Below are 144179 nucleotides of genomic sequence, written 5' to 3'. Positions count from 1 at the left end.
CAGACTTCTTCCCTTCCCCTCCTCACAACAGACATTTTGTGAGGTAGGTGGGGCTGACAGAGTCCTGAGAGAACTATGATTAGCTCAAGGTCACTCAGCAGACTTCATGTATAGAAGTGGGGAACCAAACATGGTTCACCAGATTAATCTGTCACTCATTTGGAGGAGGTGGAAATCGAACCCAGTTCTCCAGAAGTGAGCACACTGCTCTTAACCACTACACCACACTGGCTCTCTTCCCAGCAACAAGAAGAGATCATCAGAGCTTCCAGGTTCTCTTCGCAGGAAGAAGAATTCTTCCTATCTGTAGTAAATAAACACAGCCTAGCAGTTCTTGTGTAAGAGTATTTTCCATCAATTGGGCACCATGTTTAAGATGCCATAGAACAATCCCCAGTTGCTGTGGAAATCTCAGGAAAGGCCTGAAGAATATCTGTCTTCTTTCACAGTAGTTTAAGGTATCATTCCATGTTATTTTAAATATTTAAATTGAGACCTGATGATAAATAGTAGAGAAGGACAGCACTGGAAGACACAGGAAGGTCATTTCCCAATCTGTCCAATCTGCAGGCAAAGTTGCCAACCTCTGGTATGGGGAGACACAGAGTTCTCCAGGAAGTACTGATGCTCTCCAGATTATGGACACCAGGTTACCAAGCTGCAAGACTGATCATTTCTCTCCAAGGCGTCATGAAAATGCTTACAGTTGAGCCTACTCTTTCTGTCGAGATATATCAAGTACAAGACTACTATCCAATCATGATGCCCTTCTATGTTTTCTATGCTTTCAGCGATTCCACAGAAACCAGCCAAGATTATTCCTGGCCTTCTGTACTGGCCTTGAGTCTGGAACCCATGAAAGCTGGCGGTCCAACCCGAGCGTGGCTCCCATGCCCTCTCTTCAATACCAAACAATTTGCATTCTCAATAAGACTGGCATGTCTCTTGCCTATGTCATTTGCTCCTGTTGAGCCTGAATCACTGCAGAATTATGATCAGACTTGTTGCCATATGAAACCTTGAATGCTAAAGGCACAAAGGAGGCCAGCTGGCATTTCCTCTTGGACTAGCATCTGCCTTGAAGGAGACTGAACCTGTAAAAGATTTTACTTATTTTGCCTTTAAACTCTTTTTTGTTGCAGACATCACAAGACCAAAATGTAAATATTCTCTTTTAAAAGTAGATTTTGAAGCTGCAATATAAGCCAAGCTACCAGTTACTCCAGCAACAGGTGGTCTTTAGAAACCACTTCCTAGAACTAACAAAATGCAAAATTTTCTCTACATGAGGCATTCCAGTAAGAGGAATTGAACCCTCACACATAACATGTTTAAAAATTGACCTTTGCCCGCAGGCAATGCTTCTTTCTCTTGAGTCAAGGGTACCACATGCTTGCATGGATGATTCATTCATAGTTTTATCAAGTGCATCTGAGAGGTCAGTTCCAGTGGTGGAACTTCAACCACCAGCTGAAGAGAGCAGAGAAGAGGAGCTCAGCGACTTCCCTCTGCACAGGCACCTAGCTGGCCCAGGAGAGGACGGGGAGCCGCGCCACTCGGCCTCCATGGAACATCCTGGTGCAGAGAGTCCCTCAGGTGGCAGCACCAGCAGTAGCCTGGAAGGCGACAAGCCTGAATTGCCCAGCGGGCCTGCGCCCAACGAAGGAGATGAGGAGGAGGAGGTGACGGCGGAGGCCGGAGCACCAGTTTTCACGATGAGGGAAGCGTTGTCGTAATTGTGCAACCGCGAATGGTGGTTGACCTTTCTCACCTCCCTTCTCCGAGCTTGCCTGGCCTGCAGCACAGCCTTCGAGGGAGGACTCCAGCAGGCCACTGGCCACCCCGGCAGGCCATGCCTCCAGTCCTGGGGTGGTGATGGGATTCCAGCCAGTTAGCTACCAGTTCTTCTGAACCGGTGCAAACCAGCAGAATCCCACCTCTGGTCAGTTCTGAATTTTATTGCAATGTTCTGAATACTCAAAGTACCTCACTACGGTCCTGTGACTGTCCCACATTCCACTGATCCTATTCTATTATTCTAGCAGAGGGAAAGGGAGGGGAGGGATTGGTGGCATGCAAGGGAAGGGAGGGGAGGGAGGGAGTAAGTGGCATGCAAGGGAGGGAGAGGGGGCCCGGCATCTGGACATGGCCCACCCGCCCTAGTGAAGGGGGGGTGGAATGCAAGGGAAGGGGAGGGAGGGGAGGGAGTGAGGGGTGGCATGCAAGGGAGGGGAGGGAGGGGAAGGGGGTCCAGCATCTGGACATCGCCCACCCACCTAGTGAAGGGAGGGGGAAAGGGAGGGGTGGTATACAAGGGGGAGGGGAGGGGTGGCATGCAAGGGAGGAGAGGGAAGGGGAGGGGAGTGAGGGGTGGCATGCAAGGGAGGGGAAGGGGTGAGGGGTGGCATGCAAGGCAGGGCATGCCTAACTCGCCAACAACTCACCAACAAATATGTATATAAACTTCTAGAAGAGGGGCTTTCAGTCAAGGGATTTCGTGGCTTGTCTTTCAATTCCAGGTTTCTCATTTTGCCTGCCTGGTTCCCAAGGGAAAATGGATTCACCAAGTGTTTGAAAATAGATTGCAAATACTTTTTAGGTTCCCACACTGTCACCTGGGAACTGTGTGTACACATCCCATGGGCTAAGTCTTTCTGTTCCAGGAAGGGGCCTATTTGGCAAGTCAACCAAAGCTGATAATGTTTTCTTAGCCAATGCTGGATTCCGCATAGGCCCAATAAAACGGGTGTGGGACATTATATAAACTGGTGGTGGTTGGGGGGTGGGGGGGGGTGGGGACAGACTATGCACAGGTCCCATTCCCAAAATGAGTTGGGCCTGTTTTATTCCCCTCAACCTGGGATTTTTGAACGCCGGCAATCCTTTTGCACAATCCTGGGTTGGAGGAACTCCTGCATGAACTCAAGGGGCAAGAGACGCTATATTTCCCTCCCTTCCATTGGTTCACTTTAAGTTATGCGCAGTCCACTGTCAGGGAGAATCTGCCCACCCATCATTCTGTGCAAGTCACCCAGCATCTTGTGGGCAGATTCTCTGGGTGCCTGACAGTGTACTAAGTCCCCCAAACATGTTTTCTCCCCCATGGCAGAGAGTATGACTGATCTACAGCAACACGTTTACTATTGCCCAGCCACTGCAGGGAGGTCCCTTTTTCTTTTCATTTTTTCTTGCGCATGCTGCACATGCGCAACTATGCAGGTGCAGCCGATTGGATTGTGGGACGATTGGCATGGCAACAATCGGCATGGCTGCAGGGCGGGTCCTCTCTGTATGCCTGCACAGCTATGAATGTGTTGCAGGAAATAAAAAGAGAGAGAAGCATCTCCATACAAAGGTGCGAAAGCAACCCAAACTGTTTCAGCGGACTCCAGTCACTTCCTGATGTAAGGAATTCCATAGAAGCAGAAATAAAAGGCTTTTTGGGTGTAAAAGACCGTTTATTCAGACATCCTAGAAAGCTCACGTACACGCAGTGGCAGGAATAAGATCTCCCGCCAGAAGCACAGGTTATAACTCTGTCCATCCCATCCCCCCTCCCGGATTCCCATGGGAACGGAGGTCTCATCTCCCTCGCAGAGATAAGGTCTCCGCCGGAGAAGCTGGCCCATCGCCCGGGCTGTGGAATGTACTCAAGGCCGGGCGGCTGACCCGCTCATCAACACCATTGAATCCTTTACACTCTGCCTCCCTTAAAAAAGACCTCTCCCCCCCAGGTTTGTGCGGAAAGGCGCGGTGGAAAGCAGAAATGAGGGCGGGGGCGTCAATATTTTCGGAATAAACCCATTGATTATACCCAGAGGAATACCCCACCCAAGAGACTAAATATTGTAAGCGTTTGCGATTAAAGCGAGAGTCCAGGATGGCGTCAATTTTGTAATGCTTGTGGCCATCAATAATAGTCGGTGGGGGTCTCTCCGGCGGGTCGTGCCAGGCATCGGAAACGGGAGCCTCCTTGAGTAAACTGGAATGGAAGACAGGATGGATATTACTAAGAGAGTTAGGCAAATCCAATCGGGCAGTGACATCATTAATCACTTTAGTAATCTGAAAAGGTCCCACGAATCTTTTGCCTAGTTTTGAAAATTTATGCACGTCTCTGAGATTTTTGGTAGACAAATACACCCAGGCGCCCACACGCAGAGGGAAATCCGAGCGGTGCTTATCCGCTTGCAGCTTTTGGGAGTCTTTAGCCTGTTGTAAGGCAGTCTGGACCATTTTCCACCCCTCGGCCAGAGATGAAATCCACTGCTGAAACTCCGGAGGATCCAATGCTTCCGCAGGTAGTTGCGGCAATGGCGGGAAGGAGCGACCGGACACAATTTCGAAGGGGGTCTTTTTTGTACTGCTATGAACCGCATTATTATAGGCGTATTCTGCAAACGGAATTAGCTCGCACCAATTGTCTTGGTGGTAGTTGGTGTAACAACGTAAATACTGCTCTAGGGTTCTGTTCGTTCTCTCTGACTCACCGTCACTTTGAACGTGGTAGGGGGCGGCAACTGCCGGGGCGGCCCCTAACAACCCTAGAAAAGCTTTCCAGAACTTAGAAATGAATTGGGGGCCGCGGTCGGAGACCACCTTAATGGGGGCGGAGTGTAGACGGTAAACATGCTGAATGAACAGACGCGACTAACTTAGGAGCGGAGGGGATGGAAGCACATGGGATGAAATGGGCTTGTTTAGAAAATAAGTCCACCACCACCCACAAGACCGTGTTGCCATGACTTTCTGGCAAATCTGTAATAAAATCCATGGAGATGACTTCCCAGGGGCGGGAGGCCACCAGGGGCGGGAGGCCACAATGTAAGGAATTCCATAGAAGCAGAAATAAAAGGCTTTTTGGGTGTAAAAGACCGTTTATTCAGACATCCTAGAAAGCTCACGTACACGCAGTGGCAGGAATAAGATCTCCCGCCAGAAGCACAGGTTATAACTCTGTCCATCCCATCCCCCCTCCCGGATTCCCATGGGAACGGAGGTCTCATCTCCCTCGCAGAGATAAGGTCTCCGCCGGAGAAGCTGGCCCATCGCCCGGGCTGTGGAATGTAGTCAAGGCCGGGCGGCTGACCCGCTCATCAACACCATTGAATCCTTTACACTGATCTGGTGAAGGGCGCACATGCAAATGGGAAAAAGCAAAGCAGGTTCCTTTATAATGATTGTAACCCGTTTTACATATGCTGTGTGGAATCCACCAATGTTCCTGCTTGGCCTTCTAGAAAAAGTTTTAAGTCAGGCTGACCAGACGTCCGCTTTTGGCGGGACAGTCCCACCTTCAAACAATTCGTCCCGCATCCTGCGGGTTATTTAAATTGTCCCGATTTTTGGGAGGCTGCCGCACTGCCTTCTGGGGCGCAAGGCAGTGCGGCAGCCTCCCGCGTGTGCGACCGCAGGAGCACGGCCTTCTGGGACTTGCCGTTTCCCTCCCTGTGACAGGGCAGGAAACGGCAAGCCCCAGAAGGCAGTGCACTCCTGCGGCTGCGCACGCAGGGCCACCTACCCTGCACCCGGTTCACAAAGGTGACCATCTGGTCACCTTATTTTAAGTTCAAGAACCCAAGAACTTCCTAGTCTATTTACATACAAATTGGGGGGTGGGGGAGAGAGTTCATGATGCCTGAATACAGAAATTCTGGTAAGTAGAGGGGTACGTGTCAAATTGAATGGAGTCAATGTATGTCGAAGGCTTTCATGGCTGGATTCAACTGGTTCTGGTGGGTTTTCCAGGCTGTGTGGCCATGGTCTGGTGGATCTTGTTCCTAACATTTCACCTGCATCTGTGGCTGGCATCTTCAGAGGTGTATCACAGAGGAAAGTCTGTTACACACTGTGTCCGATGCCTGCCACAGATGCAGGTGAAACGTTAGGAACAAGACCACAGCCACACAGCCCGGAAAACCCACCAGAACCAGTTGAATGGAGTCAAATCATGATTCAAATCTTAATGTAGGCATTTCTGAGGTGCTGTATTGTGAAATATTCACTTCTGACAAGGGAAAGAGTGTTCACAAACAGTATGGCTTCCCTTGGGGAAGTGAAACCAGGACATGTGGGCTATAGATAAAGGGGTACTGTGCCGGATTTTGGATTTAGGGCTGTGAGGATATTGGAATAAAGGTCTTTGAAGTCTCTCTGTTCTGTGTGAGGCTGGGGTTTTGAAGTCGGGGACACTGAGGATCGAACTAGCAAAGACAGAGATCCCCAATCATCTTCTAATGCAAAATTTCAGTGGTGGGAGTGTCTGATTCAGATCAAGGCCACCTTGAAGGGGGAAGGGGTTTCAACCTTCTACTCCAATGTGGTTTCACTTATCCATAGGGGCTCCTGGTGCAGTACTAAGCAGAGTTACACTCTTCTAAAGTGAAGTGACGAATGTAACTTTTCTTAGGCTTGAATAGCAAATGAGTTGAGTTTTGAGCCAGGAGCTCTCCAATCTGAATATTTTTGTAATAAGATAGCTACTCTTCCTTTATTGTCCTTTCAGACCCCTCCGAACTGTGGAGGGGAATCTGTTAGTGGTTCCGGGTCCCAAGGATGTCCAGCTGGCATCGACATGGGCCAGGGCTTTTACGGCCTGAGCCCTGACCTGGTGGAATACACTCCCCAATGACATGATCTGGGCACTGCAGAATCTGTCTCAATTACCCAGGGCCTGCTAAACGGAGTTGTTCCGCCGGGCCTTCTCTGTTGGGCCAGCTGGGCACCCCTTTTAATATCTTTCCTTGACCTCCACCTGGGATATGACATGCACACCTGCTCCCTTATATTATCAGGTAGTTTTTATGGCAACTTGATATTAACGGGTTTTAACTGGTCTTAATGTTTATATTTTTGTATTGTTTTTTATATTATCGTGTTTTATTATGTATCGATATGTAAAGCCACCTCAGATCCCTTGGGAGATTGGCAGGGCACAAAATGTGCTAGAACTTAAAGGAAATGAAATTGAAATGAATGAATTGAAATTAGAAACTGAACACTAATTTGAATGGAAATGAAATGAATGAATGAATGAATGAATGAACAATGAATGAAAGGAGGAGTGAGCGGAGGAGTGAGCATGAGTGCGGAGTAAGCAGTAAATAAATAAATAAATAAATCTCTCAATCTCAAACCCCTCCCCGCACACTTCCCTAACACAGCAATAATAATACTTACCTGGCTCTCTTTGGAAGGATTACTGACAGAGTATATATATAATACCTCGAATCCTCTAAAGCACTTAGTAACTGCTAAGTCCCACAATTATTTATTTTCTTACATTTATAATCCCGTTTCTCAGACAACTGTCTCCCAAAGTGACTCATGTCAGCAGATTACGTTTTAATAAGGCAGTGTTGTATTTCACACTTTACCCCCTTATATTTGCAATGCTGCCATCTTCAGATCTTGCCCTGTCCCTGAAAATTACTGTATTAGGGCTCATATAAGTATACCCCTCTCTTTTACTCAAAAAACCGAAGAGCAGATAAATACTTATAAACCCACTCCTCTTCCATATCTTGCTCTGCCCTAAAAATCTTGTCTTGGAATGTGGCTGGATGGACGAAAAAGAAACATATATCTGACTTTTGTACTTATCTGGCCTTGTATGATATAGCACTGTTACAGGAAACATGGTCCCTCTTTCCCATTGCTCTACCTGGGTTCAATGCTTATTCTCTACCAGCTTTTAAAACCCACGTAAAAGGAAGACCCAGGGCAGGTTTAGCCCTCCTAGTGGCAATGAACCTTAGAGTCTCTGTTAAACAACTACATCCCTGTGGTCAGATTGCCCAAGCACTCCTTTTAAAATGGGACTTATGTAATGTGCTGCTAGTTAATGTCTACTTTCCACCCAATTTCTCTCTTGCTCGAAATAGCGAGATTGTTCAATTGTTCCACAGTTATCTAGCTAAGCTCCTTCAATCTTACCATCCTGACAAATGGATTGTTGCTGGAGACTTCAATGCCAGAATTGGCAAAGATGAATCCAGCTACCAATCACTAACTAATCTGGATTCCGACCTGTTACCCGATCATTTTTTTCTTCCAAGATGCTCAAGGGACCACCACACTAATGTGGCTGGGAAAAATCTCTCGGAGACGTGTCTGCAATTCAATCTAGTTCCCTTTAAATGGCTCTAAACCTAGTGGATCCCAAAGGGATTACACTTTGTTTCAATTCCATGGGTAATAGTGTTATCGACATAGTATTCTAAATGCTCAGTACTCTGAACTTATAGGAGATGTAAAATTCTTCTCGCAGATTTTCAACCATGGAGCTTATCATCATATGCCCCTAGCATTGTGTCTTTAGAATTGGGATTTCAAACTCCCGAGGGGATTGCCACCTCCTCGGTTTCTAATTCCAAAAATTGTGTGTGAAAAAATCCTCAGTCCCTTTAAAGACTTCTTGCTGCTTAGCAGCCAGTTCCAAAGATTTTTAGATCGAATTTTTTAAATACACCACCTACTGAGAATCTTATTGTACTATTTGAAGTATTAACACAGAACATTGTCGATGCTCTGTCAAGGCAAACCCGTATTGTTGTTGAATATTGGAAGCCCAAAACTTTTGATAGTTATAGATTGCGAGAATTTAGTGCTCTAAAGCGGCAACTTAGACAACTGTTTAGTAGATTTAAGAGAGGAGAAATTGATTCCCTCCCCAATATGTATTTTGCCCTTAGAACAAACCTTACCCAGCTTGTGCAAGAAAAACGGGAAGCTTCTGCAAAAGCTAACTGGGACAAACTTTTTCACTCCATCAAAATGAGGGATAACAAAGGATTTTGGGCCATAGTTGCTAGCCATTCACGCGCAACTACTCCTGTGGTAACGATAGATCCTCAATCCTGGTATTTCCAAGATCTGTATTCTGCAAACAAGGATCCTGTAGACATAGTTAGACCTGAACCTCCTGTAATTTCATCTTGTTGGGACCCTGTCTCTGCAAATGAGATCACAACCTTAATTGAACAGCTTAAATTGAGGAAGGCCCCTGGCCCGGATGCTCTCCCACTGGAGATATACAAATGCTTCAGTGAATGGTGGGCGCCCCTGCTAGCTTCGCTTTTTACTACGGTGAATGAGGTATGTAGAATTCCTAATGCTTGGACCAATGCCATTCTCGTCCCTATTTACAAAAAAGGCGACCCCACTATTCCTTCTAACTATAGGCCCATTAGTCTATTATCCATTGCAGGAAAACTATATGCTAAATATCTCTCAAACAAACTAACCCTATGGGCTAATGGAAATAAGATTATTGGCCCGGAACAAATTCAAGTTTTACTAAAGGGAACGCTACATTGTGACCATGCCACTTTTCTCTTAAATATGATGATATCTAAGTATGTCCTCAAGGGGCAAATCCAACTTTGTATGTTGCCTTTTTTAGACCTAAAAGGGGCATTTGACTCGGTGAGCAGAGAACTTCTATGGGAAAAACTTACAAAAATGGGAATAGATGGCAGGCTGCTTGCCCTTTGTTAAAGCCTTGTATACTAACACTACCTTTCCAAGTGAGATGTGATCCATCAGGAAAATTAACACCAAAAAATTCAATCTTCCAAAGTTGCCAAACAAGGCTGGCGTGGTTGGCCCCTCTTCATTTTAATTTGTTTATTAATGATTTGTCCCTCGATTCCTGAGATCGGGTCAACGCATCTTTGCCCCAGCTTTGGGTAATCGACTCTACCATTGCTCTTATTTGCAGACGATGCACTATTACTCTCGAGAACAAAGTCGGGCCTAAATAGACTGCTGTCTAAATGCAACAACTATTGTACACGGAATTCATTACTTATTAACCCTGCCAAATCTAAAGTGATTGTGTTTGCTAACATCTGTAAACCTAGCAGATGGATAATACTGATGGTGCATCTGTCGAACAAGCAAGTTCTTGTAAATACTTGGGAGTTGTTTTTCACCACAAAGCTCCATTGGTCCAAAACATAGAGACTCCTAGCTATGAAAGTTTGTAGAGCTACTGTATGGAGTTTATGAATTTCTTCTTTACAAAAGGTAACAGGTTTATTCCTCACAAGAGTGAAAGTTTTCTAATATGAAAGTTATTCCTCAATATTGTATGGGATCCTTTGTAGATCAATGCTTGGAATCATAACGCTGGAGAGGATTCTGGTCAGCTTTTCTATATAAAATATATGGGGTGCCACATTGTATTCCATATACCGCACTCTGTCTGGAAGCCGTGGACAACATCTCCTGGCTACAAAAGCCTGGCTGGTTACCTTGAAGTTTTGGGTCCGGCTTCTGGTGCTTTAACTCAGATACTGACAGTCTTATATATCTTATCCTCCCTCAGCTTCATGAATCTAAGTGGTGTATGGCAGTGGAAACTAAAAATACTTTCCCTGGGATTTTCCTGGGAAGCCTTTGCGTCGCTGCCTGCTCCTGGAAATCTTCTCTCAATTAAAAGTACGACTACTGTGATCAAGAGTTCTCTTGTTCTGCAGGACAAGGCGAGAAGCAATTCGTTTCCCCTCTTTTAACGCTAACGTCAAATTTAAAATCAATCATATGGCAGATTATTTGAGTTTACTTCAGGAGCCCAAGCATAGATGGATAATCACTAGGGCTCGATGTAACTCCTTCCCTTGCTCTATGCTACAAGGAAGGTTCTGAAAAATCGACCTGCAAGAGCAGAAATGTCCCCATTGTACCACGGCAATTCAAACCATGGAACATATATTGCTCGACTGCCCCAAATACGAGGGATCTAGGACCAGACTTTTTGCTCTTTGTCCTGTCATCTTTAATGAATACTCTACTGTGGGGAAGATTACGTTCCTATTAAACAATTCTGCCTCCGAGATTTTAACTTCTGTAGCTAGGTTCCTTATGGAAACTTTGAAATGATTACCTGCGATGGTCCTCATGTATGGGATACTTGTTTGGACAATGTTGGCTGTTATATGGATTCTATGCCTAATAAAGGTTTATATATATATATTCTACTTATAAACCCTTAAACTTATTATGCCTAAGGAAATCAAATAGGTGGCCAAAAGTTGGTCTTTTCAAAAACTGTTTATTTCTCCAAGGTTTTTCTTTCCCTTGGCTTAAGGGGCCAAGTGCATTTGCTTTCCGGAGTACATAGGCTCTTGGCAAAGTTGTGCTCTCTATGCTTTGCTGAACTCCTGAACACAGATGTCCCATTTGTGATTCATTAGTACATCAGCCTCTCGGAGGCTTCCGACCTCTGCACCAGGCGATAATTACCTGGCTCAGGCCCATACCCTCACCAGCTGGCCTGGGAGCTGCTCTGCTCAGACCAGGGCTGTCTCTGCTGTCAGCCCTTTCCAGTCAACTGGACAGCTCAATCAGCAGAAAATATCAAATATGGCTATTTCCCCACACTCCAAAGCTCAACAAACATTGTTGCTGCTTGATCTGGCTACTCAAGGAAGGAAGGAAGGAAGGAAGGAAGGAAGGAAGGAAGGAAGGAAGGAAGGAAGGAAGGAAGGAAGGAAGGAAGGAAGGAAGGAAGGAAGGAAGGAAGGAAGGAAGGAAGGAAGGAAGGAAGGAAGGAAGGAAGGAAGGAAGGAAGGAAGGAAGGAAGGAAGGAAGGAAGGCCTTATGTTTCTGAAAAAAACAAGCATCAAGAGTTTAAGATATGGAAACTTGGATGAGTCTGGTACATCTCACGTAGGAAAAGGTGCTTGAGCGATGTTAAGTGTGATAGCAGCCTACAGGCAGGACCTGGAATTACAGTTCATGTTCCGACTTCAGAGATGTTTTGGAGGGTGGACTCCCATTGGAAACAATGGGGGATGGGGGCACCCCCTTTAGGAGTCCATAACTTTGGGCCCCCTGAACCAAACCTCACCAAACTTGGGTGGTATCATCAGGAGAGTCTCCCAAAAACTCCTTGAAATGTTGGTGCTGCTAGCCTAGAAACTGTGCCCCCTGCAAGCCAAAAACCTAAAAACACTAAAAAATAAAAAACACAAGCGGGGGGCAGAGCTTCGGACAAGTAATGGGGGGGGGTTAAACCCGAGAACCCCCCCTTACCTACATGCTTATGTACAACAGTATTTACTCCAGAGCAAAACTAGTTTTTTCTCCAAGTATGTCACAAAAAGGGGGTCATTTTACATGTGCATTTAAGTTACAGTTCTGACCAATTTGTGTGTGCGTGTGTGCGTGTGTGCGCGCGCGCGCGTGTGTGTATGTGTATGTGTAAAACATTATAAGGGGGTCATCTTACATTTGGAGTCATCTTCCTTTCAACTAAATACAATGTATCTTAAAATATGTCTACTTGGAAGTAAGTCATATTTAGCAAAGGTCCTGCTTCTCCTTGCAGTTTTCCTATTGATTAGTTCTTTTCAGGTGAATTAAATACTTTCTGGTTTCTTGGGGACTGAGAATTCTCTCCTGGAATGCATGAATTATGAGCTTGATGATCAGCTTTTGTGAGAAAAGGTCAGTGACTTGGCAAACAGTAAAGTTTAAAAAAATGAATCACAAGATTCTGGTTGATCAAAAGCAGAACAAAAGGATGATGCAGCTGCGAAAAAGGCTAATACAATTTTGGGCTATAAAGCCTTCAATCCTACAATGAAGTTCTGTGCTTGCTGGATCGTCTGTGCTGTGGAATGCATTTCCTCTCCTGTTAACACTTCTATTTGTACAAGATCAATAGTTTCCAGTGGGCTCTTGAGCAAGCTGGTCTGAGTCACAAGAAGCTGTCTTGGGCTGGTTCTCAGGAAAAGCAGTGTAAACTTTTTCTAAATAAATTTCATTCTTCTCTGCACTTCTCAGACCATTGTGTTTAGTTCTAAATGCCATACTTTTAGAAAGATGTAAACAAACCATGATCACTGCTAACGTGGGTGAGTCTGTTACCCAAGCCATGAAGAAACATGGAACTGATTTCTCCTTTCAAGAAGAATGCCCACTGGAAGAACTGGACAATATGCTTCTGAATTGGTGGTGCAAAGTGACAGAACACCCTTCTTGCAGAGGCCTCCTTGCAGGGCATTTTTTCATTCTGCACAGGACACAATCAGCTCAGAAACACAGAGCAGGATACCACTCAGCAGGTGCCCCAAATATGACCAAAAAAGGAGATAATTCTGGCCTCTGGGGCATCCTATGGCTTTGGGCAGGATGCCTGTCATCAGAAATAGAATCTTGTTTGCTGCTTGCAAGCCTTTTCATCAAGCAGATACTCACCTCCCAGACATAGCAGACACTCCATGTGAACAGACAGAGATTTGGGTATCACCTCTCCAGGCTATCTGCATCTGACAACGAGAGCTTTGAAGAAGAATAGAGTTTGGATTGATACCCCACTTTTCTTAACTTTATGAAGTCTCAAAGCTGCTTATAACCTCCTTCCCTTCCCCTCCCCACAACAAAGATCGTGTGAGAGAGGTGGAGTTGATTGAGTACTGAGAGAAATGTGACTAGCCCTAGATCACCCAGCCGGCTGTATGTGTAGGAGCAGGGAAACAAACCTGATTCAGCAGATTAGAATCTGACAGTCATGTGGAGGAGTGGGGAATCAAACCCAGTTCTCCAGATCAGTGTCAACCACTCTTAACCACTCTTGAAAGTTTATACCCTGGAAATATTGTTGGTCTTTAAGGGGTTACTGGGCTCCAATCTTCCTGTCTAGCCTAGGAAGAATAAGAAGGTTGAAAAATAACAAGGTGATTCTTTGACTAACAGTAGTGTAAATAATAGTATGAATATTACTTTCCCTGTACAGTTAAAAATGAACAAGAGTAGCGATAGTAACCTGAGCAACAGTTGGAGACCCTACTTCTATAAATAAGAACTAAGAACCTGTTTTGTACCAAAATTAAACCATTGTTGGAAAAGGGTAGAAAGTCCCCTCTAGAAACATTACCCTTTTCCCTCACACTTTCCTTTTAACCACCATCTCTCTGCCTCAAAAGCAGCCTGTTCCTATAAATGTTTTTTTCCCTCCTGAGCATAATTTAGAGTTCATTTGGCAAGAGAAAAATAATATATAAAGCTATTTTAACTAAAACGTGTGTGTTCTCTTTTCAGTACGAAGTCTAGCAAACAAGGGAGGGGGAGAACCACGCCGGCAACTATTAAGAGCCTACCGAGCAAAGAATTGGCTCTATTTTTCCACAGCGTAAAATGGAAAGGACTGCACACACCTGAAACAATGACAGGAGTGAGCCAGGCGGATCTCTTCAGACGCGGTTTCAAAGCTTGTGAGGCACTCGGGGCCAACCGTTTCCCGCATTTCAGTTCAGGCACATTGAACTCTGAGTCTGCAGGCGCTCCGTCTATTTCCAGCCAATGAAAGACTGCCACAATAGATTTTTTAAAAGCACACAGCTTAATCTGTATGACCCTACAGGTTCCTGTGGGCTACCAAACACCTGCATTCGTTGGATTTTTTTTTTTCAGTGGGAAGGGGGGAAATTAAAAAACTAACAAGGATTTCAATTAGTGTTGTAAATTCACAGGGAAAATATGATGCCAACGCTGGTGTGGTGCCAAGGGAGGTCTGTCATCCCAGCCAACACACATTCTAACTGTGAGCCACATGTGCTGTCTCCGGAAGCTACAATTTCTAGCATACTTTGAGCTCGCACATCAAGAGAGTGCAGAGCTTGGAATTATGGGAATTTAGGGGCTACCGCGCCGTAAAATAAAACTTCAGAGCAAGTGACAGAAGGCAAGCTGCTTCTGACTCCAAAAAAGCCTTTTTCACAAGTGACGCTAACCTGGTTTTGTACTTCTCATATTTAAAGTAAAACGCTTCATCAACAGCACTCGCCAGTGACAGATTCTTGGTTATCACATGACCACAAAACCGTTCCAAAACACAGCATGGATATTTAGTAGTTTCTTGGGGGCTCTGGGCTGTTTTGGTTGTTTTCCTTTTCTCTGATCTGGTCTCCTCCAATAATCCGACCTCTCCTTGATCATGACCCACCCACCCATCCCTCCATTCTTGTCTACCTAGGCTCAACTGATTGGTATGCCGTGAAGAGACAACAGACAGTAACAGTAGTGAAACTGAGCTTTGTTTGCCTAGATAATAAGGCACACCCTCCCCCCCCCCACCCAGAAGCTTTCCTTTTCAAATACTCCGTCACTGAATTTTCTTCACAAACAATTCCCTGTATTCATCCTACTAGGTTTTAGCATTTTTAACACAAGACTCTACCTAAACCCTAACCCTAACCCTAAACTAACCCTAAACTGGGGACTCTTGTCAGTTTTGCTTGTTACCTAATCTAACAGAACCAACAATGTAAGCTATGGGATATAGCACACCTGGGAGACGGTGTCTAAATCCTGCCTGTGATTTCTGCAAGCTGGGGTTCTCAAGCAAAGGTGCAGTATTTTTGCCAGATACCTTCTGCAAAAGACCTACAATTCCTCTTAACTATCCCTTGCAGGAGAGTCCCTCATTGCCCAGGAGCAGAATTTGGAGGCATGTTTTGGGCTGTGTGTGAAGGAGGAATCAACAAAAATAACCCCTGCTTGTGCCATGAATGTCAAGATGGGAGCCAAAGTTCACATCCCCTTAATTTGTTCTAGATCAGTGATCCACATCCTGGTACAGATTTCCTGCTATCCATTTGTTTCTTTTACCAAGTAACACTTCCACAAACCAAAGAGCCAGTCCTAGCTTTCCTCCATCTCACTGGGACATTGGGACAGGAGTTACTTCAGCAAATAGGAGGTCCTACCTACGTAGCACTGATGTCAAAAAACCTCCCTCCATTGTAGGAGGAGAATTACCTTGTAACTGCCCAGCATTTTGTGGCTACTTCACTTGGCAGCCATTTTGCGGTGGTGTCCACTCCCTGTCCTCAAAATCTCATTCCAACAGGAGTTATTTCAGTAAAGAGGAAGTGCCACCTATGTATTTTCAACAGCCATAGATTAACCATTAAGAATAACAAAAATGTGCTAAAAGCACCAAGGGGAAAGGGGGTACCCTTTCGATTTATGGCTACCAATCTTGATCCTCTTTGATCTGAGATTGCAAATGCCTTAACAGACCAGGTGATCGGGAGCAACAGCCGCAGAAGGCCATTGCTTTCACATCCTGCATGTGAGTTCCCAAAGGCACCTGGTGGGCCACTGCAAGTAGCAGAGAGCTGGACTAGATGGACTCTGGTCTGATCCAGCTGGCTTGTTCTTATGTTCTTATGTTCTTACCACAGAAAGTAAAAAAAGGGCATAATCACCACAATTTTTTTTACTATGTTTAGTAGAGGGAGTGTGAAAAAAGGGGCACCACCACCACAAAAAAATAGTTCAACTAAAAGTGAACTACAGTCCCACAATATAGGCCTCTGTCCAGGGGCGGAGCAATGGGGAACTGCACCCAGGGCACATGTGCACCCTGCGTCCTTGCTACGCCCCCGCCCAATCCGGAACTCCCCCAGAACACCCCCGCACAGACGCATGCCCAGGGTGTTGCGCCCCCCCCATCCCATTGGTGCTACACCACTGCCTCTGTCACATATGTGTACAACTTACAGATAGAAACGCACCCTTAACTAAAATGCACAAAGATTGACATGTCTCTATCCCATCTTAGTGTTCATGTAACCCCCATGCTCAGAATGGGTTGACCCAGAAAGGGGTGGAGACCCAAAGCAGGAGAAGGCTGCAGAGCTAGTTTGGAGGAGACAAGGCTACCAGACTCGGACCTTGGTTGTATAAGCCCTTAACACCTTGTTAAGGTAAACTGCAATATTGTTGGGAACTACTGGGACGGTAGTTGTTTATTTTTGCTATGTTGTAAATGTTGGAGTTTATTGTTTCAGGGTTTCTTTTTGTGTTTGTAATGGGTGAGAGTTCTCCTGGAAACCTTCATCATGTTGAAGCCTGTTCATCAAGCCCTTGGAGTCTTCAGGAGCCAACCCACTTGCAAAGAAGAATTGGACTTGGCAGTTATCAGTAAATATAAGGACTTGAAAATGCAACCTGAACAGGACCTTGAAATGAGATGTTAAACACTGATGTTATATGTTAAGAAAGTAAACCATTTTGTTTTTAAAATTTGTTGTTGCAAACTCATTCCAAGTTTCCCCCACAGAACCCACAGATAGAGGTTACATTCACACCTAGGGAATACGATTTCTGCCAGCTAAAGTTACTGACCATAAGTATACGTACTGATATTGTAGCAATCAACGAGAGAGCCATTTACCTGCATATACATATTATCACAGTATCAGTACAGGTATATAAGTAAGCACGCATCTATCGCAGCTAGATCTAGATGACTATCAGTAGACTGTAGGCCTACACACACAGTAAAAATGTACATGTGTATGGATTATATATAATTATGGATCTTGCAAATGGACCAAGGTTCGGCTGTGCTTACGGCATCAGTCAGATATAATCAGACCCTGATCTTCAAGGAGCATTGATGTAAAAAAAAGCCCTCCCTACATTGTAGGAGGAGGATTAGCTTGTGACTGCCCACTTTTTGTGACAGCGTCATTTGGCAGCCATTTTGTGGTGGTGTCCACTCCCTGTCCTCAAAATGCCAAAAGCGCCCATAAGTTCAACAAGAGTGGGGAATTCTGTTCTAGGACAAAGCTTAGAGGCTCATGTACAAGGTGTTTTAGTTGTTATTCGCACTAAAGTTCTTAAAGGCATTCCTCATTGCGGGCTCCTTTACACATTACAAAGTCACTGTGTGAAGAGGCCCTGAATGAGGAATGCCTGAAATGAGGAATGCCTTTACATGTCACAAAGTCACTGTGGTTGCTGAGTGATGACTCAAGGACTTTCAGGCAGTTGTTCCAAAGAAATTTTGTGTCACCCGGACTCACATGTACCTTTTCTCCTCATGGTGAGGCTGTGCAGCCTTCTCCTCCATGCTGTTTCCTGCTCCTTAAACCACCCCAGGGAGAGACATGGGGACAGACCATGTGGAGGTCATGCGTCCACATGTCTTCCCGCTGCTGCCACCATACAGATGTGTTTTTATGCCTCTGTGTGGAAGAAGCCTAAGGCTACAGTGCTGTGCTCATTTATCTGACAGAAAGACCCAGTTCACATATGCTGGCAAAGGAGGTGACGAATGTATTGTACCGCTTCAGACTACAGGTCATGTAGGAATACCATTTGGAATTCTTTTCTGCTTTCAAAACTCCTTGCAAAAGGGGAAAAAACAGCATAGTAGAAACATGTAGAGTCTTCCTCCCTGTTGTAAAGCTATGTCATGGCTTAGCTGGGAAGGTGTTTTTTTTTTAAAGCCCTTTAAAATAGTTGAAGTCCACCATTTTGAAGTCAGAACTTAGTTTTGTTCTTTTTCCATACTGGTTGCAGGCAGAGTATTCACACAGTGGCATCACACATCTCCCCGTTCATCCCACATCAAAGCTGGGTATAATTGATCCTGTTTAAATGGGGAAGCCCCATACGTTGAGTTCAAAATGAGTATGATAGTGAAGTGATATTCCCTTCATATGCAGAAGCGCACTACTCTCCACTCAGGGAAGAAAACATGTAGAAGAAGAAGAAGAGTTTGGATTTATATCCCCCCTTTCTCTCCTGCAGGAGACTCAAAGGGGCTGACAATCTCCTTGCCCTTCCCCCCTCACAACATACACCCTGTGAGGTAGGTGGGGCTGAGAGAGCTCAGAGGAGCTGTGACTAGCCCAAGGTCACCCAGCTGGCGTGTGTGGGAGTGTACAGGCTAATCTGAATCCCCCAGATAAGCCTCCACAACTCAGGCGGCAGAGCTGGGAATCAAACCCGGTTCCTCCAGATTAGATACATGAGCTCTTAACCTTGTACGCACCAAGTAGCATTAGCAGGGCTGAAGCAAGGGAGAACTGCACTTGGGGCACGCATGCGCCCTACTCCCCCGCCATGCCCCCCCCACCTACGGAACACCAAGCCCCCACCACACCCCCGCACCAGCGCACGCCCGGTGCATCGCGCACCCCCCATCCCCTCGACACTACACCACTGAGCATTAGTGTGCCGAACTGATCAAAAGTACAGGTGCAGCTGCTGAATAATTGCATGTGTTCGTACAGGATAGGATGAAACAGCCCAAACGGTGCATGTGTTGCCAAGGCACTTCTATGTTTTCCAAAGTGTTGCCATGCTCTGCCTATTCATGTTGAAAAATCTTTGCAGCCATCACTGCACTTTAAAATTATAGTAATGACAGCTGAGATCCAGGCTATGCAGAACTCCTTGCAAGTTTCAGGCACATAATTACAGAAGAAAGAGAAAGACAGTTGTGGCTGTGTGCGTGTATGAATGCTGGAAGGTTGTGGCCCAGGGGTCAAAGAAGTGCAAGGGCTTCCCAAATACAGACCCGCAAGAGGTAGGGAGTGTCCATTAATCCAGATCTGCATTCAGGAAACATGCCAATATGAAATGGACAGGGGAAAGAATGAATCGCTTATTCCTTTCTTCCAAATGCATTGAGAAACCTTACGAACGTTGATCTGAATAATCTCGTACAAGAAGGGGGGGGGGAATAAAGAATTGGCACTATCAAGCATAAGCTTTTGTGCGATTCAATAGTGCAGAAAGAGAAGGGCGAGGGGTGAAGTTCAAGGCAAGCAGAGTAGTGTAATTTCTCGTTGCACAGTCACAAATAAAAATGAGTCTCAACTCGGCAGGATTAAATAAAAGATGGATCTTGTACTTGATGATAGTTTGATAGAACTGGGGTGTGTAGTGCTTGTATCAGGAACACAAGTGGATCTCTAGTGACTAGCTAATATTTCCTTTATACTTGAGCGTTTCCTATGGCACACAAATGTTAACTGGTTTCTATCACATGCTCATTATCATATTTCCCTCTGTTACTTTTAAATGCTATTCAGGTAAGGCTTCCTCTAAGTGGGCGATTTGAGCATCCGCTAGCGACTGGCTCTGCTTTAAAAGGGACGGCTGTTCATAAAAGCTGCTGTTCAACTTTCAATTCTCGCTCCTCAGAAAGACAGGATCAGATATTTTTAAAGGGGTGGGGGTTTTTTTAAGAAAAGGAAGGAAGCGAATCATGAAGTGTTTGCTTTTTGGCATCAGTTCAACAAATGGGAAGGTAATCCCATCCACGCATGCAAATTCAGCCCGAAAATTCAGACGTGCTGATACATGCCATAGGTCAAAGAAGATAGTATTTTTTAAAAAACCAAAAAACAACAATGGAATCATTATTAATTTAGTGTTGATGACACAACAGTCTTTGATCTAAACACAAGGGAACAACAAACTTTCGGCAGCTTTATTTGAAGCAAAGATTTTCTGAATATGAATACTGTTCCTTAGAACATCCCTGAGATACTGTAAATTCAGAAACAACTCTCTGTTAACCATTTGAGCCCCCTTTAGTTCCTTTCTTCTTCTTATTTGCAGTAATTTCAGAAGAAAATTAAATTTTGTTTTTGTACTGTTTGTGTCAGTCTGAGAATGAGACAGACTCTTTCAAGACCACATAGTTCAATAAGTCACAGTAAGGGATTTCAGCGTTTGGGAGGTTAATTTTCTTATCAAAAGTGTACCAATTTTTTTTCCTAATCTTGCAGAGTAGTAATTTGGGGGAAAAAATCAGCAATAGGGGGAAAGAAATGTTGGTTATGCTGCACTAGACATTCAGCACTCAGGGGATCAATTATAAAAACACTCGTTCAGCTATTTCTATTCAAATGAACACCTGAAGAGAAGGTCTCAATGGCTTTAAAAGTGTGTGGATATTACTGGATAAATGTTAGCCCAATAAAAGAGATCATCATCTGCTATTTGTGTGCATTTAAGTTGACACTAAAAAGATCTTTGTGGAGGATTGCCGCTTCCCTCTCTCTCTCTCTCTCTCTCTCTCTCTCTCTCTCTCTCTCTCTCTCTCTCTCTCTTTGTGCCTGCATCTTTTATCTCCTATTCCCTTAACAATTTGGGAATTGAAGAAAATGTACCAGATGAGCCGTTCTTTAAGATTAAAGGGGCAGCGTTTAGCCGAACGCACCTGAACGAGGAAGGAGTCTATTTCCTTCGACACTTATAAATATGGAATGACGCACTCGGAGGAAAAGTCACGAACCCCCTAATAAGAATTCACGAGTCTGTGTTTGAAAACAGAGATTTGCATTTACCCTACAGTCACAGTATATGGGCCATTTTTATTCAAAAATTTATTGGCCTGCTTTTCCATTCTCCCTTGGCCCCATCCACCCCTCAAAATATAGTCTCATTTTTGTACAATTAAAAAGAAGAAGAAATTGGAGGGCAGGGGGAGAAGAGAAGGAAAACTGCCCTCTGATACCTTCAGTATTCAATTAGGGGGCACAGGACAATTATTCACAGAGTAGATCTATTGCAATGTGCCAACAGAATGTATATCCCATTGTTCGCTTGAAATAAAAGGAGTGTTCTTGTTCCTCATGAATATACCACTCAGAGCAATGACTTTCTAAAAAAGATGCAAGAAACATGTATATGTAAATAGACTACTTAAAAAAAAAACACCTTGGAACCGCAGAAGAAATAATAGAAATTAGTTGAGACCCAAGATGCAGTTTATTTAAATCCCATAAGTATACTAGGAGTAGCGCCATCAACAGGGAAAAAATCCACTACAATTCACAGATGTTAGTACTGTCACATACCACACCAGTAATTCTATGACATTGTATTTGTGTGTGTGTTTCTGTATGTGTGTGGTGGGGGAGGCACTGACAGTGATTCTTAATGAGAATATTGACTTTATTTGGTTAGTTGCGTTTCTTTTAACTATCCCTCACATTTGAAAAAAGAGCTTCAGTGTGTCTTTCGGAAACACAACTAGTAAGATTATTATTATTATTATTATTATTATTATTGTAGATTTCATAACTGCCAGATCTTTAGCTGGTTGTTGGCCTTTATTACAATTCGAGCCTCACCCAGAAGCCTAGGAAGTTGTAATTTATTATTATTATTATTATTATTATTATTATTATTATTATTGCTTCCTACACTTTGCATGTCTTTTTTTCCAGATTATCTAATTCTTCGCTTAAGTTTCAGATCCATAACACAAGCTGTTTTGTTTTACCAGTCTGAGACTTTAAGCAAAGAATTAGGCGATTCATTTGGCCTTTGTAGTTTTAAGAGAAATATTTACTTATTTAGATGGCCACCCAGTTCCTTTCTCAAAGCTTTGGACAGGTAACAGGACACTAAATTGGAATTTAATGCACACTGTTTTGAATTTTGGCCCCACTGGGATCTTAAACTAAACTTAGCTTTGCAGAGGATTGACATCAAATAAATAAAGTCAGTCCAAGTTGGGCAATCCCACAGTGTTTTAATTCCCTACCTGCCCCCTTTAAAACACAAACACCCGTACGTCAGTTTGGTGCTTGCTGAAATATGAGATTTCCGAAAGAGAAAAGGATTTATACAGGATTCAGTAATAAGTGTCACAATTCTCAGAAGCAGCAAATTCCACTTGTGACCCAGTACCACATCTACATTTTGGAATTTCCTCGTCCTTAATTCTTCCTCTGCTCTCTTCCTAAACTATCAGGGTGGCTTAGGTACCAAGTACCCAGTGAGCATTTTGAAAGACTTTCAGTCTGAAAGTAGCATCGAGTTACCCACACCCTCCCCACCTCTGACTCAGAAATGTTGAGTTGAAAAGCACCAAAGGAGCCGCTGAGGCTTTCATGTATATATATCATGCCTGCACACACCTATACATGGAGAGGGTTAATTGTATTTCTTTGCCTCTTCTTTCATACCTCCCCCCTTTTTCCATTGCTTTCAAATTGTGAGGAAGGGAGGGAAAACATTCTATACGATAGCAGCAGGCACAGAAAAGCTCCTATTCCAGATCTAACAGTGACACCTGCAGTTAAGTCCAACACACTGACACACAAAGCCGTCCGAAAATAATCTGATGGAGGATGTTGCATTCGTGAGGATACAATAAGTGGCAGCTCCCGGTAAGTTACACAAAAGCTCCTAGAACTCTGTTGGTCAGTTGGGCAAGGCAACTCTGGCTTCTGCGAAATTAATTAAAGGTCTTTTCATCTCCCCATATCCAGCATACAACTTGAGAACACTACTACTGTTGCCTTAATGTCAATCATTGGTTTTCAAAGCTTTCCTCAGTCTGGTTCACAAGAGGAAAGCTGTCCAGAGATAAATATGTGTGAGTCTCTTGGAATTTCCTGGAAGCAGGAAGCCACTGTCTTGATTTCCTCATCCTTGGGGAAAGCAATGGCCTCTGAGAGAACTGTGAATCCCCCCCCCCCCCCCGCCTCCAAGGTCACCCAGCGGGTTTCATGTGGAGACGTGGGGAATCGAACCCATATCTCCCCCACTCTTCACCACTACTTCACAATGGCTCTTGAAATGAAAACACAATGAAAAAAGCAGCAACCTGAATCCAGCCAGATAATTTTCCCTCTCACAGCCTATCAGAATTCAGTGTTGAGAGAAGACGCCTCAACTGCATCCCCTTTGCCTTCTAAGCAATTATTTGTTCTATGATTTTACAGGGTCCCCATTTTGGCATTTAGGGGCTGAGAGGAGGTTGTCTAGGGGGCTGGGGGGGGGGCTGAGGCATAGGTCACACATGCAAGGACATAAGAAGGCAATGAGACTAAAAGTGGTAAAATGCTGCACAACAGCAGATTAAATGTGGAGAAACACAGAAGATCACATTTTGGAATTGCTCCTCTTTTTTAACAACAAAAAATCCATGCAGAATAGATCCTTTCTTCCTACTGTGATATGTTCCATTGGTGTGGAGAGTTATTTTTGTCATTGTTTAAACACAAAGGACACATGAAACTGAAATACATTCCCTTAAGTCTCACATGATGTTGTCTCTACTATGCCATGAAGTGAGGCATTAGCCTTGAAAAGTAGATTTTGGGTGGTGGCAGAGACTCATGGAATTATTTTTTTTTGCCGCTAAGTCACAGCTGACTTATGGCAACAGTGTAGGGTTTTCAAGATATTCAGAGGTGGTTTGTCATTGCCATTGCCTCCATATCATGCTCCTGGTATCCCTTGGAAGTCTTCCATCCAAGCATTTCCCAGGGTCAAGGCTTTGAGTGTGACTGGCCCAAGGTCACCCAGCAAGTTTCAATAGCAGAACAGGGATTTGAACCTAGATTTCCCATATCATAATCCAACATCTTAACCACTCTATCAGGAGTGTCAAAGATGTGGCTTGGGGTCTCGCAAGATCAAATTGAGAACTGGAAAGCAGGTTGTCTCATCTGGCTCGCAAGCCATCCACCACACCCTGTTGCAGGCTCGCCAGTCCAGCCCCCCCCCCCCCCGTGCTGTTCTGAAGTCAGACAAGAAAGCCTCCACCCCCGCCAGGTCCTGGCCTGATCAAGTCACATTTATGTCCCACGGGGACAGGTGGGGACAAATGACCACAGGCGCAATGGTGGGGGGGCAAAATCACTCCCAGCCCCCTCCTCCCCCACGCCAACACGGCTTGGAAGATCTGGGTCGCTGTGGTAATCATTTGAGTCACCCCATCCTGAGCCCTGCCCCTGAGCACAGGGGGAGGGTTGGGAGGCTCCCGTAGCACCTCTGCATTTATGTAATATCCAGCCATTGTAACAAATTATTTCAACACGCTCTCCAAATTAAGCAGACTTGAGGGTCAACGAAATCTGAGTTTATTGACAGAGATATTGTGATGCATCTCACAACTGGCAATTGCCAGAGCTGATATTCAATATACATAACAGTGAATATAAAAATCACAATGTCATCAATGTAAGCCACTGCAAACTGTGACATGCCACTCAACAGGGTTTTTTGCCAGTCTTGACTGGCACAGATGACACAGATGCGTTTCTAAGTCCAAAAGGGAGCACCATGATCTCGTACAATCCATCCGGGTCCAAAGATAACTAAGATCAAGATCTGCCAGCCATTGAGAGAAAAGAGACTAAAATATTGCATACCAGGAGGGAGGAGACCAAGTGGATCATCCAGATCCCCTAGACAGAAGATTTCAGGGTCCTGGTGGTGTCAATGAAAATTTTCTCTCCTGTACTCCCGCCCACCATGCCTCTGACCATGCGGCCAGGGGACATGACGAAGGAAGCAATAATAATGCAGTTATTCCCATTTTCACACAAGAAAGTGCTGCAGAAAATGGCCATACGGAGTTTATAGTCCAGCATGCATTCAGAACGTGAGAATATCTCAGGTCAAACCGCTCCAGAGTTCCAGCTCTCAGGGCAACTTTTCAGAGGCCATTTTGTTTCAGTGATGTAAAGCACAAGTCCCAAATCTATGGAAGAAGGATCCTTGCTAGAACTTTAGATGTTAACCCAATGAGATCCACTTGCAGAGCAGACCTTGCAGAGACAATCTTTCTCATCTTGCCTGAATGCCATTGAGTCTCCTACAGGGTTGTCAACTCCAGAATGGGAAATTCCTGCAATTTTAGGGATTTAGCCTGCGAACAGCAGAATTTGGTGAAGAAAGGGACCTCAAAAGGATATAAAGTCATAAAGTCCACCCTCCAAGGCAGCCATATTCTCCAAGGGAACTTAATTTTGCTAGGCTGGAGATCAGTTGTAATTCCAGGAGATCTCCAGTGCCCATTTGGAAGCTGGCAATGCTACATCTCCACCCCGGAAATTTTGTTCCTAAAGTTGATTGGCTTTCAGGGACACCATAAGAAGTGGAATTGGTGCAAATCACCATCCCATTCTTCTGAAGATCAAGGTTTGTATACAAGCCACATATTGTAGCCAGTGAATTCGCTTTTGTTTATTATTACTGAAGTGGAATCAAATTGAATAAGTTCATTTGTGATAAGTAATAAGCGTTTTAAATGAGTGGGCATGTTAAGAGCACACTTGTTTATTTTTGAAGCTTCCGATTTAACCATTGAACATCAAATAAAATCACAAGGGGAATTAGGCATTCAGTGTCCTTGCCTTCTATTAAGGAATGTTTTTGATTATTAAATTGTTAATTATTGTACACTTCCTTTTGGTAACTTTTCTTTTTAAAAATGATGTGAATATTGAGGTTTGAGCAATACATCCTTCTTTAATCAACTGAGAAAGTGAGTTGGCAAATGATTGACCGCAGAGGCGTATCTGCCCTATGACATGGGGTACCCAAAGTCCCTGAACGCATGCCATCTGGTCACATGGGGGTGCAAAACTGGCCCCCACATGACCAATGAGTCATGGAGGCTCAGTGCGCTCACGTGACCAGCACCTCCAGAAATGCCCGTGTGCATGAGAAAGTGAGGCCCCCACTCGTTTGCTTGCCCGCCGGCCTCTTTTTAAAGCAAATTTAGGGGGCAGGGCTCTGTGAGCCATGGGGTGGGGCTCCACAACCCACGGGGGTGCGCTCTGAGGAGGTTTTGTTCCTGGGCGCCATTTCCCCCCATATGGCTCTGATTGACCATTCTTGTATACACATAGAAACAAGTTGCAAATGTCCCTTTCAAAATGAACATACCAAGGAGCAACTACAAATCAGTCCATGCGAAAAAGTTGAAAAGGCTGCAGCGTATGTATCTCTTCAAATAATTAAGGGATGGAGGGCCACTACTCCTCCACATAAATCCTGTTGGATGAACATGAACCAGCCACAGTTCTCTCAGAACTCTCTGAGCCCGTACGGAGGCAAGCAATGGCAAACCACTTCTGGACATCTCTTGCCTTGAAAAACCGATGGGGTTGCCATAAGTCCGCTGTGAATTGATGGCACATGTACACACAGAGGGATGCCAACTATGGGATTGGAAATTCCTTGAGACGTGGAGGTGGAGCTTGTAGAGGACAGGGTTTAGTGAGGGGAGGGGGCCTTTGTAGGTATTCTGCCAAAGAGCCTCTCCTCCAAAGCAACCATTTTCTCCAGGGGAACTAATCTCTGTCATCTGGAAATCCCACAAACGAACCTGCAGTTTTTGCGCCCCCCACAAGGCGGCGCCCTAGGCAACTGCCCACTTTGCCCAATGGGAGGAACGCCTCTGCCCTAATATATGGCTGTTCATAGTTTCTTGGTCAGCTGATATTAGCTAGCAATAATGCTGCCAAAAACTTCCCTTTGCAGTAAAGTGTGTTGTGAAACTGCTGCGCTCTAAAAGGAAGAGAACCCAGTCAGGCCGATTTTTCCTCACCAGGCGACAACCTCTGTTCTATGGTATGCATGGATTTTGTACTCAGGTAATGGAACTCCAGACCACAAAATGTCTCCTAAGAGGTGGCCCTTGGGAGCCCAGGACCAAAAGAATCCACCGCAGCTCTTCCTCTTTTGCATGACTATAAAGACCATTGCTGGGGGGCCCTTCTCATCATCTGAATACGAACTAACCGGGGAAGGGTGGGGAGGAACCCTTGATCTATTATTTGTTTTCCCCTTCCACTATTATTATTCTGCTTCATCACACAGCCTGCAAAACAGAATAAGCAGCCTGTCACGGCATCACAAAGGAAACCCTCGACTTTTCTGCGGAATATGCATCGAGTCGCGGTTGCTATTATCCATCTCGCTGACCCACTTTTCCAAAACAGAAAGAGATCCTTGCAAAAGTTCAAATATCATTTCATTCCTTTCTCCTCCCTACCCTCACCCGCTCCCCTCCCTGCCCACCCGCCTCTTCCTTCTGAAAACTTTATGAATTTGGTGGGTCTCCTTGTGGATTTGAGCTGGAAATCTCTGATCTGATTCTTCCTGTATGCAAATGCGCTCGCAGCGAGTGCGCGTGCCGGAATGTACAAAAAGATTTCTTTATAACTTTTCTCAATATTCCACTGATTGCCAGCTCAGTAGCAGATGTGCTATGCTTAATGGTGCATATACAAGAAGCATTCCCTAATCCCTAAATGAACTTCTTATCTCTAAATATATACAGGATAAGCTATATAAACTCCATTTAGCTACTATGCTATTAAATCTACCAGAACTGAAAATGGAATGAATATTGTTAAACCAAGCACCTGTTAGGGGGGGGGGGGTGTATTTAAAAAAATACAAATCCCCAAATGCAAAACAACAATGCCAACAAATCAAAATTATTAAATATAGATAGGATTGTTTATGCTCAGTGCATTGGCGCCCTCCGACTCATGCAGAGAACAAAGGGTTCTAAAAGCAGGATCAAGACTCAACAGCCCACTGTGAGATCTACTGCAGCTCTGCAGATTTGCAACCCACGATGATGCATTCTAGGCCAAGAAATGTATTCAGAACAACAGCAATAGCTCATTTGGTGGTGCCTCTTTATATCTATTTAGAATCATCCCCCCTAAACAGGGGGGGAAAAGAGGGGGGAAAGGGAGGGGAGAAAATAAGAACATTCAAGGAGACATGTTGATGTTGTTATAAAAACCACACAGTAGCATGCTATCTTTTGTAGGAACAACTCAAGACTTGCAACATAGGTTAACTTTGGATCCAACCAGCAGGGGTGGATTGGCCATTAAGACCACTGAGAAGTGTCCTGGTGAGCCTATGTCTCGGCAGACTACCCCCCATCTCAGCTCGAGGAGCACCCCCACCCAGGAGCATAACCAGGGAAAACTGCACCCGGGGCAAGAACTAAAATTGCACCCCAAGTTGGGGCTGTCTCCATTAACAGTCCCCTGCCCCACTGCTGCCAATCGTGTGGTACCCTTAAAACTGAACTTACGTTCATTTTAGACGTCCTAGTGGTAGTGGGGCCGGTGAGACGCTGGGGGTGGAGACAAGGCCATGGAGAATGGATTTCTCCCCTGGTTTTGCCTCCAACTCCAGTGTCTTGCTGGCCTCGGCACTGCTTGGATGGCTAGAAGAAAATTAAGCTGGATTTTAAAGTAACTGTTTGCTTATTTTCCTTCTAGCCATCCGAGCTCTGCAGTCCCAAGGACGACAAGGCACTGGGGCAGAGGCAAGACTAGGGAAGGAAGGTGCCTTCTCTGGCCTTGTCTTCGCCCCCAGTGGCCTTGGTGCTGCAGCATGAGGTGGTGGGTGGCAGAACCCAATGCAACTCCTTCCTCCAAGGAGAGAGGGGGCAGCCGAGTGCACTGCCCCCATGTGACACATTCAAATGGCACCTGGGGCATCATCCCCCTCTGTCTCCCCTTAGGTATGCTACTGCCCCCAGCCAAGGCTACCCCAGCCCAAAAAGAGGGACAGAAAGGAGAGCTTGCCGCAGTACAGAACGGCCCCACTGCACCCTATTTGGCCACCCAGTTTGGCTGGGCTCCTTTTGTTCATAGCTGGCCAAGCAGCCTGTCCCTCCTTCCTTTGGAGGTCAGGGCTAGAAGGAGGGCCTCTTTCCAGAGCTGCACCCCCACCCCCGCAAATTGGCAGAGGAGCAATGTCACCTATTCCACTCCTTCCTTCACCCAACCATCCCACACCAATCTTTGTTCACAAGGGTCCCCAATCCCTGGGATGGATCAAAAGGGGCTGCTGGAAGTAGGGGAAGGATCCAGTTCCATAGGAGGAAGTTGGTAGTAGCCAAGTAAGCAAGCTTGCAAGTTTCCTTCTTCAGAATGGATGTCATGGGGAGAGTCCCAAAAGAGCAGGGGAGAGAAAACACTGTAGGGCAGGATGAAAACCCCATAGCTGCAGTTTGTCTTAAAATGGGACTGAAGAGGAATTATGCAGACTTTGCATTCAGGCAAACCACTCTTGATGCTGGGAATCAGAGTTCAGAGCTCCAGGGGTGTAACTGAGCTGCAAAAGTTAGCAGCAGGAAGCCAAGTATGGATGGAGACGCAAAGGGATGGGGGTAATGCTTTCCTCCTGTGCCGTATTTCTGATTGGAAATCTTCTCCCTCAGATAGCTGCTTTAATCCCTACTAGGGTAAGAAGGCAAGCATGGGGACATCTGTTTTCTCTACTGGCATTTAAAACAGCCAGTTCATTCCTGATCATGGAGACAGTGCAAGAGGGAGGAGTTAAATCCTTCCATCCCCAGCTCCAAATGCCTAATCTAGTTCTCCCTTCACTGCAAAGGTGCTTTTTGCAGCTGATCTGGGGAAAGACTTGCCAGTTTCCCTCTTAGGGCAGAGAGGATTTTCCACCTCTGCAGGGTAATGTAAAAACATCTCTGTCCAGCAATGGTGTGATTTCACTTCTGGGGAAAACATGGAGGTGGTGTTCCGTCTACTCTAGGAATTGCTGGAAACTCTATGATTTCTAGAAAAGCATGACATCGCGATGTCATGTCATGGCCTGACAGTGCCCCTGTCCCTGCCCCCTCAGACACTCTCAGTGGCCGGCCACTGGCAAGTTTCCCTATCTGGAGATCCAAACATGGGTTCCCTGCATCAAGTGTTGCCATGAATGACATTAACTACACCTAGTGCCCAAAAGATTTCAAGTAAGCAATGAATTGAGTGCAGTTGCCAAGAGGCCTGGAGGAAAAATTCCCCTTCCCTTGCAAAAGTCTTAACATGTGGTAATGGACAGCTGAAACTTTCATGGCCTGGACATAAACAGCAGCATCATACAGGTATCGCCTGGTAAATGACATCCTGTTAAGCCTCCGTTAAAGAGACAGGAGTTTTTTTTCCCCTCCAGGCAGTTGGCAACCCTAGCAGAAAGGCATATTGAAGTGAAGGAACAACACAAACCCTGCAGGCAGCAACATTTTACTGTGCTCTTGATCTCCAGCTTTTCAGAGCTGTCTTAAACTCTTAACAGAATTACCTGCTTTTCCACACACACACACACACACACACACACACACACACACCATTTCTCTCTCTTCACACACACACACACACACACACACACGCAAACACACCATTTCTCTCTCTTAGGCCCTTCCGCACTTGCAGAACAATGCACTTTCAATCCACTTTCACAATTGTTTGCAAGTGGATTTTGCTATTCCGCACAATAAAATCCAGCTGCAAAGTGCATTGAAAGTGGATTGAAAGTGCATCATTCTCCATGTGCGGAAGGGGCCCTAGTCACTTCTGGCAGCATAACCAGACCTTTTAACCCTTCCTGTTCCAGACAGGACACCTTTACTTCAACCTATCATGAAATTGGCAGTGGGTCCTGCATGCACTTCCCTGCATTCTTACTCTAATCAAATTAAGGTGCTTCTCCCCAAATCAATAGCCATATAACTTACCTCTTCCTGGCAGGTGGGCAAACGGCCATATTTATCCTGCCGATTTGTCTCCATAAACTCATCTCCTCTCAGCCTGCAGTCTGAAAGGTTTATGATTTCTCTCTCAGGGAAAAAATGTTCTGTCCGAGATCAAGACCTCCTTCAGGGTTAATCAAGATATCCTGCATTTCACCATCATAACATTCTACATGCATTGTGTGTTGTCTTTAAAAAATCTAGTGTGCCTGCAAGCCTCAAAATCTGAAAGTGGCCTAAAACAGTCTGTAGTTGTTTCTTAATTACAGATGTGAAAAGCCCAGTATTAGTGAGACAGTCCCAGATCCTTCTTTTCTAACCTGCTGCCTAAGAAAGGGAAACCTTCAGGTGCATGGCTGTGGAGTTATACCTTAGAAATATTTACTGCTGACAGTCAGCGTGGTGTAGTGGTTAAGAGCAGGTGGGTTCTAATCTGGAGAACTGGGTTTGATTCCCGTCTACCTGAGTGGCAAAGGCTTATCTGGTGAACCAGATGTGTTTCCACACTCCTAAATTCCTACTGGGTGACCATGGGCTAGTCACAGTACTTCGGAACTCTCTCAGCCCCACCTACCTCACAAGGTGTCTACTGTGTGGAGAGGAAGAGAAAGGAGCTTGTAGGCCACCTTGAGTCTCCTTACAGGGGAGAAAGGTGGGGTAGCTGGGGTATATATCCAAACTACTACTACTACTACTACTACTACTACTACTACTACTACTACTACTACTACTACTACTACTTTGCTTTCTCAAGGACCCTGGGAGTTAAACCATGGCCAGCCAGCATTCCTCGGTGCTACAGATCCACCCATAACAGTAGCGGCTACAAGGCCAGCCCTGCTATGGATATACCATTAAACCCTTCCTGGTAGACAAGAATTGCTAGAACTACATTTCCACATCTGCTGTTCCAGCATCCCCAGTTAATCAAATGAACTGAATCCTAAAATTAGTTCCATTCCACTCAAGAGAAGTGACTGGGAGAGGATAGGGGAACTGGGGTGGTGCTTCCTGTAGGTTTGCACAGAGAAATGGATTTCAGTATTTAATACAGAAACCTGCGCACCACCTGCCGGCATTATGCTCAGTTTGTGTGTGGGCTATTGTATTGTCACCTTGGATAAACATTACAAATTTGCCATGTTTATGCGGGGGAGGGGGGAAAAACCCCTCAAAACAAAGAAAAGCCAACATTTAAAAAAAGAAATGGCGTATCCATATGCAAATGTTTTGCGATTACTCCATAGAAAAGCTGTGTCCTAGTTTTTGAAATATATATTTCACTTTATGTCGCACACAGCTGGGTTTATATTGGCACTCGCACTAATATGCAAAATACAAGTCTCTTGCATTCAGAAATGACTCGCTTTATAAAATGCCAGGAGGGCACCTGCTTTCTTTTGAAGCTTCAATAGTGCCAAACGTGGAGCAACCGTTCCTGGCTTCCTTCCATCTCTGACCATAGTTTTAGAGGGCTCCACGCCAACTCGAGACCAAAGAGTGTTTACTTCAAATGCGGTGGCCCGGTCAAAAAGTTTCGCGCATTCTGTGGGAAGGCCTAGCTAATTAGATGCAGCATATTGAAAAGAGAAGTATGTCAAAGTTGATTGTGCGCCGCGTAATTACAGAGAAGCATATATGCGCTCGCACCCATATTCCCTCACAGTGTCTGGATCAGCTGTATGAACAGGAGCCTCATCTACATGATACAAATATTCTCCTCATACAGAATATCACCCAGTCTTCACAAAACATGCTTTTTCATTCATTCACGTGATTGCCAGGCAAAGAAGAACAAAAAATTAGCATTCTTTTCTTTTTTTAGCTGAAGGAAACTGTCCTCATCTGGCCCTTTTAGTAGGTCCTACAGTAGACTTCTACTGCTGAGGTCAAATGCCCAGGAGGGAGCAGTTTTCCCTCATTCCGGGGAATAGAGTGTTTACCGGGAATAAGATCTGCCACTGGAATATTTTCTTTCATATATGAAGTTCCTGAAAGAGCTACCTATAATGCTAGTGTAACCTCAGCTTGTGGGTTCTGTGGGGCAGAACCTGGAATGAGTTTGCAACAGCAATTTTTTAAAACAAAATGGTTTACTTTCTTAACACATAACATATAACAGTGATGGCGAACCTATGGCATGGGTGCCAGAGGTGGCACTCAGAGCCCTCTCTGTGGGCACGCACAAACAGAGTTCATGTGGGGGGGGGAAATAGCACCCCCCCACACACACACACACATCTAGGCTGGCCTGGGCCGCTGGGCTCGATTATTAGCATTAAACCTAAGACCTAGTTTTGGGGAAGCAGTGTAGGTAACCCTGTTAAGTGCTGTTAAACCCCACTGATTTTCATGCAAAGAACTAAAGCATGATCCTTTACCTGGGAGTAAGCTTGGTTGCTGGCAATGGGGCTTGCTTCTGAGTAAACCCTCCCAGGGTCGTGATTCACCCATTGGAAGAGTTGCACAGTTGCTTCAAAGCAAAGCCACCGACTACCACCAAACTCACTCCCAAGTAACGCATGCCTCGGAGCCAACCGCTTTTTCTAAACTAAAACCTCAGCATTCAGGTTAAATTGCCGTGTTGGCACTTTGCAATAAATAAGTGGGTTTTGGGTTGCAATTTGGGCACTCGGTCTCGAAAAGGTTCGCCATCACTGACATACAACATCAACATTTAACATCACATTTCAAGGTCCTGTTCATGTTGCAATTTCAAGTCCTTATATTTACAGTCTACTGATACTGCCAAGTCCAATTCTTCTTGCAAGTGGGTTGGCTCCTGAAGACTCCAAGGGCTCGGTGAACAGGATTCAACATGATGAAGGTTTCCAGGAGAACTCTCACCCATTACAGCCACAAAAGAAACCCTTAACGAGGTGTTAAGGGCTTATACAACCAAGGTCCGAGTCTGGTAGCCTTGTCTCCTCCAACTACATGAGGTCTGCTGCAGCCTCTTGCTGCTTTGAGTCTCCACCCCTTACTGGGTCAACCCATTCTGAGCATGGGGGTTACACTAGCACTTTGGATGTGAGAGCTGGTTCACATATGCCTCTACAGCCCCCTACTTTCTGGTTTCTGTACCTGATAAATGATTAACCCGTCTTTTTTGCCTGTTGGGGATATCCTCTTAAAACTTACTAGGGTATTTTGCAACCCTTGTCATTCTTCAGACTTCCCTGCTTTCCCCACGATTGTCTCCTGAAGTTTAATCTTTGAATGGGTGGTGTGGGGTGGAGTCAGAGGCATATCTAGGGAAAATATAGCCCAGTGTAAAATCTGAGTTGTCTCCCCCCATCCGCCCCTCGTGTGGGCGGCTGTCCTCCCCCACCACAACCAAACAACATTTTTTTGCACCAGGTCTTGATGTCAGTGTATGGAAGATGGAAGATTTAGCTCTCTTAACATCACTACATGGCCAGATTGTCCTATAAATTAGCTGCCCACCTGGGTGTCAGTGCTCTGGTCTACTTACTCTTGTGTAAAGTGTATTCTGAACTGCCATGCCAGCTGACTTCACCCTGTCTTTGGAGCTCAGAGTAGACACTGAACTCAGCTTTTCTCTGAACCCCTTTTTCAGGATCAGGTAATTATCTCCTTATTCCCCCAGCCCTCCAATCTATTCCAGATCTTTCCCCTCAATGCTTTCCAAATCCTAGGACTGTGTGAACTCCTTATGTGTTTGTTATCATTTGTATGTGTAAGTTTATTATTTTATTCTTTCAATTAAACTTGTTAAATTTTATTCCTGACTCCTGTGGATTTCTAAGAGGAAAAAGCCCCTAATGTATACACAGGTGGAAAATATTTTATATTAGTTACCCCTTCCCTTTAAGGAAGGCCTAAATGGGGAAACCCTTAGCATTTTGGGTAACAGTACCTGAAGGTTGGCAATCTAGTCACTAGTACACAACCTGGTAAGTGCATGAGCATGAACATTAAGCACAGTGCAATACTCAGCACATGACTTCACACATTGCAGCTGCTGAATTTTATTTTCAACTGTGAATAATATATTATTGGACATAGACCTTATTTCCCTAATATGTTTCATCCCAAGAACAAAACCTTCTTGGAAGTTCTCATTGGATGGCACAGGTTCTCGCAGAATATACCAGCACGGAAAACATGAACCAACTGTAAACTGTTTACGTGATAGTCCTTGACAGCATTGGAAGACTGAGGTTCCTATGCCTGTTTTCTCAAGTCCTCTTCTTGGAGGCCTCCTCTCTTTCTCTTGCCAATTTTTAGCAATCCAAAAACTCTTAACCTACAAAATGAACTGCTGTACTCAAATGAGGAATTTAGGGTGTATCTTTCCCAAGATGTATTCTAGAAGAAAAAAAGGAACTTTGGTTCTCTTTTGAAAGATGTGTGCATGTGCTCAGCGTTTGCCAAGTCCAATTCTTCCTGCAAGTGGGTTGGCTCCTGAAGACTCCAAGGGCTTGGTGAACAGGATTCAACATGATGAAGGTTTCCAAGAGAACTCTCACCCATTACAAACACAAAAAAACCCTGAAACAATAAACTCCAACATTTACAACATAGCAAAAATAAACATCTACCTTCCCACTAGTTCCCAACAACATTGCAGTTACCTTAACAAGGTGTTAAGGGCTTATACAAATCAAGGTCCGAGTCTGGTAGCCTTGTCTCCTCCAAACTACATGAACTCTGCAGCCTCCTGCTGCTTTGAGTCTCCACCCCTTTCTGGGTCAACCCATTCTGAGCATGGGAGTTACATGTGCTTGTGGGTCAGCGGCCATCTCCCGGTCACTATTCCGCACGACAAGCCCCTCATTAAATTGAAGGGAACTTCAAAAGCAGTTGGTGTGATGTCACAGGGATCTAGGACTCAAAGACTGGTGTGATGTCACAGGGATCTAGGACTCAAAACAACAATCAAAAAAGATCAAAATTCCCACTGTACTTCATTATTCTGGTAGTAACTTCATCCAGGTTCATATTATTGTGATATCTGGTTAATATAACAAAGATTGCCAAGTCATAGAAACATGATACTAAGTGCAGTTAATAAATCTTCCAATAAGTATGTTGTAAAAAAAATAAAAACTTTCATTTATTCAAGCAGATTCTATCCACATTCAGGTTGCAGTTGAAAGGAAAAGAGGGAAATCCAATCTAAAGAGTACTTTCCTTATCATAAGTGGCCAGCTGATCTGGCACCACATATTTGGGGTTATGAGGCACTGTTTCAGCAAGAAAGACCTGACTCCATGAAAAGTCATGTGGAGAACAGGAAGAACAATCAATCAATCAATCTTTATTATGGTTATAATCCTTCATAAGGTAAATAAAATAAAACTAAGAGGAAAACACATATTAAAACAGAAATATATATATTTAAAAAGAAAAGGAAAAACAAGACCAACTGGTAAAAGTAAATTGGGAAGACAAAACGGTATGGGAGCATAAAGGAAATAGGATAAAAGCATAAATACTAAGAGAGTAAAAGTTAAAAACCTATGAAAAGAACTATAACCAGTGGTAGGATCCAAAAATTTTAGTAACAGGTTCCCATGGTGGTGGGATTCAAACTGGCGTAGTACCAATAGGGCTGGACGGGGCACGACGGGGGCGTGGCCAGGCATTCCCTGGGGCGGGCATTCCTGGGCAGAGCTGTGGCAAGGACGCAGCCGCTGTGCCGGTCCTTAGGCAGGAAATGAATGCACGCAGGCGCAGGCTGCCACGCACGCCGGTGCACCTCCTGCTAGACTGCTTCAAGTTCTGCGTGCTACTGCTGAGAGGAGGGGCGTAACTAAGGCAAAAATCACGTGGCAAAATCACCAATTAGTAACCCCCTCTTGGTACACACAAATAATTAGTAACCTACTCTCGGGAACCTGTGAGAACCTGCTGGATCTGGCAGACACACAGGGAGAAGAGGAGTTAAGAGGGCAGCTCCCAGATTAAGATGAAGAGAGGGACTACTCATTCAAGGAGATAATACTTATATACACAAGCAGAAGCAGAAGCAGAAGCAGAAGCAGAAGCAGAAGCAGAAGAAGAAGAAGAAGAAGAAGAAGAAGAAGAAGAAGAAGAAGAAGAAGAAGAAGAAGAAGAAGAAGAAGAAGAAGAAGAAGAAGAATTATATCCCCCTTTCTCTCTCGTAAGGAGACTCAAAGGGGCTGACAAACTCCTTTCCCTTCCCCACCCCCACAACTTCCCCACCTTCCCCACTTCCCTACCCCTGTGAGGTAGGTGGGGTTGAGAGAGCTCAGAAGAACTGTGATTAGCCCAATGTCACCCAGCTTATCCTTTCCCCAGATTAGCCTCCAAAGCTCAGGCGGCTGAGTGGGGAATCAAACCCGGTTTCTCCAGATTAGAGTGCACCTGCTCTTAACCACTACGCCACTGCTACTCCATTGCTTGCAAGCCCCTACCACCCTCATCCCTCGTGTCCAGGCATGCTGAGTTGCTCACTCCAACATATATACAAACATTATAGTTTCTCTAATGCCTGAAGGAAATGTAGTCAAAACAACACTGTAACACCCCGCTCAGTTTCCTATGAAGTGATTATTTCTGTTCCTTTTTCTCCTAATTTGTCAATATGATTTCACAGGGAAGCAAAATCTTTTCAGATGCGTTGAGATTTTAGATGACAAAATACCTGTCAAACATCACTGCTGATTCTGATAACAAATGGCTTGGCTTACAAAAAGCTCTTTCACTGCTGTCTGATCATATCAGCTTTACTCCAGATCTCTTTTTTCACCCTCTGACCTTAAAAAGCATATTACATTTTTTTTTGTATCAAATCTTTTCTGAATTTTAGTTAGCAGGGTAATTAAAGGAAGCAGGAAAGCAGTGCCTTCGAAGAGCAGATTCCATCAAGTGTTTGTTATTCCATTTGGGATTGAGATAGAGCCAGGGGTGGCCAAACTTGCTAAACGTAAGAGCCACATAGAATAAACTTCAAATGTTTGAGAACCGCATGAACAAAGATTACACACGTTTTTTATTGTTATATGCACATTTTGTTACAAATCCTCCTCACTCCCCTTCTCCTCCCTCTGCTAGGGTGGGTGGGCCATGTCACCCCTCTCCTCCCTCCACTGGGGTGGGTGGGCCATGTCCAGATGCTGGGCCCTCTCCCCTTCCCTTGCATGCCACCCCTTACCCCCTCCCCTCCCTCCCTCCCTTCCCTCTGTTAGGGTGGGTGGGCCATGTCCAGATGCTGGGCCCCCTCCCCTTCCCTTGCATGCCACCCCTTACTTCCTCCCCTCCCTCCCTCCCTTCCCTTGCATGCCACCCCTCTCCTCTCTCTGTTAGGGTGGGTAGGCCATGTCCAGATGCTGGGCCCCTTCCCTTGCATGCCACCCCTTACTCCCTCCCTTCCCTTGCATGCCACCCCTCCCCTCCCCTCCCTCTGTTTAGATGGGTGGGTCATGTCCAGATGCCGAGCCCCCTCCCCCTTCCTTGCATGCCACCCCTTACTCCCTCCCCTCCCTCCCTCCCCTCCCACTGGAGGTAGACCACAAGGAAGGTGGGGTGTGGGGAGGGACCTCAGTAAGGTATAATGTTTAATAATATAAGGTTTAATAACATTAAGAGGGAGAATCATGCTAGAAGGGAAGCTACGGTTGGTCTCCTACAACCAAAATAAACAGGATTCTTGCTTCTATCGTTGGAAGAAGTGGACTCTAATCCACGAAAATCCACCCTTGATTCTTTAAATGTAAGACCAGCCATCTCACTCTGACTGTGGCCTTTGCAACACAAAGCGATCCCAGGATACAAACTCAACGGCCCATCTCCTGGCTCAGATTACTGCTTGTGGGGAAATACTTTGGGGGAGAGGGGGAAATTAAACAAAAACAAGGCTACCTCTGCCCACTTAAATTCAGAACAGTTGTCATGGACGTGCCAGATTTCCACTCAGAAAAGTGAATTAGGGTACTGTTCAACACAAAATTGCCCGTTCCCCCGCCCCATGTAAATTGTGGATTTCATCCTCCACATAATCCACCCGCCCCCCCAATAACAAGAGATGTGTTATTAACAGCCCAATCTCAAGGGGAAAATGCGCCGGAGGTTGGGGGGGGGGTGATTTACCTAGAAGCCGGTGTTCAAGCCTAGGCCCACTGGTGCAAACACTGTGACAGGAGTGTTCCAGGGACAGACCTTCCACTGCACTGCCAGAGCCGGCCTCGAAGATATACCACATTTTTCATGGTGCATTTCTATTATCCCCTATGGGGGATTCTTGCCAGTAGTTTTTGGTTTGGGGGGGGGGGGCAGGCTTTCTGTGCCACAGGAAAGCCCTTTGGAGAGGGTGGGTGCCACCGAAGCAGCAGCATCCCCACCCGCCTGCCGAATCTGGATTGGACTATAAGTGATCTAACGGAAGTGTTAAGCCATTTTAACACCTATGGGAGATGAATGGCAAAATATGATTTCCAAACAAAAATGCTCCTCCACCCAAACAGCTTAAATATACTTCGGAAGGGATAGAATATTGGCAGCAGCTATATATCAGTCAAAAGAAAGGGCTAGGACAGTGACGGCGAACCTTTTCGAGACGGAGTGCCCAAATTGCAACCCCAAACCTGCTTATTTATCACAAAGTGCCAACACGGCAATTTAACCTGAATACTGAGGTTTTAGTTTAGAAAAAACGGTTGGCTCCAAGGCATGCGTTACTCAGGAGTAAGCTTGGTGGTAGTCAGTGGCTTTGCTTTGAAGCAACCGTTCAACTCTTCCAATGGGTGAATCACGACCCTAGGAGGGTTTACTCGGAAGCAAGCCCCATTGCCAGCAACAGAGCTTACTCCCAGGTAAAGGATCGTGCTTCAGTTCTTCGCATGAAAATCAGTGGGGTTTAACAGCGCTTAACAGGATTACCTACACTGTTTCCCCAAAACTAGGTCTTAGGTTTAATGTTAATAATCGAGCCCAGTGGCCCAGGCCAGCCTAGATATGTGTGGGGGGGGGGGACACTCTGTTTGCATGTGCCCACAGAGAGGGCTCTGAGTGCCACCTCTGGCACCCGTGCCATAGGTTCACCACCACTGGGCTGGGAGAATGAGGTTAAATTACCTGTTTAAGTCCCTAACAACACATAACCTTGGAATGGGTGTTGGGGGGGGGGGAAGGGGTTAAATTATTGGGTTTGTATCTGCCGTGAACTGAGATGGACTGTGATGTTAAATTGCTATGAGCAGGCTGAGCCGCAGCCACTGTGCTGTGGGTGAATCTACAGCTGGCAGAACTGAGTTTTGAAGAGGGGGAAACACATGCACAACTGAGAATCTGACCCAAAGGTAATGTATGCTTGATCCAGAGAGACTCAATGTGTGCAGAAGGCCATAGTTTGGAAACTAAGTAGGGTCAGTACTTGGATAGGAGACAATCAAAAAACTGTAGAGGATGGCAATAGCAACCCAGCTTGGCATGTTTCTTGCCTGGAACACCTCATCAAGTGGGACACCATAAGTCTGCTGTGACTTTCTAATGTATTTCTAAAGAAAAAACTGTTGGCTCCAAGGCATGCGTTACTCAGGAATAAGCTTGGTGGTAGTCAGTGGCTTTCCTTTGAAGCAACCGTGCAACTCTTCCAACAGGTGAATCTCGACCCTAGGAGGGTTTACTCAGAAGCAAGCCCCATTGCCAGCAACAGAGCTTTAGAAATACATCTTTAGAAATACATTAAAAACCCTAATTAGGGCTTTAATGTATGTTTCTGAGTGCAGACAAATATAATCATGAGAATAAACTCATTGGACATTTTCCTACTTGGGAATACATCTCTTGAGCTTGAGGTTCTTCTTGGTATAGGATTTACTGCAGTCCTAACGATGAGTGTTAACAAGCATTAATTTACATGTCACCTGACCTCCTTTGCAGAAGGCAGGCTTATGGCAAATCTCCTAGCCACAGTGGTTGAATATCTAGAGAGACTTGCTTAAGTCTCAGATTGTACAGAGAATTTTCATGGCATTGCAAAACGTTCTGGGCTTTTGTTGCTCGAGCGGAAACCCTCCATGTGATTTTGAGGATTCACACAGAGTGAGCCACACAAAACTGTCTTCTGTGAGAACACTGGAGAAAGGGAAATCATAGAATCATAGAGTTGGAAGGGGCCATACAGGTCATCTGGTCCAAACCCCTGCTCAGTGCAGGATCAGCCTAGAGCATGACTGACCAGTGTTTGTCCAGCCATTGGCTGAAGATTCCCAGTGAGGGGGAGCTCACCACCTCCCAAGGCAGCCAATTCCACTGTTGAACTACTCTAACTGCAAACATTTTTTCCTGATATCCTTTCTGCCTACAATTTAAAGCCAATATTGCAAGTCTTGTCCTCTTGCTGCCAACAGGAATGGCTACCTGCCCTCCTCTAAGTGATAGCCTTTCAAATACTTAAAGAGAGCAACCATGTCATCCAATCAACCTCCTCTTTTCCTGACTGAACATTCCCAAGACTCTCAGACTTTTCTCAAAGGACTTTGGTCTAGAGCAATGGTTCTCAACCTGGGGGTTGTGACCCCTTTGGGGGTCGAAAGATGCTTTCACGGGGCCTTTTAATATTTTATATATACCATTTTTATGGTTGGGGGTCACCACAATGTGAGGAACTATATTAAAGGGTCGTGGCATCAGGAAGGTTGAGAACCGCTGGTCTAGAGGTCCTCTAGAGGTTGCTGGTCTGGGGTGGGGGAGGGTATATGGTGGGTAATATTTTGAAAGTTTGTTTTATGGTGTTTTTATTATTGTTTTATACAATGTTTTTATTGTTGTTTTTAATTTTGTAAGCCACCCTGAGACCTCCATATACAGTGGGGTACAAGTTCTGGACATTGATTGAAATAAGTTCCAGCAATAAAAGAAGATGTAATGCCATAGAGCCCATTCTCCAAAGCAGCCATTTTCTCCCAGGGAGCTGGTCTTGGTCATCAGGTAATCAGTTGAAATAGCGAGAGATTACCAGGTGCTACCTAGAGATTGGCCGACCCATGGCCTAGTCACCAATCAGCCTCACCTCCCACTGCCTCCCTCAGTCCAACTCCCACTGCCTCTCTCAGTTCCTTTGTAAGAAGATGTTACGTCAACTGGGCTGGATGTCTACAGACCAGTTCCAGAAGAAGGCCTAACTGTACCATACATGCAAGAGCAAGAAGTGTAATCTCAGTGTGGTGGAGTGGCTAGAGTATTGAACTAGAATCGGGGAGACCCTGATTCAAATACTGACAGACTTTGACATGGAAGCTGGCTTGGTGGCATTGGCTCAGTCACACTCTCTTGGCATCAGTTACCTCACAGGGTTGTCGTAAAGATTAAATGGAAGTGCAAGCCACTTTGAGTCCCTCATAAAGTGGGGGGGGGGGTGTAACTCTTTCCTTGTGCCCCCTGACACGTATTAAACGTATCTTGCCTCATTAAAACCCAAATAAAAATAAAAAATCAGACACCCCCCCACCCAAAAAAGAATGGTTGGATTCTGTATCCTGCAGAAATGGCTCAAATGTATGCAACTCTTTTCTTTTGCATTCTTCTCCCCGTTTTGCTTTATTCTGTTTCTCTGCTTCACAAGTTTGATAATTTATTCTGCTTTGGCTGGTTGTGAGGACGAAACAAAGAGCTACAGACGGCACTGAATCTCTCAACCTCTGGAAATCTAACCACTCTGACTTCACCTTGAGCTGGCATTGCCCAGTTAGAAGCCTGCCTTCAAAAAATTCTCAAAAAGTTGAATGTGGTGTGCCCTGTACTACCCTCTGTTTCCCTCTTCTCCTTGGCAGAGATGCATCCTGCAAACAGTAATGGCTCATTCCTATGCACAAAGAGATCAACGAGTAACATACCAAAATCCAAGGAAGGAAAGAGAATTAGGGATTCTAGCTTCATCCCTGTGCACTCTGCAGTCCTCTTGCTGACTCCCTAGGTGACCTTGGTCAAATTGCAACCTCTCTATCTTCCATCACCCATCTAATATGCATCTAACTTCTATGGTCCAATATTTGTTTAGCTCCGAGGGCTGTTGTGAAACTTAATTAATGTTTGCCAAAAGCTTTGAGATCAGAAGATGGAAGGTGCTTATATAAAGTTCAAAATATGACGAGACGACGAGTGGCGTTGGTGGCGGAGAGGGGGAAATGGCCAAGTGCCAAAACGTTCGCTCGCTGGGACAAAACGGCGTCTCCTATCAGGACTGCCCATATTTCAGTTTCTAGTTTATCAGTAAAAAATATATACAAAGTTGTTTAAATAAGGAACTCATACATATTCAGCTGTGTACTGAACCAGCCACCGGCATTTCTTGATTTGAAAACAGAAGGCTGCTAGAAGGACCGTGAACAAGGCAGATACTGGACCTTGAAGCTCCGCCATAAATAAAATCTACCTTCTGTAGTGTTTGTACACACCGAGAACAAATGTACAGGGGCAAACGCCAAGTGAACACAAATGACTTTTCAGTAAAACTTCCCAAGAGTTGATTTCAAAGCAGTCTGCCGTGCCTTGCTTCTCTGTGCAAAAAAATTGGGTATTGTGTAGAAGTCGGTTTGGAGTTCCTTGGAAACAACAGTATTGATCTGAGACTGAATCTGGGAAACATGGGTTGGGTGAACCCATTCTGTCTAGTGGTTAGAGTGTCAGGCTAGGGCACCAGTTCAAACTCCCACTCTGCCATGGAAACTCGAGCCTAATGTGTCTCGCAGGGTTGTTGTGAGGAGAAAATAGAGGATGATGTAAGCCATGCTGAATTCCCCTGGGGAGAAAGATGGGGATAAATATAGTAAATAGATTTGGGTGCTGTGTGGTTTCCGGGCTGTATGGCCGTGTTCTAGCAGCATTCTCTCCTGACATTTCGCCTGCATCTGTGGCTGGCATCTTCAGAGGATCTGATGCCAGCCACAGATGCAGGCGAAACGTCAGGAGAGAATGCTGCTAGAACACGGCCATACAGCCCAGAAACCACACAGCACCCAAGTGATTCCAGCCGTGAAAGCCTTCGACAATACATAGTAAATAGAAGTTTTTAGAATCATGGAAGGGGCCATACAGGCCTTTTAGTCCAAACCCCTGCTCAATGCAGGATCAGTCTAGAGCAGTGGTTCTCAACCTGGGGAATGTGTACCCCGAGGGGTTCACACCAGAACATTTGGGGGTAAGCAAAGAAAATCACATAGTGGGGTTGCTAATATCGGGGTACAATTTTAGGGAAATGAGTTGCTAGGGGGTATGCAAGTGAAAAGAGATTGGGGACCACTGATCTAGAGAATCCCAGACACAAGTGTTTGTCCAGCTGCTACTTAAAGACTGGCAGAGAGGGGAAGCTCAACCCCGCCCCCCTAGACAGCTGATTCCACTGTTACACAACTCTTACTGTAAATTTTTTTCTTAATATCCTTCCTCCCTGTAATTTATGCCCATTATTGAAAGTCCTTTCCTCTTCTGCCAACAAGAACAGTCCCCTGCCCTCCTCTGAGTGACACCCTTCAAATACTTCAGTCTCCTCTTCTCCAGACTAAACATTCCCAAGTCCCTCAATCTTTCCTCATAGGGTTTGGTCTCTAGAACTTTAAAAATCCTCTACTTTGGCATTATCCCTTTGAGCATCCTTTCCAGCTTAGTCTGGCCTTACCACGGGTGGGAGGCTCATTCATTCATTCATTCATTCATTCATTCATTCATTCATTCATTCATTCATTCGGCTTCTATACCGCCCCATCCCCGAAGGGCTCTGGGCGGTGTACAGCATATAAAATGACAATATAAAAACAGTTAAACATTTAAAAGCAGCGATAAAACTAGAAATTTAGTTTACACAATCTCAATAATATGTGGTTGGCGCCCAATATTCCAGATTTAAAATTCCCTCTCCCCTGGGAAGGGAGGCATGGCGAGTCTCGTTAGATGGTATGTGGCCTAGATGTCAGGGCCACAGAAAGGAGGGGGGGGCACCATTAGCGGCTGGTTTCTCCAAAGGCCCGGTGGAACAGCTCCGTCTTACAGGCCCTGCGGAACTCCCCAAGGTCCCGCAGGGCCCAGACAGCTGGAAGAAGAGTGTTCCACCAGGCCGGGGCCAGGGCTGTAAAGGCCCTGGCCCGTGTGGAGGCCAGCCGCACCGCTGAAGGGCCAGGGACCACCAGTAAATTGGCCTCCCCCGACCTGAGAGGCTGTTCAGGGACATATGGGGTGATCCGGTCTAGAAGATACGATGGTCCCAGGCCGCGCAAGGCCTTAAAGGTCAATACCAACACCTTGAAGGTGATCCGGAACTCCACTGGAAGCCAGTGCAGCTGACACAATACAGGTTGGATATGTTCCCAGGTGGCGCTGCCTGTTAACAAGTGCGCCGCCGCATGCTGGATCAATTTTAATCTCCGGATCAGACACAAGGGAAGGCCCGCATAGAGCAAGTTACAATAGTCTAGCCTGGAGATGACCGTTGCATGGATCACAGTGGCTAGGTCCGTTCGGGAGAGGAAGGGAGCCAGCCGCCGGGCCTGGCGGAGATGGAAAAAGGCAGCCCGGGTTCTATGGGCCACTTGGGTCTCCATTGACAGAGACAAATCCAGGTGGACCCCCAGGCTGCGGACGGAAGGGGTCGGTGCCAATGTGACCCCCCTCCCACACCGGCAGCTGGAAAATCCCACCCCCCCTCGCGGCCAAGCCAAAGGATCTTCGTCTTCGATGGATTCAGTTTAAGCCTGCTCTGTCACAACCAACCAGCGACTGCCTCCAAACAGTGCTGTAGAGCTGCAGGGGCGGCGGTTGCTCCCCCCTCCATCAACAGAATGAGCTGTGTGTCATCAGCGTACTGATGACAGGCCAGCCCAAAACTCTGTACCAGCTGAGCAAGGGGTCACATGTAGATGTTAAATAACAGCGGGGATAATAGCTACCTCTGGGGTACACCGCATTGACAGCGCTGGCACTTCTGGGAGGCCTGGATCCCTCGCGACTACTCACTTGTTGATTCTGGCCTCCGGAGAAACGGTGACTATCCATTGAAGGACAATGCCCCCCGCGACTGGAGGCGGCCAGGCTGGGTGGGTCAAAAGGTCATGGTCGCACCACGTGAAACGCCATGTGAGATCTAACAACACCAGCAGCGCCGATCGAACTACGGGTCGAAGCTGAATACGGAGTGTATCTGTGGACGGGCGAATTTGCAGAACAGTCTCCGTCATTCCATGCCCAGCACGGAAGCCGGACTGGAAGGAGTCAAAGCCAATGCGCCATCCAGAAAGCCTTGGAAGCTGCCCAACACCACTCTCTCAATTACCTTCCCAGAAACGAAAGATTCGAGACGGGCGGTAATTGGCCAGGATCCCCTCAGATCTGCTAATGATGGTCTTTAAGAGTGGGCAGACCACTGCCTCCCTTCCAGCCCATCTGGGAAGACACTCCTTGCTCAAGGGAGCCATTGGATTATACTCAACAGATGGGGTCAGGAAGCTCTGCCTGGCAGGTTTTCACAAGCCAGGACTGGCACGGATCCAGAGGACAGGTAGTAGGTCTTAACAGCAGCTAAGGTCTCTGTCCAACAGCTGCTTCAGAGACAGGGAAAACTGGGGCCAGACAAGGGCCTGAAGATGGGCAAGGGAGTCTCCAGTTCACTAATTGTAGCCAACGCCGATGGAAGGTCATGCATGAGCTTATCACGATCTTATCCGCTTAAAAGCTCATAAAAGCCTCACAGCTGATGCTCAATTGGGGATTTGAAGATCTCTCCGATAAGGAGGTCAAAGTGACCCAATTCATACTTAAATCAATTGTGCTGGGCGAGAGCTAGTGGATGCGTGAGAGGAGGAGAAAAAGACCCTTCTTTCACCTTCCCCTTTGTCGCCATATCTCATAGGCTTCTCATAAGCTGCCCTATAAGATGTTCGCCAAGAGCTTCGCTCACACGCATGATTTCCCTCCATACCGCTTCTAGATGTCTGCTAAGCCTCCGCTTCACACGACGCAGTTCCTCGGTATACCAAGGCAATGGCCGGGAACGGGGGCGTAGGAGGGATGCCGGGGAGCAACAACTTTGATGGCATCGGAGAGACAGGAGTTCCAATCCTCCACCTGCTCATCGAAAGGTGTGCCGGCAGGTTCAGGGTCCCGAAGAGCTATATCTAGGAAAACCAAGGGATCCATGAGTCTCCGCGGGCTGGCGTAGCGAAATAGTCCGGGTCAGCCTAGGACGGGTGGTGTGGCAAGTCCACCCGGGACCTTCAGGGCATAGTGGTCGGACCATGGCACTCTATCCGTAGAGGATACGACCAGGTGTATCCCCGACCCGAAGACCAAATCCAGCATGTGCCCGGCCTCATGAGTGGGTCCAGAGTTTATTAAGGAGAGGCCTAGCGTCACCATGGATGACATCTCAGGTCCAAGCGGCCGCCATGCATGAGGTGACGTCGGCATGGACGTTGAAGTCACCCAAGACAATAAGTCTGGGGAACCGCAACGCCCAGTCCGACACCACCTCCAGCAGCCGCGGCAGGCTGCCTCCCGGTGCGCTGCCATAGGGCGCACCGGGTACACCAGGAGGACAGCCAACCTCTCCAGGGCTAACCACTCTAGGCCAACACATTCTATGCCGGTGACCTCCGGGACGGGGACAGCCCTAAAGGGAATAGAATCACGGATGAACAATGCCACCCCACCACCCCCGGCCCTGTGTTCGTGATCGGTGAAGACACGCGAAACCCGGGGGCGCAACTTCGCGCACCCAGGTTTCGGTGATGCATGCCAGGTCCACCTGCTGGGCTGCAAGGAAATCTCGGAGCACCATGGTCTTATTATTGATGGACCTGGCATTAAATAACACCAAAGACGAAGCAGAGTTTTCCTGATCCCAGCCACTGTCGTTCCTCGGAATAGGTCGGAGGTCAGAAGGCAAACGAGCATGATTGTATCTCATGTGTCTTCTATCATAGGGCCGCTGCCTACCGCAGTATCTACCCCATCCCATCAACACAGGGATCCCCAGCTCTCACCACCCGAGCCGGCCGCACAAAAATAGGACCACAGAGCCCTATGGGGTGGGGATCTGGAGTTGTAGTCCAGATGGCAACCGAGGAGCCTCTGCCACTGGCCGCCCCAGTTGACCCTGAGATAACAGGTTCTAGTTGTAAAAATGTTCTCCCAGGGTATGGCCCGCCTAGCTCTCTCACCGCTGGCTTGAGCGTCCCTGGGAAAATAATGATGTCATCATATGTCCGTATCTCAGCAGCTCCCCACCATGTAGTCGTCTGTCCAATTAGATTCCACCATCTGCTCCACTGAGGACACCTAGCTTCCTTTCGTTGGTATGCACAAGACGGCAGGCACACCGTAGGAAGAGCCCCCACTATAGCAGAATAAAAATTCGTGGCTATATCTGCGGGATAGGAGATCGCATCAGAGGTACCGCACCAGCAATAGCCAAGATTGGCCGCAGAGCCGAGCGCTCTGCTGCCACCTCTGGCAGAAGGCAGTACTGCCCCTCTAAGCCCCTTGTTGTTCTCCCGGGGTCCCTGCGGAGGGTCTTGGTTGGCGACGTCCACGTTGGACAACGAAGGGGGGGGAGTCTGCCACTGACCCCCCCCCCCAGCGTCGCAACCGTCAGGGCGCCTCGGCTCTGGCCACTGCTTCATACAACACACAGAGAGAGATTCTCTGGGCTGGCTTGTTTTCCATGTGCAGGAAATTTTGTTGCACGGAATCACATTGGCCCCATTTGTACTCTGGAGTGGTATAGTCCAGACACGCTTTTTCTTGTAGGCAAACTCTGAAAGCAAACTGCCCCTCCCCGCGTAATGAAGCTATAACAAGGGCTCTTTATTTGCCACAAGACCAACCCAATTCGGATCAGTGCTCCCTTAAAGGTGGGGCCATCACCATTGAGACCACCACACCGCCAAGGCGCAGCCAAAGCCAATTCAGGGGTCTTAGCTCAGCTATTAGACCAAGCTGTGCTCTCAGCTTCAAACCGGAGGGGGTGTGAAGAACGCAGGGCTCCCTATTCCTACCAACCACCAGCCAACACTATGTCTCAATTAGTAACAAAACCCAGCTGACAGTGCAGCAATCCTGCCCGTCTCCATTGGTACTTGCCCTGCTCTTAAACCACACACCCAGACAACATTGGCAAAGGGAAAAGAAGTGAAGCTTGTTGTTCACAGAACCAGCAGAGTTGAAGAGCAAGAGTTTGTCAACAGGCAATGATGGTGCTGGGCACTCCAGATTTCTTGAATCCAGCGTGAGCATTCTTGGGAGCTCAGCAACACTTCAAGGATATGTTGCACAAGGCTGGTGATTCTCCCCATCGAGCAGCCGACTTAAAAAATTTGTAACTAAAGCATGTGTAGTGAAACCTAGAGCCTGACACAGTTCCACAGGGCCTGTAAGTTGCTCCACTAGACACATAATTGAGGCATCTATAGGTGTCTTCCATCTTGGTCTCTTCCCTCTTCCATCCTTTCCCACTGTCATGCCCTGTGTGACTATAGTCTCAATGGAAGAACTCAAGAAGATTAGCATATGATATTCTTTATTGAAGCACTAGAGCAGGATATTGGCAAGTAGGAATCCATAGACAGATCCAATCCTCCCAGCAGGAGCAATAGAAAGCAGCAATATGGCAGGACCATCATGGATACGAAGAAGAAGAGTGGATTTATATCCCCCCTTTCTCTCCTGTAGGAGACTCAAAGGGGCTTACAATCTCCTTGCTCTTCCCCCCTCACAACAAACACCCTGTGAGGTGGGTGGGGCTGAGAGAGCTCCGAAAAGCAGTGACTAGCCCAAGGTCAACCAGCTGGCATGTGTGGGAGTGCACAGGCTAATCTGAATTCCCCAGATAAGCCTCCACATCTCAAGCGGCAGAGCTGGGAATCAAACCTGATTTTTCCAGATCAGAATGCACCTGCTCTTAGCCACTGCTCTTAGCCACTATGCCACTGCTGCTCCTATGACACCCACCCTCTTTCCTTCGGTGGTTTTAGTTGTGTATTTTAATGAACTGCCACCATTGATTCATTGAGTCGTTTTAAATGGGGCTGATATAGTTGTTTTAAATGTTGTTCTACATTGATTTTATTATTTTACATACAATGTTGGAAGCCATCCTGAGCCTGTGAGGGGAAGGATGGCATGTAAAAACAAACAAATAAATATCTGGTTCCTCCCACTTAGGATCCCGCTGCAGCCAGACGTTCTGCAGGAGAGGAAAGAACAGGGCTCCTTCTATCCGTTCCTCTGGCTCTCCCCCTTTGGATTACACTTACAGCCAGATACTGGATGGGGGGAAAGAGAGGCAGGGCTCTTTGGACTGGTTTACTTCCACCAGTTTGTTACTTGCATTAGCCCCTTTGATTTCAAATGGAAAGATTTGGCTTAGTGGTTAACATTTTCTGCATAGCAAGGGGGCAGCAATGCTCCGGAAAAGCTGTGTGTACGCTACCACATCAATGACATGTTTGAATGTGATCATTGAGTAGATATAGTGAACACTTTGTTATTTGGCACTTGCAGAGAATCGAATGTGCCAGATATTGTTTATTGCCTTCCCCTCCCACACCTGCAGTGATGAAACCCCACCCTCCACAGGTAATGCAATTGATAACAGCCCACGCTCCTGGCAAAAAATAATAATAATAAAGTATTTCACATCAGTGGACTAAATGCTGCATTCTTTGGCTATTTATTCTTTTGAAAAATCAATTTAAAATATTCCAGTGTACCTTTCCTCGTAATCCTACGCAAAGCTCATTCCCACCAAACTTCCTCAGGTTAGAGAATGAATTCTTTCCATGAAGAGAATCAAAGGGGGGGGGGGGGGGAATGTTCAGATGATACATTAAACAAAAACAGGTCAAAAGCCACCAAAGAGATATGATTCCCCAAATAAGCTTCTCATATTTAGAACTGAAATTGCCATTCACAGGGTAAAGGAGATAATCAAAACCTGACAGAGAGTGGTCCTGAAGTCAAAGGAGTCAGGAAAAAAAGCAGGATTATTAATACCATGACAGGACGAAAGGCTTCTGAGGCCCTATGAGCCCTGGAACACCAAAACTGGGCCAGAGCTCTGTCAAGGGCAGTGTGTTGGCTGTGAAGGGGAATATGCCCTGTCACTCATGGGGAGCAGCCCTGTCCAGCTGTCCCTTTCCAGCATTAGCCTCCTCAATCTCTTCCTCAGCGACTTCACCACAGATTGAAAACGGAAAGCAATCACTGCTCTTGCCAAACTTTCTGGGAAGTGTATTGTATCAGGCGCTCGTGGAGTGGAGGTGGCGAGAACATGGTGGTTGCATGAAGGCTTTGGTGCAATGGGATGGTCAAATCCCACAATGAAAAAACTAGAATCCGCTATCTATGATTAGCGCACAAGCAGAGAAAGTGGGTCTCCATGACACCTTCCCCCACAAGGGATACAATGTGCCTTACAAAGTACTGAGAGCAAAGCCAAGAAAGCACAATAATACTCTTGCCCCAGTGCAGTTTACAGAATTTTAGAGGAAAGTGGTTATTAATTTAGATGTCCTCGGGGCAAGCCACAGAAAATGCATCTGCCCCAATTGGGTGTATTAAATTACCATTGAGCTTCCTTGGTATGCCCTCAGATTTTTTGGTCTCAGCTCAGGTACTCTGACACCCAGGGCCAAACTCTGTGTGACAATGTCCTCAAATCTGCCGCTGCTGCCTAAAATGGGTGGTTTAAAAATGCCCAGAGGATGCCACATAACAGTGCCATTTTGGCAGGCCTTTGCTCAGTAGCAGTTTTAGCACTTGAAAGTGGGGGCGTGGGGACAAGAGCACTGTGTTGTGGGCATGTTAGGGTGCATGGCATTTTCAAACCCTACATTTCAGACTTTAAAACTGTGGCAGTTTTCCCAGGGTGGATACAAGGACACCATCGTGTCTAGTTGGGCCTCTAGAGACAACAAAGCATTTCTTAGGAGGTGTCCCACCCAGAACACTTCGAGGGTTCCTCAGGAAAAACAGAAGAATGGCTAGGAAGGCATATCTACACATGGTCAGCATGAAAAGTTAAAAGAGGATGGAAATGTTGTACGTTAAAGTGGACCGCCATGTTCAAAAAGGTTGAGAACATGCACTCTAAAGGCCGCTGCATCAGAACACTGGTCAACTTGGGTCTAAGGTCAAGCAACATCAGAGCTGGGCACGCATTTGTCTTCTTCAGTCCTCTCCCTCGTTCCTACAACATCTGTTAACGTGAGAGCCAGCATGTTGTAGTAGTTAAGCATGGGGGACAACCTGGATAACCAGGTTTGATTCCCTACTGTTCCACATGGGGCCTGCTAGGTGACCTTGGGCAAGTCAGTTAGCTCAGAACTCTCTCAGCCCACTCAGAGGCAGGCAATGGTTAACCATCCCTGAATGTCTCTTGCCTCCAAAATCCTACAGGGTTGCAATAAGTCAATCGTGGCTTGACAGTGTGCATGCACGCACACACACACAAACCTGTTAATATAGATTGCCAGGCTTCTTCATTTCAATGCTTCCAGGATAAGAGCCCTAACATTATTTCTGTACCTGAAGTATGTGGTTATAACAAATGCTGGAATAAATTAGGACACATTCCCATGATTACCAATAAGCAAGAAACGATTCCTAATAAATGGTCTGCTCAGACACACTGGCCATTTTGACCTGTTTCACCTCCCATTTTACGGCTGCAGTCAATAACATTTTAATTAAAACAGGCATGAAACACTGCTGGGGTCTCCCACGCACCTGGCTCTGCCCCCCCTGCACACGGGCAGTAAAATACCACCCATTCCATTCTATCTTGAGTTGCTGCGTTTTGTGATTGTCCCCACTAACCAGAATTTGAAACCAGATTTAATCCATGTTAAGAATCCAGAGTATGGGGCAGGGGATCACCTCAGTTTAACCTGTAAACCTTCATTGGCGTGTCATGGGTAATCAGAAATGCACTGCAGGAGAGATTTGTACACATTTTAATGGTGGTTAAGTTTGCCACCCAAATTCAGTCTTATCTTCTTACACAAGCATCCTTTTGAAAATCTCAGCATCTTCTAATTTTCCCCTTTCCTAATTACAGTTTAAAAACTCTTCTCTGGGTACAAATTCTTACTTTAAAAAGCAGTAATTTAATAGATGCTATGTCTCTGCAGACTAATTAATGCACAGCTTTGCATCCGTCGTGAAACAATTTCATTTGAATTCTGCTTCTTTAAAGTTCATTTGGTTATATATTTTTGAAACACGCAGGGAATTCTTACTGTATTTAAATTTAAAACATTTCCTGTACTGCCGCATGCGTGGATGGAGTAACGTGGATAGAACGACTAATGTAGACAGCTAAGCCTCAACCAAACCCTGATTTTTAGTGCAAGGACCAAATATTGCAGAATTCAGAACTGTTTGACATGCCTAAACAGTATTTTAAAGCCATTAGGAGCTTAAATATCAACCAAAACAGATGGGACATCCAGCCGCGGTTCACTGTGTTATCTCTTTATAACAAGGCACAGACTCTGAAGTTTGATATCAAAGTTAGCACTATTCTTTTGGTGATGATAGTGGCAGATGTTTGATGCCTATAGATTTCAAAAACTAGTTTGAACCTTGCAGACTTCTCAAATTGCATCTGCTTCCATCAAACTTGTGATGCACGGTTTCTGCTGAATATCGAACTAATGCTTTAAAGATGATTAAAGCAAACTAAAATAATTAATACTGTTGTATGGTATAGCACTGAGGGGAAAACACACGCATCTGAGCAAATGTACTTTGGAAAACAAGGCAGGATGAATACACTTTGGTTTAGTATTCTGAAAGTGCATTTCTGTATTACAAAATGCATTTATAGGGATGTATGTTCTGCACCAACTGTGAAACATTAATGTGCGTAATAGTCTAAGGGATGCAACCAAGAGGCATTCATTGGAGTTGATGGGCTATTTCAATGGCTAATTGAATTTGAAACATTTAAGAGGGAGGTGGAAAGCAGTAGACATCAGATTCTCCCAAGCTGCAAGGTTTTTCTGCACCTCTTCACGGTTTTCTATGATTCCCACACAAACTTCTGAAGAGGCAATTCTGCTCTGGTTTCTGATGCAGCAAGGAGCTTTGCACCTGGAAAAATCCATTGAATGCTGCAATACACCTGCAAAATTCTTCACTTGTAGGCTACTTTTTAATTGTAGATTACAAATGACTGACTTGGGAACCATTTTTAATAAACTGATCATACAAATAGCAGCTTTGGCTTGAGCTGAAACGGAACTCTGAAGATGATGTATCGGCATATTGATTTCAACACTCAGTGCTAAAGTGAAATGATGAAGGTCAAAACCAAAATGACTTCACAATGTGGAAGAGTTGCTGTTTTATTGTGAACTGCACGCCAATGGCTAGATAGTAAGTAATATGGATTCTGACGGTTCTTTGTTACCGTTTTTTGCAAGGGTTGTAACAGTCACAAAGAAAGAAATAGTGCCATCTGCTGGTAAGAAAGTTAATGCCGTACTTTTCACAAGCCACAGTACAGGTAAACTAGGGGTCTTCAACCTGCGGCTCTCCAGATGTTCATGGACTACAATTCCCATCAGCCCTGCCACTTGACCATGCTGGCAGGGGCTGGTGGGAATTGTAGTCCAGGAACATCTGGAGAACCGGAGGTTGAAGACCCCTGAGGTAGACTGAAGCTTAAAAGCAAAAGGTACATTCAGGCTTTCCCTCCACTATACACGGAAACCAAATTTGTGTTTATTTTCCCTTAGGGGCCGTGTGGTTTCCAGGCTGTATGGCAGTGTTCTAGCAGCATTCTCTCTTAGGAGAGAATTAGGAGAGAATGCTGCTAGAACACGGCCATACAGCCCGGAAACCACACAGCACCCCAGTGATTCCGGCTGTGAAAGCCTTCAACAGTATTTTCTCTTACTTCCTATTATGGAATGGGCACATCATCGGCAGTTGGGTTCCTCTTTGCTGCATTATATCCCACTTTGCTTCGACCATTAAACATACGACAGCATCAATAGGACATCATCCGCCCTTCTAGGCGCTGATCATACTCCGACTGATGCTGTGAGCAAGCAACTGAACAAAGTAGATAAGAAAATAGCAGTCCACCTTTTCTCTTTTACAACGCGTAGTCAACTGATACTTTTTAAAAACCAGCAACACATCAAATAATACTTATCACTAAATGTCGTTTTCTGAACTAAGGACAAACAAAATTAATTTTGACAATTTTGAGGCACTGCTGTTTTAAACCTTTAAAAGAAGCCAGTCAACTTTGGGATTGTGCTGTTTTTTTATTGTTTTCCATGGAGAAATACATCATCTGTTTACAAAATAGCTCTTGAAAAATACAAGGAGTACAGATACTATAAAACAAAGCAACTCCAGTCATGAGACACCTACGTACATCATGCGAAAGCAACAGTCTGATCTCCAGGTTATGAAAACTAGAATTAAAAAGTCACTATACAGAAAAGATTCCAAGTTTCCAGCTTGGCAAAACTTGGTTTGCAGATACATGAAACGTTTAATAAAATGGGGGGTGGGGTGGGGGGAGAGAGGATTTCCTGATGTGTAAACAAAACGAGACTAAATTTGTGCCTGGCAGGTTCGATCTAAAGTCCATAGCTACACAAAATACACAGACAGCTTGTACACTTCAATTGTTAGTTAAACCTTTTGGACTGGGTGGTGGGTGAGAGGAGGGAGTTGCGGGGCCACGTTCGGTGGGGCGGGAGGTGTGACCACAGGAGGCTTTCGAGGGTTAGGGCAAGAATTTTGTATACTAGACATTGTCAACGAGAGGGCAGAAAATAAAGTCTTGGTTACTGCACAGCCGGGAGGCAGGGAATAAGCTACAATCTCTGACTCTGGAAAAATTAACTTAGAGGGAATAGGAGAAAGACCCAAGTAATTTTACTTTTAACATGGAAATGCACATGTAGGAGGACTGAGCACAATGCAGGGAAGGAAGTTATTAAACATGCTGATCAGAAAATATGGGAAGGGCAATTTACCCGTCCCACTTAACTTTGACTGAATCTAAGTTAACATGTAGTTTGTTGTCTGCAACTGATATCACTGGCATTCTTCATGTTGTAGTGCCGAGTCACGAACAGATTTCAATTCCTTTTAACACAAAGTTGCTGCTAATCGTTTTGACAGCTCTACAGAACAAAATGAAGACTCCAGGAGGTAAGGAGACCTTATCAGATCTTTTAAGCGCCTGCTAGAATGTGATTTCTTTTTTTAAAAAAATTAAACGCTCAAAGAGTGTAAACCTACTTTCAGATGAGCTATCTAAAAACTAAAAAACGATTAAAATCCTAGGGTAGAGAGATCTGCCTTCATATTTAAAATCTGAGATGTTCATTCATGTAGACAGGACTTTTATGGAGTGTACAAAACTCTTAATATTTAGTGACGAAAAGGCCATCAAGACAGGCGTTCTGCTTCTTCACAGGCACACTTTATTCACTCAAGTTTTCAGTTATGAGGACGAAGTGGCATTTATCACGGTGGCCACAAAGTTACAAGGCTTGCGTAACCCATCGTGACCAATTAAAAGAAAAAAAACCCACCAGCGTTCAACTGACATTAGTCTAATTTTGTGCATACAAACTGAAAAAAAAATCAAGTTAAATGCAAACTTTTCTTCCCCTCTAAGAAACACTGTGACAGAAACAGGAAGGGACCGAAGAGGAGTTTCTGATTCGCTTGAAGGAAAAAAAAATTTGCTTTTTGCTAGCTGATTTGTATACACCATAAAATAATCCGATAAATAAAAATAGACCACTTCTTAATCATGCCCTATCCGATACCCAATACATGTACTCTCAAAACTTACAACCTCGAGGTCTGACATTTTCTTTGAAAGGTTTACGGCTGCTTAATGGCAACTGAGCAAGATACCGTGCACACTTTTTTTTTTAACCTTCGGTACACAATATATCAGGCTGTTCTCTAATTTGAAGGTCACCAATATTGAAGAATCTCTTCAATAAAAATAAAATCTATCAAGCTGAAGCGCTAAAATTAGTCATATTCCAATAAAAAAGTACATAAAAGTGCATTTAAAGGGACTCTTTTGCCAGTTTTTTTTAATCTTCGTTTTGTTTTTCCTTTCCAAATGATGCATCAACATAAACCCAATCAGTTAAGTCAAATATGGCTAAGAAATAGTATTCCCGTTCCTTTTTTTAAAGGCAGTAATCCTTGGAAGTATTTAATGCAACTGTTGCTAACACATTAACAGTACTCCTGGCTTCACATATTAACCTGGATGTCCAGGTCAAGTGATTATAGCCCAGCAAGGGAAGTGCACAAAATATACCTAAATCCATCCGTGTTCACATTCTTGTCTTGCACCCTCTGTTCTCCATTTCAGCGTTAGAAGACAACGGGTTGAATTGGCAGATACTGTTTATGGACCCCTGAGGTTGGTTTTACCGATTCAATCTTAGTTTTATTGAATTTTTGATAACTGGAATAGGATTTGCAGGTAGAGCAGGGATATCGGAAAGGTCTGTACTGGGTATTTTCTGCGGGAGAAGGGAAAGAAGTGTTAGACTCACTAAAAAAATATCAACTAGGAATATGCGAGGCAAAACAAAAGAAGTCTACGACATTTCTTATTCAATAGTTCCCCCACTATCGGTATTGGTTCAGTCACAGAAGAAGCCAGTGGTTCTCAAGCTGGGGGTCGGGACCCCTTTGGGGGTCAAACGACCCTTTCACAGGGGTCGCCTAAGACTCTCTGCATCAATGTTCTCCATCTGTAAAATGGATAAATGCTAGGGTTGGGGGTCACCACAACATGAGGACCTGTATTAAAGGGTCGCAGCATTAGGAAGGTTGAGAACCAGTGGAATAAGCCATGCTTCTGGATTGGGGCGGGGGAGGAAGCTCTTGTAACAAGGATTAGATAATGCTTATGAAAACTACCAGGACTCCTATGTCAATGGGAATTAATATACTATAAAGCACTACGTTGAAAGACACATCTTGGCGCCCAGTGGTGTTTTATTTGGACGTGGCTGACTATAAGGGAAAGTGTGCCATCGAGTCACAACTTCGAGTTGTGCCTTATGAGGTTTCCAAGGCAAGAGATGTGTAGAGGTGGATTGTCGTTGCCTTTGTCTATCCTGTGAGCATTGTGACAACAACAACAAAATTGCCACGTTAAATCCTCCCTCCTGTGAACAGCCCTACTGAGATATTTAGGACACTCAGCGGGACGTGCAGTATTAACTGCACAAAATAGCAAACAGTCGTGTGCATGCTGCTCTGTCGGTACAAGCATCCAACTCCAGAGCCAGAAGAACAGTTGACTGTGAGGAAAGAATTAGCAGATCAGGACTGCATGTGGCAGGCTCGAGGCCTATTCCTGGATTACATTTGTGACCCTGAGGCAAGGTGAAATGTAGCTCCATGGCCTCAACAATCCCTGCATGGAGACTTTACACAGCTGGCAGTTCAGGTGAATGTATGGATTAATCAAGTGATTCCCTTCACTTCTTCTGCCAATTGCTGTCCAGCTGTGTAAGAAACCTTCGTGGGAAGCCACTATCAGAAGTGCGCTCACCGCACTGTGGTGTGCGGAGACCCATTCAGGCTGGAGAAGCCAGTTTACACATTGGGGCGTACACACAGATGCTTGTAACTACACAACAGTAGTAGCGCAACTGCGCAAATCAGACACAGGTTTTCACAGCACCACAGTAGTGCCTCATGAGCTCTATTCCTTGCAGTTACTTTACTTTACAGGTCTTACTATGCCATTAACTACAACATCCCCAAAGGACTATCTTGTACCTGAGGAGCTTGCAGAGATACTGTTTGAAGAGGTTCGGTTTGAGAGGCAGTATCCAATTCTGTATCAAGTAGTTCCTGAAAGACGGAAACAAAAAGTTAGCAGCTTGTCAACGGCTCTGTCAGCACTTTCCAAGCAGAACCCCACAATCTCCACAAGGAGGTCCTGGCTGCTTAGCATTGCATGATCAATCGTCTTTGCACAGGTGCAAGCAGATCTCGGCAGGTATTCTGCTGTAGTAGTTTCCACACACAACCAGAATAGGACCCAGCATTTTGCGGGTTCCATTTTGTAAGAAGTCTCTGCACATACTCTGCACTTACAAACCAAAACGCCAGAACTGTTTCCACTAAATTTCAAACCGTTTCTTTCCCTTCCTTTTTAGTAAGGTACTTCACCTCTTGACTGTCATGTTGCCTTTTCAGTATATGTGTGGGGTTAAGGGGGGACATGATCACTATGTTTAAATATTTGAAAGGATGCCATGTCGAAGAGGAAGCAAGCTTGTTTTCTGCTGCCTCAGAGACTAGGACATGGAGTAATGGATTCAAGACTGGATGAACATATATTGGGAGCAGTGGAGGGATTCAGCAGGTTAGCACCACTTTGGCAGAACCGGTTGTTGAAATGGTGCTTGTAAACCACCAGTTGTTAAATTATTTGAATCCCACCACTGGTTGGGAGTGCTTTGATTGTGTGTTCCTATATGGCAGGGGGTTGGACTTGATGGCCCTTTTGGTCTCTTCCAACTCTGTGATTCTATGACACAGCTACTTCAACTGTAAATCTAACAGTAAATACCAGTATAAACATACCCCCCAGCTGCTTTTTTTGTCCACCCATGAATTTTTAAAATATGCAGGTTTTACAAATTCAGATTTATACCAGAATTCTGCCTCAAAGCAATAGGCACATATCTCAGGGATGCGTCATGCATTACTTAGGGATTCATACTGGAAAGATATGGCTAAATCACTGTGAACATAACCACGGACACCACACAAAGCTGGCAAATTGTTAATGTCTACAAATCACAAACCATTTGTTAGTTTACGCCCCAAGAAAAGACAAGCAGCATGAAAATATAGATGTTCTGCCTTAGAATGATCCAATATAGATGTTCTGCCTTAGAATGATCCAATAATTGTTATGGTCTTATGACGGATACTGACCACACATAACCCATCAATGTGCTATGGGCATCCCTGAAAATATAAAGGCTTTAAGTTCTCTCCTGAATTTGCAGAACTGTGTGTAGGCACTAGAGCAGCAAGAGATGTACTCTGCACAATTATTGTTTTCAGGCAGATGTGTCTATGCAGCTTTAGGCTTCTTGTTTGCACTACTAAAGAAAGTGACATTCTAGCTATACTCTAGCTATTCTAGCTTTATTCTTTGTAGACACTGGCAAAAAAGCAGGAAAGTACTAGGGCAGGGGTAGGGAACCTGCGGCTCTCCAGATGTTCAAGAACTACAATTCCCATCAGCCTCTGTCAGCATGGCCAATTGGCCATACTGGTAGGGGCTGATGGGAATTGTAGTTCCTGAACATCTGGAGAGCCGCAGGTTCCCTACCCCTGTACTAGGGACACCTAAAAGTTTACCTTGGCTTCACTTTTTTCATGATCACTCATATCAACACAACTGGTATCGTCATTCGCTTCATCCTGTGACAAAACAAATACATGAAACCTGAATCAAGATAGAATCATAGATTCCATGAGAGTCATCATTAGGATACAACAATAGTTCTGCCAGCTACCTTCATCAAAATACATAAATCAAGCAACTCTGTGGAATGAAGAACTGCAGTGTCTTCAGGAAAAAAATACATGCAACTTTGTTAAAATCATTGATAGCTGGATATTCCTGAGAAGACTTTTTCATAAGACTGAAAAAAATGATTGTGGTTCATAGGAATAGAAGAACAAGAAAATACATAGAGAAAAGTGTGAACCTTATTCATAAGAATAAGAAAGACCTGATTTTCTAATCATAACTAGAGAGCATATAGTAAAAATTTTAAGTGTGTTTGAATTTGGTGAAGACATAATCGGGAATCTTCTCTTTCCCTTTGTAATGCGATTTTATAAACTCTTGTTCGAGTTTTTCATTAAATATGCCTTCAAAATCTTAATCAAAAACTTATTCCAGAATATTCTTTTGCAACAAGTAGAATGTCAGACTGTAGACAAAATTTTACCTGTTCAGTTTTTAATTTTTTGGGAGACTCTTCTTTATGAGGAGACGACGTCCTCTTCAGGCTATTTGTTGAAGTATTTCCCGAAGATCTTCGTGCCTGGTTTGCAAGACGAGTTGAAGGAACTCTAGGGGTGGTAGGCTTTGGTGGCGGAGAGATGGCTGGCTGTGTGGCAGTTTGAGGAATGCTTTCGCTTGAAGTACCTAGGAATGAATTTCAACAATCAGATGGGCCATCATCACATATCATTTGGTCTTCAGCCCCATGAACAGAGTTCCTGCTACTCTGCTCTAAGACAAATTCAAATACTGTGCTCAAGAACTCTCAAATTCTGCATTCAAGTTCTGCAATGCATAAGTAAGGCAGACTAGACAAATTTGCATACCCTCTTATTTTGCCAGTTTATTTCAGCTTACGTTATTCCATAAAAAGAGCAAATACTCCAACCACTTAAAATGTACCTAATTTAGGAATTCTCTGACGTTGCCCCACAAGCAGCTTGTATGTTGTACTGGTAAAGGGTTAAAAAGTCTGATCACATTTACATCTACACGAAGATGTAAGAACGTAAGAAAGAGCCTGCTGGATCAGACCAGAATCCATCAAGTCCAGCACTCTGCTACTTGCAGTGGCCCACCAGGTGCCTTTGGGAGCTCACACGCAGGATGTGAAACCATTGGCCTTCTGCTGCTGTTGCTCCCAAGCACCTGGTCTGCTAAGGCATTTGCAATCTCAGATCAAGGAGGATCAAGATTGGTAGCCATAGATCGACTTCTCCATAAATCTGTCCAAGCCCCATTTAAAGCTATCCATCTTAGTGGCCATCACCACCTCCTGTGGCAGCATATTCCAAACACCAATCGCGCGTTGCGTGAAGAAATGTTTCCTTTTATTCGTCCTAATTCTTCCTCCCAGCATTTTCAATGTATGCCCCTTGGTTTTAATATTGTGAGAAAGAGAGAAAAATTTCTCTCTGTCAACATTTTCTACCCCATGCATAATTTTATAGACTTCAATCATATCCCCCCTGACATCTCCTCTCCAAACTAAAGAGTCCCAAACGCTGCAGCCTCTCCTCATAAGGAAGGTGCTCCAATCCCTCACATGATCACATTTACATCTGCACGAAGATGTTCACCAATATTAAGTAGCTGATACTAGCATTTATATAGCAATTAAAACAGATTAGAACAATCTTTCTTATGACCACACTGTTCTAATCAATATGGCTGTCAAATGAGTTGTGGATTGATAGGGACAGAGACGGAGAATCAGAAATCCATTGTTTAAAATTGTATTCTGAATTATCTTCAAGGAAGGCTGTCCTCTGTCCTTACTGAAGAAACTACTGAAAAAACTTCCACAACCATTTTCATTCTTCACACGAACTTTTGAAACTGGTTTTCAAATATTCAGAGCCATTTGGCTAATTCTGTTAACATGCCAACATGCCACAGTACTGCATGTTGTGAAGCATGCAGCAGTGTCTGCCAAATCAAGGCAAATGAGGCTGATTATGCAGCTACGGTCTGCCTCACATTGAGCATTCATTCCCTTCGGGTCAGATTTTCAGTTATGTATATGTTTTCCCCACTCCTGAACTCATGCACTGCAGATCAGAAAATCCCTGTGGTTTCTGAAAACGGGTAAAATGATACTTTCCCACTCTCTTTACAGGGAACATGATAGCCATGCATTAATCAGGTTTTCTCACTTCTCCCTGCCTTCCCCTGCCCTAGTTCCAGAGTGATCAGAAGGACCTTTTTAACACTAAAGGTTTGCCGATAGAGCAATGGATCCTGCCAGTAAAATCACGCGGAAAAAAACACACTCAACCAAAAGAAAAAAAAGAAAGCAGCAGGCAACAGAAACAAGGAAGCTGTGGGTAAGAAGAAGAGAAGAAGAGTTTGGATTTATATCCCCCCTTTCTCTCCTGTAGGAGACTCAAAGGGGCTGACAATCTCCTTGCCCTTCCCCCCTCACTCTCTGCAAGCTCCTCAGGTACTAGCCCAAGGTCACCCAGCTGGCGTGTGTGGGAGTGCACAGGCTAATCTGAATTCCCCAGATAAGCCTCCACAGCTCAGGCGGCAGAGCGGAGAATCAAACCCGGTTCCTCCAGATTAGATACACGAGCTCTTAACCTCCTATGCCACTGCTGCTCCTAAGCAGTAGTGCCATGATTATATTACAGAATGGTCAGTAGGGCTTTTAAAAATTTAATGGCAAAGATCTACTACTGGAGCAACGGACTCTTTAAATTCAGCAAAATATCACTGGACCAAAGATGGGAAACCAAAAAAAGATGCCAAAAAGGAGCTTGCATGGAAACAAGCGAGGAGGCAGTGTTCAGGCAAAATGGCAAATTGGCTTGGGATGCTTCATGGCAGGTAATCTAGGGAGGATAGAAAACTGTGGGGAAACCCCACTGCGAAGAAGAGAACAGCAGAAGTAAGCACTGCCTGTATAAATGAGCCTTTGTGTCAAAGGGCAAAGAGTTACTCTAAAAGAAATCCTCCTCCAACAAATCAACAATTTGGGAAGGTGATGTTTGCGAAACTGTAGGGTTACCTACCCCCTGAGCTTTCACTGGAATTGTTTTGTGGCACGTTGACTTCAGAAGTCTGCACGCTGGTCACAGATGCTGCTGTCACAGCTGGAGCAGGACTGCTTCTGCTAAAGCATTAAGAACAAAAGTACATTTCTATTTAAGCATGATCATGAGTAATGAACTCACGCAACTTATGATCCACTAAACCAAACACAATTCACTAGCTGTGGCATAGCAGCCCCACCACTCTGGCAAATGATTAAACCCACTTAGGACAACAAATATAGGAATGGCTGTCAAGCATCAAGTACTATTTCATTTGCCCCGATCGCCCGAAACATGGCAAGTGGCCACATGAGACAGGGCATTATCAGTGGCAGAACCTTATTTATGGAAACCATATTTATTTAGCTAATGTCCAGTGAGCTCCGCTTCTGATCTCTGCTGAAGGTGTGCAGAGAAGGTTAAGAGGTGGCATGATAGCCATGTTTAGATATTTGAAGGGATGTCATGTTGAGGGAACAAGCTTGTTTTCTGCACTCCAGAGACTAGAACCAGGACTAATGGGTTCAAGGTGAAGGAAAAGAGATTCCATCTAAACATCAGGAAAAACTTCCTGAAAGTAAGGGCTGTTTGACAGTGGAATGCACTACCTCGGAGTGTGGTGGAGTCTCCTTCTTTGGAGGTTTTTTAAGAGAGACTGGATGGCCACTTGTCAGGAGTGATTTGATTATGTATTCCTGCATTGCAAGGGGTTGGACTTGATGGCCCTTGAGGTCTCTTCCAACTCTAATTCTATGTCTTTACCCAAAGGTCTCTCTTGGAACACATGTGCTTTTAATCGGATTCAAGTATGTGAACGCTACATGCTTCTACTTGAAAATTATTGCTGCTATTGTTAATTGTTTGTAAGCTGCTTTGAGAGCCTTTACGGAGAGAACAGGAAACAATGACTCTTGAAAGTCACAATACAGGGCTGATGACCTGCATCCAGCTCAGTGGGGGATGGCTCATATAGTCCTGAACTGGAATACCTACACAGAGTAAAGTTAATTCCTCATTGGGCAGTAATGTGACCCAACACTGGCACAGGCAACCCCCTTTAATAGAACCAACCAACCTGACACAAAACGCTGTGCAGACTATCACAGCTCATCAGGCTGGACATTATCAAAGGTAGAAGGCAGAATTCTCAGGTTGGATCATACAAAACTGTGTAATCTTGAGTACATTATGGGAGAGAAGAATATCAAACAAATATCAAATGTTCAAAATCTGGATCTACTTTGTTAAATAACCTTGCTTTAATTCAAAGGAGGCTTCTCCTCTGTTTAAAGTGGAAGTTGATGGTGGTTCTACTCAAGAGTAATTGTGATAATCTCTGTTTACTTATTTTGGCTCTTCGAGTGACTCATTGAACCCAAGGCCTGGCTGAAACCCAGGAATAAGGACATTCCTCAGCTTCAGAAACGAGCCTGACATGCAGCAGCATCAGGGTTAATGCTAGAGATGCTTACCCCTGAGAACTTCCAGAACTATTCAGAGGACTTGTCTTCGTAGCATTTGTGGGTGAAGGCACAGACGTGCTGTTATCACTATCCATAGATAAGTCTAGACTGCTGTCGTTCAGCGCTGTCAGCCTGACCCCTTCTGTTGAATGCTAAAACCAAAGAGACAATCACAAAAACTATTAATCATTTCTTAAGAATTCGGAAAAAATGAAGGAGACGCTGTACCTAATACTACCCCCAGAAGGCACCATTACTCGATTGTTTACTAGAAAGCAACCTGTGACATAGGCTGCTACGTACGCGGAGTGATCCCGTCCCTTTTATAATACTTTTGGCTTCAAACTGTTCCTCGTGGCTCAATCAGCCCCGAGAACGGTTGGGTAACCCTGAAGTCACCTGCCTCATGTTCAAATCACCTTCTCAATTTATCATGCCTAAATTCAATACTGTTCCTTTGCATCCTTGTCAGCTGTTGAAATTTTCAGCTTCCACAAAATACTAACTTTTTCACAAATTCTAAAGTCACAAGTTCAACAGAATATTCTCCAAGAGCCACACCTTCCCCCCCTCCAGACCACCCACAATTGCTTAAGGGGGGGGCTCACATGCTGTCCTGACAAGATTATTTTTGAAAAACAATTTCGTTTGTATTTCTAGATATTAACCAGGATAATATTTTCCTCCCTTCTCTTTCTGTGTAATGCTGGTTATGTTTAACAAGTTAACCTGCAGCGTTACCTTTTTCTTTTTCTGAAGTACATGACTTGGTAGAAGTTGGTGAAGTTGCTTTTTTTTCACATGCATTGCAGCGATTTTCATATCCATCTCAAACATCTTGCTGTTGATTGCTTGCCTATAAACTGCATAATTAGAAGAACATTAAGACATTTTACATTTTGCAGAAAATCATTAGTTGCCCTGAAAGACATCTGCATTCCTAAAGATGCTTGTTTTGAAGGAAAAATGCATTTTTAAAAATTCCAAAGAAATACATTGTATTAGAACACAGTGTAAAAATGAATTACCCCTTTAAAGGTACATGAAGATGTTATATTTTGCCTCAAACAACATTTTCCTTGGTGTAAGAGGGAGGAATCACTTCCATTACACAATTTCCGCTTGGGCACAGGTTAAAGGGAAGATCTATCAACTGGCTCACCTAGCCAGTGGGTCAATGGGTTTTGCTGAGGGTCAAACAGAGCTCACCAAAAACTTATTAAAAGTCAGTTCTCTTAACTAGAATTTTTTCAGCTCCCTCAAGGAGGATTCGGGAAAGATGGGGCATAAGTACTTTAATAGCCAGCATGGTGAGGTAGTGTTAAAGTGGTGGATTGAGCCCTGGAAACCCAAGGTTCAAAACCCTCTCTACTATGTAAGCCCAGTGGGTGACCTTGGGCCAGCCAACCTCTTTTAGCCTAGTTCACAGGGTGGTTAGTGCTTTAAGGATAAAACAGAAGAAGAAAGGAAATTGTAGTAAGCTAATTTGAGTCCTCATTGGGTAGCAAAGTAGGATATAAGTACAGTGGTACCTCGAAAATCGACGCCTTCAATAATCGTCGATTTCAGTAATCGACGATTGACAGGCACCGATTTCCGCACTCGAAAATTGTTGGCTCCCTCGATTTTTGGCGGCCGCCAAGGGTACGCAAACGGTGATGTGCGTGTGCTAACGGGTGTCCCTCAAAATACGCCGTTTTCGGAAATCTCCAATAATCTCCGGACGGATTATCGGTGATTTTCAAGGTACCACTGTATTTAGACAAACTTTTTTTTAAAGTTATCACGTACCAATGGTGTTTGAGGGAGGAAAGGGGACTATTTTGCACAGAGGCTTTGAACTTCACCCTCTTAGACTACTCCCCCCCCCCCCCCGGCCGCTCCAATATCCCAAATGTAATGGAAAAAGAAGAGTGGCTCTCATGAAGCAGAGTGCAACTCAGAACTAGACCAAAGAAAGGCTTGACAGAAAAGAGAAACTGCCTTGTAAAAATTTCAAAGCAAAAAAGCAGTTTGGGAAAACCCAGGCCTCTGCAGAACTTTCATCAGGGGACAGCAAACTATCAAGAAGTGGCTGAGAGTCATTATTTCACAGGATGCTGACAAAATGACAACGAACCTAAGGTTAGAAATGCCAAGGAAAAAACCTTTGGATTGCTAAAAATGCTCCCAAGATAATCTTTTAGAAGACCATAAACCATAGACCATAAAATGGCAAAGCAACAAGCTCCCATTACGTTCTCCATAGCAGCATCCATGAAGAAACGGCATCCCTGAGGCTACAGAAAGCTGATGCGATGCAGATGATAGCATATTGCACATTTACCACTTGGGCTTAGATCTCGGTTCAACCTGAAAGCTCCTTGGACCTGGGGTCAATGGCAGCAGTGGAGGTGATGCAAGGGGAGCCTTGCTGAGTCCAGGATTGTCATAGGAGGCTGTGGGGAGGGGGGATTCCCCCCCCCACAAGTTTTACAGGCCCCAACTTGTACTCTCTTACCTTCTAGATTCTTTGTGACAGGCTGTTTTTCTGCAATGTTATCCTGCTTCAAGAATCTCCTTTTTCTGCTCTCACAATCTGCCTCCACTTGACCATAGACAGTTAGAGCTAATTATGCCAATACTTTCAGCTACTATAACAACCCCTAGTTTGCTAGCATTTATTCATGATTCAAATAAGGGTTGCTATGATCAAAGACACTGTATAGATTTGCAAGCCCAGCTTTAGAACCACAAGAACCAGACAAGTCGATCTTACCCGTGTCGGTAAAGGACTGAATGTCAAATGTTAGATCCACACTCAGATTTTCAGAGTTCTCTGTTCTCTTGAACACTAGCCCAATCACCCACATTGTACGAAACTCTTCCCTGGAAAAGAAAAAGCAGAAAAAGCACCACAACATCATTAGAACATTTAGCAATTCTATACAAAGATTTTGTTTAGCAACATTTTGAAACTCCTATGTCAACCTGCAAACTCTAAAATGGCTAGTGTAAGGAACAGAGCCACAAGATTATGGATGGTCTGAAAATCATGTAAGATGCCTGCATTCTAATAATGCAGATCTAGAAACCTGGGCAACTATCATTCTTGAGTTCCTGTGAAGTTTAACACAGCAGGATGCCTCGTCTGAACTGGGAACATTTCTCAAAGACATGACTTCAAAATATCTACGGAAAAGGAAGTATCTATACATAGCAAACGTTTTAAAACTGTAAGTCCAAAGCCCTCCTTGTTTTGCTATGAGCAGTTTTTTTCTAGCAGGTGGCACATAACTATTATTGTTTCTTTGTTGCAGAAAAAGATATTTACCAGCTGCAACACAGAGTTCTCAGATTCAAGAATTAAGAATATATCAATCCTGTTGGATCAGATCAGTAGTCCATTTAGTTCAGCATCTTGTCTCACACAGTGGCCAACCAGTTAATTGTGGGGCCCCCGTGGGGGGTGGCGGCAACAGGACAGATGTCACCTCAGGGATTTCCTGCTTCTGAATGTGGAATTTTCCTTTAACCACCATGGGCAATAGCCACCAATTCACCTACTTTCCATCAATCTGTCTAATCCCTTTTAAAGGCACAACTTACTCTTGACATGAATGCCAAACCTAACAGCGTTCTGGTCTTAGCTTCTGAGCCAAGATGTGCAACATCCACATCTTGAAACAGGTCACACTCAAAAGGGAGATCAAGATGCCTTCCTCTAAAAACAGCAGATTATTGCCTGCCACCATATGCAAAGAAGGTGCCTTGAACTGATGGAACACCACTGCCCTTTGATGCATGCAGTGATAGGATACAATCCATTCAATTTAGCTGAACAGAAAAAATCCACAATATTTACTTAATACAAAGTTAAGTGCAGACCTGCCCCTCTCCCAGTGCAACTGGGAACCAGATTGGTAACAAAGTTAAAAGCACCTTCAAATCTAAGAACATAGTCAGCATAAATCACACTTCATCCTTAAAGATCAACCCCTCAAGAACTCCCATAAGGCTTACAAACTTGCCTCAAGCCAAAAGGTACGGGGGGGACTTTCTTCAGTCTTCTGTGAGTCCATGGGGCCAGCACATCAATATTATAATGCTCGTTACTGTTTTAGCAGGGATTGTCTAGCACACTCATCTCTCTGATCATAGTCCATTTGCAACACAGAAGTGATATTTTAAACTGATCTGTCATTTTCAAATCCAAAAATACTTCATATATAGATTCACTTACTTTGAACCATGGGGTATCTTTCTACTGCCCCCAATGGCCTATATGAAGCCCTATTTAGGGCAATACGTTTCTTCTGCAAATGATTCTATGTAAAACAGAAGGGGCAGTCTCAGTAAAAGCATCCATCATTATTTCTGACAAAAGCAGCCTGAATTTAGCCCCTGCTTTCTTTATCGGATTAACATTTCCTCCAAAGTACTGAGTGAAAAATCTGCCTTACTTGTCAGGATTTTCCTTGGGTGCTGGGAATGACTGAGGATTTACATGAGCCAGTGTGATGAATTCGTTCTTTTCCAAATTTCCAACCAGAATACGGATTTTGGACTCGACCAAGCCAACCCTGAATGAACAGAAATGTGCTGATTCAATAATCCAAATAGAAAATACTGACTTCCGAGACTAATATGTCCCAATTCTATATTAGTGCAAGCATACCAAAAATATTTAAGCTTATGTACCACTCTTAGGATTTCTCATTTCTACAGATCTAGAAAACAAAAATCTAGCCAAGTCTACTTGCGCAAACTGCTTCAACTCCATATTCCAAAAGGTGACTATAAGGATTTAAATGTAGTAATACAAGCCAAAATGTAAACTGAATGCCAGGAAGAACTTATTGTATTATCAAACGTTTGCATGGCCAGAATCAACTGGTTGTTGTGAGTATTCCAGGCTGTATGGCTGTAGTGTCCCATGGAGAGAAACACATCGTACCGTGACATGCCCCTGAAGATGCCAGCCACAGATGTGGGCAAAACTTTAGGAGCAAAAACTACCAGACTACGACCACACAGCGTGGAAAACCCACAGTGGTTACAAAAACTCATTTCTAATCAAAACAGAACATTCTGAAAGACAGACAGAAGGCAGTGTGCATCTTATTCAAAGAAAGGTACCTTTTTTGTGTAAAGGTTGTTTATAAGGAACAGAAGATTAAAGTTTCATTTTCATTTGTCAGTATAAGTTTTAAAAATCAGAAAGCATCCTTGTGGGTTTAGCTCTGCAACGCTGCCAATTTACATCACCAAAAAATAGAGTAGCAGCCATTAACAAAACTGTGCACTACTTAAGGAAGAAAGATACCTACCATTCTAGTCGCTGTTTTTCCGTGGGTGCACTTGCCAGAAGTACAATATAATGCCTTTGAAGATAAAGACAATATTATATACTATCAGACTATAACACTTAATTGAACCTAATTAGTACACCAGTCAGATGCTTCAAGATAAACAATTATGTCCACAGATTCAGAGAAGTATGTTCAGATGCAAAATCATTTCAGAACAATTCTAGAGATCAGTGCTTATTCAGATGAAATCCACTTGTTGAAACTAATTAGCAGCATTAGGTTGAAACTGTCAGAAATATAAAGCCTGACTCAGGGAGAAACTAGGATTGGAAAACATACATTTCAAGAACTTAATCTGGGGAAAGCAGATTTTCTGAAAAAGAAATTTTCCTAGATGACACATTTCATACAGGTAAATAAGGCAACCTACTAATTAAAACCAAAGCCCAATGGTCCCAATTCAGAGCCCTATGCAATTATTTATTTATTTGATTTGTAACGAGACATTCTTCTACAAATACCATCCCATGTTAGTGTCATTACGGAAGCACATTGTTAGAGATTATAACATAGCTCCATTGCAAATTTTGTCTGGAGGGTGATGGCATTTGAAGAAGAAACACAGCTAACCAGAGGGAGTGCCTAACACTCCATGCCACTTTTCCCTGGAAATGCCCCCTGGTCATTTTTAAGTTTTCTCCCACCCACTCCGCCAGAGAGACAGAGAAAAAGCTGACTGGATGAAACAGTTAAGAACAGCCATCGGGGCATTTGTAGGGGACAAGAGAAGAATCAGATACACGTACTATTCTACTCATTCTCCCTTACAACTGCTGGCCCATATTAGCATTACAAGATAAGCATGGACATGCCAAAGCTGTCCTGTGCTTTGGAAGTGATTTTCAAGGAAAGGGGAACGAAACTTGATAACTTGACTAAAGTTGTCAAAATCCTGAACCTCACTTACAGAAACAAAGCAAATTAATAACTAAACACTTAGGGTCTAAATACATCACAGATTCTTGCTGCTAATATTAGTGGAAATAAAATCAAGGGAAAGTGGGGAGATTCTTTTTCCAATCTGGTGCAACCAATGTATTGACCTCAGCATTAGAACCACATTACATTTTCAATTAACAGAAGCCAGCTGAAAGCAAATTCTCTGCCCCCCACCGCCCACCCCAGGGGACCCACTGCTCTATCACCATGTGCTAAACTTGGGGGACTGGTGGACCATTTCACTAAACTCCCATAAAAAGAACCTAAATATTGGATCTAACTCTTAGCGAGTTTGCATTGGTATAGTGATGCTAAAACCTTCTTCCAAGAGGTCTCACTTCATTAGAAGAGCCACTTATATTGGAGAAATGCTTCAAACTTTCTTCAGAAGAGTGGGAAGATGGAGTAGGATCCACCCCGTTTCGTGGAGGCAGTGAGGGTGAAAACTTCAGCTTCTTTTACATTATACATTGTACTTTTACATTAACAACGGTATAAATGCACCAATATGCACAGGGGGTCCACAAACAGCCAACCAACTGTATTTTTAGTATGTTTTCAAGAAAATCAATAGTCATCACCATAGTCATCAATAGTCATACACCAAAGCTTTCAATATCAACTATTAACATTAATTCAAAATTATTTTTATGGTCAGAAACATTTAGTTTATAAGATTTAGTACTCCTTCCACTATGGCAAAATGAACTATGGAAAGCCCCTTCAACAGAACTGCAAATGAATTAGGATGCCTTTTGACACAATATATCAAATCTTTCCTAAATGTCTGTTTAGTGTTCTAAGCTTTGTTATGGAAAAGTTAAAGAGAAACAAAACACGAACACATTGTGGTAGTTGTCAATCTTTTTTTAATGGGGAAAATTTGCAATATCAGATTATTTAGATTGCTACAAAACTACCCAATTCAGAAAATATTTAAGACTTAGCTCACAGCAGTTCTCTAATGAACTTTAATGGATGCCAATATTTTAAATAATGTATACTCTTTGATCAATACAAGAAATAAACTTTCCCATTATTATGCAAAGCAGTATTAGGCATTTTTGAAGTGTTTGACACCCCCGCCCCCCCGAACTTTTCCACGAAAGGTCTACACCTAAGGACAAATACAAGGAACTTTCCTAAGAAGTGATAAAAAGGCCAGAAAAAGTTCATCTCTGTTGAAGTGGCTGACAGGACGCATCAACAACATTTATTCATTTTATTTCCATCTGCGCACTGGCAGTCCATTACAACTATGCTACTCAAGTTAGTCACTTTGCATTAAACAAAGTGCAACAGTGTTAATAGATAAATGAACTTAAAAATACATACTTGTACTTCTGAAAGAAGTTTGGAGCTTCAAAAAGTTTGGACCACTCTGCTTTACTCAGCAAAATTTCATCTGTGATAGCAAGACCTAAATTATAAAAACACATTTCAGCTTTCTCATAGTCTCCTTTCAAGTAAAAGAACTTAGAAAACAGAAGAGGTAATTTCACAACTAGCTTTTCTCAACTATTCAGAAATGGATGACAACTGGCATAAATGATAATTTCAACTACCCTGGACTACTTCTTTAAAAAGGTAATGTTAACACAGCTTTACTCAAGGCTTAAACTGGTTTACTGATACAGCAGCTAAAAACAGTACCCACACAAACTTGTAGTCTAACCCTATTTATGCTTAGGCAGAAGGAAGTCTCACTGTCTGATGGGGCTTACACCTACAAAAGCATGGTTAGGATTGCAGTCTTACTAATTTTTCTTGGTGCAAAGTTAAAATTACCCATACTTTGCTACCTCTATAAAGATAAGATTCCAAGGACTGGAGACATTACATATGAAAAAAAAAACATACACTGCTATCTGGGATATTACAGAACTTACTCGTTAGATACAACGCATTACAATAAATAATTTCTAAGATTAATATGCAATGCTATTTGTTCAGCTAGTAAAACTGGCCCCAGGATCCTTTCTGGGAGGGACTCAACTGGTGAACAAAACTTAATTCTTAAAACAAGAAAGAATGGTGAGCTTTTGGAACACCATGGAAAGTTAATGTCGGGTAAGAGACCACACTTAAGAATTGCCACATTCTAATTAATGTGTAAATTCTTTTTCAAAGAGGGCATAATCTTGGGAAAGCCATGCAATTCAGAGTGTTTGATAAGCTTTTTGCAGAACATGTGGGTCTCAGTTACCACTCCATGTGCAGTTTACATACACCGTTCTTACAGGGACACATAGTCAGAATTACTCACCTTGCTTAAATTCTTCAACCATGACCATGCGGGTGGAAACAGACACATTGTAGGTGGAGTTCTGCTGGGGGTATGCTGGTGTAATTATAGGCATAAGATGGTACCTATCACTGGGATTTACCTATACATAACAACAGCCAATCAGTTTTCTTCAATCACATTCAAGCAAAAAATAGGGACCTATCCACTGAAAAACCCTAATGTTGCAAATGAGGTTTGATAACGTCAAGATTTTACTGTGAACAGATTCTACTAATGTAATACTTTCCTATATATTTCTAGAGGTGATGGGTTGCATCCAATGACTCTGTTTCACCAGTGCAAAGACTCCCTTTTCTCAGTGAAACAGAGTTGTTGCCTACAGCCTATGGAGTAGTATTCTATCACTCCACTCAGCTAAGGGCAGCAACAAGTCATGCCCTCCTGGCAAAAGGGCCTTTTGTGTCAGGAGTATCAACTTTATACATGGTGATGGAACGAGCCACCTTAACAGAGCAGCCCACAAGGTAAACCTACACAAGCAACCCAGTTCAAATTCATACAGAACGAAAGTGCGCTTACTTGATTAAAAGACTACAACATAGTACTGAGCAACTGGAATGATACCTCCATGCTACTTGGCTGAACTTGAGATATTACCAGGCAAACTGCTGTCAAGAACCGCTTTGAAACATGTGGTGTGTTTTATTTCTGCAGCACTATTGCCAAGAAAAAGCCAATTTTTTCTTTGAAAAAAAACACTAAGCACCCAACAGGATCAAATGTGTTTTAACATAGATTTTATTTAAAACAGTATGTTTAATGAAGGAAGGAAAAGAAAAAGGAGCAGAAGCATTTCAGTACTATCAAAGTAGCTAAGCTGAACCCTGCTAACTGGATTAAACTACTAGCATACAAAGGGCTTCTATTACATACTACTGATACGCTAAGGGTAACAAAAGGCAACGTGAAGGGTAAAACAGCTGTAACACTTTGATTTGGGCTTTTATTAAGAGTGTTCTATCTAATGAAATAAAAATGGTAGTCTTCACATACACCGAATTTGTCTGCACTGGCCGGCCAACCAGCTTCGATTATTCCAAGTACTCTGTAGTCACAAGTCTTTCTATCCAGCTGGGTTTCAGGAAGCCCAGGACATGACTGTCACAGTCACAAGCAATATGGATGAAAAACGATAGGTACACTTTTTCGAAAAATATGCCTCTTATATAGTAAGAATCATTTATGAGCAACCAATCACACAGCGTTAGTGAGGCTAAGGAGATGTATATCTGGTTAAGTATCTAGATGGGAGATCACTAAGTCTTGTGAAAACCAATCAGGACAAAGGAAAAGGAGGATGCATGTATAAGACTGCCCATAAGAGGCACGTGTGGTGTAAGCGAAATGCGCAGCTCAATTTCAAACCATCTTTCCAGTTGCGTTGCTCAACAAAAATCTCAAACAAGTCACTTGGGGACATAAGTTGTACAGCCTAACTCAAAGCTGCAGAATGCCCAAACCTCAGAACTCTTAAACAAGCTTTTGAGATTAAACTCAAGGCTGCCTTTGAATATAACCTGGACATAAGTTGCATTCTAGAGTTTGTAGAACAATTCATGTCTAGAAATACCTTACCTCTAACCAGTACCCTGAGTCTGCAACAAAAGGTTGCTTTTCCTGGGGCTTAAAAATATTTGCTTTACTTTAAAGTGTGAACTTATAGGGGAAAAAATAGTACACTAACCCTTGGGTCCCATACAGGCAAATTAAGATTGCATTCTTCTGGCTGTTTCAATAGCACTGGATTTGGCCATTCCCTGTTTAGAGAGATTGTAGCACTGAGTAAGAAAAGCACTTATTTATATAACAAGTAAGCATGTCTGAATGTGAGTCCAATTCTTATACAGGATGTAGCACCAGGTGGAGGTTCTTTCCTAAGGGCAAGCGGAACACCCCTGCTTCCTTATGAATGAATTTAATTTGTTCCTTCCCACCCAAAGCATTCCAATACCAACTAAGTAAGCAAAACCTCCTTTTTTGAACAATTCATCTTCAAATATATTTGGATTATATTTTCATAGAAGAGTTCTTTAGAGCTGTTGGGCAGGTGCAAGGTATACAGACTCATTCCTTAAGCCCAGAATGGGAAAGAGTTGCCACCAGCAATGGAGGGTACTAGCACAGACACTTCACATTTGACATTCCTTCAATGTTGCACCCTCCCCCTTTGCAGAAACTCAGTCGCACACAGGCTGATATAATGGCTGAATTTGCCCCAAGGTTGCTAGGAAAAGACTACCTTTCTCACAGTAAATTCTTTCCGTACAGCGCTGCCCATTACGATGTCCTCAAAGCAAGTTTGAAGCATCACTTCAGAATGCACTTAACGTGTTAAGATTAATTTGTCTTGGGTCTTAAAATACTGTAGGAAAGCTAAGCAACCAAATATTTATGCAGTCCACATGTAAACCCATGATACTTGTGTAATTAGTTACACGGCTTTAAGACCAATTCTCTAGCAAATACAAGCCCAAAGAAACCAACTTTCTCAAGGGAAAGCCCCCCCCCTCGCCCCCCCAAACCCACCAGGAATAGGGGTGTAATACAATTAGAATTACAGTATTTTTAATATCTAGAATTGTGCATCGTATAATGATTAATCCCAGCTAAAAAAAATAGAAAATTAACTCTCCAAGGAGCTTTAAACAATTCAGTCGATAGTGAAGGGCAATCAACTTTTTTTTGTAAAAAATTTCTGCATGATATATGCTGAAGTTCCCGAATTCTATTTTTTAAAAATAAGGTAGGACCTCACCTCCAATTGGATGCACTACTGAGATGTTTTTAAAAATTCCATTCGTATAAGACTGATGGCAGAACGATTATGTTTTTGAGCATCTCAGTTTTTTTCATTAAAAAAAACATGTCACCAAACATCTCCTGGAACTTGTCAGGTCTCTTTTTAAGACATTTTTTGATCTATTGTCCCAAATTTCCTAGTTTAGCTAAGCATGCTGCACCCACTGGGCCCAGACCCTCTTTCAGTAGCATGCTCTGCCCAGTTAATGTTGCCCTCAAATGGAATAAGGTGGAGACCAAAGGAGCTACAGCTAGAGGATACATAATATTTCCACCTGCCTCACGATCTAAGTGAAGGTTTTGTATTGAAAGCTACAAAAAAAGACCTAGCCATTTCATTCTTGCCAGTGTCTTACTACTATGCAGATCAGTAAAAACTCCTTTGGAGCCCACCTGTCAACCTGACACCATCTGACGGAATGCCATAGAAACAACACTAAAAATCAGGGTCTATAAGAAATTTTATTTTAGTGTAATCTAAAGAGACATACCATTTAGAAAATACCAAGAAAAATTTATGTACAAGAGTTGATGCTATTGCATTTGGATAAAGCTGGCAAGTTCTTGCTACTAGCATAGCCCAGGAAACTCCACCAAGGAAACCTAGTATATTGGAATAGATGTTGTGCCCTGTTGTTGCAGAGAAAAAGAGACAGACATCTTTAGTCGTTTAGGTTCAGCCTGAAATAATCATTTTTTTTAAAAAAAAATCTGCTTTGTAAAACTTATCTTACGTTTGGCCCACAGTTTGATAGCTCTCAGTGTCAACCTGAAATTGTCAATGTTTGGAACTAGATGGAGAATTTCATCGGTTACCCTGCAACCTAGAGGAAACAGAAGACATGTTTTATGAGCCAAAATAAAGAACTGAATCCACGTGAACAAATAGAGAAGAAGAAGAAGGATTTATATCTCCCCTTTCTCTCCTGCAAGGAGACTCAAAGGGGATTACAAACTCCTTTCCCTTCCCCCCTCACAGCAAACACCCTGTGAGGTAGGCATTTCTTGCTTTGTTTTCATAAGCGATAAATCTGAAATAAATTTTTTATATCCCAATTCATAATTCACTCAGTTGGGCTTAATTAAGTGAAGTCCACCAACTGGCAACATTCATTTCTGAGAGCAGAACAATTTGTTACTATACTTCAAAAATTCTTTCTCCAGAAGGCAATGGCCACAGAGTTGAGGGAATAAAACCACCACCTCCACAGCAGCTATCTCAGAAAAGAACACACTGGCCACAGTGGAGTGATGGTGTTCTTATTCCCTATCTCAACTGCTGTCCCTCTGAGTGTCGTGGCAAGTAGATCCCTTCGCCTTAGCTGGGGACAAGGTGGCAAGGGAAGCAGAAGACACAATGGCTTTTGAAGTAAGGCTGAGTATCCTTCACTTCCCTTGCTGCCTTCTTGCCCTGGCATGAAGCAACACAGTCTTGCCCGTCTTGCCCTCTGCTGAACTATGAGCCTCATACCAGAGAGATAGGAAGAAGTCACCGACATATACAAAGTACAGGTAATACTGTATATAGAGAAATTAGTGAAAGTTAAAATAGCAGTAAATAAAGGATTGTTGGGCATACTGGACAATAGAATAGAACAAAAAAGATTACTGTATAAAATTATGATAAGAGCTGTTCATGCAGTAATTGCGCTGGGATGGAAAGATAAGAAGATATGGACAACACTAAAATGGTTAGAGTATGTGTGGGAACAAGTACAGTTAGAAATTTTTGAAATAATGTCTTGAAACCAATTATGGCAAGAAAGACAGATTGAAATGATGAAGATATGGACTTAATTTACAGATTGGATGAGAGAAATTGGAGTCACAGAAGACAGATGGGAGAAGAGGCTACAAAGGATGAATTTGCTGCTGCTTACTTAAGAAATGAAGAAGAAAATCCCTAGGGAAGGAGGGGAAAAGGTACAATTTGGACAAAATGTAAACTATGTAACATGTTTGTAAGAATCCAGTCCAATTATACCAATATTTTTTTAAAAAGACATATACAAAGTGAATAGCACTATAGAGGCAAGGAGAGATAGTCCTACAAGATCAAAGGTGCTCTAGAAATTAAAAAGGCAGCTCTCTGGATGAATGACACTTGTGAATTTGGGTTTCTGCAAGCTGTAAAGTCAGTGCCAGCACTCTTAATATTTACCAGCAACTACAGTTTGTGTTTACTTTTTATCATAACCTCATTTGCAGCTGACTACAGTAGTGCATGTTGCCTCAGGCTCAGGTTTTTTTGGGGAGAACATACACTGACAAAATAAATGATGCATCTGACTTAAGAGCGAACTGTAATATTTTACAACTATGACACGAAGAGCTATCATCATTCAAAATAACATGCACACTGGCCTACAAAGAGATGAACAAGCAGTGGGTACAAGTAAATCTGCTCTGTTCTTCAGATCTTAATGCCAAGCAGACTTTTTATAGTAAATAGCATCCTGAGAGAGGTCAGTTTGATTTCTCTTGAAGTAGGTAAAAATGTTAATAAAACAAATAGTTTTGAAGTACAGCCACTCATCAGAATCTCAAATTTTAATCAGTGCATGCTGAAAAACTAATTATACAAAGTATCTGCTTGAATCTCAAACAAAATCTTCATTCCCATTACTCAAAGTGGTTTCAGGCCACACTATAATATACGCACCGTTAAGACTTCGTATGCATCTAATGTCTAAATTTTTAAGTAGACTATCATCTCGAAGGTCTAGGTCTTCAGGAATAGTTTGCAGTGCTAGTCGGGCGAACAAGATATCAATCTAAACAATCAAATAAAAAGAGAGGACCCAGTTATCTCACTGTATCAAGTTATGAAAGTAATTAAGTCTATGACGTCACTGAATTGCCGTAAGTGTAGAGTAACTCCTCTTTTTCAACATTTTAGTATCATGGTCAGTTTTAGGGCACAAGCTGCAAGTCTGAAGTACGGCGCTGTTCATGAATCTTGCAATCCTATAGAGAACACTCCAAGCCTGACACAGGTCTATGTCTGCTGTCGCTTCCAACTAACTTAACTTTCTGCACAACCACTTGGCTGATTATGAATTTTATCCTATGTATAAAAAGAACAAATCCATTTGGAAGTTATCGAAGTAGAAGTCTCATAGAATTGCATGTCAGACCCACATACTCTCCATGAGCAGAATTCTGAGGCGCATTTTGGGCTGTTGTGGGAGACTCGAAGTGAGACAGTTGCACTCCACAGGTGGAAACAGTTTAATTACTATGAGCATACCACTTGACCTGGAATTCTTTGTGCTCCTACTACATATACTTGCAAGCACACGGCCATCAACAAGATATCACTCACATGGTATGAGGCCACCACCAACTAATCTGACACAATCTAGAATGGACCGTGTTAATAGTCGAGGGGGCCTGACACCATGTGACTGGTGTGGCTTAGACAGCAAGGGAGTTTGCAAGTGTGTATAGGGGTCATGTTAGCTGATCATTTCTTGCAAGCTCCACCTTGAGATGCCATATTTTGCTCTCCAAGCAGCCTCTTGTGATTGGCTCTGTTCTGGTCGTTCACTGTTAAAATAAATATTCTATTCTAGTCTTTGTCATTGGTTCATTCAATAACTCTTTCATCCTTCCCCTCCTTTCTGCCCCAGCTCACTGCCCTCCTTCAAATGCTGCTCCAGGGTGTTAAGAGACCCTCAGAAAAAACACCAACTCTGTAGTTTCAAGGTTATTCCACATACAAATAAGCACTTCCTTCGTAAACTGTGGTTCTTTCAATACGTACAAAGAGAGGTTTCCCCATACTCTCCTGGTAAAGTCTCATATTTAAACACATACAATTTTGCAGAATATACACCTCACTTGGACAATCTGAATGATCAGTTTTAAGCGTCGAGTCATTCACCTGGAATATTAAGCATAACCGGCTTTCTGAACTGCTTGAGAAAGTTTCAAAAGGCCAGCTCACATTTGCCACACACGTTTTGTACTCCCAAACAATTTATGTACTAACTGTAAAGGACAGGCACGTTTTAAGTAAACTGATGTCTCCAAGTGGGAACTGCATATGCAGCTATTATAACTTGCCCCTGAAGTTACTTTCCTCTTTTAACTGCCATAACACCGCAAACTACAATAACTGGAGATTACTTTACCCACATGAAAATTTATTAGCAGGGCTCCATATACTCCTATGGGAACTACCATCAAGTGTGGACCAGTCCTACGGGAACAGATTTCTTTCGGTGAACTGCAGAACACCAAAGTGCACTGGTATGAAAACAGGCATAAAACACTTACCTCTATTCCATCAAAACACAGTTTGATGACAGGAACAAATGCTTCTTCAACAGCCTGAAAAATAAATGTTTTGCTATGAAGAAAACTTATACAAGGTGTACCTGTAAACCTCATCTCTTTACAAGGCTGGAATAGATGGTTTTCCATCCTCTAGTCCAGGGGTAGGGAACCTGGGGCTCTCCAGATGTTCAGGAACTACAATTCCCATCAGCCCCTACCAGCATGGCCAATTGGCCATGCTGGTAGGGGCTGATGGGAATTGTAGTTCCTGAACATCTGGAGAGCCGCAGGTTCCCTACCCCTGCTCTAGTATGATTTGAAGCAGTGACCCAGAGTTCAGTACAGGAAACATGCCAGATTTCAGTACAGGAAAATATAGTATGACAAACTTTCATCATTTTCAGAACTTACTTTATTTTAAAAGCCTGTAATCAAGACAGCTCCGAATATTCATTGAATCATATCATTTGGAGGACATGTTTTTGATTAGGCCTAAAACACTTCTCACTAAAAAAAAAAAAGTTCACCTACCCGCAAGTCTTTCACTTCCTCTTGCAATTTGAGTTTTTCATAAAATGAGGTGAAAAAGTCACTCCTATCAACATGCCTTGGTGCCACACACAATGCATCAATGTCCGCACCTAAAACAAGCATGCAGAAGTGACTGTGTTATTACATACATACCGGGAAAAGGTTATAATGAAGCAATCGCAGGTTTTTAATACATTCCTCACCCAACCAATATCACTACTATACTCAGAAAAGTAACAGCTTTTATGTCAAACCGATCAATATATAATTAGCCATCACAATAAAGCTATTACAATCATATAAAAGTTAGTTTAAAAAAGGGTACGCTTTTCATTCTGCGCTGTCACTTTTTACAATTAATAACTATAGAAAATGTTAAGTTTTCCTCTATTTCTAAAGCAAGTAACTTGATAACAAATAGTTAAGTACAGCAATGACATGAATATGAGAGAATTAAAATTGCATTGGTTTGATCTGGTAAAATGTTTTATGTTAAACTAAAATGGTGACTCATAGTACTTTTTTACGGCGATGAACAGTAAATATACTTGTGTATACATACTCAGAATACAGAGAATTCTTAAGAGCACTATCCAGGCAAAATCAACCTTGGTCTGCTCAGCAGAACTATTTTATTGCAGACTTGAATATACTCTTAAGTATCTCCATATAAAGTATCTCCAAATATAAAATATCTCCAAATAAAGCAGCTTCCAAACAGATCTGAGGTTCCCAAGATCCCAATGAGAACACAGCTCTCCCATGAGACCACATCTCATTGTATTTCATGTGTCAGACATATGCACCAAGTTGCAGCAATGTTCTATACCAAAACAAAGGAGGCAAAATATGCCAGACAAAAGCTATTTTAGACACTTTCATTTATGTTAGTTGTGTGGTAGTAGACTGAAACATGTTCTTTCTTTCATGATATAGCAGTCATTCAATTTGAAAACACATGCTTTTCAGAGGTCTAAGAAGGCTGTTGTGGGAAGGGGCATGTGCAAAGACCGTTGAATGCCTTTTGCTTACAGGATAAAACTGTTGGCTTACTCATGACTGCAAAAAGTAGACAATGGTGATGCAGACTGTCTATCTTGGAATGAGACATTTATACTGTCCTAGGCATAAACCTATTACACCATGGCAGATGCGTACTGCATTTCATGGAATGTTTACAACTGATCAAGCTATATTTTTAAACACAATCAATATAGGCCCGTGATGGCGAACCTTTGGCACTCCAGATGTTATGGACTACAATTCCCATCAGCCCCTACCAGCATGGCCAATTGGTCATGCTGGAAGGGGCTGATGGGAATTGTAGTCCATAACATCTGGAGTGCCAAAGGTTCGCCACCACTGATATAGGCTGTGGTGGGTTTTCCGGGCTGTGTGGCCGTGGTCTGGTGGACAGCCCAGAAAACCCACCACAACCAGTTGAATCCAGCCGTGAAAGCCTTCGACAAAACAATCAATATAGATGAACTTGCTATATTATACAAATATAAAAAAGATGTGGCTCTATTTAGAAAGTAGTTCTGCTATGATTAGTATGAAGCAGTTTCTAGTCAATTACTTTAGAAGAAGAAGAGTTTGGATTTATACCCTACCTTTCTCTCCTGTAAGGAGACTCAAGGTGGCTTACAAGCTCCTTTCCCTTCCTCTCCCCCAAGAGGCACCTTGTGAGGTAGATGAGGCTGAGAGAGTTCAGAGAGAACTGTGATTGGCCCAAGGTCACCCAGCAGGAATGTAGGAGTGAGGAAATACATCTGGTTTACCAGATAAGGCTCTGCCATACAGGTGGAGAAGTGGGAAATCAAACCCGGTTCTCCAGATTAGAATCCACCTGCTCTTAATCACGACACCACGCTGGCTCTCACATGTGATCTTTACCGATCACACGTCTGAAGATAAAAAGCTCTGTTGAAAGCAGGTGATTTCTTTCATTTGCAATAGCATTCTTTACTGAGATTTAATATTGCATCCCACGCTGGCCACCAAGAAAACAATTGAAGTAGCAACATTTTAGAGAAATACAGTGTTTAAAATATATTCTCTTTCACAGAGCAAGCACATTACCTTTTGTGTGTACACCTAACCTATATGATCCAAAGGTAAATATTTTCCCTCCAACATTTTCTATTACAGACTGTGGAAGATTCTAAGAGAGAAAACAGAAGATTTAAAAAATGTTAAGCAGAGCAAAAGCAATTAGTCTGACATTCATCAGACCTTTCTTCAGTCACAGGGTACTGGTAAGCAGTAAGGATAGTTATTCAGCTATTCAGGATAAAATAATTCAGCTATGGATACATAGGTATGCAGCCAGCTGCTGTACTAGAGCCTGCTATCTGGCAGTTACAAAAGCAGCATATAAAACTACAATACTGCTACCATCTCAATAGCATTCTATTAGTTTATCTAATCAACCTTGGTATGGCACATCATACTGAGCCAGGGGTGTCCCAACTCTGGCCTTCTGGATGTTCATGGACTAAGGTACCTCTCAGCCCCAGCATAATGCCATTGGCATTGTGGGAACTGTTGGCGTTTCTGGAACTGTAGTCCATGAACATCTGGGGGGCCAGAGTTGGAATCCCGGTACTAAGTCAGCCATATACTGTATAGATGTATGTGGTTTTAACTACAAGTTCTAATCCGATTCCTTAAGAAATCACTTTTGCATCTACAGAAAGACAATCATACCTTAATTTCACTGATTTCTCGTATCCATTCCTTCACCAGGTTGTTCAGTTTTCCCAAAATTAGAATTCTGTTGATGAAACAGGATTGCACACACGGTTACACCAAACTAAGACATGCATCAACAGGATTTAAAGAACTGAGATGTTAGAGTACACTCTGATTCTAGGGAATGATTTAGCTTATTGACACTAATTCCAAAATCATTTCATAAAACTTGGACTCCATCTTTCCTCTACAGTAGGGGTGGCCAACCTATGGCGCTCCAGATGTTTATGGACTACAATTCCCATCAGCCCCTGCCAGCATGGTCAATAGCCATACTAGCAGGAGCTGATGGGAACTGTAGTCCACGAACATCTGGAAGCACCACAGGTTAGCCACCCCTGCTCTACAGCATTCACAGCAAAACGTATAGAAATTCTCCCACTGGATTCTCACAGAATCCCTATGAATTGGCCTCAAAGATGCCAGAAAAAAGGGTGCTTGGCCAGTTCCTCTCACAGCAGCTTGATGAGAAGAAGTGAACCGGTTTAGTCCTTTTCACTGCACGCAGACCAGCTTTTCCACCAAAATGCCTCACATAACTGCTTCCTATCAACAGATGAAGTGTTCTGTTTTGTCTGGTGTCCCTCAGTGAACCCTCCTTTCCGTCTTATGCTTTAATCTGCTCGTGCATTTATAACTCTGGTTTTATGTAGTGCATTTTTATTACGCTTGCTTGTTATATGCTGAGGTGGCCCTGGTTGGATAGAAAAGTGGGACGCAAATACTATAGAAATGTATCAAATTGTTGGAGCACAGCAAGAGAGACTAGCTCAAACATTAGCAATCCTCCCTCTGAAAATCTGATGAGCTACTGAGTGGCCAAAGGTGCTACAGGAAACAGGTCTCCCCAATTTTCTACCTACCTTATCTATAGTTCTCAAACCACAATGCAAGAGTCATCAGGGTAGAATAATTTTGACTGGGGGAAGGTCTGGCACTTACTTTTATAATCAGGATATGCTTATTTTAGCAAGTGTAAGACCAAGAAACTAGAAGTTACTGACAGCAATGCTTCCACCCACACAAGCTTTGGGGACATAGCAGCAATATTTAGTGGCATAAACTACTTAGGGAGCTGCCATAGCATAAGAAACTGGAAGCTCCATACATCTAGGAGTTCCTTCTCTCTTCTTTTGGCAATGGAAAGCCCAACAGAGACTTCTCACAACTTAAACTGGCATTTCAGACCAATCAAAGTGACACCAAATTTAAAAACCAAATATAGAACTTCAGACCCCAGACCCTTACATCTAGCAGCATTTCCTTTATTACAGCAAAACCAATAAGAATAAGTGTAAATTCTTGACAATTATAATGCTAAAAGTACATAAAATACTTCCAAATAATTTTTTAATAAGATGAATCCCAAGAGATGACGTCTCTGCTGACATACTGAATATTCCCCCAATCCCCAGTGGATGATCAAAGATCCCTGGGAATGGCAGAGGAAAGGAATGAGGAATCCCTTCTGCTCACTGGAGGCTGAATCTATCCTACTGGATATAGCCCAACACTTGGGTGTAAGTAAATGAATTCAATGTGCCATCCTTGGAAGCCTGTCTACCCCACTTCCAATTCTTCCCAGATCCCAAGACAATAATGACCTATTACTCCTTTCTGGTCAAGTTAATAAACCCAGAAGGGGTCTGCAGAGGAAAGGAATGAGGAATCCCTTCTGCTCACTGGAGGCTGAATCTATCCTACTGGATATAGCCCAACACTTGGGTGTAAGTAAATGAATTCAATGTGCCATCCTTGGAAGCCTGTCTACCCCACTTCCAATTCTTCCCAGATCCCAAGACAATAATGACCTATTACTCCTTTCTGGTCAAGTTAATAAACCCAGAAGTCAACTTCCACATTTTCAGAGGCACTAACAGCCCTGGAATTAACCATATAATGTGTGTCCAGTATGCAGTACCTAGGTGCCAAGATGACACAGGACATGACCACGGAAGAGCAATTATAATCCTACAACGACATCAATCAAAAAGATAAGCAGTATAAGCTATGCAAACATAAATATGTGCTCAATTAGAAATGAGGTGTCACAAGTAATTAACTTCTGATCAGAACTTTCAACTTTTCGTGGTGGGGGATCTAGAAATAATCTGAAAAAACAGCTAACAGCTCCCTATGCTCCTTCCCATCGACTTTCACCGCTCCACAAAAGATACCACACTCACCTGCGTTGCAGTTCTTCCTCTTCCTCAAAGACACCAAAAGGTTTTAGGGTATCAATTAATTTCTGAGTAAGCAGACAGTCACTCTCCTTGGGGGCAGCTAAACTGATAGGTGAGGTAATGCCATAATGCTTCTGCGGTTGCTGCGTCTGCTGTGATCCCTGGGTTGTAACTGGACTAATAAAAGTAAGTAAGACAGAATGATTATAATAAGCCCCATTTCCGCATAAATCAGTTTGTTAATTCTAAAAAACACACAAAAAAATTGTCGACGACACCTCAAACAACAGATCAAGAAGCATTCGCTGGGTGAAACCTATATTTAACTGGCATTACGTACTATGGCCATAATTCCTAAAATATAACAGCATAAGCTTTTGTGAGACACACATTACCTGGATACATGGAATACTTAATCACTATGTAGAATTCTTTAAACCTAGAGTAACAAAATGGAAGGGAGGTGTAAGCTCTGCTGCAAATCCTTTGAACACTCACAAACTGGCAGCTAACAAATGCAAGGAAGCATTGGCTAAATAAATCCTCAGCAGAGGAGTTTTGGGGTGCAAAAAGGTAAAAAAGGAAGCAATACTTGGAAAACTTGTGCAAAAATATCAGCATCCATCACATTATTAATGAATTCATTTTGGCACCTTCCAGTTTAATTTGTTAGGGAGAAAATTGAAATCTTTAGTAAGTACTAACAAATATCTCTGCAGACTCACAAGCAGTTGTGTGCCACATTTAGCCCCATAAAGCTGAAGATCTGAATTGCCACATACTACTGTACCTATCTTCCTACATCATCAATGTACCATGAAGTAAAACATCATTCAGCATGCTATATTGCAAGGTTGTCTTTGCAGGTGTTTGATGCAACTTGTCTAAAGATCAAGCCACAATAGTGCCAACGCATTTTCATTAAATACTATATGGACCAATACATTCCTTAGAACTTCCTTCTAATGCAGCAGGACTACAGATAGTATCAAATCTAAACAACCAGGAAAGTGATATCATTGGTTAGTGTCAGACTCAGGGTCAAATCCCAATTCTGCCACATAAGCCTGTTGAGTGATCTTGGAGGTCAACCTGACCTACCTCACAAGGCTGATGTGAGGATGAAATAAAGGGGGAAAATGTGTGCTATTTTAGGCCTCCATTGGGAAGAAAAGTGGAACATAAATGAAGTAAACAAACACTTTCCTAAAAGAATAAAAGTTCAGGAATGTTGGAAATCACTCCATAGATCAGTAATGACTCAATTCTTGCACAAGGAGATTACCTCTACCTTATCCAGCTTATAGATGCTTCAAAATTCACATTTTCTGACCACATCTACATTAAATTTGGATATAGTCCCATATTTAACTGTACAAAACAAGTACCACTAATGGTGTATCTCTATACCAGACTATCTCACACCTTCTGTGAGTACAAAGAGGGAAAGAAGGTATTTTTTACAGATGCTGAAATGTGACATGAATATACACCCTTTGCACTTTTTTTGTTGTTAGCGACTGTCTGCCCCAAATTCATACATGTTTTATTTAATGCCTTCTGCATACATTATAGTTTACAAAGATTTTAGCCAAGCCAAAGAGCACCTTTATAGTCCATCCAAAAAACGTTTGGACTCCCTTCTACTCAAGGTAGCATAGCCCAGCCACAATTGTGAAGCATGTTTTTGCTGCATGAGGTTGGGAAATCCTCCATTTGTAAGCTACCACCAGCTAAATAGTTACTTCTGCTTTCACAGCAGAGTATAATACTCTTGAAATTAATTTTTTCCTTCCAGGGGAAGCATGCAAGACTGAAGATTCCCTCAAACCTGTTCAAATAATAGTAAACCATAGTATGTAACCATCATGAAAAATGCCATAGAACACCCCAAGAAAATACATTAATGTAATCAAAACAGATCCAAGGAAATCTTAGTTAATGCTTGATACAAAACACCGCTCTCCAACAAGTATGCACCAAAAAAGTTCATATTTTTGCTAGAATAAATACATTAATGTTTTGTATCTTATGTCTTCTAATGACGGTCAAAATGGACAGTGTTCCTGCCAAATATTAACTACATGCACCTTCCATAAAAAACTTCCACATCTCCAAGTACCAAAAGCATCTTACAAACTTACATATAAGGGCTGATTGGGGGTGGGGGGGAGAAGGAAGAAAGCCACTCTGTACATTTTAGAAGACCTCACTGAGTCACAACTCTGTCTTTCCCTATGCAAATCCCCTCCCCACCTGGATTGGGCTGCCTATCTATCAAGGTCAGTGGTGTTTCTCTTTACAGTGATTTTTCACGCTCTCTGGCAGCCAACTTTCACACCACCTACAATCTTGATTATTTTCATTAGACAGGCCAGAAATTGAGCCTGGAACCTTCTGCATGCATACAAGATGCTCTAACATGCAAACTTGCCCCTCACAAATTGATTTCATACATATGTAAAATAATGGGACTTTCGCAGAAAACAAAAGCCCCTCAGAGTCCCTAAAGCCAGACTCTGCACATTCACCAAAACATACTACATTTTAAAAGGTTTTCAGGAATGGCAACTTATTGTAGAAGATTGGAGGATTCCTACAGTAAAAAGGCATACTGAAGCTCCAAAAGTTTATGATGAGATGAACACTGGGAGGAGAAAAATTACACTTTTCAAAGTAAGTGATTGTAGTATTTTTCAACAAAATATTATAAGGACAGAACTTTAGCACCACCACACAAATTAGTAACATCGCCTTAAGAGAATGTCTAGATCAGTGGTTCTCAACCTGTGGGTTGCGACCCCTTTGGGGGTCGAACGACCCTTTCACAGGGGTCGCCTAAGACTCTCTGCATCAGTGTTCTCCATCTGTAAAATGGATAAATGTTAGGGTTGGGGGTCACCACAACATGAGGACCTGTATTAAAGGGTCGCAGCATTAGGAAGGTTGAGAGCCACTGGTCTAGATCCATACATGAGCAATATTTATGAATGAGTCCTAAAATTGTGCTCCCAGCTTAGCATCCAACAATGGAATGCTAAATTGGATATTACAGTTAAAGCACCTCAGTGCTACTAGTATTGGAAGCCCAGCTATCCAATGCCACAAAACAGCAGCAACTCAATGTGTTCTTGTATTGATTTTCAGTATCATAAGCATGTGACATTTTGAACTGAACAGGGTTTAAGAGTATAATCACCTGCCAACTTAAGCATAATATAAACACTTGAATTAAGTGCAGAAGGACACCTGTACAGAGTGAGAAATATGATCAAGTTGTTAGGGACTTCAAACATGTTTCCTCCTCACTTAATTTCCAATACCTTTAAAGATCAACAAACAAAGACAGCTATAGAAAGCTATGATTAACTATAGCATGCTTATCAAAGTTATGGCCACCAAAGAAGAAATTCAAATCTCATTATGTATTCATTACAATACTGAAGAGAAGCCCAGTAACACCTTAAAAGACACCTTAAAAATTATTCCAGCATGAGCTGTTTTGAGTCAGAGCTCCCTTAATCAGCAGTGTCCATCCAAAACAGCCATGTTTATACAGGGATTTGAAGAAACTGAGTGGGGAAAATTACAAGAGAGACAAGTGTAGAACACCATTCTATGAGTAATCATGTCATTCAGAGAGGTTAAAAACCATTACCAATATTAGATAGGCCAGATAAGATAAGCCAGGAGGGCTCCCACCCATTCTGATTTGATTTAATTCTTGCCTGATTACATTTTCTTTTTGACTGAATGGCCTCCCCTTGCAAGCTCTCCCCACACTCCACTCCTTTCTGTTGTTTGAACTCTTCATAGCTTGGAATGGATTCTCAATGTAACTAATAAAGTGAACTCTTGACCCGCAAAAACAAAGATTGGATTAAATTATTCAAGTTTTCAAAATATTACTTCTGTTTCACTTTGCTACAACTGAGTACAACACCACTAACTACTTTTTTTTACATACAATACAGCCTTACCACAATTCACACTTTTCTGTAATTTACTAGCAAAAAAATAATGGCAATACCCATTCCAGTATAAAACAAGTTGTAACACTGCTGAAGACATTAATCTATCCTTTTAAGAAAAAATCAAAAGAATCCAAAATTAACCAGTGCATTTTAGTTACGGTAGTATTTTCATAAAGATTCAAATTACTATGCATTTCATCACTTTCCCACAGAACACACACACCTGCTACCTTTCAGTTCACTAAGTTGGTAGAGGGGAGGTTTCTTGCTTAGCTTTAAGTTGGCAAAAACTCAATCAAAAACCACTTAAAACATTCAACAGTTTTCATTTCAACTAAATTTTTATTAGAGCTGCAATGTGCAAGGTGACCCCAGGCCCTTGGTACTTGCTAAAATTAGTTCCAAATACAAATATTTTGGCCTGGTGAAATATTTCCACCATGCCTAAATATGCAAAAATTTGTTAGTAGCTTATCTGAAACTTACAACGTGAATAAAATACTAAGCAGTTTATAAGAAACTGGAAAAACCTCGCTACGGAAAGGAAAAAAAATCAATCTGCCCACCAACAGATCAAAATCCAACAACTTCCACTGATACAACTTAAAATCCATGACACCACAACACAGTATACTTACAAGGATTGAGCTATTGTAGAACCACCCGTGGGTTTTGTACTACAACGCAACGCTTTTGCAAAGAGCACTTCTTTCGTTTAGATACATTCATTACTATACCCGCAACGCTTTGCTAAACTCTTTCACTTCCGTACACAAACACGCAAAAAGCCTCACAATACGTCCAAGGGAACAGCACGTGCTAACGATTTAAAAAATAATAATCAGGTTTCTTATTGAACTCCATCGCCCCACAGCCCCAGCATGAAGAGACCAAAACAAAAGGTTTAGGGTGAGCGGCAAAGCAAGACACGAGTTGCCACTTCCGTTGCACATCGTTAAAACCGAACCGGGGATCATAACCCCGTCTGGGGAAAAAAGACCCACATTTCCATATCAAGTGAGACCCTGTCGCCGCCGCCTCCCCTTTGCGGGCGAGAAAACACGCCTGCAGCTCTTCCGTGACCCAGGCCTGTTGCTCTACCGTAGCGTGCAGCGGAGCGGATGGGAAATGCAATCGGGGGGCGACTGTTGCAAACGGGCTACGATGGCGGCCGTTCCCCTCCCCTTTGCAAGGGGGGTTCCCCACAGTTGGGAAGCATCGCCCCCACTCGCCGCAGCCGAAGAGGCAACAGAAGGCGGGCAGGAGGGCGGCTGCGAGGCCAGAGGCGGCGGCACCCCCCCTTCCCCGAATCACGTGAGCGGGAAAACAACCCGCCACCGGTAGTCGCCGACCCTGGAGCGAAGGCCGAGGCCGAGCGGGCCCCGTCCGCCTCCCTCTCCCCCGCCCCCTTTCAGGACCGGGAAGAGATAAGCAGCAGCCGCCGAGGCGCCAGGCCTCCCTCAGCGCGGGAGCAGGCGGTCAAGGGAGGCTCGCCTCGATCCGGAGGGGGAGGAGAGAAGGTCGGAGGCAGTCGGGGGAATCCCGGCGGCCCCGGAAGAGCTCGCCCGGCAGTCTCGAAAAGGGCTCCCCGGCACGCTCGAGACAGCCCACCCGCCCGCCCTGTTCTCCGGCCAGGCCTCGACTTACAACGGCATCGTCTCTCCGGCTGTGATTCAACGCCGCCGCCGCCGTCTCTTCCGCGGAACAGTCACTCTTCCCGCCCCTGACGAGCGGGCGCCGTGAGCATGATACGGGCCCGGCGCTGGTCCTCTCGCGAAGGGGGAAGGAGCCGGGGCCGCTCACTAGGCCTGGTGGTGGCGGCGGCGGCGGCTGCTCTCGCTGCCTCTTCCTTCTCTTCTTCCTCCCCTCCGGCCTCCTAACATGGCGCCCAGGCGCTACCACAGCAACGTTCTGGGCGGGGGAGGGGACAGAGGCGTGCAGGGGAGCCTGTGGGCGTGCTGACGCAAGCCTGACGCCCACCTCCTCCCCTGCCTTCGCTGCGCCCGATGACGCAAAAAGCGCGACTGCGGCTGCGCTCCGGCTTCGTTGCCCCGCGGCGCCTCACGGGAGACGTAGTCTTGACGGGGGAGGAAAACGTTTGAAGTTTTGAAAAGGGCTAACGGTTAGCACGGAGAAGGCGCATGCGCGTCTGCGGAGGGGACACTTTCGCTGATGGCTCCTTGCTTGATTTCCGCAACATGCGCATCACCTGTATCTTGTTTTAATTAATCCGGAATCACTGTTTTACACATAGAGATGCATTAAAAATGAACAAAGAATAAATGTGTTATTCTTCAGAAATAAAGTAATAATAGGGTTATTAATGTTAGTCGAGATACAGTGAAAAAATTGTAGGAAAATGATGAATTAACCATGATAGGTCTTCTGTGTTCAGAGATCGTATACCTTGGGATAAGAAGCTAGCGTCATTACAGCGCGGCCATGCTGGGCTAAAAAAACCCTGATCTTAATATAGAACTCTTATGATTAAACACCTGGAGCAATATAGGTAAGGGCCAATATTCAACATTCCTCCAAGCTTGCTCGGACTATTATTTTGATCAGTACATAACGCTAATAAACTTGGAAAGAATGGACAGGGATAAAATATTTGTGCTCTTTATTTGTAATTCAGTATAAGTGCATATATTTGAAAGGGTTGCACAGGGATTATTAATCCCACGTGCATATGTTGAGCTGGCTTTAAGGCAGAGTCAGAGTCTCAGTGCTAGTAGGTGTTGGTAAGAAGCCCGTTGTGTGTCTTGTCATTGTAAGGGTGATGAAATCTCATGAAGGCTGAAAAGGCCTGATAGGCTAATTGCATTTACATTGCAAACTCCAGGGGGGTTAAAAGCAGCAGTAAATCAATCTTCCTACATGGCCTTCAGTGAATTCCCTCAACATAATGTTAAAAGTTGCTCTTTTCCACCCATGCACACCAACAACAGGGAGCAGTAGCAATTGAGGTACATTGGTAAACCTTGGTCCAAAATGAATCTCCAAGCTGCGTGGCAGAGCAACAGAACAAACAGATGGGATTCAAAAAATAAAACATCACACCACTGACAGGGAGGGGAGGAGGCCCATCTTTACATATACACTGATGGGACCTGAACTGGTTATGTCTTACCGTAGAAGAGAACATGGTATCACACTGGGTGGGAAAAACCACTGAGAGGATCAACTCATTATGCAGTGGCAAACAAAAAGGCACATTTCAAGTTACTGCATAGTAAATACAATTAGAAATGTCATCATGAGGATGTCAAAATCTATATTTTTGTATATTTTTAAAATGTTTCCATCTGCCTGTTCATGAAAGGGGATATTATAGAGAGAGAAAAGATGCAGGAAAGCGTAATTAACATGATTGAGGAATGGGGAAAATATTCTTGAAGGAGGGCAGGCTAAATCAATGTTGAATCTTTGCTACAATATGAATCCCTGACACTAATTTACACGTGTCTTTAAACAATTATATGTATCAGGTACAAATTTAATTAGACTTGCCACACTCAGATGCAGCATACCTGAGATTCCCAGATTCTGGGGGCAAACAGAGAATGGCTGTTAGCCACAAACAGGACATGGTGCTTTCTCAGTGGCCAATGTTGCCCAATGAAGCATTCTGTCTCTGCACCTAGAAGGGACCTCTGATCGGATTTAGCACAGCAACTGGAGTGCTGCTGATATACTCCTACTTTTAGGGTCTAATTATATGCATTACATGCAAATGCTTATAACTAAACCCACACATGTATTTGCTTAAAATGCATTTTCAGGATAGATGATTTTTAAAAACCCTTCTCTGCATGCCACTTCATTGCCCTCACCTGCTTTTGACCTTGCTGCAGAGCTCCCTAGCCATGTAACATGTCAAGATCACCACACTTTGCAAAACTGCTGTATCAGGAAAAACCATCTCTGCACCTACCCTGAGTCACGCACATTGGTGCCTTGTGCTTTAAAGGTAAACATGAGTTGCTGCAGCGGCACCTGGGCACCCTGTTAGGAGGCAGGAGAGAAATCACAACACTTCACAAGAAAGCCCTTTTAACCTTACTGTGAAATCAAAGTAGTAGGCAGGGGAACCATAAAAAGCTAATTAGATTTTTAAAAAAGAAAACAGTCAAGAAATGCCCTGCTCGTTGTCTTTCCTTGTAGTGCCTGGGAGGTCTCCTAGATGGCATGGAAGGATAAGTGCATAACTGCCTGAGCCCTTTCTTGTTAATTTTAGCCTGATTTGAATGCTTTTTTGCACACATTTATGGGATTCCATGTGGTTTTACTTTCATTCCTGAAAAGCCATTCTTTATCACATCCCAAGTACTTATTCCAATTTTGAGGAATGTAAAATTCAATGTTAGGCTGAAAGGTAGGAATCCCTTTTGGATCAGAGAACGCCCTGACTGCTTTTCTCAATCAGTCATCACTGTACAGTTTTGAGGAAGAGCAAATGTACCTGATACAAACTAAAGAGAACATAGAATATTTTATTTCAGCATCAACCCCCCCCCCCCCCCCATTTTACAACAATAATAGTAAATTAGAAGGAGCTGGATCATGGAATGACTACAGCTTCTAATGCAATGTGTTGGTGCATTTCTTATTCAAATTCAGGATTGTTCTTGAAGAGATATTCGGCCTGTTGAGAAAACAATGAACAGTGAAATTCAGTGAACCGATCTGAGAACTATAGCTCAGTGTTGTGGTTAGACATGTGGACTAAAGTTTGGGACAGGTGAGCTCAAATCCCTTCTTGTGCCAAGGAAGCTGACCTGGTGACCTTGGATCCATTATAATTTTTCAGCCGAATCTACCTCAGAGCACTGTTGTTCTGAGGATAAAGTGCGGGGGGGGGGGATGTTGTCCCCATGAGGGAGACTCCATGAGGGAGAAAAGTGGAATATAAATAAACAATAAGCATGCACTTCCTTGAATGAACTGAAAAAGGATGTATAGAAGTTTTCTTATCTCTCTGGCACAGCTGTGGTACTGGACAGTGCCTTGCACTGAAATAGCTATCACAGCTTGACATACCCTTCATATCACAATGCTTTTCTTTCTTTCAACCCTCCTGATGTTAGACTGAGATCTTGTCTTGAACAAAAAAGCCATAAAACTTAAATAAGACTATATCTAAAAAGACTTCAACTCTTCTCTGCAGCCTCCAAAATACAAACAACAAAATAAGCACATTGAGGGTCAGAATCCTCTAAGAGGAGCTGAACTTTTTGGCTCTAAAGTTGCTCAATAAAGTATTTATTAAAACACAACACAACTCATTTTAGCCTCAGTTGGGACGCATATGGGCATTGCAGAAGGAGATGTACCACTGACTGAAGGGGGCAGGGAATCATGTTGCCAGAGCAGGTACTAAGTTTTGGGGTTCTTGGTAAGATGCTGTTCAAGTTCTCACAATGCAGTGAAAAGGGAACAGGCAGGTAAATACTGCCTCTCCTAGCCACTTCTTTTTCACCAGCCTTGGTAAATGGCAGCCACACACCTAGAAGTAGCAGCCGCTGCTGGTACACCGCTTGCCTTTTTCCTTTGGGGTTCACCCGCTACTGCTGATCCCAAGAGCCACAGCTGCGCCCAGACAGGTGGTCAAACAACAGCCAGCAGCATGCAACAGCCAATGCTGCTTGTCCTCAGACAATCTAGGAGAGGAGATATGGAGGAAGAGGAGGCTGCTACAGCTACCGGTTCCTTTTTTGCTCAGCTACTGAGGGCCCATGGGCAGCCCAATGCTGGGCAGTTGGGAACCTAACCCATCAAATGCCCACTTTGCATTACATTCTGTTAGCAGTGAGATTTATATAAAACAGTGCAAATGGCCAGCAGAAAGGTGAAGGAGAAGGGAGTTATTACAGAAGATCCAGTTTCCAAGGCTGGGGCATCTTTCATCACATTGCTGAACACAGAGGAAATAAAGATGTAAGGGAAACAGCAAAGGATCTGATCAGAGTGGGCGTGGACCACACACAACCAGCTGCTGATAAACTAATGAAGTAGAATGAATCTGAATAGCTTAAGGAAACCTGTAAAGGAGGGGTATTGTACCACTCACCACTATTCAAATTCATCCTCTTGGGCTAATTCATGAACAGATGGGGTGGTCCACACCCACTCTGATTGAATCGCTATGCTCTTTTGATTGAATCTTGATTTCATCTCTGTTCTGTAATGTAATTAAGAACACCCCACATCCCCCAAATTCCTGGAATAAAGGGATTTCTGACTTCTATTGGTAATAGCATCCCAGTCTTTCTGCTGTTTGTAACCTGGGAAATAAATCCCCCTGTGAACTGACAGTGCAGTCCTCAACAGAGTTAGACTCTTCTAAAGCCCAAGTCCAAGCTAGTCCAGTTTTGTCAGAGCTGGGAAGCTAAGCAGGGTTGGCCCTGGTTAGTATTTGGATGGGAGAACACCGAGGAAATCCAAAGTTGCTACACAGAGGCAGGCAATTTGCAAACTACTTCTAAACATCCCTTGTCTTGAAATCCCCACAGGGTTGCCATTAGTCAGCTGCCACTTAACGGCCAAAGAAACAGTATCACTGACTTCAGTAAACTGAGTGGTGTCATTTCGTTAAGAAGCAGACCCATGCCCTCCTATAGCTGTCTGACTGCAATGAACTGAGCAGTGTGTAGATTACATGGCCCATCTCATTTTTCTAATTGGGTCTTAAGCCATAATATATTTGGAAGTCTTCCAGATGTCCATCTTTTCGGCTGCCAAAGACTAACCCAGCTTGCCCTCTGGGATGGAGATTTCCTGAGAAAAGGTCAAGCACCCCCTTACCAGAAAATCCACTGGGTCATCTGGCCTGATCATGCAGCACACGTTCAGGCCTTGCATCAGAGTGGGCATGACATGCTTCATCAAATAGTTTCTCAAGGGGGCGGACTGAGCCTCCAGAAGTTCCTGTTCCTGCCGCTTCACTTCCTCCAAACGTTTATTCTAGGAAAACATAGTTGGGATGGGGGTGGGGGATGTAGAATAATATTATATACATTCAGTCTCTCAATCAGTGGCATTTACTGAATTCTCTCTTTGCAGTCTCTCAGAAAGAGAACAAATACAGAGTTGACAAAGTGTGTGTTGATCCCAAGTCTCCCTGTTTTGGTTTCTGTTCACATATTTTCTCAGTTTCTACAGTTTTGGAATGGCTGAGTTGAAATCACCTAGAATCAGTTGCACAGATGAAGGCTGTTTGTTTTCAGAAGCATCAGACTTTTACAAGCTTTCAGACCTGCTCCACGTGCAGGCTAGCTACTGATATTACATAAACTGTAGTCCTCAAGGACACAATCCTGGAAAAGGGGCCAACTGAGTAACATCAACTTTACTTCTCAGTAGATGGGCTTAGAATCACTGTTGCAGAAGATGGGCCACAAAAAAGAGGTTCAACTTCCAAAACTTTCCCAAAAGGAAGGCTACCCCCCCACCCCCATTTTTAAATAACTGATCCAGAGCTCTTCAGATCAATTCTAAATCTCAAGTAACAAGCCTTGACTTGGATAGTCAAGTTGCTGTGAGGCCAGCCGCAGATTGGCTGCCCCCTTGTGAGGCCCTGCCATAGTGTCATCTCTGGCAGTGCCCTATATTACCAGTAGTTCCATCTGGGGCGCTGCCAGTCCCTCCCAGCCATAAGACCAGGTGCCGCTAATATGGGTTGTTATGCTGCATAACCGATTTTAATGTTTTTAGAGGTAATTTAAGTAATTTATTGATTGTTCTTTGGTTTTTGTGTTGTGAACCGCCGAGAGCCCTCCGGGGATGAGGCGGTCTACGAAATCTAATGAAATTAATTAATAGTCCAACTAGCCCAGTCTCGTCAGATCTTGGAAGCTAAGCAGAGTTGGCCCTGGTTGGTATTTGGGTGGGAAACTACCAAGGAACACCAGGGTCACTACACAGAGGCAGGCAATGGCAAACCACCTCTGAAAGTCTCTTACCTAGAAAACCCTATGGGATTGCCATAAGTCGGCAACTTGAAAGTAAATAAATAAATAAATAAATAAATAAATGTAATATTCTGTATCTAATGCGTCGTGCATATGTCAAACAGAAAATACAAGTGGAACAGCAAACATCTGAAGGCTGCTTAAAAAACAAAATGCAGGTTTGCATTTGCATGTAAACCAGGTGCCTATGCAGAGAATTCCTTATATGTGTATAGACCAGGGGTGTCAAACTCCTTTGTTATGTGGGTCGGATATGACATAAGTGTGACTTGGTTGAGCTGGGTCAGGCCCGGGGTGTGTGAGGCTGCCTCAGCTGGCCAAGAATGGCATGGGGGTGGGGGGAATGCCTGGACTGGTAAGGAATGCCTGGACTGGCAAGCCTGCAGCAGGGTGGGGTAGATGCCTTGAGAGAGCTTATCAGGCCAGGGGGGTGGAGTGAGCTGGCTCATGGGCCTTATAAGCCCCCTCCAGGGGCCAGATCCAGCCCCTGAGCTGCATGTTTCATACCCCTCATGTAGTCTGTTTTGCACAGCCTGCACCCCTATCTATTTGATTCTATCTGTGTGACAATCTGCCCTCGGTTAGCCTGGAATGTTGCATACGTGCATGCTGTCTATACAAGAGAGTGGAAAGTCCACGGCTCAGTAAGATTACAGCATACACAGGGAAGAGGAGGTCTGCAGTCTGAGAGTGTTCCTAAACTCACCTCTGTCCCTAGGTAAGCTGGTGTCAGAGGTGGCAAGGAGCGGCTCCTGCGCTTGGTTTGCAAGCAGCAAATCTGGCCACTGACATGCTTGTCTTAGTAACATCCCATCAGGTTTATTATAGGTGGTTTGGAAACTTCAACTGGGTTAGAATGTGGCAATCAAAATGCTTAAGCAAAACTTGTATTACATCAATTTTATACTACTTGCATTAGCTTTTGATCTTTCTCTGAGCCCAATGCAAAGTACAAGTTTTCACCTTTAGAGTTTCAATCAGGATGGGTACCTGAAGGACCTCCGCCATCTGTATGTTCCTGCCAATACTCTGAGGTAATCTAAACAGAACTCTAACCATGGAATACATTAAATAAATCATTAACTATTTTAAAATACACCAGTCCTGACCACAGGTGAATCCAGTGGGGAAGAATGCAAGGCCTTCTTAGTGGCTGCCCCTGAATTTTAAGAATCCCTTCCCCAAAGGGCTGCATTATGACCACCCTCACCACAGGCCTTCTGAAGGCTTTGAAAAAACATGACTGTTCTGGCAGGTGCTTGAACAGGACAGCGTTTCCCAACATGGTGCTCGGGGGCATCACAGAGCCCACTGAGACCTTTCTTGGTGCATGCCAAACATTTTTAGAATGTCGGGATGTCCATGTGGGGCTTTTCCCAGCCAGGCTCTGATTGTGTGAATCAGATGAGTGATGGTGAAGAGGACTACGAGGTGGAGGCCATCCTTGATTCCCACTTGCATCGCAATCGCTTACAGCATCTCATCTTGTGGTTGGGTTTTCTCCTGGGGTACAGCCAATGGGTTTATGCCTCGGACGTGAAAGCTCTGCATTTGGTTAAGGTGTTCCATAAGGTGTTCCCTGATCAACCGGGTGGAGGGGGCCCTTCAGGGGGGCGGCATGTGAAAAAGGGTTTGGAATGCGGATGGTTACTGCTAACACCTGCTGAGGTTTTACTGTTTCACTTTGTGTTGTCTCTGCTTGGTGCTTTTCCCAAACTGGCCTGGCCTGGTGTGTGAACCTGTCTGAGTGGGCCGGGCCAGAGTTCTCTTGAAGTCTTTTTGTATTCTGATAATCAGTTCTCACAAGAACGATGAATGAATCTAGCCTTTTCAATAAAGATCTTTCTTTTACTATGAAGATTCTGACTGTATGGACTCGGTTCGTTACAGATTAACCATGCAGATATTTAAGAACATTGCTTTGGCGGCAGCTACCACCACAGCACAAGGATCTTCACTATGTGACTGAACGTAACCTACAGCAGCCACTTTGTGGCTGGCTCCGCCTCTTGCAATGGCCATTCTATGGGATCCATTTTGTGGCTGTGCGCATTGAGCTATGTTAGCAAGCCAAAGCTGTCCATGGGCTGGAAAAGTCTGGGGCCTCTGGAATAGGATTTTTCCTGGCTTGTATTGTATTGTTTGTTTTCTTTTGTCGTCTTTTTTGCTTGAGGTTTTCATGGATTATATTGCATTTTATGCGTTTTAACCTTTGCAAACTAAATTTGCATGAGCAGCTGTGGCCCAGTGATAGAGCATCTGCTAGGCGGAAAGTCCCTGGTTCAATCCATAGCATCACCAGCTAAACGGACCAGGTAGGAAGCAATGTGGAGGAGGAGGAGGAGGAGGAGGAGGAGGAGGAATTTGGATTCATATCCCCCCTTTCTCTCCTGTAGGAGATTCAAAGGGGCTTACAATCTCCTTGCCCTTCCCCCCTCACAACAAACATCCTGTGAGGTAGGTGGGGCTGAGAGAGCTCCAGAAAGCTGTGACTAGCCCAAGATCACCCAGATGGCATGTGTGGGAGTGCACAGGCTAATCTGAATTCCCCAGATAAGCCTCCACAGCTCAGGCAGCAGAGTGGGGAATCAAACCCGGTTCCTCCAGATTAGAATGCACCTGCTCTTAACCACTGCGCCACTGATGCTCCTGAACAGCCACTGCTGTCTGAGTGTCTCTATCTGAGATCCTGAACAGCCACCGCTGGTCTGAGTGGACACTACTGGGCCAATAGTCTGTTTCAATATGAAGAAGCTTCATGTACGTCAGCAGGTTTATAATATGGAAAAGCAGGATAGAAATGAATCACACAGAATCATGGAGTTGGAAGAGACCACAAGGGCCATCAAGTCAAACCTTTTGCCATGCAGGAACACACAAAGCATGACATAAATTAAACTTGCACACTGCACCTTTAACACTTGTGAACCAATGCAAATGGTTCTTTCTCCCACCCTGGAAATTCCACAGGTATATATACTCTACTTGGTTTACTACTATCGGATCCTCTGAAGATGCCAACCACAGATGCAGGCGAAACATCAGGAGACAATGCTACTGGAACGTGACCATACAGCCCAGAAAACTCACAACACCCTATTCAATAAATACTTTGCACAAAGAAGCTCTTAGGTGCTATCTCTGGAATCTTCAGTTAAAGCATTTCTGGCAGCAGACACTGAGAAAGACTCTTCTCTGCCTGACACCTAAAGAATTCCTGACAGTATTAAGAAGATATTGGCCCCAACCTGTTGGAACACTCTCCCCCCAGCCATCTAGACCCTGCGGCACCTAGAACAGTTCCACAGGGCCTGCAAGATGGAGTGTTCTGCTGGACCTTTGGGGAGATCGTTGAAAGTGCCATCCCCAGCGCCCCATATTCCACCTTGGGGGATGACCGCCCGATGAGTTTGTCATTGTTTATGTTATCATCTGATTTTAAGATGGAGGTTGATGGTTTTATTGGTTGTACATCACCCAGAGCCCTTTGGGGATGGGGCAGTATATTAAATCTGATAGATAGATCGATAGGTCGATAGATAAAATAGTTTGAAGAAGAGTTTGGATTTATATCCCCCATTTCTCTCCGGTAAGGAGACTCAAAGGGGCTTACAATCTCCTTTTCCTTCCCCCCCCCCCGCGCCCCCCGCCCCCACAACAAACAACCTGGGGTGGGGCTGAGACAGCTCAGAAGAACTGTGATTAGCTTAAGGTCACCCAGCTGGCATGTGTTGGAGTGCACAACCTAATCTGGTTCACCGGATAAGCCTCCACAGCTTATATGGCAGAATGGGGACTCAAACCCGGTTATCCAGATTAGAGTGCACCTGCTCTTAACCACTATACCATGCTGGCTAAATGGACCAGAAGCCTGATTCAGGATAAATCAGCTTCATATGTTAAAGAGCCAGTGTGGTATAATGGTTAGAGCATCAGACTAGCATCTCGACCACCCTGGTCCCAACCCTCACTCTGCCTCAAAAGCTTGCTGGGTGACCTTGGGCCAGTCATACATTCTCAGCCTAACCTACCTAACACAATGTTTTTGTCAGGAAAAAAAATGGAGCAGGGGAGAACAACGTTCAACACTTTTGATCCCTACCTGGGGAAATGGTGAGCTATAAATAAAGTAAATAAATAAAACATGTTCAAAGGTGTTACTTCGCTATCTTTTCCAAAATACCCCAGAACCTTTAAAGACTCGGGGAATAATCCTGTTACATCACTGGGAGATCAAAAATACATGCGGGACTGAGGCATAGAAAGCCGCAATATTAGGACTGCCAAAAGGAAGGCTAGAATGTACTTTTTTCTATAAAGGAAGTTACAAAACTGTTGATGTTTCCACTGATGCAGTAAATTCTCTCCTCTGTGCTCAGCAGCAGTGATGCACGTGAAGAATTCCCTTCCTTTTTTCTTGCTGCGTCCCACCTGCAATGGCGACATCCTTCCTTGCAGGAGAGCTCACCAAAGCAAAGGTCTTGAATGACTCGGGTTAGAATCGGGGACCACTTACCCACTCTTCCCAGTTGGTCAGTTTCTGAGCCCTCTCCTCAGCTTCTTTGCGCTCCAGCTCGGCTTTCTCTTGCGCCTCTTTGGCCAGACGCTCTTCAGCTTGCTTCCGCTCAAGTTCTTCTTTCTCTTCATCTGTCAACCCGTAATTTCGAGGCTCCCCAACTTCCTTGGTGATTTCCTTCACTATAAGCCTGTTTTCCAGATCCTCAAACTTTGGGACATCTTTCAAGAGAGGAGACCAGAAATAAAGGATTGGTTCACAGCCATCTCATTAATTAACACCTTGACTCTTATGGGATTATTACGTGTTGTAATAAACAAGAGGGTCCAGTATTTTCACAGTCACACTACAGAAATGCCTTGTTTATTTTCCTGTTCAAAGTAACCTAATTAAAACAATGTATTGTCGAAGGCTTTCACAGCCAGATTCAACTGGTTCTGGTGGGTTTTCCGGGCTGTGTGGCCGTGGTCTGGTGAATCTTGCTCCTGACATTTCGCCTGCATCTGTGGCTGGCATCTTCAGAGGTGTATCACAGAAGGAAGTCTGTTGCAGTGTGTAACAGACTTCCCTCTGTGATACACCTCTGAAGATACACCACACCTCTGTGATACACCACACAGCTCGGAAAACCCACTACAACCAACTAATTAAAACAGTTCACTGAAGATTATCATGGTCAAATGTTGCAGGCATATTGGAAAGGGTCATATATTTTTATCTAACAGTAACCCTTGACATTTTCTTGGATTTAAAGTACTGCAAACAGAGGTCTACTCGTGGGAAAAATCCTTTTCTATACTCCACATGTCATACTCCACATGCCATTTTCTCAAGGCTCCTCTTGAAGTTTGGGGAACACTTTGTAACAGTGTTGGAGGATGAAGTAAGTGTGGATGGCTGACTTTTGAGAAGGAAATGGTTTGAAAAGAATTGGCACCTCGAATGAGCAAAAGCGTCTTCTACTCCTGCCAGTGTAGTTTGCTTTGTATACAAACCAGCACCCAGTGATGGAGCGGCCAGGAACACTGCTGAGTGTGGAATTAAGATGAGGCAGTTCAAATGCCAAAAGGCACAAAGCAAGTACAAAATTTCACAGTGCCTATTTATCCATAATAATAATAATCACCTGAAATTGCCACAGGAGAGGATAAAACAACGACAGTTACCACTGTTTTTACACAATTGTTTTGCTTAATTACGGACCTAGACCAGTGATGCCCAATGTGCTGTGTCTGGGTACCATGATGTATGGAAATGCCCAATGTCCATTCCTGCTTCCTCAAAGCTTCTCTTCCCTAAAGTAAGGGATAGACCTAGCTTTTCTCCATCTCACTGGAGCAGAAGATACTTACCGTAGAACAGAGGTGTCCAACTCTGGCCCTGCAGATGTTCCTGGACTACAGTTCCCATCTAGGAATCATAGTCCATGAACATCCAGAGGGCCAGAGTTGGACACCCTTGCTTTAGAAGATCCCAGAAGGCATCACCTTTGGTCCACAGGGAGCATTCAGAAACAGCTGCCTGTACCATCACAGGATGGTTGGCTTAGAACCTTACAACATTTTGTGACTCCACCATACACACCATATGGCAATATTTCTGTTCAGCCTCCCGTTTTGTGATGCTACACATTATCTTTTCTTAAAATCCCCAAAAATGTCAACAAACAATCCCCGATCTAGACATCTATGTGACGATGGCATACCTGCTCACATGGTACATTACATTTATTTTTATTTATTTATTTGATTGATTGAGTTTCTATATTGCCCACCCCTGGAGGGCTCTGGGCTGTGTAATTGATAAAACAATTAAAATACATAAACAACAGTAAAAACCGAATTAATTTAAAATACAAACAACGAACCAGCAAAAACCTAACGTTTGGATGGCAACTCAGTAAAAGCTCTATGCCCCTGGGAGGGGACCAGGCCCAACAAATGGTGGCCTGAATAAGATGGTATTTATAGGGCAGTGGTGGTGAACCTTTGGCACTCCAGATGTTGTGGACTACAATTCCCATCAGCCCCTGCCAGCATGGCCAATTGGCCAAGCTGGCAGGGGCTGATGGGAATTGTAGTCCATAACATCTGGAGTGCCAAAGGTTCACCACCACGGTTATAGGGGGTGGTGGCGTGGGAGGCTATCAGTGACCTCCAAAAAGCCCAGTGGAACAACTCAGTTTTACAGGCCATGTGGAACTGTCCAAGGTACCGCATGGTCCTAATAGCTGGAGGAAAAGTGTTCCACCAGGCAGGGGCCAGGGCTGTAAAGGCCAGCCGCATCAATGAAGGGCCGGGGACCACCAGCATATTTGCCTCTGTAGATTGCAGAGGCCGAACAGGATGCATCTAGATGCCACACTCTTAATTTTAAACATTCTGAGGCTGTTTCCTCACTGTCTGTTCACTCTTACTTTACGAAATGGAGCGGAGATTTGCAGCCACGGTCGCCTCACAAGGCCATTTACTGGACCGAAACAAGAGCTCCCAAGTGGACTCTGTCCCTGCTACCACCGCAGCAGCCTTATCGCCTAACCGTTTCTCATGCCTGTTAGGCAGATAACCTGTTCATTATTATTAGTTGGCACTGCAGTAGAGAAAGCTGTGTGCTTTCTATCTGTTGCAGGGCTTGATAAATTCTGCATTTCCTCACTTTTTGATCTTTAGAAGAAGAGTTTGGATTTATATCCCCCTTTTCTCTCCTGTAGGAGACTCAAAGGGGCTTACAATCTCCTTTCCCTTCCCCACTCACAACAAACACCCCCCGGGGGGGGGGGGCTGAGAGAGCTCCGAAAAACTGTGACTAGCCCAAGGTCACCCAGATGGCATGTGTGGGAGTGCACAGGCTTATCTGAATTCCCCAAATAAGCCTCCACAGCTCAGGCGGCAGGCTGCTCTTGAAAACATACAGTGTACAACAATATCAGAAACCAGTAAAAGTAATCTGCTTTACTACAGTCACGGATTAAAATGATATTAACCGAAAAGCGCACTAAAGGTTAATCCTACTGTATTAGCCGAGTGTGTGTTTGTGTGTTTGTGTGTGATCAGCTGAGCTTTTTCCCATACCAATATGATGTGGGTGTATTTCGAGTTCATCAAAATAGTTGAGGACAGTTTCATCGTCAACATTCATCTCCCGGAAATTACTCAGGGCTCTCAAATACCGGTCCTGAACATAATGGGTTCCGGCGACGACGATTTCGGGAAGATTCATTATTCGGTTCTTGAGGAACTCATCAGAGGCATTCAAGAAAATGACCTGGTCTGTGGAAAGGAAAAAAAAAACATTGGGAGAGTTTCGGTAGCCCGCCGACCCAACACCCTCAAACACTTTACCAAAGGTGAAGTTAGGGCTAGAGAGCTAGTGGACTGCTTCATCCCTGAAGGATGTCTGCTTGTTCCTGCTTGCAACAGGTCAAGCAAGGTGGTGAATTCAATAAGGAGGCAGAGCCATCAAGAGGTTCTGGAGGTCCAGAGCCTTGGGCTGAGGTCCCACTCCTCCAGTTGGTTATGATCTACCAGTTGAGTGGGTGATGGTGACAACCAGAGAAAGGGTTAATTGGGGAGAAGATGGAAGTAGGTTAGTTGCCAAACACTGACTGAAACTTCTAGACTCCTGGCAAAGAAGGAGCCCAGTGCCTTAGTAAATCTGGAGCAAACCTCCACACTGCCATTGGACAATTTCATCTGGATCCAATCTGTTAGGTTGAACTAAACGTACATTCAAAAAGCTGCAGCCAGGTCTGCATATTTGTTGGGATTTTGCAAGTGTCTGTCACAACTCAGTTATAAAAGGGTTAACTGTTGGTATGTAAACGAGTTGTTGAAGTCACCGTTTATGACCTGATCTATTGATTAGCTATCTGTCAGTGAGACAGCCATTGCTTATCGGTTAGTGAGCATGTACATCTAAAGTTGCAAAGTTAACTCTGGGTTTTTTTGTTTGAGCACAACAGCACCAGCACGACCACGACCACGACTACAAGCACAAGACAGCAGGTAGGTACTAAGATGTAACCAAATGTACAGTAATGTGGATGTGTAACAGGAAAGAAAGGATTTCTTATTTCATTTCCCTGTAACCCTCCCTTTATAGTTAGTAACTCATATATAAAAAGCAACTGAGAATCTGTCTCTTCTGTTCTCTTCTGCTAATATATGTATATAGATGTGTGTGTATATGTATGTATGTATATACATATATATACATATACACATACACACACATATATGCACATATATACTTATACACACATACATATATATGTGTATGTGTGTGTGTGTGTGTGTATGTAAGTAAGTATGTATGTATGTATGTATGTATGTATGTATGTATGTATGTATGTATGTATGTATGTATGTATATACATATACACATATATACACACATACACACACACAAATTTACACACACCTGACAATATTTGCCTGCTGCTTGCAGTGTAACATTATTAGGTGGATGCTTAAAACATCTTTCAGAGCCCCTCAGAGCAATCTTTACTTCCAGAAAAGATTTCTCAGATTGCACCATTAGATGCATGTCTACAAAGTGATAATACATGAAGTAGACGATGATTATTTTATAATTGCCTACTTTGAGCATTGTTAACAAAAAGCAATTTAAAGTTCAACAACAATACAGACCCAAAATGGACCTAATGCAGTTTTTTGAAATATACCACAGGCTTGGTATACTCTTGAACACTGAAGGCGGTCAATGCAATCTTCTGGAAATTTGAGTCCTGGTTGGGTTTCAAATCGTGTTTCTTCTCAGATTTTTGGAGGTCAGGATGGATAAGCGTCAGATTAACCTGATTCAAAAAGGCTGCCAAGTTTCCACTTGCATGTTTTTGCAAACTTTCTCTGTAAGATCAGGTGGTGCTTTCCTAAGACCACTGATATGTGGCAGAGGAACAAGGAATATTGAGGGTGGCATCTGGGCCTTCTGAACAGTGACAACAATCTGCCTCTTCTTAAGACAAGAGGGATGTGGCAGCAGCAGTTCTGTGGGTTTTAACACTAAACTGTCACATTGAAGCTTGAGAAGGGATATGGGCGTAGATTTTACAAGCAACGTGTAGGTGAGGAGTGTTGACTGCCTCCTCCACATGGACCAATTCCCATGCCTTTTTATGCAACCTGGCTGAAAGAGAAGTGTTGAATGGTTTTTATGCCAGGCTTTTCTGTACCAGAAGGAGTCTCAAGCGGATTACAGTGACAATCCCCCCCCCCACAACAGACACTTTGTGAGGTAGTTGAGACTGAGAGAGTTCTGAGAGGACTGTGACTGGGCCAAGGTCACTTAGCAGGGATTCATGTGGAGGAAACAAATCTGGTCCTCCACATTAGAGTCCACCACTCACGTGGAAGGACGGGGAATCAGACCCGCTTCTCCAGATTAGAGTCTGCCACTCTTAACCACTACACCAGCTCTCAGACTGTGCATAAGTAAACTCCTCCCTTATTGCTTTTAAAAGTGGAACTACCATCCCTTTCCACCTAAAAGAGACAAATCCAGGTTTAAACACATGCAATTGGGACATAAAAATTCAGCAGAAAGCACAGCCAGCTTACCAGGAATGATTACTTTGTCAAAGTTATGCATCTTGCCTTTCATATCCTCCTCTTCTTCTTCCTCTTCAACTTAAATGTAAAAAAAAAGTAGTTAACATGTCACACACACACATACCCCACAAGCACCAACTAAGGCACTAAACCTTACAAACAGGGTTTGGTCACAGCTGGCATAATTTGGACCCAGTCTTGATGTTAAACATTGGATCCAACCAGCTGCTGAAAAAGAGAGATAAGGTCCACTTTGACAACCCCAAAATGTTAGGCTGAAATTCTCATGACCTATACTGACAAAAAGCCCTGTGGGACAGGGGCTGTAGTAAGGATGGGTATTGGGAGAAGAATGAGTGAAACTGTTGACTGGATCTAATCAGAGTTGCCCATCACCCTGATCAAAACCACAGGCCTTGGCCTGGATAGCCCAAGCAAGCCTGATTTTATCAGATCTCAGGTGCTAAGCATGGTCAGAACTGGCTGGTGCTTGGAGGGGAGCCCACCAAGGAAGTCCTGGATCACTATGCAGAGACATGCAGTGGCAAACCATCTCTGTCTCTCTCTGGCCTTGAAGATCCAACAGGGTTTCCAATAGGCCTCTTCTCTCACCCCTTTTGCACATCAGGCTTTCCCTCTCACGCAGCAAGGTTATGCTTGCGCTGGCATTTTCACTACCCACGGTGAATCCCAAAGCGGATCTCAGAACTGGGTTTGGAAACCTATGGGTTTCACTAAATAGGATTAGCAAAAATCCTGACACAAACATAAACCTGCACCATGGGTAGTACCAAAAATGAAATGTGTCTGTGGCCCCTTCCACACATGCAGAATAATGCACTTTCAATGCACTTTGCAGCTGAATTTTACTGTGCAAAATAGCAAAATCCACTTGCAAACAATTGTGGAAGTAGGTTGAAAGTGCGTTATTTTGCATGTGCAGAAGGGGGCTGTATGTGGGGGGAATTTGCACACAAGAGGTAGGGGATGAGATGGGGAGCACGCATGAATTTACCCTATTTCCTAAGCAGGGCTAAAGGATGAGGCAGTAATACATTTGCACAGGGACTTTTCTTTTTAGTGAAAATTAGACAACATATTTCTAAACCGCTATAACAACCGGGGGGGGGGGGGGATTCAATCAATCAATGATTTTCCTGGAAGGCAGATGGGCAAGTTGCCCTTTCACAAAACAGCACCACAACAGCACTTACGTGAAATTATTTGTCTTTCTCCTCTCCCCCAGGAGCAGAATTTTAGGAAGATCAATGGGCTGCAGGTGTGTAGTGGGGAAAGGTGACAACATTCTGTTCCTCTGGCATTAATCGCTTGCGTGAATTGAGAACTTAGTCTACATGCCTCCTATTTCAGACATATTTTCTAGAATAGGTTTTCTAGACTTAATAAAATTATTCACAGAAACTAGAAAGAGAGGCATAAAGGAAAATCTGAATTCTGTATTTTGGAATGATAGATTTCAAGAGGATGCAAGCTTCCTTCCAGTGATTTAACATTAATTTGTCACATTAAACTGTCACATTGAAGCTTGATTTGGTTTGGCAACTTTATGTAATTGATTTGGTTTGGCAACTTTATGTAATTGATTGCAAGTGTGATGGTTTCAACTTGGGCACATGCAGAATAATGCACTTTCAATCCACTTCCAGTGCACTTCGCAGCTGGATTTTACTGTGCAGAATAGCAAAATCCACTTGCAAACAATTGTGAAAGTGGATTGAAAGTGCGTTATTTTGCATGTACGGAAGGGGCTGAGGTTACAGACTCTTTTTTTGGAACACTATCAGCGAGGATTGAGGGCTTTTTGTAACATCTTTATCGTAACATTTTTATATTGTCAGACACTATTGCAGTTCTTTTTTTTACAAACATTTTACAAATGGTACAAGGAAGATTTTAAAAATAAACAAACAGTATTTCCTTAACAGAAATATTAAAAGGAGCATTAACGTTTTACTAAGGATGGCACTCAAGTAACCTGTAATCATTTCACCAGTCTTCAAAAAACAAACACACACAAAAACAGGACTGTAGTTTAAAAGGGTGATGACTGCTATGAAGAGAGAAGTTCGATTTAAATCTCTTCCTTTGCATCTTTTTTCCCTGCTGAAAATTACAATCCCAAGCTACCTTTACCATTGCTATGGAACAAAAATGTGGGTATCTGTGTACCTATATATATAGGGGGAAAGGAACATTTTGGAGTGGAGAGTTTTTATGGAGCAGTACAAAGAAGGGGATAAATGCATCTTTCCCTTCCCTTTCCCCCGGAAATCTCAGCAAAATCAGCAAACAAAATGTAAAAGAAAAAATGATCACAGAATTCAGCAAAATTGGGAGTTGCACTTTGCAAGTAGACTGTTCCGGCTTAAGTGAACTCAGAATATGATGCGGCAGTCCCACAGATTTTTCTCTACGGCACATTAATAAGCAATACAGTGGCGCGTTAACACTTACAGTTAAAAAGGTCCTTTGCCTGCTCATAGGTTTTCGGAAACCCATCCAAAACATACCCTTGATTCCTACATGGCATTGACTTTAGTGTTTCCTTCATGAACTTAATCACGTAGCTGTCATCCAGACGACCTAATTGAAAAGGGAAGCGTCTACTATTAATCTTGTGTGTGTGTGTGTGTGTGTGTGTGTGTGCGCGCGCATGCGCATTGGAAAGATGGGGTGCCCCGAGAAACAAATATTTCAAATTTTGCAACATCTCTGAAAGCCTGTTCTTCACATCCCATTGCATTTGAGAACAGCTTTTATGGCAGAGATGCTGGAATGTCAGGAGCCCTGTCCAATAATAATAACATATAGTCATATACGGTCTTTATGCTGCACCTCCGATCAGAAGGCTTGCAAGAAACATACTGCTGCAGTGAGCATGGATGGCTTCTTCCCGTCCCATTCACTTCTGAAAAGTGAAATTGCACCAGTTTTGCAGCATTTTTTAAAGCTTGTGCATAGAGGAACAATGTTTGCTAGGACTCAAATTTGGCACACACAATAAAATCCTAACCACGATCTAATGGATTTCAATAGCTCCTTTCTGGATAAATATTAGTTTTTTTTAATTTGAGAGCTAGCATGGGGTAAGAGCCTAAGAGAAGTGGACTCTAATCAGAGAACCAGGTTTGATTTCCCACTTTTCCACATGAATGGCGGGCTCTAATCTGGAGAACGGGGTTCAATTTCCCACTCCTCCACATGAAGCCTGCTGGGTGACCTTGGGTCAGTCCCAGTTCTCTCAGGACACTCTCAGCGTCACCTATCTTACAAAGTGCCTTGAGGGGAGAGGAAGGGGTTGTGATTGTAAGCCTCTTTGAGTTTCCTTGAGGTAGAGGACAGCAGGGTATAAAAATCAAATCTTCTTCGTCTTATTTGTATCCTGCCCTTCCTCAAAGGACCTCAAGGTGGAACACGTGGAAATTACCCTTTTTCCTCTTCACAAACCCCTGTGTGGTGGGTCAGTCTGAGAAGGAGCGCCTGGACAAAGGTCAGGCTGTGAGAACTCTATGGCTTGCCAGATGAACCCAGATCCCCTCAATCCAGATGTTCAGCCACAAAATCACACACTTTGTATTTTTATACAAGTCTTGGGTGCTATGACATATAGAATTATTTAATATAAACATTTCAAGTGAAGCAAGTGTAATTGGGTTACCATTTTACTGCTGACAAATTAACTGGTCTGTTTGGGAGTTTCTATCCCATATTCTAAATTCAAAAAGAGTCCCTGATGCAACAGTCAATCCAAAGTTAAAATAATATAAAACAAAAACAGTTTTAAGAATCAACCCGTAATAACAATTCAGCCATGAAATCAGCTGAAACCAGCCATAAAAGCAGGTAAAACCAGCCACAGACTCCAATAAAACAACAGTTAATAACAGCAATAGAGATCTAAAATTCACAAGCCCACCATTGCTAAAATGAGAAGCAGAAAGATAATGAGGGTCAAAGTTGAGGCAGTAGGCATGAACTCCAGCACCTCCACCTAAAGAAATACATGTCCAGTTTCTGAGCCCATAGGCAGTGCTCCCACCACCAGGGCCAAGCCCATTCGCGCCTGAGATCATTGCACTTGGAATCTGAGAAGAAGAGTAGAGGAGGGTTCAAGGCACCTGGGTCCACCTCCTGTTCCCTGGTTCAACTGCTGGACAACTTGGGGTCAGAGCCGGCTCAGCTTGTCCTCCTTGGCCCTCATGCTCCTCCCTTATAAAGGTAGTTCTGAAGCCAGGTGCCTGCTTCCTGGTAGGACTGCCAGCCCCAGGTTGGGAAAAAATCTGGAGATTTGGGGGCTGAGGAGGATGGGGTTTGGGGAGGTGAAGGGCTTCAATGGAGCATAATGCTGTATATCCTACATTCCAAAGCAGCCATTTTCTCCAAATGAACTGATGGTTGCCAGGTACTCTCTGGCCACTGGTAGGGGTGGGGGATCTTATCAACGGCAAATCGTGGCCTTGGTCTCGGTCCCATTGGTGTGATAATGTGGCTTCTGGAAGTTATATTATCACATTGATCATGAAATGGGGGACAGGTATTTAGGCAAAACTATGGTATTTAGGCAAAACTATGGTAAAAACAGCTTCTACCATAGAGTTTTTGTTCAAATGCCAGAGCATCTCCCATGCCATTGTTCATTGTTGGCATGATGAGGTCACTTCTGGAAGTGATGTCATTGTGTCAATGGGGTCAAGGCTTAGGCATCAATTTGTAGCTGGTGTTATGGACTTGCCAAAGTTATCAAAGACTCCTCTGATGAAGAGTCAGTCAGCAGCCCAGGCTCCCATCCACAGGCAGTGGCAGAAATAGTACAGGAAGAAGCAACCCTTGCGGGACCACATTCGAACCCACTGCCAGGAACCAGTGCAGTGACCCCCCAGCCCTCCAGCTCTGAGCTGGCTGCAGAAAGCCCTCCCTCATCACCAGAGCCCTAGCAACAGCATAGGAAGAGAACTCACAGCATGGACAGCGAGGATGAGAGTCTGCAGGAGCAGGTCAGACTGGGGCAGCTGGCAAGCGCATGGGCAGAACAGGGCCTCTGAGTAGTTGAGTCTATAAGCAGCTGGAAAAGGCACAGAAGCAGGGGAAGTAACGAACTGAATTGTAAATGACCTTGTGGCTCCATCTTGACCTTGGCCAGAATCTCTGGACTTAGGCTTTTGGATTACCCTGGAACTTACTATGGTGAATTTGGGAACTTTTGGTGCTTGACCTTTGGAACTGAACTTTGACCACTGAAACCAGATTGTGTATGTGTGTTTGGACTGGGGAAATGTGACTGTCGGTAAGACCCCTGCTGGCTAGCTGAACGGTACCAGGGCCCCCAAAGTGGAGGATCCCCCGCCCCCAGCAGCAGCCTGGCACCCTTATGACAGAGATCAGTTCCCTTTGAGAAAATGGCTGCTTTGGAAGTTGGTCTCTGTGGCATTAAGCCCAGAATCTCTCCTCTCTCTGCTGCCCCACACTCCACTCTCCCTGGGCTCCACTCCCCAAATCTCCAGGAATTTCCCAACCCACAGCTAGCAACACTAATCCAGCTCCTCCCTGTTGTTCCCAATAGGCTGCCAAAGAGTGGGCTGCTAGTCCAAGGCTCCTTAAAGGGCCCAGAAGCTCCCTCAGCTGTTGAGTCAGACAGTGCTGTAAAGGGCCTGTTCACGCAGGGACTGGCCAATCGGATGTTGCAGCTTCCCCATCTCCAAGGGATGTTGTTGAAGTTGGTGTCCACCCCGCACCTACACTGAGGAGTGGGGGAGAACAGAGAAAAATAAATAAAAAGCCTTTTTAAAAATAGGTTTTTTTAAAATCTACCTCCGTTTTGCTCCATGTTTTCTTTAATTGTGTCTAATAATTCTTGTGCTTCTTCTACATTATCGCTTTCTTCTTCTGCCTCCTCTTCCTCCTCCTCTTCCTCCTCCTCTTCCAGTTCAAGGGACTCTATTGGTTTAGGAGCAATAATGTTCTCCTGAAGATGAGAAATCAAACAAAAATGCTTTTAAAAAAGGTTTTTAAAAGGCATAAAAGCTGCTTGTGGTGGGTAGTAGTGGAATTGAAACAGGAGCCATTAGAGGGGTTTCACTGTTTTCCTCCAAACTGTTCCCCAGTCTCAATTCCCCCATCTGTAGGTAAATACATCAAGGGAAGGGGGACTGAGAGCCAAACAAATCCTTCAAGAGACAAGTGCTTTAAAAAACCCTGACTTAGAATAATAAAATCACCGAGTTGAAAAAGACCGCAAGGGACATCCAGTCCAATCCCCTGCCTTGCAGGACTCCTAGAAGAGGTGTCTAGGTGTCAGGATGCCATTCTGTTGGGAGGGGGAATTTCTGGAGTGAGCTTTTTGCCTGCAGATGCTGTTATATCTGTTTCCCAACCTTGAAGCTCTGCAGGTGGAATTGTGTTTTAAGTCTTTGATAACTGCCTTGTTCTCATGTGAGGGTGGGGGGAGGGCGCTACTTCATATTATCAACTATCTTGGCAGGAACTCACCAGAACTATCTTTGCCTTTCGTGCCCATGTATCCAATAAAGCCCTTGGAACTATCAAGTGAGTTATTGTGTTTAACTGGGACTTGACACGAGGTCAGGGGGCCCTCAACCTTTTTGACCTTAGGCTCATGTGGCATTCTGACACAGCACGGCGGACACAGCAGCACAATGGCTGCCACAGCAGGTTAAACCAGCCACAAAATGATTGCCACAGCAACTTCAGTAACACAGTGTGGGTTCTTGTGTTGTGGTGCCCGCTGCTTCCAAAGCAACATTTTAGAGAGCTCTGTACAGCCATTCAGTCTCCAATAATCAGAAGAGATGCTGTACAAAAGCCCTGCCTGGCCCCACTCCCGTCCTAACAACACTTGGCGGGCACCACAACAGGTGTTGGCAGGCACTGTGGAGTCTGGGCAATGCTTTCCCCTCATTTCTAAGGGCTGCGACGTGAGGCTTTTCACAGGAGCTGCAGTACTCCTGTTAACAATTGTTAAACCGGTAGTCTACAAACATTCAGTAGCCATAAGCTGTACCAGCACCCAGAACAGGGAAACCCCTTTCTTCTCATAGACAGATTTACATTCAGCTTCCTTCATATTCAGTCCCGAAAGCAGGACTGGCCATCAGTTGAGTGTGTTCTGTCAGGCCCCCACAGAGGCTTTTGTTATTTCCCCATTAAGCTTTAGTTTCCCCATAGTTAACATGGTTTTAGTTCATTGTTAAGTCTTCTAAGGGAGGGTATTTTAGTTAGCCCCTGTCCCTTTAAGACATTTCCCATAGGCAGTTTCCTTTCTTTACCCAGCAATCCCGTTTTAGTTCTAGCCAATCAGAGTGAGGTGCTAAGGGTAGTTGGAGACTGAAATATTCATAATGTCCATATTATTATATGGTGGCCCACAAGGCATAAGTTAAGTTTAACAGCAGTTAAAACTAGACAAAGACTGAAAAAACTGAAAGGAAGCAAGACACAGTAGACTTTCTTGAAAGCAACCAAGAGAAGACACAATCTACAGCTTCAAACCTGCTCAAGACAAGCAAGTACTCTGACTTAGATAGACCCAAGGGTCTTGTTTCTCTCAAGTAATAAACCCATTGTAATAACTGCTGAACCTGGCTTGTGTCTCCCCCACTCTGTGCTAGCCAAATACAGGGCACCAAAAATAGATTCACTTGGGGGGCAGAACATGTTCTCTGTCCATCAGGGAAATTTGTTTATGGTCATGTTGACTGACCTTTAGTTGCAAAAGGTTTGCTATCAAGTGTTTTTAACTGAATCCTGATGTGTGTGTGTGTGCTTGCATGATTGTATTTCAGTTATTTTGACCTGACGGTTAGTGAGTTGGATCCAATGTACTGCAAACAAAATAAAACTTATAGGATGGGATGTCCCCTCCTCCAGCTACAGTCCGTTGGGTCCCTTCAAATTCTGTTCTGTGTTCATGAGATCTTCACAAACCATCACAGGGGGAAAATAAGTCATCTTGGGTGGGTGGGTGGGTGGGTTGTGGTGGGGGGTTCCCTGTTCCAATGAAATCAGTATAATTATGCCAGCAGAAGAGCCTTTTTGGAGGTAACCACTGTATTTTTCCTTTACACTTGAGAGGCTCAGTTGCTCAAATCCCAACAGCTTCCCCATCAATTTAGTTGGAAACTTGGGACAAGAGCCAGCTAAAGCTTAGCACTTCTCTCTCCCACTGCAACAGATGGGTCTGTGCAGTGAGTGACTTCGACGGGCTGGGTCCAGGAACTTCTGTGGACTGAGTTGAAACTTGGATCACTGCATATCATATGACGTTTCACCTAAAATCTGTTTACAGAATGGTTCAAGGCAAAGAACAACTACAGAAAATTTTGTATTTTCTTGATATCCAGCAACAGTTCTGTAAATATTTCAGTATTTCTCCCACATTGCAGTCAAATTCTATATAGCAAACTGCTAAAGGAAGGGATTCTTTCAAGTGTCTGACAACAAAACAGAGGTGTAGCTGGGCCAAACTACGCCCAGTGCGCAGTGTGTTTTTTCCATCCCCTCATGGCCCTCCCGCAGTGCCCCCCCATGGCACCCCCTGCCCCCCTTTCCAAACTTACCTACATTCCTTTTCTATTCTAGTTCTTTTTGAGGCTGAAAAAAGCGGCCTCTTCACAGTTCAGGGAAAAAACTGCCTGACATTCAGAGAAAAAACGGTCAGTTCCCCCAAGGTCTCCTGGGAACTGTAGTTCCTCAGGCATTTTTTAGCCTGAACTGTGAAGAGGCCACTTTTTTCAGCCTCAGAAAGTACTAAAAAAAGAAAAGGAACGTAGGTAAGTGTGGGAAGGGGGGAGGTGTGTGTGTGTGCCGCGGGGGTGAGTGCCACGGGGGGGCTGCAAGGGGGGGGCGCAGGGAAAAGGGGGAGAGTCCGGGGGTGATTTTCTGCCCCTAGGCATGTGCCCGTTGCACGATGCATTCCCCGTCCCCTTGGTGCTCCGCCACTGCAACAAAATACATAATCTTGAGGTATCTGTGTTTGAAAAGTGCCATCAAGTATAGGGACCTATGTATAGCGACCCCTGGCGGGGCTTTCAAGGCAAGTGAGAAGTAAAGCTGGTTTGTCACTGTCTTCCTCTGCAGAGTCTTCCTTGGACGGCTCCCTCCCTAACACCAATCCAGCTCAACTTCTGAGATCTGACAGGATCAGGCTGTACTGCACCATTTCACACCCCCTGGAGATATGTAACTCACTGCAAACATGTATATTTTTAAAATTGCACACACTGCCAAATAATTTGTTTCAGTTCACATTTTTTTCAAACGGCTCCTTTATTGACTCCAGGTGCAAACTAGCCGCTTACAACAGCCAGACCACCTTACCAAATTTTCAATGGCCTTGGCGATCACGTCCTTTATCTTAATGTGGTGCAGCTTGTAGTGTTTGCACAGCTTTTCTGCAACAGATGTCTTCCCTACTCCTGTGGGACCAAGTATGCAAATTTTGACTGGCTGAAAGAAAAGGGATCAAAAGTTGTTATTTTTTTAAAGGGCTGGCCTTCTATTTTTTTTTTTGTTTAGGACTAAGAGCAAAAGGGTAAGCTCAGTGCACTGTAAGGTTGCCAACCTCCCACTATTACAACTGACTCCAGACAACCAAAATCAGTTCCCCTGAAGGAAAATGGCGGCTTTGGAGGGCAGGCTCAATGGTATAGTACATAGGTGTCAAACTCGCGGTCCTTCAGATGTTGTGAACTACAGGGGATGATGGGAACTGTAGTCCATAACATCTGGAGGGCTGCGAGTTTGACACCTGTGGTATAGTATATTACTGAGGTTCTTCCCTTCTCCTAACCCCACCCTCCCCAGGTTCCACCCCCAGAATCTCCAGGTATTTTCAAATCCAGAGCTGGCAACCCCTAGTGCAGAACAATAGGTCTTAAGAATCATGTTGGACCATGAATTTGTAAGTGTTTCACAGAAAATGGATCTCAGCCTCATAAACTATCATGATATATAAAAAAGAAAGGCTCACAAAAGGTTCATTTTCCAGTCAGCAGAAGTTTGCCCCACACAGCAAGGCCGGAGACAGTCAGTCTAGGGTGAAGTAGCAGTTAACCTTTAACATGATTGGTGAGATCAACTGTGACTCTAGACCAATGAGAGGTTGTTGTCGGGGTGGAGGGGGGGTGGGGGGGAAGTATCCTTGTTGGATGTATAAGAACCATTGCATTGTTTATGCTAAGTTCAGAGTTGAGTCTAAGTTGAGAGTGGTTAGTTCAGTGTGTGCTCAACTTTGTTCTTGCTGAAGAGTTCTGTATAGCTTTAAAGTCTTATATAGCATAGACTTATGTAACTTTGCAACTGCAAAAGTAAAACCTTCCTATGGAAAGAACATCTTGCGTGGAGAGTATTCTTTTCCAAGAGTGGTAGTAGGCTGCAGTGAGTGCAAGAAGACTATAGACCTTCTCATCTTACCAGAGTAGCTCCTCTTTAAACTCTGCTGATACAAACAAACTCTGTAAGTGTAGTTTAAGGTGGGTAGCCATGTTGGTCTGCAGTTGAAGAGATAGATTCCAGTCCAGTAGCACTTTAAGGATCCACAAGATTTCCCAGGAACAAGCTTCCATATGTCAAAGCTGATTCTCGAAAGCTTCTGGTTTGGAAATCTTGGAGGTCTTCAAGTTGCTTCTGGTCTTGAATCTCGCTCAGACACTAATGAATGAATGTTTATTCACGGTTAATAACCAGAAATACGATGATTCGTAAAAGGCCAAACTCCAGAGTTTTGCAAATAAAGAGGTAAAAAGTTAAAAAAGAAAATAGAACCCAACTTTCCTCTAAAAGAACTGATGGTCTCCTATCCACCTGCTTTCCTGTATTTATTTACTAAAACACAAAACCGAGCTACATTACTGGAAATCCTTTGTTCCTTACCCAGGAGCAAATAGTTCAATTTCCATTTATTATCTTTTCCAGCCCATTCAGTCAAGTTAAGCCCCAGGATTTCTTCTCTAGGCTTATCATCGCACTCAGACACTATGAGTGTGACCCAGCTAGCTTTTCTGCTGGCGAAAAAAAGGGTGAGAGGCCTTCTGCTTGGACCACCAAAGAGGCAATGCAAGGAACATAGGATGTGCCATGCGTGAAAGGGGTTGCAACAGAGAGGAGACTTGGTCGAGGAGGAATGAAAATGATGGCTAGGCCCATCCCGATGCCTTTTTGCAAATTTTGAAAGCAAAAAGCTAGACGGTTTTCAAAGCAAAAAAAACGCACGACAAATCGACCACTTTTACCAGCAACCCTCGACTTCGCTTGTACTCTGCAATGATTTGATCGATACTCTCCAATAGTCCGTTCTGAGCGACCCACTTAATGTTGAAATTCTCTTTCAAGAATACGGCTTCCATTCGCAGATTCACAAGGAGTTCATCCAACTGGGTTTGCTAAAGGGGAGAAGAATTCAAGTAAGAGGGGATTCTCTATCGTATAGCAAACCATTGATTACTATGCTGATCCCCTGAAATGAAAAACAACAACAACAACCCAATGTTGAGCGCTAAAACAGCTTGACAGTGATCACTGTTAAACAATTAAATGCAAAGAATCCACATGCCAGGGAACTGAGGGTCTCTCGCCAGCGTCTGCAGCTTAGAATGTGCCCCGGGCAGTGGGAGAGAAGTTTGGGAGATTTTTCATTGGCCACCCCTGGATTAACTGTGTCTTTCCTCCATAATCGTGGTGTTATTGTAACTTGACAGCATTTCCACGATTGTAGAAACCTAAGAGATGGTTCACATATAGCATAGTTTAGTGATTAAGAGCTGAGGACTCTTAACTGATAAACCAGGTTTGTTTTCCCACTCCTACGCATGAAGCCTACTGGAGGACCTTGGGCCAGTCACAGCTCTCTTTGAACTCTCTCAGCCCCACCCACAGCTCTCTTTGAACTCTCTCAGCCCCACGCACGAGGTGCCTGTTGCGGGGAGGGGAAGGTTATTGTAAACCACTTACTGGAGACAAAAATGGGGTATAAAAATCAAATCTTCTTCTTCTGTTGCTACTTTTACATACTACTTCTCTGAACAAAGGGAAGTTGCTATTTGCATAGGAACCTCATGGACCATGCCAGATGTATATTGAGGGAAAATGATGCCTGGGGACAAAACCTTCTCCAGGTCCCATCCACCCAACCCCCATGCTTGAGGGGCAGGGGAGTGGCTCAGGGTGCCAAGCATTGCCCCCGCCTCCCGGCAGGCTGACTCCTGCCATCCCCAGGGGCTGGGGAGAGCGAAAGCTAGCCTGCACAGAGACCGGGGAGTGGGGCTTGGGGGCAATGGGCGACGCGGGTGGGCTCCATGGCTGCCTGCCTTTGAACTCCCCCTGGCCTCCCTGCAGGCCAGCTCCTGAGCCAGCCTACAGGGGGGCGGGGCTCAGTGGCGTGTGTGCACACTTTTTGGTCATGCGGGGGGTCACCTGGTGCCTCTCCACATGACCAAAAGGTGTGCGCCTAGGGACATGGGTGTCCCCATGTCCCTATAGACTGTACACCTCTGACCTCCTGCTCCTTTTACTGCCCCAGGTGTTTTCCTGTTGTATTTAGTGCACAATTTTACTGCTGCTTCTAAAAGACATTTTAAGACCATTACTGATCGTTCTGTTGTTGGTTTTACTGATGAATTGTTGGATTGCTGATTTACCTTGGAAGCCCCTGGCTGATCACTGAGGGGTAGGCAAATTTTAAAGAAATCATGCCCCATGATTGTTGTCTGAAGTGGTGCAGACAGAAAAGGGTTGTATTGTGATAGATTTCTCCAAAGAAGAGAAAATAATTCCCATTGCTGGAAGAGCCGCTTGAACTGGAGGAAGGCTTCTTAAGGTTGAATACCTCCCATCCTGCCACACTCCATTCCACATTTCTTATGAAGCAGTTAAGATTTCGGACAGTATACCACAAGAAAGAATTGATGTCATGTTACTGGATGTGACCAGATTTGTATGAATGAGGAGGAGCTCCCGGAAGGGAATTTAGTTGCCACCTGATCCTCCTTCAGTCTCTCAGAACCCCCTTGTCAAAGCTGCTGTGGTGCAGAATGTAACCAAATTCTGGCTCAGCAAGGCTCAGCCCACTTTCCAGTAATTCACAAGATAATGAAACAGAAAATTCAAGGAAAGTTAAGAAAAGCAAGGCATATAGTTCAGCGCAGTCCTAACGTATCCAAAATAACAAAGGCTATTTGATATTTAACAGCGATTACTTTCCCCAAATCCCAGTGTGCCTTCTGAAGAGCTTAATTTAACGCTTTTCCATTGGGCCTGCTTAGTGGGAGATTCCAGCAATGGCCTGTGGAAGCACGTTTATGTCTTTTGTAATGCAAATGTGATTGAGACAATTGTCCATATTCTATCACGCTGAATTTTACAAGGATTTCGGAAGTGATTTCTCAGGGACGGTATAAGAAACTAAAGGGGGAAGATGACAAAGATCACTTACACAAGCAGCCTTCTATTTGCCAATATCAACCCAGCGATCTTCATCGTGGAGCTGGTATGAAACGGGGCAGCCACCCTTCTTTGCTAGGGCATATTAAAAAAAAAGAAAAAGAAATACATACCGTTAAATCTTTACACAGGAAAGCATTTTCTTTTGGGACCTTCAGCGTTTTTCCTGGGCCAAGATGTTTGCTGATGCTCTGTCAAAAAACAAACAAACATGGGCTACATTTTCCATTCAGCGCTCATAAAAGATTAAATATACAGGGGAAAAAAAGATAACGCTTTATTAATTGTTTATGGCCATAAGGCCATAAAAACAAGAGACAAAGATGGAGCTGCTGGGTGCCAACAAAAACAGCACAGAACACGAAAAATAAAACGAACATTTGTGCAGAACTCTCTCTACCACACCACAGCACAACCCCTTGTTGAAAACTGCTGCAAAGTCTGGCAGTTGTCACATTCACAGTGGGCCACCTTCTTTGAAGTTAGCAGGATGAATCAGATGCGGTGCTGGAAGAAAAGGCGGGCATTACCTCTTCTCTACCTCCCACTTCTCCAAGGTGTCATCCGTATGCTTCTAAAGTAGTAAGAAGTCCCACCAGGAAACCTCAAGGGTTAAGGGACATGTGTGGATGAAAAGACGCACACCGTGAGTGACAGTATGGTGGATGGGAAAGCAAGTGGCACCCCCCCCCCCTTTTCTCCATCAACGGAGCCACTTGCGCCTACAGAAGCACCTCGGTCAGAACAAACAAGAGGGGTAGCTTTGTCCTTTTCCCCCTCCTCAGGGCAAGCTTATGTTTCCAAATGGGCTTATGTTTCCAAATGGGCTTTCTAATCCTCAACCTCACCTTTTGGAGGCTCACAGGTGGCTGCTGGGGGAAAGGAGAGGTAAGACATCCCACTCCCACCACCGCCTTTCACTTAGCAACTGACCCAAAATGTCCTTTTCAACTATCAAGGAATGTTGTCAAAGGTTTTCATGGCTGGAATCAACCGGCTGTGGGTTTTCAGAGCTGTGATCACTAGACCTACATTTTTAAGACATACATAGATTCTAAGACATACAGCAACACCAAAACAGAAGAGAAAGTAGGACTGTAAGCCATGGTTTTTCATTAGAATGACAGAGGATTAAAAACTTGAAGGTGTTTTCTCTCGTTTTAATATTTGCAGCAAGCTGTGCCTGGCTTGTGGGTGGGCATGCATAGCCTGCTTCATCAACAACATTAAGCCTGGGGTGGGGGGATTGCCTGATGCTGCTCACAGCTGCCATGAAGACAATTAAGCCAGCCAGGGATGCAGTCATCAAGAACTATTGGCTGAAGCCATTTTAACAAGCCTGGCCTTCAAGCACAAAGGTCTGAGAGGACCAGCAATGTCTCAAGCTCCTTTACCTTGACAATTTCACCCAGAGTCTGTATTGATTCATCCACTGCGACGAGATAGTAAACCCTTGGCCTGTGATCCGCTATATTCTGTAACACACTGTAGTGAGGCCAACAAGAGAGAGGCAAAACGTATCAAACACAGAGTCTTTGATATAATTTATATGACAATAAAGCAGCCCAAAATGACAATGAGGGTCAAAATAGACATGGCATCATGACTTTCCCAGCACAGGCACTGGGGGTCCAGATTGGATCAGGACTGTGACCTAAGGGAAGACCAACTTAAGCCTTCTCTCACCCATTCTGTTCTCTCAGTTTGAAATAGTTCACTGGAACTATTTGTCCTGCTTACCCTTTACTAGGATGGTGATCTGTATTTCTGTTCTAGTACAGCAAATAGAGACTTTGCAGAGCCATTTCCAGTCAGCAAAATAGCACAGAAAGGGAAGGTTTAAGTACCCTTCCCTCACATTGTGGGTCCCATCCAAATTAGGTCCACATGTACCGGCTCATTTTTGCTATCAAGTCACATCTGACTTACGGTGACCCCTGGTGGGTGTTCAAGGCAAGAGGCATTCAGATGTGCTTTGCCATTGCCTGCCTCTGTACCACAATCCTAGTATTCCTTGGAGGCCTCCTATCCAAATACTAGATAGGGTCGACCCTGCTTAGCTTTTGGATCAGGTTAGCCTGGGCTATCTAAATCAGAGCTATATATCTGCTAGTTAAAGAGGGGGGTGGGTGAGGGGAGAGGAGAGGAGAGGAGAGGAGCTTATTGTCAAATCAGGGAGACTCTGGTGAAAATCCCCATTTGCTTGCTAGCCATAATCCAATTACTGTAATATAATCTAGAAGGATACTTAATGGCTCCAAAATGCTGACGCCATGATAGGAAAGTGAATGGGAGTCTAGTGAAATATGTTGCAAACTCACATTAACTTCCACACACTGGACAGTGCAGAGCTATACTATGCTGTGCACTCTGGCATTTCACTGATCTCCCCCATTTCCCTCACCCTGCACACTTTTGCTTTCTCAAGCAAACAAAAGAAATACGTTTGGGATGCTTTTTGTTTCTGAAGTACGTGATGGTACAATGCTGCATTTGTGTAGATCAGGGGTAGGGAACCTGCGGCTCTCCAGATGTTCAGGAACTACAATTCCCATCAGCCTCTGTCAGCATGGCCAATTGGTTCCCTACCCCTGGTGTAGATGAATAGACTGGGCCTCTTGGGGAGGGGTTTTGGGGGAGATATGCAGATGTTCATAATGGTGGATTGTGCCTTGGCTTGTGGCCTCCATTTTCAGTGCAAACTTTTCCAAATGCAAAAAGACGGAAGGGATGTATTTCTGAGGGCAGGAACTTTGAACACAAATGTTTGCAACTTCTGACTGTTCCCCCCAATGCAGAAAATCTTGAATGTGCAACACAGCCAAACAGCTGGAAGTCAAGATCAGAGAATCACGAGAAACAAGGGAGGCAGGTTTTCAAAAAGAAAATCACGACTGCAACGACCAGTCAGCAGAGTGAATGGGGATACACAAGCACATCACTAGAGCATTTTGAAGGGAGGCATGCAGACAAAAATGACGGGAAATGACTGGATCGACAATGCAGAAAATACGGGTAAAGTGCCGCATGCAGAAAAGGACAATGAAAGCTCAATTTATTTAATATTGTGAGGCAACATTCATTTTCCAAAATATTTCTTAAAAAGGATGCCTTTTTAAAAATATTGGAATGGCCAAACTTCTTAGAAAGCTGGACTAATAGGCATCAGTCTGGGTAGGTACAATTCTGATGATCATTGATAATTGCTGTTGATTTCTATTATGCTTAAAATTAATATTCATTAGGACTGAAACATCCTGGAGGGGGAACACAGCTAACGCGTACCATACTTACGCTGCCAAGTCTTGAATGTGAATGGTTGGGAGAAAATTTTTTCCATCACCGAAATATGGTATTGCAGGAGTCTCACCAAGCCAAGACAACTGGAAATGATTACAGAGGACTTTAGAGTTGTGACATTAGTATGATTTCTGAGAAATCTGTCTCTTAAGTGGCCTGGCTCACCCGCTGGAAGGGTCAAGCTAATGGCACATTTTATAGGATATGGATTATACTGTTCTGTAAAGTCCTGTACATACACTTGAAAATTTACCAATACATCTTCTTCCTTCAGTAGATTGTAAGCCACCATGTTGGCAATATCTCTGTTCTGTGCCACACCTGTCATATCTGAAATTTAAAAGCAGGAGGATTCGAGCCCTGTTATCAGACAGCAGACTTGGACCTCATGTGTTCAAGTTCAGCCTCTACAACAGGGTCACTGTGTAGAATTGTGTAAGTCTTAAAGCCCCCTCCTTCATTTGTCATACAACAATTTAAACACCGTGCATTCCACAGCTTCCTTCCCTCTTTTGGCTCTGTTGCTCACTTCTATCATTCTACTCTCTTTCATCCTCCATCATCATTTATTTGCGACAGTTTAACTGATTATGTCAAGTGGGGGGGGGGGGGTCTGTTCCCTTTCCACCCTTCTGTTCCACGCAGTTTCTGCCTCTCTGTTTGCCGTTTTCACAGCAACCACACACTGGGTTGTCATCTTTGTCAAGCATCCACTACTACCCCCAGGTCCGTTTCTGGTTGGTTTAGCGCTCCTATTGTAAAATAATTTCTTATTGTTGGTCTTGATGTCTTTAGCGATATGACCCTTGAAATATGTCACTCAAAATCCTTCTTTGCATTTCTGCTTGTATCTCCTTTGTACAAGTTTGTATCTGCTTTTGTTTGCCTGGTTTGGGCAAGCCTTCCAGATTCTGAAGGAAGCCCTCCCTCTCCCTGTCCTCCAATAGCTTTATTCAGCTTGCACAAGAATCAAATAATAAAACCTTGATGCCTAGGCAAATGGAATGTTGCATCCCTATTAATGATATTCCAGAGGCTGATCCAATCAGGCTGGATGAACCACAAGCCGGCCCCCATGCTCTGAACCTAAGCTATATTCCTAACAAAAGGACAGTCATTCAGTTTTGTTACAGAAGATCTGCCTTGGTGGATGAGATCAAAACATCCATCAATAACAGCATTGGGTTTGCAACCTAGCTAACCACTAAATGCTCACAAATTTGTTAACGTATTAAATTCAATGCTTTAAAAAAATGCACTGCAATGCTCTCATCCAAGGAGGCATCCACACAGAAGCATTGCCCTGTCATGAGGGCAGGGCCAGAAGCATCAAATGGCAGAAGTACAGGTAGGAACAGCATCTACAGTTCACCCCCATTCCTGCTTTTTGCTGCCCTGAACACCCACTCCCACCTTCTTCCTGTCAACAGCTGCGTAAGTGATTTCTCTGAGACCCTTTACTGCCCAGAACCCAACCCCTTTTCTTCTCCCTACTGAGCCGTGCCACAGTGAGGAAAGGAAATATCCCTCTAAAGGGCTGGAGGGGGCAGAGATGTGGAACTTGGCTCTGCCCCCATAGCTACAGGGGAGCAGTCAGACAGATGCTTCACCTGCAGCTACTCGTCAGTTTCCCTATTTATCTTTTGCCCTCAAGTCGCACAACTGACTTATGGCAATCCCTGGTGAGGTTTTCGAGGCAAGAGACATTTCGAGTTGGTCTGCCATTGCCTGCCTCCTCCTTGGATCCTGCTATTCCTTGGAGGTCTCCCATCCAAATACTTGCCAGGGTCAACCCTGCTTGGCTTCTGAGATCAGATTTACATCTTCTCTGGAGCAAAAGGGAGACAATGGAAGCCAGCCAATCAGGAAGAGACTGGGCACAGCGCTGTCCATTTTCCCTTACTTTGGATGTTTCAGCTGTCCAAGCATACTCAGTTACCTTAAAAAAGTAGTGAAAAATTCTTTCTTCCATTCCATACTGGACACCTGAAGCTACAACATACGTTGCAAATTTGGCTTTGTTCTAGAGAAGAAAAAAAGCATTTTACAACCTGTGCTAGAGAAGAAAGAAAAAAAGCATTTTACAATTCATCCCACACAACTATAGTTATATTCTTATTGCCATTTTTCCATGATGAAATGAAAGCAGAAGAACAGTGAAATGGAAACACTTGGAAGTGTCCTCTGTCTGTCCTTTTTCCCTCCCCGTTCACTCACTCACTCTTTCATTTATGCAGATCCAAAAATGCTTCTCCAAAAGAGTGCATTCCTATCCCCTCTCTTTGGTGTCATCCTATTTAATGCCAATTTTCAATGTCTTTTGTAAATATAATCTGCTTCACAGAGAGAAATCTATCTCACTGTGACACACTTCTGAAGATGCCAGCTACAGACACAGATGAAACATTCAGAGCTAAAACGACCAGACCACAGCTACACAACCGGGAAAACCCACAACAGCTAGTACATATAGGTTAATTGCATGTCTTCCAGAGTAAGGGACTACAGGAATTCCCACTCATCCCGAACTGTGTAAGTCCATAACTTATCTGAGGGTCATGAGTTTGACACACTCCAGCAAAGTAAAGCATCCAGGATCTTTCGCTATTGCCATAGATAATTTCCCCTAGTAATACTCACAGTTTTCCCAAGTTTGAGAATAACTTTTTCAGCATTGATGTGGTTCATGAAGTTCGGGTGAGGTTTTCTTCGGCGATAGTCTTCTTCCGTGAAAGGTATTTCTGGACTTCAATCTCTGGCAGGGAGGGAACCAAGCTATTTTTTTTTAAAAGTGACCTTTGGAATTAATTAATTTATGCTTTTCAAGGAATTATGCTTTCTAAGGCTGCTTCCAACACCAGGATTTTTTCCTTGAGAGGACAGCTGGATGCCTGCACTTTACATGGCAGCTTCCAGATGTGCTTTTACTGTGCTCTCACACACGGATGAATCGCCAGCATTAAGTGTAGGGAGAAGGGCAGAGCTAAGCTTCATCTTCAGAAAGACAGTACTAAGCTTTTCATTCTCTCCAGCACTTTAGAAGGCTTTTTTTTTCCTGTGCAGGTTGAAGGCCCCTTCCTCACCTGCAGAATAATACACTTGCGATCCACTTTCAATGCCACTCGTGGTGTGGGTTTTACTGCAAGGAATATGCAACGAATCACACTTTTCAAACAATTGTGGAAGTGGACTGAAAGTGCATTATTCCGCATGTGTGTAGCAGAAGAGGACCCTTCAAGACATACTTTCGGGACCCACTTTCAATGTATCTTTTGCAGCTGGACGTATTGTAAAGCGAACAGCAAAAATCCACTTTTTAAACAATTGTGGCAAGTGGGAGTTGAAAGTGCCTTATATCTTCATGTGTGGAAGGGATACAGAAGTCCCTTTTAACAGGGGCCAGCCCAGCGAAAGAAGAAAGCGGGAGTTGCTGGGCTGTAGTGGGACAGTGTGAGGGTGTGGACGGCAGGGAGAGGAGGAAGGGCATTCAGACACCAGCTCGGCCAACTTCCGCTACGCTTACTGCTACTTCCATAGTGAGAAGCACCATTCCCTGCCCTATGAGGAAAAAGCCAAAATGATTTTTTTAGCGACAGTAGTTCTGATCGATTTTGATATTTTTTATCTGAGCACCGGCATTTAACTGAAAGTCATAGTTTGCATAAATGCCAATAACTGGAATTCATGCAAACTTTCTGCCCTAAAGGCAAACGGTTATTTTTTTAAGTGGACAGAAAAGTCAAGGCTTCGGCAGCCCTTCTTCCAATTTTGGAACTATCCCAGACCATTCCCATAACTGAGATTTCCCCATACCATCAAGATTTCAGCAAGGTAAATCTGTGGGCTACTTTACTGTATCACACAATGGAATATATCAAAGCCGCCACTCTCTCGCCTAACCACTCTCATCCGGATCAAGAGGTTTTGCTTCAGCCCAGGCCAACGATGGTGGATAGTGAATGAACACTCCTTTCTGCTTCTCAAAATTGTTTCGAGCATCCTCATGCAGGGCGCACAATATTCCAATCACCGAGCGACTCTGCTAGTATTACAAAGCTTAATTTCTGCTTAACCAGCGAAGACAAGAGGGCCAGCGATAGATGTACGGTTAAGAGCAGTAGACTCTAATCTGGAGAACAGGGGATTGATTCCCCACTCCTCCACAAGAGCGAATTGGATTTGCTTATCTGGTGAACTGGATTTGCTTCCTTGCTCTTACAAATGAAACTTGGTGGGTGACTCCTCACAGAAGAGAAAGGTGGGGTATAAATCCAAACTCTTCCTCTTCTTCCATCCTGGGCAGAGTTACACCCTTTAGCTTATCTTGGGATAACATTGTAAACTTGTCTAGAAAAACAGGCCCTTGACTTCCCTCAAATTAAAATTTATGTCATGTATATAATTCGCAGTGCTAAGTGTCTTGATGTGCGCTCTAAGATTAGCATGCACATATCAAAGTATCTCTCTTGTGGGGTTGGGGTTTTTTTGGCAACCCTTCTCTCTATATGGAGTTAGGGTGTGGGGTGGCTTGCGGAGTTGCAGAAGCACTGTCGCGTTAAAGAGAGCAGTTGTGTACCCCTCCTCAGTGCTAAATTCAGAAACCTAGGTTCCATGACACAATCCCATAAACAGTTATTAGTTCTGCCCTTTGGAATCTGAAGAGTCCTTGAAGGGAGGGGTATTATAAACCAAAGAAACCATTTTCTTTGAGTTTTAATCAATCTGCCTCCCCACAGAGCTCTACGGGGCTCCCCACAGGGTTCTTCCCCAGATGGGCAGGGGGGAAAGGGGGGAATTAAGATTGGGAACAAAAAGAATCACTATCACCTGACCCAAATCCTTCCCTTCTAGAATACTGTCTGAGGTTCAGTAAGACCTGTCCCTCCTCAAAGTGGGTCTTTTTAAAATTCATTTTACAACATTTGCATCCTTCCTTTCTGCCCTTATAAGGGCCACCAAGGCAGCTAACAATTTAAAACGTACATGATAAATCACATTTTAAAACCATTAAAATCAACCTCACACTCACATAATTAAGAAGCAGATTTGAGCAACATTAATATTAAAAAAAAAATACGCCCGAATCACTTGGATTTAGGGGAACAAAGGGATTGGCTGAGGATACATTAAGTTGAAATAAAAAATGTCTTCAATTGCTGGCAAAAGACGGCAATAGAAGGGGACAAATATCCCTGGGGAGAGAGTTCAAGCACTTTGGCATCATTACCAAGAAGGTCCTTTTTCTGGCTGCTACCCATCTAATGTCAGAAGACTGGGAAGTGCAAAAGCTATTCCAGTGAAGGTGACCAATTATAGTCGAAGGCAGGTCTATCATGAAACGGTGGTGGTCCTTCAAGTATGCTGATCCCAAACCCTTTAAAGGTCAACACAAGCATTCTGAATTGTGCAAGGAAACAAACTGGTAGCCAATGTAGACAGACCAAGATCGCAGTGATATGGTCTCTATGACCCACTCCAGTCATCATCATGGCTACAGCATTCTGTGCCAACGCTGGAAGTTTTTCAAACATATCTGCTACAAGGACGCTGTAAGAAGCCCTGAATCTAATCTAGATGTCACAAGGGCAAGCACCACAGTGGCCAGATCTTTTCTGCCCAGGAAAGGCCACAGCTGGCTTACCAGTCAAAGCTGAGAGAAGGTATTCCTGGCCACAGATGCTACCCACTTACAGGACAATGAGCATGCTCAGTCCTTCGGAGATAGCTTTATGTGCTTTTAACCACTTTACCAGTTGCTGTTTCTCTGGATACCTGGACTGACCAATAATATGGAGAAATCCCTTTTTTGTCTGAGGGTGCCCTATTACAACCATTGTTAGATAAATACAAAGCAATTTTGGGACCTGTGAAAAGGGTATATGTATCAGAGCTCTGTCCCCTGCCTTTTTTAGACACCAAAGAAATTGTTCCAACCTGTAGCTGCCCAAGTTGCTTCTTCAATCTGGCTTTCATCTTCAGTGATGTTATAAATTATGACATCACACTCTTTCAGGCGGACTAGCAGCTCATCTCGAGAAGGTCTCTAAAAACAAGAACGAAAAGCCTGGGAGAAGGAACTGCTGTCTTCATATTTCAACGTTCCAGTTTTAAGTTCCAATTTCCAGACTTAAAGTAGACCTGCACAGGTAGCTACAGTGAATACTAGAATTTCTAAGGCCAATTTCAAAGTTGCTTGAAGTGTTCAGTAGAGAATGTGGCTTATCTATAACATTTTAGATGTATAAACACAGAACAGCTGGTTTCAAAATCAGAGTCTCACTGCCCAAGCAAAGCTGCAGGTGAAAAGGCTAGGTGCCTTTTTTCTGATGTGTAACCTTTGTACACACAGAAAGATTTGACAGAAGGGCATGTCTTTCAAACAACAACTTCGGCCCTGTTTAGGTTACTATTTATACCTCTTGAGACTTCACTCCACACGTCCTGCTCGATGTATGAAATGGCTCTTGAATGTATTTTTACTATTAATTATACACACACAAGTTTGTGAATTGATGGCCAAGTTTTTACTAGAAATTATATATCTGCAGCGATGCCTCTGGAAATTTTTTTAATTTTGCCATACACCTTGTTAAGGTATGTCTCCCATTATTATTTTCCAGAATTGTCTTTAAATTTCTTGTTTCTTTTTGTATCCTATGTGTATCGTCCTATATGCCAATAAAGGCTCGGAAATTAACAGGAAATTAACAGGATAAACACACACACAATATTTTTGTAATTTCTATTTTATTATTAATGTATTTTAATTCCCTTAATTTATACTTATCTTTTCTCCCCAATGGGGACCCCTGCCAGTTGCTACTGTTCTCCTGCCCCATTTTGTCTCTTTGGGCTGGTATATGACTTGCCCACCCTGCCAAGCTTCCATGGGACAGTGGGAATTCCCAAATCTGGTCTCCCATTTACCACAGCACCCACTGCAGGAGCCAGGGAGGCTTATCTGGTGAACCAGATTAAGCCAGCACCTGCAACATGCCACAGCCGGGTGAGACCTTTGGGCTAGTCACAGTCTCTTTGAAGCCTCTCAGCTCCCCACCCAGCACTTCACAGGTGTTTTCGTTTTGTGGAGGTTTTAAAAGTATTTGTAAACTCCTTTGAGTCTCCTAACAGGAGAGAAAGGGGGGATATATATCCATCTCTTCTTCTTCTACATATTATGCCACCCTGGGCAATCATCCTTTCAACAGATGCTGAAAAGTACCAAGTACTTTATAGTCATTATCTCAGCTGTCATTCCTATAAACCTGCAAGTGCTACTTCCACTTTACAGAGGAAGATCTGAAGGACAACTCAGCGAGGCTGTAGCTGAAATTGCATTTTGACAAAGCTCTGCCGTACCCAAGAGTCTACATAACAGATGGCGCTGCTCCCTATTCCACAGCGAGCTTTTCAGAGACATTAGCAAAAATGATTTTGGGTTCTCAAATTTGACTAGGACACATAACTAAAAAGGTGTCTCATTAATCCTTGGAATGTATGACAAGAAATTAAAAAAAGCACCAACTGCTAAGCAGGACTGGTGGGCTATACAAATAAAATGTCTGTAGCTGGGGTCAAAGGCTTTCACAATTAAATGCCAATTTAAATACCTAAAATTCACAGGAGTTTCAATAAAACTCTGGTATAAGAAAGCTTCCTACTGGCATTTCTGAAAGTGCTTTAAATATTTTCGTGATAATTGGCATGCTTATCAACAATCCATAATGTTTCTGCAGTTCAAACAATGAACACAAGAACATAAGAAAGGTTTCTGCTGATTCAGGGACCAGAGTCCACTAGTCCAGCATCTTCCAAGAAAGTGGCCCACTGATGGTTTTCAGAGCTCTCACATTTAGGATGTGGTGCCAATGGCTCTGCTGCTGCCGTTTATGCTGCTGCTCGAGCACCTGGTCTGCTAAGGCATTTGGTAATCTCAGATCAAGGAGGACCAAGATTGGTAAGCCATAGATTGACTTCTCCTCCATAAATCTGTCCAAGTTCTTTAAAGAACGGGCTAGTGGGCCATCACCACCTCCCATATGCTATTCCGGTGTCACCAAATCACACATTGCATGAAGAAATGCTTCTCTTTATTAGTCCTAATCCCACCCTCCCCATGATTTTCTGCCAATGAATTCCTGGAGCCTTATATTGTGGAGAAAGAGAGAAAAATTTCTCTCTGTCAACATTTTCTACCCCATGCATAATTTTATAGTCTTCATCATATCCCCCCTCAGACATGTCCTCCAAACTAAAGAGTCCCAAATGCTGCAGCCTCTCCTCACAAGGAAGGTGCTCCAATCCCCCAATGGTTTTCGCAGGTCCTTTATTAGGAAGCGGGGCACTAAATAATTAAAATACAGAGGACCATAATGATTTACTGCACTAGCATAAATCTGTGAACGTCATGCTCAGAATTCTGGGAAGTGTTCACCTCTATCATTTCACTTTCTGTAAAGCAGAACAATCTTTACCTGTCCTTTACCTTGCATACAGGTTATTCTAGCATCCCCTCTGCTATAGCTTAGCTTAAAATTTCCTTTCCTTTTGTAAAGAGCCATATTTGGTTCCACGCTAAATTGCATTTGATTCCTAAATTGGAGCCTACTACATGGGCTTTCGGCAGCCGCTTTGTTCTTGAGGTAGTATGAGTTTTGAATAAAATTTTGTAAATTGATTTCCTTTGCTGGGCTGTTTCTGCAGTACTGTGTGGTGTACTGTAAACTCCTTTGGCTCACCGGTGGAAGTGGTACATTGCAGGATGTGTGGGCTATGAGCTGAGCTGGAAAGTAACTCCTGAGGTGGGATTCCTGCCTCCTTGGCACTCCTGCTTCTTAAAAACAAATTTCTTGATGTGTTTTCCCTAAACTGAATTCCCTGAACTTTGAAGTGGAAAACTTACTTCTTCCATTCCTTCCTGGAGGGAGGGAGGGGCTGGTGCAATTCGTAATTTCTACTGGCTTCGGGCTCCCTTGGTGGGTGGGGACCTCAAGCAGGCTGAGGAAAACCTCCTCCCCTGGAATTTCACACATCTAGCTGTGCAACTTTGTGATTGCCTGGGGCCCTCGTAGTAAACCTGGTGATGCACTCCACCTCTACCTTCTGCTTTTGCACTTTTTTTGTGCTGTAAAACCGGTAAATCCCTCATGAGCTGAAGGGAAAAGGGCGGAGGGAGTGACATTTTCGTGATTATCATGAAATTCTGTTCCGGGCTGGTACAGATTCTCACTCCGAGTCCAGTATTCTGAAAACCCACACAGCCAGCTTGCTTCAGAACAGAAGCTCATCCCTGCTTTACAAAGCATCAGAACTGTCACTGTTCCTGCAGTGGGTGTATGTGTATATATCCAAAGTCTGCCCTAGTAACTCTCTAAATCAGGGTTGTTGATCCTACGAGCCATGGCAATATTATAATATAAAACGTGATTTGTTGGCCAGGCCCTGTAGTGTGTATATGTGTGACTATCTTGGCTGGCAAGCCCGTAGCAGGCTCGTGGTGATTTCCTCAGCTTGAGGGGGTTTATCAGGCCCGTGAACCAGCTGAGGTAACACCCTCCCTCCCCCCCAAAATCTGGCCTGGCAAACCTGGAAGCAGGGGGCGGGGCAGTCCTGGATTAACCATTAAGCCAAATAAACACATGCATAGGATCTCAAGTAAAGAGGGCCCCACAGAGGTTTTTTTTTAATTCCTCATCTCTGCTAAGTATTGAAGCAGATTTGTTACATCAGATTGATTTGGAGGATATAATCAAAGACTTTGCAATTTAAGAGTCGCAGAAAAACTTTTGTAGTATGTTATAGTACAACAGTAAACATTACTTCATGTAACTTAAAAGGCTACGCATCTTCAAGTTAAGAAAGCAATGGAATAGGGGTTTTGTTCATACAAATAATAATATTTATTCATTAGAATACATGTATATTACAATGTACTATTGCTTTTATTTCAGATTACATATATAGTATATGGCATACCAAGCAATCTTTCAGTGTCACTCATAGTCCTTTTCAGAACTCCTCAACGACCAGCAGGGCTCCCTCGTGCTGCCCAGACTGCAAACCTCCTCCAGCAGCGAACAACTGGTGCACACAACACGTCTTACCATGGCACAAGGAGCAGATGGTCCCGAACTGGGAGAATCGCAGCCTTCCAGACATTCTGCTAATTCTGCTGTGTAGTCCACCACATGCCCATGTGCAGAGCTGTAGCTCCATGAATGACCCTCCAGGGTCTCGATTCCCGAGGAACCAGGCCTTATTTACCCTCTCTGCTGCCCATGCGGTGGAGGCTCATCTGCAATTCCGATTAGCCCGTCTTCAAAAATACCCCAACACACTGCCCATTAATCTGAAAGTGCTTAGGCCTGCCTAGTTCCTGAGCTCTCTCAGCCCCACCTACCTTACAGGGTGTTTGTTGTGAGGGGGGAAGGGAAAAGAGTTTGTAAGCCCCTTTGGGTCTCCTATAGGAGAGAAAGGGGGGATATAAGTCCAACTCTTCTTCTTCTTAAATTGAGGTAAATGGCAGATGGCGAAAGGTGGCCTTCTTGTAGTTTGTGACTGGGGTTCCCCTTCAGTTTTTTTCAGCCAGAAAGCTGGAAGCCTGAGTGATTCTCACATGGTAAGTGTAAGATGTAGCCCAGCTCTGAGCCACAAACTGACTCATCCCATTGTTTCAGTGGAACTTCATCACAACTATCAGGGGGATGCTATCTAGGTGATTGAGATGCATTCCTAACTCAATGTACCTGCTGGAAACTATGTATCAAAGCTGCTACAAGATATATGTAATCAGCCTGCTTTATGTTACCAGTGTCATTTGGGGCATTTTTTCTTTGATCTACTTTATGGCTTCACATGCTCTGTAGATAGCTGGGCTTCCCCGACACGCTGGTTTAATGAGATACAGCGTTGTTTCCATTGCTCTGTGGGGGCAGGATGCCAGGTGGCTCGCTATCACTATATGTCGCCAACCTTGGGGCTCCTCAGCTCTGCAAACTCTTTCTTTCAAACTTATTGGGAAAACGGGAGGGGGACTGACAACGGGGATAAAGGGGATGGCAAAGGCCAGGTTCGCCAGAACTGGATTTGCCAAGCTTTGGTGCTCTGAGCTTATCAATAAAAGCTGCTGATCGACAACACAGAGTCCGTTTAGTGGCTTAGGGTTCGAGACCTAACAACAACTCACTTTCCCCAGGTTACGTCTGAAATTTATCGGAAGCTCTCATGACAGTGTGGTATATGATGCCAACTTTATTTTTGTCATTTCCTACCATTTGAAAAAAAGCCATTAAAGTGGCTAGATTAACTTGGCATTTTAACAAATGTAACCACTTCAATACTCACAATGTATATTTCTTGAGCAAAATCTGTTTTCCCACTCTCTGTCTCTGAAACCGTTCCCACTATTTGGTATATTCCTTCCTTTGGTTTAGCTGATAGAAGTTCTGATCGAGGTTCATCTTCTTCTTCCTCTTCCTCTGTAACTTCTTCCAGAGCTGCTCCAACAACACAGGTGGACAAGTACTAATAATTGACAAGGAAGAAACACATCAGATAAAAGGAACCCAATTCAAATTGACATAGTCAATGATATCCATGTTCCTGCTTCAATAGCATCTTTTTTAATTTCTTACCTGTGGAACAGGATAATATGTCACCACACAGCAGCCTGCTAGCCAGAGGGATGGCTAAAGGTCAGATAGCCTTCCAGTGCAATCCTAAGAACAGTCACACCTTCCTACATCCATCGACTTTATGGGACTTGGAAGGTGTAACTCTGCTAAAGACTGCACAGAAGAAGGGGGGTGCACCAAGACAAAATGAAGGCAAGAGTTGATGCAGATGAAAACTTAATATTTAATATTTTTTACAACCCCTACACATTTTATGGGTAGTTTCATCGAGTGGCATCTTTCAGATTCTTTTTAAGTAATGTCCCAGGTACACATTACAACATTTTTATTTTAATTATTCAGGAATTTGGTTAATTGCCTTTGTTTAGGATTGCATCGCTCAGATCAATCCTGTCCTGCCCTGCCTCAATCTTTGCCTCTGATTCTGTTTCTTCACCATGACCCTTTCAGGTTGCTTCTACGCTACCGGTAACTATTTATGTCTGGCAAATGCAGATGACATTGCCAATTTGTTTCATTCAGTGTTTTCTGGATATTTTTTTTCCAGATCTGATTTGTGGACATTTTTTTCACTGCAGTATCCATCTAGTTTACTAAAAAAAGAGCTATTAAGACTTTCTGGACCAACTGTTTTTTAAAAAAAACTTTCCCTCTCAGCTGTTTTAAAACAGCTTCTGCAGTTAAATAATTAAATCAGCTCACTTTGGAGTTTTGTTCAACAAATCCTTAATTTGGTCTCCCTCTAACCCAAAACTTTAACTACAGCTGTTCCATTTTGCAACAAAAACAATACTTTGTACATTTTTCTCGTGTTATTTATTATCATAGTTGTGCAATTATAAAATTAAATTAATGAAAATGTTAAAAAAATAATTTGGAATCACTTTGGCTTCAGAGATTTCCCTCCTCCCTCTTAAGAATAATGGAAATCATTAAAGACATACTCAGGAAAAAAACTGATATGAAATAAAAGGAAACATTTATAAGAACAATTTGCAAGAAGTAGTATGTTTGATCAAGACTGACTTACAAATAATACATAGTAGTGCTATCCTACTAACCAAGAAACCAGGAGATTGAGACTAGGAAGAGCAGCCATGGAGGAGCTAGAAAAGATTAAGAACATAAGAAAGAGCCTGCTGGATCAGACCAGAGTCCATCTAGTCCAGCCCTCGCAGCCCATCTAGTCCAGCTACTCGCAGTGGCCCACCAGATGCCTTTGGGAGCTCACATGCAGGATGTGAAAGCAATGGCCTTCTGCTGCTGCTGCTCCTGAGCACCTGGTCTGCTAAGGCATTTGCAATCTCAGATCAAAGAGGATCAAGATTGGTAGCCATAGATCGACTTCTCCTCCATAATTCTTCTCCTCTCCAGATTCTTAAATTTAGATATGTCATTGGTAATCAAGATCAAATTAATTCATGCTATAGTATTCCCTGTTACCATTTATGAGTGTGAAAACCGGACAATAAAGAAAGCCAACAGTAAGAAACTAGATTCTTTTGATATGCGGTGTTGGAAGAGAGTCTTGCGGAGACCACAGACTACTTAAAACCAAAAAACAAACCACCACCAACAACAAATATGTGGGTTCTAGATCAAATCAAGTCTGAATTGTCCCTAGAGAAGTTAAAATAAGTAAACTGAGGCTATCATAATTTGGTCACATTAATGAGAAGACAAAAATCACTGGAAAAGAAAATAATGCTGGGAAAAGTTGAAGGCAGCAGGAAAAGAGGAAGATCCAACATGAGATGGACTGACTCTACAAAGGAAGCCGCGGCCCTCTGTTTGCAAAACCTGAACAAGGCTGTTAATAGGATGTTTAGGAGGACCTCTATTCACAGGGTCACCAAGAGTCAGAAGCAACTTGACACCACTTAATACACAAAGCACATAGTGGGCATTACTGGATTTCTGTAGAAATACAGCACTGTAGTACACTGCAAGGAACCACTGTGATGATGGAAAGGGAGCATAGATACAGTGGGGACTGGGAAGCAATCCAGAATTCCAGTGAAGGCAGCAGGCATGTTTGAACTGCCCCTTTAGGAACATATACTGTCTTTTCTCCAAGGAGCTTACAGTCCCTCTCTCTTCCATTTCCTCTCCAGAGCAACCCTGTGTCATATATGAGCACAAGATGACAGCCACCTTGGTGTAGTGGTTAGTGTAATGTGGTGGGGGCAGGGGGGTCAGGATATAAATGTAATAAAATAAATATTAGACTAAGACCTGGGAGAACTGACTCCCACTCTGCCATGGAAACTCCCTGGGTGACCTTGGGTCAGTCTAACCCAGTGGTTCTCAACCTGTGGGTCGCGACCCCTTTGGGGGTCGAACGACCCTTTCACAGGGGTTGCCTAAGACCATCAGAAAACACATATTTCCAATGGTCTTAGGAACTGACACACAAATAATTTTATGGTTGGGGGTCACCACAACATGAGGAACTGCATTAAAGGGTCGCAGCATTAGGAAGGTTGAGAACCACTGGTCTAACCTACCTCTCAAGGATCTTTTGAGGACAGAACAGAGGAGGGAAGAACAAGATAAGCTACTCTGGGTCCTCATTGGGGGAAAAAAAGGTGGGGTATACAATGAAGTGAACAAATATTGTATTCATTATATTGTTTTTATCCTGCCCTTTTCCAGTGAGCTCAGGACAGCAAATGCAGATCTCCCTCCCATCATCTTATCTTCACAATACCAACCCTGTGAGGGAGGCTAGGCTGCCAGAGCATGCCAGTTCCAAAGTCCCGCAGGGTCGAATAGGAATTTGAACCCAAGTCTCCACCACCCCAAATCTAATCACGATCCAACTTTTCCATCCTCCTCCCCTGCCCGCGGGTTCCCCATCTCCAGCCGCCCCACTCACTTTCCCGATGTTGCGGCCGCCAAAAGAGTCCAGCCGGCTCAGAAAGATCCTCTGGCAGCGAATGATCTCTTCAGCCTCCACGATCGCCTCTTCTTCCTCCGACATGGCGGCAGTTTACAGGGAAGCGGACCGTTGCTAAGCAACCAAAGCACGCGCCTGAGTCCGAGGGGGAAAGGAAATAGGGACTGTTTAAGAAATGAGATGCGGGTGAACCACCCCTCTGGGCGGGGTTTATAATCCTTGTGGGCGGGACTAACGTTTAGCCCAGCGAATGGAGAATCTACCGGGCAGACCTGGGGGGCGTGGCTTTCCTTGCAGGAGGCGCATTCCATGTCATTAGGATCTCTGTTATTCTACTGCTTCTGTCGAAGAGAGCTGTGTGAACAGTTAAGTTGTGAGCATCCAGGTGGAGCCCAGAATTTCAACAGTTCTCCAGACGACACAGGTCAGTTTTTCTGGAGAAAATAACTGCTTTGGAGGGTAGACCCGTTATTGCGCATTGAAATTTCTTCCCTTACCTATCCTTGACCTTCCTACTTTTCACCCCCAAATCTGGAATTTCCCAACCCAAAGCTGCCAACCCTATAGGGATGGCAAAATATCTCCAGCCTTCCTTGTCCTCCTTGAGAGCCAGTGTTGTGTAGTGGGTTAGCGGGGTGGACTCTAATCTGAAGAACTGGGTTTGATTCCCCACTTTTCCACATGAGCAGCAGACTCTTATCTGGTGAACTGAATTTGTCTCCCTACTCCTCCAAATGAAGCCTGCTGGGTGACCTTGGCCAGTCTCAATTCTCTCAGAATTCTCTCAGTCCCACCTATCTCAGAAGGTGACAGTTGTGGGGAGGGAAAGGGAAGAAGTTTGTAAGGCACTTGGACTCCAAACTCTTCCTCCTCCTCCTTCAATACAGTTGGTTTTGGACAGCAGAAATCTGAAAACGGAGATGAAAGCTAAATCCAAACTCTTTTTCTTCTAGTAGTTAATGTTCACTGAGAAAATATCCAGAATCCCATATAAACATCCCCCTTTTTTTCATAGGCACCCACAGAAGTATTATTATAGTTAAGGTTGCCAACTCTGGCTTGGGAAAATCCTGGAGGTTGGGGGGTGGTTCCATGGGAACATGGAGTTGGAGACGGAATGGAGCTGAACAAGAATGTGATATCATAATGCCATTTCCTCCAGGGGAACTGAGCTCTGAAGATAAGTTACAATACATGGAGAACTCCAGGCCTCACCTTGGAGGTGGTATCCCTATAACGGAGAGGCTAATTCTCAATACATAGATGCCAAACCTCCAGCAGCCATTTCGCCTTCTGGTGAGTTAACACTACAGCTGTTGGGAACATTGAAAGACTCAGCAATAAGCCTGCAACTGTCAACTGATCTGGCTCTCTGGAAACGTTGATCTACAGGCCTTAGATGACTTTGGATCTGTTGGCCATGAAGTTGTCATCCAGTTAGGGATACATTTGTAGATGGGCAAAGGGGTTTGAATCTGCCGCGTCCTGCCCCTTGTAATCCGGTGGTCCCAAACACTGGGGTTCACAAGCTTTCATAAACTGCAAAAATATTTATTTTAGTTGTTTTATTTCTATCCTGTTTGAGTCTCTGAAGGTAAGAGCACCCAGGTTTGGTGAACTTTGCTTCAGGGGGTCCAATTTTATGGATCCTCAAAGGGGTCGGGCCCATCCAGAGGTGTAGCTCCAAGGGGACGGGGGGAGTGCGTGACACACCGGGCGTGCACCCCTGTGGGGGTGTGACAAGGGCATTCCATGGGTGTGGCGGTGCAAAACGGGGACGGAGGATACACCAGTGCACTGGGGGCTTCCCCTCCTTGCTACGCCTCTGGGCCCATCTCCCACTGTCCCCTGAAGCAAAGTTCACCAAACCTTGGGACCTCTTACCAGGAGGGTTTTCTGAAGCCACCCTGAAAGTTTGGTGCCTCTACCTTGAAAACTGTGCAGCCTGCTTGCACACACCCAGAAATGTCCCATTGGCTGCAATTGAGCCAGGTCAATTCAAAATAATCTGGGGAAATTTCTTGGGGTGCTTGCCAGACCTGCATTTTTTATGATAGCTGCACCAAACTTGCAGGATGTCTTCATGAGACTCTCCTGATGATACCACCCAGGTTTGGTGATGTTTGGTTCAGGAGGTGCAATTTTATGGACCCTCAAAGAAGTAGCCTCCATCTCCTTAGTTCCCATTGGAAACAATGTGAGATCGGGGCCAAACCTGAGTGATATAATCAAGAGTTTCCTCAAGATACTCTGCAAGTTCCATGCCACTAGCTTAAAAATGCACCCCCTACAGGCTGAAAACTCTAAACACACACATAAAATATCTGAAAATTCAAATGAACCCTGAATTTTTTGGAAAAAATCTGAAAATATTTGGGTTTACTGAATCAGATATTCAGGGTTTTTTTTAAAAAATTTAACAATAATTTTAAAGCCAAATAAAGCTGAATCCAAAATTTACTGATTTTTTTTTCAGTATTGCTCAAGCTGAGTGGTCACCCACACCTTCTGCCTGCTAACTGGCCCCAACCCCACCATGAAGACCAGATGGGGCCCTTTGCTCCATGGCCTAGAGGAGACTGAGAAAGGACTTCAGTTCCCTGGAAGGTGAGTTTGGCCAGGACACGGTGGGGACTTTGCTTCTATCTAGACCAGTGCCAGGAATGTTACACAACGTCTCAACAAATGTGTCAGATGCCAAGGGGCCTGAAACAGAAGACTGGCTCCCTCGCCTTAGCCCTAATTCATGGCCACTCCCACTCCCCAAAGTGTTCCCTGATCCAAGCCATACAGAGGCACTCCTTGGAGCACCTCCTGAAGGACATCATCAGAGGAAAGTGCACCACAGAGCTCCAACAGAAACTAGACGAGGGCAAGGCATTCCCGATTTTCCTTTTAATGGGATGCCAGCAGCCACTCCCTGTCTGGTGGAGACTTCACATGCTTTGCTGACTGGTGCTTGATCGATCATCTCTGTCTGAACATCGTTCATCTCAACTGACCAAGAAGGTTCGGGAAACAACACAAGCATTGCCAGCGATATGAACACCCCAACAAAACCCTGCCCTACATCCTCTGTGGCTGACCAGGTCACTGTCTGGAAACTCCAGCGTGACACTGCAGTTCAGTGTTTGCTCAAAGCCATGCCCACCTCCAAGGGCATCATCATCCTGAATAGAATGGTGCCCAGAACTGGGAGCCAGCTGCAGCCTGACATGATACTCAGCAACAAAGGAGAAGAAGAGAACCATCATGGTGGATGTCAGCATCACCTTTGAGAACAAGAAAGCTGCCATAGAGAAGGTCACAGAGAGAAAGCATCAGAAAAAGGCTCCTCTGACAGACACACTCAGGCAGCAGAGCTACGAAGTCTCTGTCTGTATCCTGTTGATACGAGCTCTGGGTATCTGGGTTCTCCAAAACAAACTCCTACTGAGGCTCTGCATGTTGGCAAGAAATACTCCCAGCTGATTCACAGGGTCATGGTGTCTGACAACATACAGTGGTCCAGAGTTATCTACAGTAAACCTATCTCTTGCCATCAATTCATCAGCTTGCTATCCTAATCCAAGAGGAGAGCCACAACCAGTCCACTCCCCTAATCCCAGAGGGGTGGGGTCACCAAATGCACCCACAGTGTACCCTGCCTCCTAAGCCAGTGGAGAGGAGGCACCCTCACCTGCTCTCCTGACCTGAGAGGGGCTACCTGATTCCCTATCCTTCTAACCCAGAGGAAGGAGGCCACCTGATCAGCTTGCCCTCCTACTTCCAGCCTCCTAACCCCCCTTCTCCCAGGAGAGTGCCTGAGGTGGCCCATAGCAGCAGACAAGCGTAGAGAGTGCAGGCTCCAACCTGTTCTCCAACCCTTGAGCTTTGACACTGAACCTCCTGGAAGCGCCACCGTGACATCCGAGGAGCCACCATGACCCTCTAAGGAGGACCTTCTGTGCTCGGAGAATATAGCCACAATGTCCAGGACCCATCTCTGATAGTTAAGAATAGTGAGGAAGACTGGCCAGGCACTGCAGAACACCATAATGGGGAGACAAGAGCTCTGCCCTGCTCTTCCACCATGTACTATTTCACAAAACTCACAAAAATGTTCTAGGAAAGACCGTGTAGGCAAAAATATGATCTCATGTTCACTGCATGTATCATGTATTTCATGCATGCACCTGTGTTTTCCAGTATTGTCTTTTATTCACTCATTTTTTACTGTTTGTCATAGTATTTGAGATATTTTCTTAATAAAAGTCACTCTGTTCTTCAGTTCAACATCTGATACCACTCTCCGCCAGAGAGCTGCATATAAAGGCATTTTTAGAACCCTAATTGCTCTCTCTTAACTCATACCACTTCTTAACTTACTAGTTTTAAGCAGATTTACTAAACTTTTTTTAAAAAATAGACCACATCTGGAAGGCTGCCAAAATCAATCACAAGGGCATAAGATTTCACAACTGAAAGACCAAGAGGTCAACTACTATCTTGCAATAACAGCGTTAATGTCTCTGCTTGATCTGTTATTTTGGAGAAATTGAAAAATTAAAAGATTTCTAGTCTCAGTAAATTGGCTGCAT

General features: G+C 44.0%; 2 protein-coding genes across 4 annotated transcripts; both read right to left on the bottom strand.

Annotated features, from left to right (window-relative positions):
- Positions 1-55324: 55324 nt before the first annotated feature.
- PAPOLA (poly(A) polymerase alpha) lies at positions 55325-92183 on the bottom strand. 3 transcript variants are annotated; one of them, XM_048485319.1, is made up of 22 exons: positions 91886-92183; positions 86268-86441; positions 84037-84103; positions 83410-83491; positions 81328-81437; positions 80797-80850; positions 79178-79289; positions 77250-77339; positions 77007-77145; positions 75401-75473; positions 73675-73795; positions 72744-72828; positions 70428-70481; positions 69561-69680; positions 67877-67986; positions 65860-65981; positions 65128-65270; positions 63635-63732; positions 61066-61265; positions 60467-60529; positions 58865-58939; positions 55325-57591 (listed from the first exon to the last, which is right to left on the bottom strand). In XM_048485319.1, the coding sequence occupies exons 1-22, from the start codon at positions 91891-91893 to the stop codon at positions 57496-57498; spliced, it is 2196 nt and encodes a 731-aa protein (XP_048341276.1). In that variant the 5' UTR covers positions 91894-92183; the 3' UTR covers positions 55325-57495. The 3 variants fall into 3 exon arrangements, with proteins under 3 accessions (XP_048341276.1, XP_048341274.1, XP_048341275.1); XM_048485317.1 differs by having other exon boundaries at positions 63635-63735; positions 91886-92181; XM_048485318.1 differs by lacking the exon at positions 91886-92183 and adding an exon at positions 91243-91371 and having other exon boundaries at positions 63635-63735.
- Positions 92184-94730: 2547 nt separating this feature from the next.
- Positions 94731-139692, bottom strand: AK7 (adenylate kinase 7). Its single transcript, XM_048483302.1, has 18 exons — positions 139579-139692; positions 136411-136590; positions 131003-131110; positions 128973-129079; positions 127708-127813; positions 127007-127090; positions 125062-125150; positions 123162-123252; positions 121881-121958; positions 119562-119711; positions 117649-117777; positions 114124-114277; positions 110770-110898; positions 108304-108372; positions 105796-105993; positions 102725-102945; positions 97043-97201; positions 94731-94883 (listed from the first exon to the last, which is right to left on the bottom strand). The coding sequence occupies exons 1-18, from the start codon at positions 139681-139683 to the stop codon at positions 94845-94847; spliced, it is 2196 nt and encodes a 731-aa protein (XP_048339259.1). The 5' UTR covers positions 139684-139692; the 3' UTR covers positions 94731-94844.
- Between the last annotated feature and the right edge of the window lie 4487 nt (positions 139693-144179).

Source organism: Sphaerodactylus townsendi, linkage group LG02, assembly GCF_021028975.2.
Source record: "Sphaerodactylus townsendi isolate TG3544 linkage group LG02, MPM_Stown_v2.3, whole genome shotgun sequence".
Lineage (NCBI taxonomy): Eukaryota > Metazoa > Chordata > Lepidosauria > Squamata > Sphaerodactylidae > Sphaerodactylus > Sphaerodactylus townsendi.
This window is presented reverse-complemented; position numbering and strand designations above follow the sequence as displayed.

What these genes read in the sequence shown, in the direction of transcription:
- PAPOLA (XM_048485317.1), bottom strand. An exon ending in GAGGAAGAACTGCAACGCAG is followed by an intron (nt 84,104 to 86,267) that starts GTGAGTGTGGTA and finishes TTTCATCAACAG; the next exon opens with AATTCTAATTTTGGGAAAAC. An exon ending in TATCTCTGCAAGCTCCTCAG is followed by an intron (nt 57,592 to 58,864) that starts GTACAAGATAGT and finishes CTTCTCCCGCAG; the next exon opens with AAAATACCCAGTACAGACCT.
- AK7 (XM_048483302.1), bottom strand. Translation starts at nt 139,683, where the DNA reads ATGTCGGAGGAAGAAGAGGCGATCGTGGAGGCTGAAGAGATCATTCGC. An exon ending in TTTTTCACTACTTTTTTAAG is followed by an intron (nt 125,151 to 127,006) that starts GTAACTGAGTAT and finishes AATCATTTCCAG; the next exon opens with TTGTCTTGGCTTGGTGAGAC. An exon ending in AATACACCCACATCATATTG is followed by an intron (nt 102,946 to 105,795) that starts GTATGGGAAAAA and finishes CTCTCTTGAAAG; the next exon opens with ATGTCCCAAAGTTTGAGGAT.